This window comes from Pseudophryne corroboree, chromosome 7 (genome assembly GCF_028390025.1).
Source record: "Pseudophryne corroboree isolate aPseCor3 chromosome 7, aPseCor3.hap2, whole genome shotgun sequence".
Taxonomy (NCBI): domain Eukaryota; kingdom Metazoa; phylum Chordata; class Amphibia; order Anura; family Myobatrachidae; genus Pseudophryne; species Pseudophryne corroboree.
The window spans coordinates 92,390,380-92,501,897 of NC_086450.1; the positions used below are offsets into that span (position 1 = coordinate 92,390,380).

Sequence of the window (111,518 nt, forward strand, 5' to 3'; positions counted from 1 at the left end):
TAGGATTCAGTGTTACAGTGTCCGTGTCAGTCTCTATGAATGCATGATCTGTAGGTACTTGTATGGTGTACGCTGCAAGCTGATCTTGAGTGTCAGTATCAATTACTTCTTGTTTCCCAGTGTGGTGGAATACCCGCTGTCCTGTGTTATTTAGTATTTTGTAATTAAACCTTGGTCCATGTCTGAGTGTTCTAATTGACTGTGCAATCTGTTCAGGTGTACTGGTGACATTGAGACATGCATGATTACCGCTTATATATACCGGAGAGGCCACCGGTGGAGTAGCAAAGGAAAGTTTAGGTATTGGAAGCTTATTGAAATCAGAGGAAGAAGCAGAAAGATGTGAAACAGAAGAGTCACTTGATATTATAGATACAAGTTGTTGGAGATTGTCTTGTAATGTGTCAACATCCTGTTTTTGTTTCTCTAAGTTGTACTTGTTGTGGGCTTGTGTGGTCAGAGCTGTATGTAGTAGGTGGACTATGTGTTTGCTGCGTGCTGCCAGTGGGTGGAGGGTGGGAAGAGCCCTGCAAGTCCTGTGTTGGTGGAGGCGTGCCAGAAGGCTGTGCAGCTTGGGGAAGTATATTCTGAGAAACAGCAAACTGAATGAAAGCTGCATAATCCTCAATATTAGAAATGTCGTTAGGTGCATTTTGTAGTGACTGTAATTCCTTTACAGGATATAGAGATGCTGGTGATGCTGTGATATTGTTGTATGGTGGAGGATTGTTATGCGTGTTTGTAGTGTCAGTACATGTGTCAATACAGAGGTTTGTCTTAACATTATCTGCAGTCCAGTTACACATTTCTTTTTTTCCACAAATCTAAAACTTGTAAATGCTTAATGTGATCATTAGGTTTTATAACTGACTTTATCCTTTTTTCAAGGCATTGAATACTGCGGGGTCAAAACTACCCATTTTAGGAAATGGTATAGCCTCATTCTGTGTGATGTCATTCCACTTTGAAATAAACTGGACGCAAGGTCGCCCATAAATGCTAAGCATGCAATTCACTTCAGTACCGTCATTACTCTTTGACAAGTCACTTCCCGTTTTTCAACAACACTGTATCTTATTTCTCCCAATTTGATGCCTGGACTGCTCTTTTGTGGCCACAGAGAGTCTCAAATAGACAGCGTAGTAGTGTCTTTCACAAATTTGGTTATAACTTATAACAACAAGTGACTCACTTCTTTATTTCCTTATTCCTCCATAGGGAATAATATTCCATAACTGAAACAACATTTTTCTATTCAAACCGGCACAAAAATCCTACAATATCTTATCTATGTACTTTAGACTCTTCACAAATAATACAGTGAAACATTCAGTTAAGATGAGGCAATTAACTTTTCCTGTAATCTCAATTATATATGCACACTAGCAGTACTATCAGTGTCTTGAAGAGAAAAAAAACCATTTAATCATTTAAACTAAATATCATTTAGACAATACCATGCTGTGTTACTTAATTATTTAATTATGCATGAATATGGATCACAAGAACTCACCAAAATTAATTGCTCCTGAGTTCAGTGTAACTAGCGTCCCATCAGCTACAGAATACTTTGACCAGGCAGAAGAGCGGAGGGGAGGGTACAATTTATTATATATATATATATATATATATATATATGTAGAAAAGACAGCTGCGGCACTCAGGGTCTTGTGAAAAAGTCAGATTTGTATTTGCATCACAAAATAAAGCACCAACGTTTCGGGGTGTCTAGCCCCGTTGTCAAGATCACATCTTGACAACGGGGCTAGACACCCCGAAACGTTGGTGCTTAATTTTGTGATGCAAATACAAATCTGACTTTTTCACAAGACCCTGAGTGCCGCAGCTGTCTTTTCTACATATCCACTTCTCCTGAGGGCACCGGGGCAGGTAATTTTCAGAAGGAGTGCCGGGCTAATTTTTTCTATATATATATATATAGAAGCACAAATCAGGACTCATGCTACAAACCGACAGGATCTTTTGAAATATAGGGTCAAAGACGAACAGAACCAGGGACTGAATTTTATTACATCTTTTAATTGTCAGGACAAAAAAATTCGGAACATTTTAAATAAACATTGGGGGATTCTACACACAGACACCGTTTTAAGCTCAATTTTACCAGACAAACCACAGGTGGTTTTTAGAAAAGCAAAGAACTTAAAAGACCACCTTGCACCAAGTATGCTGCTTCCTATCCAACATGAAAAAGATAAAAACAACTTTTTGGATAGAAAGGGACTTGTTAAATGCCAACATTGCAATGTCTGTCAGTTTGTGAACCCTAATACAAAATCTTTCTCCAATACAGATGGTTCCAAAACATACTTCTCAAAAGATCGAGCAACATGTAATACTTCCTGGGTAGTATATATGCTCGAATGTCCTTGTGGACTTAGGTACATAGGGAAAACTAAAAGACAGCTAAAATTGCGTATTCAAGAGCATATCAGAAGCATAAAAAACAAACAGGAACATCATTCGGTACCTAAGCACTTTAAATCATGTCATGGATCCGACCCAAAAGGCCTTACAATCAGAACACTTGAAATAGTCCGTATGGGACGAAGAGGTGGCGATCGGGAGAAAAAACTTTCGCAGCGGGAAATGCATTGGATTTATGAATTAAAAACTTTGGCCCCTAGAGGTCTTAATGATAATTATGAAATAGCACCTTTTTTATAAAAAGAAAAAATATATAATTTTTAATATCATTTTTTTATGTATATATCACACCTCATATTTTTCTATATTTATACAGATAAATGTTATTTTAATTAGCACTGTCACTTTAAAATGTATTAATAATAAGCTCACTATGTTGTTAGCACGTGCACTTTGGATAATTAATCTAAACTTGCACAATTCTATACGCACCAGCACTTTTTGATACCATCAAATTGTGCACCCCATTCATGTATTTAAATAATTATTTATATTTTGCATAAGCACTTTTTAGAACACTGCACCTTTTAAACTGTGGCATCCCGTTCACAGAGATTAATGAAAACACTTTTCCATTCCATAATATCTAATTTCCCTTTGTTCAATGAATAGCATGGGACACATATTTATAACCCCTGTCCTTTATTGTTAATACAATTATCAGGTATTGGAATAGCATGTAGTCTCCGAGAAGATGGCGCCGTACAATAGACTACTCTGACTGACTGAAAGAACCCAGACGCAGCGACGACGGGCGGCACTGTGACCGGCCTGGCAGGCGCATGCGCACTGGGTTCCATGAAGCCAGTTTGAGTTAGGGCGGACGTCATTGCTCCGGTCTAGCCGTGACTTCCGGCGGTCGCGGCGAACGGGAGCTTGACAACCGCTCCAAATATATAACACACTCCTTGCCGAGCACATGAACCTGAGAGTCATATATTTGGTGCATGATGCACCTCAAAATAAATATAAACATAGAAAAAATATTTCCGGACGGAAATGATGTCACTTCCGGAAAACCGGGAGGAACAGCAATCTCATGTGTAATTAAATTAATCAAGAGGGGTATAAATATGTGTCCATACACCTACTAGTATCACACTCCTGAGGAAGTCCAGGCTGTTGGCGTAGGACGAAACGCGTCGAGTGTTCACACGTATGGACGACTTAAAATACAGATAAGCTGTTTTTAATTCATTATATGGTACGGGCAATGTTTTTACTGTCGGACTAGTTCCAAATAAATGTGTATTTTTTGTGTAAAAAGTATTACACTATTGGTCCCTTTTTTACTCTTTTTCTGACCATGTGAGTGACAAGATGGAGGAATACTAACAGGATATCATTGGTGGCGTCGCTCAGATTGTGACCTTATGCTATTTTAAAGGTGGTTGGAATTCCACCATACACGGTACAGTTCCACTCTACAGGGTGATATCAAGGGTGATGGTCACATTATATATATAATATTACACTAGGAGGCGCCTATTCTCACCTTTTGTTTTCCAGATTTACCATTGGTGGGCTTGAACAGCTAACCACTGGAGAAAAGGGCTGCCACCCCACGAAATATAACATTGGGGGAGTGTATTTTAGATATAAGAAACTGACCATAGAGAAAAGGAGAGGTCGTTTTTAAGAAGGGTTTAGCGCCATTTACCACCATCAACCTTTTATATATATATATATATATATATATAAAAGGTATAATTACCTCTTACCTCCAAGCCGGCTGATATGTCCCCTTTGTCTGCGCCTGGGAAAGGTGGTCTTCCGTAGGAGCTGGGTGGTTGTAGTTAACGGACGAGTTCCCCAAAATGTTTGAGTCTCCATTGTGATGATATTCAGCATATAGAATTTATTATATACGCCTACTATTTTCTGCACAGAGAGACATGACCCAAGACAGACTTCATCAATGATGCCCGTCCCTTCAGGGGATTACAGGCTTACATATATAGTACATAATTATACAATAATTCAGAATTGATTAATCAATGGGGCGTGTATTCAGATAACAAGGGGATCATTGATTGGTTGATGGTCACCAACAGGAAATCTCAAATATGGTCAGCTGGGCTAGATGTAATGGCTGATCTTCTCCTGAAGATGGCAGACTGGTTCCATGAGTCTTGGATCTCCCATTCACACCAATAGAGTCTCTCAATAAGCTTCGTCAGCAAAGAGGTTATTCCTGTTCATGTGTCATGGTGCTCTTTTCAGAGCCGAAGGTTCATCTGATATTTATTTATCAAACCCCATAAAATGTCATTCAGTTCTGGTTATCTAAATACAAGGGTCTTTAACTAAGCACGTATGCTCTTAGTTACAAGCTAGGACAAAGGTTGACAGAAAACTTCACTGTAAGAATGGCTGACCATTATGGGAACTAAAGTGCTAGTTACAGATATTTAACTATAAGTTTGAAAGCACAATTTCTGAGGCAATACAGATGTATAGATTTTTGGGCGGCACCAGAGAAGATGACCAGCGGTGGCTGGATGCGGAGAAGCGGCGGCGCCACTGGCCAGGACGGGCCAGTGGCAGAAGGCTGAGGCGTGGGCTGGAGAGGCCACCAGGGGTGGGAAGATAAGAGCTGATGAAGCTCCCCCTGGTGCCTCTCCCACCGGGTCAGGTAGGCCCTTTTAAGGTGCCCCCTGCTACCATCACCCCTCCCTAGACCACCAGAGATCAGGCATTAGGCCCGTGGGGGATAGTCAGGCCACAGGCCTTTTGGCGCAGCAGGTGGGCACTAGGCCCGTGGGGTAATATCAGGCATTAGGCCTGTGGCTACATTAGAGGGCATTAGGCCGTAGTTAAAGTGCGGCCACTTAGGTATATAAGGTGACCCTGGGCATTAGGCCCAGGTCACCCAACTGGCCCCAAGTTAGGCAGGCACTAGGCCCGAGGGTAAAGTCAGGCCTCTGGCCTGTGGTTAATTAGGGGCACTAGGCCCACTACAAATAGGGTGCCCCCCAGGTGAATATGAGTGGTACTGGGCATTAGGCCCAGGCCACTCCAACGTACGTGCAGGCAGCCTCACAGGGCCTGAGCCTCTGGTAAGTAAGTGTATGGGAGGTGGGTAGGTTGTACGGCACCCACTCCCCAGTAATCTAAAGCATATAGGAACTTAAAGGGACAGCACCATTGTAAATACTTGTACTGTACTGTGTTGTTGCAGTGTTGTTTCCATACAGAGCCAAGTTTGTTTATAGTTTGTGTTTAGTTTTGTTGCACCACACATACAGAGTTAGTTTCAGGGCTCTGCTGTTGTAGTTAGTGTAGTGGTGTTACACTAGGATAGTTAGGCCCTGCATGGTAGTGTGGTTCTTGTCTCCTTACAGCAGGCTTGTCCAAACTGTTGCCCTCCAGCTGTTGTGAAACTACATATCCCAGCATGCCCTGACACAGTTTTGCTATGTCAGGGCATGCTGGGATGTGTAGTTTCTCAACAGCTGGAGGGCCGCAGTTTGGACATGCCTGCCTTACAGGGACCTGTCAGTGAAGAAGAGGAAGATCGCAGTACAAGATTGGCAACGGTGAGCATTATCTGTGTCCGTCTGTCCCTCTGTCTGTCCCCTGAGCACCGGTTCGGTGGACCTTCCACGGCCGTGCGAGGTCCAGGGTACACCTCAGCGTGAGAGCGCTGGTAGGTGAAATTTGGCTGGCTGAAGCTTTGTGCTTGTGATGATCTTTTACCCAACCGGTGAAGGTTGTCGCCACCCCTGGAGTATCCTCTTTTTCTGGTGGAAGAAGAGTTGATATTCCTTAATTGGTTTGCTTTTCTTCCTAGCTCGTCTGTCGTCTGCATCTGGAAGGAGATCGCCATGTCTGGGTCCAACTGAAGTTTCCAGGTCCATTGAAGGTTCCGTCACCTGAAGGTGAGAGGGCGCCTGGTAAGTAGTGAGTCTACACCTGCACGGCAGCAGGCACTACACCGCACCGCCACTCTCACACATTCACAAGGTGATTGACAGGAGGAAGCCATTCGTGGGTGGCAACTGTCCGTTTACTGGGAGGGTCTGGAAAAACGCAGGTGTTCCCAAGCGTTTTCAAGGAGGCTGTGTAACATCAGCTCTGGCCCAGATCAGCCTGTTCTCATCGCACTGTGATGGTCATTCCGAGTTGTTCGCTCGCTGCCGATTTTCGCAGTGCAGTGATTAAGTAAAAAACGTCAAAAATGCGCATGCGCATGGTACGCAGCGCATATGCGTAAGTACTTTCACACAAAACTTTGGAGATTTGCACAAGCTCGAGCGACGTTTTTTCATCGCTCGAGTGATCGTAGTGTGATTGACAGGAAGTGGGTGTTTCTGGGCGGAAGCTGGCCGTTTTCAGGGAGTGTGCTAAAAAAACGCAGGCGTGCCAGGTAAAAACGCAGGAGTGGCTGGAGAAACGGGGGAGTGGCTGGCCGAACGCAGGGCGTGTTTGTGACGTCAAACCAGGAACTAAACGGACTGAGGTGATCGCAATCTAGGGGTAGGTCTGGAGCTAATCAGAAACTGCAGCAAATTATTTAGTAGCAGTTCTGCTAATCTTTCGTTCGCAATTCTGCTAAACCAAGATACACTCCCAGAGGGCGGCGGCCAAGCGTTTGCAATGCTGCTAAAAGCAGCTAGCGAGCGAACAACTCGGAATGACCACCTGTAGGAGTAAGTCCTGGGCTGCGCACACACTGCACATAGTGGATTTTTGCAGCTCGGCGTACACATAGGATCGTACACTGGCACTTCGAATTTACACTCCCTCTGGCGACGGTGACTATCTGAACGCAGTACAGCAAAGTTAGCAACCCAGCGATCAGGTCTGAATCACCCCATAAACAAGTGTTTCTGGAGGTGGAGACTTGCTTGTATCCCCCACGGCCACAGTTAGTGAATTAGTAATATATGAAAACAATAAGCTGCTGTATGGCCAGTCCTTGTAAAGGGCACAAGCCAGGTAATTATTGTGTGTTACATGCAACATACACATGGGGATATGTACAAAGATAGATAAAGAATGGAAAAAACAACAACAACAAATATATAGCTAGCATTGGGTCAATGAGACGGTTCTGATACTGAAAGTATGTGGAAAAAATGCATGGGGGTCCCCCATATTTCCATGAACTAGTACCGGCCTCAAAAAGCAGGGGGGACATGCTTCACAGTGGGTCCCTCAGCTAAAACATTAACCCCACCACTAGTCAGCCCAGGCCGGAGATTCTTTGGGAAGTGAGGATCCCCCAAACAAGGAGGTCCCCCTTCCGAGTATTCCCCAGGCCTGGGTTGAATCCCAGGGCTATCCTCTGCACCCCGGGGTGATGCGTATGAGGTTGATTGTGTAAAAATACAGTAAAGTATTGTCCGTTACAGTGGGAGTACAAATCCCAGCAAGCACGACAGCACCTGAAGAACCACAAGTGCCAGCATGCCTGAGCAGTAAGGAGTAATTGGTATGCAAAGCAAATATTTAAAAAACAACAATAAACATACACCGATTGTTTTAACCCTTAATACACAATCAACTGCACTCACATTACATACTCCAGTAGGTATCCAGGTTACTTAGAAAAATAAAAATAAAATGTTTAACCAACATGGAAACATTGTATATACAGCGCTTCCCAGATAAAATTGGATAATGTGGATATATAAGGTCTTACTGTCCCTTATAAATGTTACGCACACCAGTGCTAACAGGAGTATACCGGTGTATGAACAGAGAGGGAAGCGAAGCAAACGAACTCACAGACAGTATAACATAACATACACAGGAGGTGATGGAATAACTAATAAACACAAAGTGAACGGAGAAGCCCAAAGGCTCAGGAATTGGGTGTCTCCCTAGTGTCAGGAATGCTCAGATGGAATAGAGCGGACAATGAAGCGATGTGTAGTGATTTAACATGTGGAGCACCTGAAATGATGTTGCTAAGAGCAACAGAGAAAACCCCAAAGGGTTACCAACGGGTGTGGGAATAAACTCCTTGGTCAGAGATAGAAATATAGACACAAGGAGAGTATCCACAATCCTAACCCCCACTTGCAGGGCACAGGTTCAGCTTACTGCCACTAAACTGACACCTGGACGCCCTGCACAGTGAGGGAGGATTAAGCAAGCAGGTCTGAGAGTACAGCCGCAAACCTGCTGGGTTCACAGAATAGCAAAAGAACCCCAGCAGGTCAAACAACTGACTCCAGTTTTACTGCTAGGTCCGGATTGGCAGAATGAAGTACCGAATCCCACGGCCTATTCGCAGTAAGCAACAAGTAAATACAAAGTCACACAGTACTAGCTAACTCTCTGGAACTGACTAACAAACAAAGATTCAGCAGCATTTGCCTAGCCTGAGAGGATGGTTTATATAGCAGGTGCTGTCCACGCCCCACTCAGACCTCACAGACTGTGAGCACAAAACCAGCGCCGGATTCCCTGCCGTGCACAGAGCCTGCAACCACTACACAGTAAAAACCCGGACAGGAGTATCAGCTGCGCTCAGGTTACTTCGCTAACACTTGCCTCCCGGTTGCCATGGCGACGTGGCAGCACAGAGCAGGAGATCCTAACAATAAAGGCAGAATTTGAGGCAATCAAAGGGTTAATCACATATATGTATAGATTTGTTAGATTCTAGATTTAAAATATTTTTGTTTTAGCATGTGGTTTTGATCTGTTGTTATCAAACTGATAACTTGACCCATAAGAACAAATTGGGCAAACAAATTTTATGCCGTAAAGACATACGATAAGCGTGGCAAGTGCGTTCACTGGCACCGAGGGGGGGTGGGGGAGCAGGTGAGTGCAGGTGCGGTGAAGATTCAGTGGGGGGATTTCAATTGTTTGAAAAGTCGGTTGGGTGTCTGTTTATTCCTGTCTATCAGATAGGAAAAACAGACACCCAACTGACTTTTCAAACATTAGAATACCCCCCAATATATGTTAACGTAAGTCACAAGAAGCGTAACTGCTACTCTAACTTCTATTATGTCTAGGTCGACTCTAAAGCAGACCAATGTTCTATCTAAAGATTGGGGTATCTCAATCTCTCTCTTGTGCTTTTTATGATTGTTGAAGCCAGCGAGCACTACTGTGCATACTCCATATTGGCTCCCTTCAGGTAGGCATTAATGTCTAACCAAGATGAGACCACCGAACTTAGTTTTGCACATGCGTGGCGCTCTCTTGTTACTGTGTAATAGTGCCACAGTGGGATGTCTTCCACTTAGCTCAGAGAGATCCTGCATCTTACCGCTAACCATGACGCCTAGAGACACTTGCATCCTGCATACAATCATCAGCTGGTGATCCATATGCTGCGCTCAAGGTCCATTCCATGCTGAGAGTATAATTGTGAGTGCAACTGTACAGTTCCTATTGCTGATGAATAAACCAGCCCACTGGTGAAGTACTGGGCAGTTCATTAACTCAGGGCATCGGTTTGTGTGTAGTTACACTCTGCCATGCCACCACCGGTTGTACACATATATTCCAACAGGTTATGGGCCCAGGCACAGAAACTACAGCTACACAGGCCCCAGGCTACTAGAACACAACAACAAAGAGTGTTTCCAGTACAGTGTGTCAGTACAGAGAGCTAAGCAAGACATGATATTCAGTTAAATGGTCAACCATGTCGACGTTCAAAAGGTTGACACCACAATGTCAACATCAGACCATCAGCATGGTTCAATAGGCACCAGGTCGACATTCTCAAACTGTCGACAGGTGCACAATGTTGACATCTCAAATGTAACCATGTGAAATGTCAACATTCTGAGGATTCCGACAGCTAGGGTTAAGCACCACCGGGAGGGTAAAGGTCAGGCTGCAGGGTGGTTATGGTTAGGTACTAAGGAAAGGGTTAGAGATAGGGGGAGAAATACTCACCGGAATGCTGCAGCACTGTAAGTCTGCTCTGAAAGTAACAGTCACATAACCACCGGGATCCAGATGAAGATACTGCTGCTGTCGCTGTGAGAAGGTATGAGACCACTAGATCACAGGGGTTGGTTTGTGAACAATTCATTTTGTCGACATTTCTTCTGGGTAAACATGATGAATGTCAACATGGTTACTGTCATCATGCTGAGCATACCAACATGCTGCATGTCGACAGTTCATCCCTGTAAACATTCTCATGTCGACCTGATGAATGTCACCTTGATGACTGTCGACAAGTTATACAACAACTGCAAGGCATAGTAGATGCATAATCATGTCAATTAAAAGTAAGCACACAGGAGCTAGACCCATTATGAAGTTTATCAAACTTAATGGTGCAGAGAATAACACCACATGGAAATTTGTTATGGAAATGAAACTAAAGCATGATATGTTGTGGTATTGTAGTTCACAGGGACTTAGAGAATTGCTTGAGGTAGTGTGTCCCCGGTACCAATACCATCTAGGTTCCACTTCTCTAGGCAGGCGATACCGAGCATTTACACAGACGTCAGAAAAAGAGTCACCAGTGTCCTAAAAAATGCAGTTGTACCCAGTGTCTACTTAACCATGGACATGTGGACAAGTGGAGCAGGGCATACTAAGTACTATATGACTGTGACAGCCCACTGGGTAGATGTATTGCCTCCCGCAGCAACAACAGCAGCGGCGGCACCAGTAGCAGCATCTCGCAAACGCCAGCTCGTTCCTAGGCAGGCTACGCTTTGTATCACCACTTTCCATAAGAGGCACACAGCTGACAACCTCTTACGGAAACTGAGGAACATCATCGCAGATTGGCTTACCCCAATTGGACTTTCCTGGGGATTTGTGTCATCGGACAATGCCATCAATATTGTGCATGCATTACATGTGGGCAAATTCCAGCACGTCCCATGTTTTGCACATACAATGAATTTGGTGGTGCAGAATTTTTTTAAAAACGACAGGGGCGTGCAAGAGATGCTGTTGGTGGCCCGAAGAATTGCGGGCCACTTTCGGCATTCAGCCACCGCATGCCAAAGACTGGAGCACCAGCAAACACTCATGAACATGCCCTGCCATCAGCTGAAGCAAGAGGTGGTAACGAGGTGGAATTCAACCCTCTATATGCTTCAGAGGATGGAGGAGCAGCAAAAGGCTATTCAAGCCTATACATCTGCCTACGATATAGGCAAAGGACGGGGAATGCACCTGACTCAAGCGCAGTGGAGAATGTTTTCTGTGTTGTGCAAGGTTCTCCAACCCTTTGAACTTGCCACACTTGAAGTCAGTTCCGACACTGCCAGCCTGAGTCAGGTCACTCCCCTCATCAGGCTTTTGCAGAAGCAGCTGGAGAGATTGAAGGAGGAGCTAAAACTGAGCGATTCCGCTAGGCATGTGGGACTTGTGGATGGAGCTCTTCATTCGCTTAACCAGGATTCACGGGTGGTAAATCTGTTGAAATCAGAGCACTACATTTTGGCCACCGTGCTCGATCCTAGGTTTAAAACCTACGTTGTATCTCTCTTTCTGGCAGACACAAGTCTGCAGATGTTTAAAGACCTGCTGGTGAGACAATTGTCAAGTCAAGCGGAACGTGACACGCCAACAGCTCCTCCTTCATTTTCTCCCGCCACTGGAGCTGCCAGGAAAAGGATAACATTTCCAAAACCACCCGCTGGCGGTGATGCAGGGCAGTCAGGAGCGATAGCTGACATCTGGTCCGGACTGAAGGACCTGGCAACGATTACTGACATGTTGTCTACTGTCACTGCATATGATTCTGTCACCATTGAAAGAATGGTGGAGGATTATATGAGTGACAGCATCACTGTAGGCATGTCAGACAGTCCGTACATATACTGGCAGGAAAAAGAGGCACTTTAGAGGCCCTTGTACAAACTGGCTTTATTTTACCTAAGTTGCCCCCTCTCCAGTGTGTACTCCGAAAGAGTGTTTAGTGCAGCCGGTCACCTTGACAGCGATCGGCGTAGGAGGTTACTTCCAGAAAATGTGGAGAAGATGATGTTCATCAAAATGAATTATAATCAATTCCTCTGTGGAGACATTTACCAGCAATTGCCTCCAGTAAGTACACAGGGACCTGAGATGGTGAATTCCAGTGGGGACGAATTAATACTCTGTGAGGAGGGGGATGTACACAGTGAAAGGGGTGAGGAATCGGACGATGAGGAGGAGGTGGACATCCTGCCTCCGTAGAGCCAGTTTGTGCAAGGAGAGATTGATTGCTTCTTTTTTGGTGGGGGCCCAAACCAACCAGTCATTTCAGCCACAGTCGTGTGGCAGACCCTGTCGCTGAAATGATGGGTTTGTTAAAGTGTGTATGTCCTCTTTATACAACATAAGGGTGGGTGGGAGGGCCCAAGGACAATTCCATCTTGCACCTCTTTTTTTATATTTATCTTTGCATCTTTGCATCATGTGCTGTTTAGGGACTATTTTTTTAAGTGCCATCCTGTCTGACACTGCAGTGCCACTCCTAGATGGGCCAGGTGTTTGTGCCGCCCACTTGTGTCGCTTAGCTTAGTCATCCAGCGACCTCGATGCAAATTTTAGGACTAAAAATAATATTGTGAGGTGTGACTGGAAATGAGTGGAAATTATGGTTATTGAGGTTATTAATACTATAGGATCACAATTACCCACAAATTCTATTATTTAAGCTGTTTTTGAGGGGTTTTTGAAAAAAAAAACACCCGAATCCAACAAAATTTCTTAAGGCCAAAACGCGTCTAAATCCAAAACACTACCACGGAACCGGATCCAAAACCAAAACACAAAACCCAAAAAATGCCCGCTGCACATCTCTACTAAAAACCCTATTTGATCCTTCTTTCTTTGTAAGGATATCCTTATGTCTATCCCATGCATGTTTAAATTGCTCTACTGTATTAGAGTAGTACCACCTCTGCTGGGAGGCTATTTCACTTGTCCATTTCCCTTTCTGTTAAGTCACTTTTCCTCAAGATTCCCCTGAACTTGCCTTGGTCCAATTTCAGTGCATGTCTTCGTGTTCTAATACTTCTCTTCCCTTGAAATTTTTTTTCCCTCCTGTACCTTGTTAAAACCCTTGATATATTTGAAAGTTTCTATCATGTCCCCCTTTTCCTTTTCTGCTCCAAACTATACATGTTTCCAGGTAAGTTTTGTGATGTAGGCCATGCACCATTTTAGTTGCCTTTCTTTGTACAGTCTCTAATGCATAGGTCTGCAAACTTGGTCCTCATTACCCTACACAGTGCATGTTTTGCAGGCAACCCAGCAGGTGCACAGGTGTATTAATTACTCACAGACACATTTTAAAAGGTCCGCAGATGGAGTTAATTATTTCACTTGTGAGGAGACCTGCAAAACATGCACTGTGTAGGGGAATGAGGACATAGTTTGCAGACCTATACTCTAATCTATTAACATTCTTCTTAAGATATGGCCTCTAGAATTAAACACAGTATTAAAGATGTGGCCATACCAATGACTTATATAGTGGCAAAATTTACTTCATTCTGCTGCTGATTCATAGAAACACAGAAACATAGAAACAGAATTTGACGTCAGATAAGAACCACTTGGCCCATCTAGTCTGCCCCTTTTTTTTATCCTTTATGTAATCTCAACCCTTTTTGAACCTTAATTCTTTGTAAGGATATTCATATGCCTATCCCAAGCATGTTTAAATTGCTCTACAGTCTTAGCCTCTACCACCTCTGATGGGAGGCTATTCCACTTATCCACTACCCTTTCTGTGAAGTAATTTTTCCTTAAATTTCCCCTGAACCTGCCTTCCTCCAGTTTCAGTGTATGTCCTCAAGTTCTAATACTTCTCTTCCTTTGAAGAATGTTTCCCTCCTGAACGTTTTTAAGACCCTTGGTATATTTAAAAGTTTCTATCATATCCCCCCGTTCCCGTCTCTCCTCCAAAGTCAATAAGATTGGTTTGGCATGATCTCCCACCAGTAAATCCATGCTGTTTTGGATCCTGTAAGTTGTTTGATTTAAGATATTCCACAACTCTTTCTTTTAATAGGTTTTCCATTACTTTCCCTACTACTGATGTAAGGCTTACTGGTCTGTAGTTACTTGGTTCTTCCTTGCTTCCACTTTCTCTCCCTATGCAACCAAGCATCTGACTTGTCTTCCTCATTGCTTTGTTACATTGCTTATCTGCCTTTAAGTCACCTGAAATAGTGACTAGATTTTAGATAGATATTTAGCCTTGGATTTTGAGTCCAAGTACATGATTTTGTATTTTTTGGCATTAAACTGTAACTGACACTCTCTTTACCATTCTTCTAGTCTACCTATATCATCAATCACTTGTTTTATCCCGCCTGGTGTGTCTACCCTGTTGCATGCATTGGTGTCATCTCCAAAAAGGTATACTTTCCTTTTAATACCATTTACAATGTCACCAATAAAGATATTAAAAAGCACTGGTCCACATACAGATCCATGGGTTACTCCACTGGTAACATGTCCCTCCTGTGAATGCACCCCATTTACTACAACTCTCTGTTTTCTATCCTGCAACCAAGATCTTATCCATTCAACCATCTTAGTATCCAATCCTAATGCTTTCAAATTTATTTAACAGTCTGCGATGTGGGACAGTGTCAAAAACTTTACTAAAGTCTATATAAGCTATATCTATGCCCCCTCCACCTTATCTTTTACTTTAGTAACCCAGTCAAAAAAGTCAATAAGATTTGTCTGACATGAACTCCCCCCCCCAGATCATGTCATGATCCTGCTGCATTTGAGATAATCTACAACTTTTTATTTTAAGAGTGTTTCCATCAATCTCCCTATTACTGATGTACGGCTCATTGGTCGGTAGTTGCTTGCTTCTTCCTTGTTTAGACTTTTGTGCAGTGGGACTACGTTTGCTCTTTTCCATTCTTCTTGAATTACTCCTGTAGCTTGTGACTGGTTGAATAATTCTGTTAATGGTGCTAACAGCACCCCCTTAAGGTTTTTTAGTATCCTTGAATGTATCCCATCTGGCCCTATTGATGTATCAACTTTCAGTTTTGAGAATTCTGTTAGGACCTTCTCCTGTGTAAATGTACTTCTTTCTACCTAATTTTTGTGAATATACCTATAACTTAACTGTGGCTCCTTCCCCTCTCTTTCAGTAGTGAATACTAAGCAAACACAATTACTAAGATGATCTTATATTGCATTGTCTCCCTCAACAAGATTCCCACTCTCTATCTTAAGCCTTATTATTCCACCTTTTGTTTCTCTCCTTTCACTTATATACCTAAAAAAGGTTTTCCCCCATTACCCACTGACTGGGCCATTTTCTCCTAAGCTTGTGCCTTTGCACATTTGATTATTTTCTTAGTCTCCTTCTGTGTAACAAGACTCTTTGGGGTAAATTTACTAAGATGGGAGTTCTATTTAAGATGGGATGTTGCCCATAGCAACCAATCAGATTCCAGGTATTATCTTCTAGAAGGTGCTAGATAAATAAGAAGTAGAATCTGATTGGTTGCTATGGGCAACATCCCATCTTAACTAGAACTCCCATCTTAGTAAATTTACCCCTTTGTCTTCATTATTTTGCTTCTGTTTATATTTCTTAAAGGTCGTCTCTTTTGCTTTCACATTACAGTACTTGCTTCTTTCGCAAACCACACTGGCTTCCTTTTTCTTTCCTTTTTACTAATATTTTTGATGCAAAGGTCTGTTGCCTTTAGAATTGCACCTTTTAATTTTTCCCACCTCTCCGGCACTCCTTCCAAGTTCCTCCACTCTGCCAAAAAATCGCTTACACAATTTCCCATCCCTACTAAATCAGCCTTCCTAAAATCTAACACCTTTGCTTTTGTGTGGAATGAGTCGGTCTCACTTTTTTGTTAGATATTATGTCTCCATTTGTAAGTATTAAGTATAACATTGCGTCTTTCCGAGTGGGCTCCCCAATTGCTGGGGGAATGCTCCCTCCAAGGAATTCAGAATGCCCCTACTGCTAATGGAACTTGCAATAGACACCTCCTAGTTTACATCAGGTAGATTAAAGTCTCCCATAATTATTACTTCTACTTTTAATGTATTATACAGAAAACCCAGGTATGGTCTACAGATGTCTCTGTGTGGCATTATCTTGTTTTAGGTGCTTCTGCCACACAACCTACCATGCTTTGGTATGCCCGGTCACATAGCCTTACAATACCATTGGAATGCCCAATAGCTTGTATTTGGGAGCTTTGTACAGAGGAAAATAGGAAGTTCCTGTAGGTGGCCAGCTCCTGTATAGTAACAAGTGACCCCAGACCACAACCTTCTTGTGATCAAGGGGCCTGATTCAGATGAGGTTGGTGTTGCTATTGCTGCTGCTCACATGAAAGCAGCAGCGATAGCACTAATATGGTAACGCAGCGGGGGGCATCACAACTCCTGCATTACTGATCTGAGCTGCGTTCTGGGACACAGTATCGGATCATCTCCAACATCATCGGCTAGCTGCATGACCCAGGAGGTCACGGAAGCCGGTTGCCTCAGGAGCTACCAAGAGGGCAGGAAATCTCTGTCCTCTGAAGGACATCCTGGTCTCTCCTCTCCCCTTCAATAGCAGTGACATGCCTCCATTTTGAGGAAAGGAGACCTTCACCACTCCCTCCCTGCCCCCAAATGGGAGCAGACTGTCAATCAAAGACTGACTGCTGCTGTTTTGTGTCGCAGGACCCGTTTAGTCAGTCGCAGAGCAGGTCCTGCTCATGCGCAAAGTACCGACTATCGGTACTTTGTGGCACAGGACAGCACACCGTCCCCATGAGACATGCAGCCATTTGCTTACTATAAGATCATGGATGCATTGGGTTGGGTCTTATCTTCTAGTTCAGGGAAGAAAGAAGATGCTCTGCCAACACTCCAGAGGTTGTTTATCAGACACATTAGTGTTTGTTAGATAGGAAGAGGAGGAAGTCCAAGGGGAAAGCAGGAACATCAGGGGCCCTGGTACATGCAGTTACATAATATGTTAAAGAGATGAGAGAAAAGCTCTTCACCTAAATGTACATTTTGTAACATTATACTTACTTTATTTTATTTTTTTAGTAGATGCTCACAGACACTGGCACAACAAAATATAAACCTATGGAAGAAAAAACAATTTGTGTTCCCTAATGCACACTGAGTGAAAAATAATAACACTACATAATAGTCAGATAATACAGAGATCTTAGTTGCGTATATCTGCAGATATAGGGTTAAGCCCCCAGGCCGATCGAACAAGGCTTCTCCGTCACTGGGGGTCCCTAATACTAGGTATGGGTCCGGGGTGCAGGACCCCATCATGCCGGCACAGGTGGGCTACCCCAGGTCAGCACACAGGTGAAAATTAATAAGAGTTAATAAGAAGCACAGAAGTGCTGTGTTAGTGGTGTGATTAAAATACAAACATATATACAAAGTGATAGGGAAAATCATAAGTGGTAATAAAGTGTTAGGGTGTGCCGACCTGAAGCCGCCCAGCCATCAGTGGCATGCGGTGAGGTCACTGGCTGGGGAGGCACTGAGAAAATATATATAGTGGTCGAAGTGGAAATTTTGAAGTGGGGGTATGGAAAAGACAAGGACGCAATTATGCACGCCGAAGGTGTGCGCGTGCTCCAGAAAAGGGTACGTGGTCACCCAAAAGGTGGCGTGTCCCTTTCACATTATAGCACACGGTACGAGCTGAAATTTACATTATAGCGCACTGAATGAGCCAAAACTCACATTGTAGCACACTGAATGAGCCAAAATTCACATTGTAGCACACTGAATGAGCCGAAACTCACATTGTAGCACACTGAATGAGCAGAAATTCACATTGTAGCACACTGAATGAGCCGAAATTCACATTGTAGCACACTGAATGAGCCGAAACTAACATTGTAGCACACTGAATGAGCCGAAATTCACATTGTAGCATACTGAATGAGCCGAAATTCACATTGTAGCACACTGAATAAGCCGAAATTCACATTGTAGCACACTGAATGAGCCGAAATTCACATTGTAGCACACTGAATGAGCCGAAACTCACATTGTAGCACACTGAATGAGCCGAAATTCACATTGTAGCACACTGAATGAGCCGAAATTTACATTGTAGCACACTGAATGAGCCGAAATTCACATTGTAGCATACTGAATGAGCCGAAATTCACATTGTAGCACACTGAACGAGCCGAAACTCACATTGTAGCACACTGAATGAGCCAAAACTCACATTGTAGCACACGGTACGAGCCAAAATTTACATTATAGCGCACTGAATGAGCCAAAACTCACATTGTAGCACACTGAATGAGCCGAAATTCACATTGTAGCACACTGAATGAGCCGATACTCACATTGTAGCACACTAAATGAGCCGAAATTCACATTGTAGCATACTGAATGAGCCGAAATTCACATTGTAGCACACTGAATGAGCCAAAACTCACATTGTAGCACACTGAATGAGCCGAAATTCACATTGTAGCACACTGAATGAGCCGAAATTCACATTGTAGCACATTGAATGAGCCGAAATTCACATTGTAGCACACTGAATGAGCCAAAACTCACATTTTAGCACACTGAATGAGCCGAAATTCACATTGTAGCATACTGAATGAGCCGAAATTCACATTATAGCACACTGAATAAGCCGAAACTCACATTGTAGCACACTGAATGATCCGAAACTCACATTGTAGCACACTGAATGAGCCGAAATTCACATTGTAGCACACTGAATAAGCCGAAATTCACATTGTTGCACACTAAATGAGCCGAAATTCATATTACAGCACACTGAATGAGCCGAAATTCACATTGTAGCACAATGAATGAGTTGAAATTCACCTTGTAGCACACTGAATGAGCCGAAGCTCACATTGTAGCACACTGAATGAGCCGAAACTCACATTGTAGCACACTGAATGAGCCGAAACTCACATTGTAGCACACTGAATGAGCCGAAATTCACATTGTAGCACACTGAATGAGCCGAAATTCACATTGTAGCACACTGAATGAGCCGAAATTCACATTGTAGCACACTGAATGAGCCGAAGCTCACATTGTAGCACACTGAATGAGCCAAAACTCACATTTTAGCACACTGAATGAGCCGAAGCTCACATTGTAGCACATTGAATGAGCCGAAATTCACATTGTAGCACACTGAATGAGCCGAAATTCACATTGTAGCACACTGAATGAGCCGAAATTCACATTGTAGCACAATGAACGAGCCGAAATTCACCTTGTAGCACACTGAATGAGCCGAAGCTCACATTGTAGCACATTGAATGAGCCGAAATTTACATTGTAGCACACTGAATGAGCCGAAATTCACATTGTAGCACACTGAATGAGCCGAAACTCACATTGTAGCACAATGAATGAGCCGAAATTCACATTGTAGCACACTGAATGAGCCGAAACTCACATTGTAGCACACTGAATGATCCGAAACTCACATTGTAGCACACTGAATGAGCCGAAATTCACCTTGTAGCACACTGAATGAGCCGAAATTCACATTGTAGCACACTAAATGAGCCAAAATTCACATTACAGCACATTGAATGAGCCGAAATTCACATTGTAGCACAATGACTGAGCCGAAATTCACATTTTAGCACACTGAATGAGCCAAAACTCACATTATAGCACACTGAATGAGCCGAAATTCACATTGTAGCACACTAAATGAGCCGAAATTCATATTACAGCACACTGAATGAGCCGAAATTCACATTGTAGCACAATGAATGAGCCGAAATTCACCTTGTAGCACACTGAATGAGCCGAAAATCACATTGTAGCACACTGAATGAGCCGAAACTCACATTGCAGCACACTGAATGAGCCGAAATTCACATTGTAGCACACTGAATGAGCCGAAATTCACATTGTAGCACAATGAATGAGCCGAAATTCACATTGTAGCACACTGAACGAGCCGAAACTCACATTGTAGCACAATGAATGAGCTGAAATTCACCTTGTAGCACACTGAATAAGCTGAAGCTCACATTGTAGCACACTGAATGAGCCGAAATTCACATTGTAGCACACTGAATGAGCCGAAATTCACATTGTAGCACACTGATTGAGCCAAAACTCACATTGTAGCACACTGAATGAGCCGAAATTCACATTGTAGCATACTGAATGAGCCGAAATTCACATTATAGCACACGGAATGAGCCGAAACTCACATTGTAGCACACTGAATGATCCGAAACTCACATTGTAGCACACTGAATGAGCCGAAATTCACATTGTAGCATACTGAATGAGCCGAAATTCACATTGTAGCACACTAAATGAGCCGAAATTCATATTACAGCACACTGAATGAGCCGAAATTCACATTGTAGCACAATGAATGAGCCGAAATTCACCTTGTAGCACACTGAATGAGCCGAAGCTCACATTGTAGCACACTGAATGAGCCGAAACTCACATTGTAGCACACTGAATGAGCCGAAACTCACATTGTAGCACACTAAATGAGCCGAAATTCACATTGTAGCACACTGAATGAGCCGAAATTCAATTTGTAGCACATTGAATGAGCCGAAATTCACATTGTAGCACAATGAACGAGCCGAAATTCACCTTGTAGCACACTGAATGAGCCGAAGCTCACATTGTGGCACATTGAATGAGCTGAAATTTACATTGTAGCACACTGAATGAGCCAAAATTCACATTGTAGCACACTGAATGAGCCGAAACTCACATTGTAGCACACTGAATGAGCCGAAAGTCACATTGTAGCACACTGAATGAGCCGAAACTCACATTGTAGCACACTGAATGATCCGAAACTCACATTGTAGCACACTGAATGAGCCGAAATTCACCTTGTAGCACACTGAATGAGCCGAAATTCACATTGTAGCACACTAAATGAGCCGAAATTCACATTACAGCACATTGAATGAGCCGAAATTCACATTGTAGCACAATGACTGAGCCGAAATTCACATTTTAGCACACTGAATGAGCCGAAACTCACATTTTAGCACACTGAATGAGCCGAAATTCACATTGTAGCACACTAAATGAGCCGAAATTCATATTACAGCACACTGAATGAGCCGAAATTCACATTGTAGCACAATGAATGAGCCGAAATTCACCTTGTAGCACACTGAATGAGCCGAAGCTCACATTGTAGCACACTGAATGAGCCGAAACTCACATTGTAGCACACTGAATGAGCCGAAATTCACATTGTAGCACACTGAATGAGCCGAAATTCACATTGTAGCACAATAAATGAGCCAAAATTCACATTGTAGCACACTGAATGAGCCGAAATTCACATTGTAGCACACTGAATGAGCCGAAACTCACATTGTAGCACACTGAATGAGCCGAAATTCACATTTTAGCACACTGAATGAGCCGAAACTCACATTTTAGCAAAATGAAAAAGCCGAAATTCACATTGTAGCACACTGAATGAGCCGAAATTCACATTATAGCACACTGAATGAGCCGAAATTCACATTGTAGCACACTGAATGAGCCGAAATTCACATTGTAGCACACTGAATGAGCCGAAATTCATATTACAGCACACTGAATGAGCCGAAATTCACATTGTAGCACAATGAATGAGCTGAAATTCACCTTGTAGCACACTGAATGAGCCGAAGCTCACATTGTAGCACACTGAATGAGCCAAAACTCACATTGTAGCACACTGAATGAGCCGAAACTCACATTGTAGCACACTGAATGAGACGAAATTCACATTGTAGCACACTGAGACGAAATTCACATTGTGGCACACTGAATGAGCCAAAATTCACATTGTAGCACACTGAACGAGCCGAAATTCACATTGTAGCACACTGAACAAGCCGAAATTCACATTGTAGCACAATGAATGAGCCGAAATTCACCTTGTAGCACACTGAATGAGCCGAAGCTCACATTGTAACACACTAAATGAGCCGAAATTCACATTGTAGCACACTGAATGAGCCAAAATTCACATTGTAGCACACTGAATGAGCCAAAACTCACATTGTAGCACACTGAATGAGCCGGAATTCACGTTGTAGCACACTGAATGAGCTGACATTCACATTGTAGCACACTGAATGAGCTGAAATTGTGACAGCAGGGACAGCCAGAGTGACAGCAGGGACAGGGAGAGAGAGTGACGACAGGGAGAGAGAGAGTGACGACAGTGACAGCAGGAAGAGAGAGAGTGACGAGCGTGACAGCAGGGAGAGAGAGAGTGACGAGAGTGACAGCAGGGAGAGAGTGACGAGAATGACAGCAGGGAGAGAGAGAGTGACGACAGTGACAGCAGGGAGAGAGAGAGTGACAATAGGGACAGGGAGAGTAACCACAGGGAGAGAGGGTGACAGCAGGGGAACATTACCTGACTGTGGTCGGCGGAGGCACCAATGGGCAGCAGCGGTGAGGTCCCTCTGACTGCCATTTGTTGCGGGTGGCGGCGGGCGGTGGTGGGCAGCTGGTGGCGGTGAGCAGCTGGCGGCGGTGAGCGGCGGGTGGTACCTGCTCCAGTAGTGCAGCAGCAGGCAGCCATGGCCCCTTCAGAGTCCCCTGTTCCACACTGACACCGTGGGCTGGATTTCATGCACTGGTGGGACCCTTCCCAGATGACAGGGGGAGGGCAATCCACCACTGCCTCCACCAGTTCCCTGGCATCGCGGGAGGGCTGGGAGCGAGAGGTTACACCGTTGAGGCACATTTCCCAGACGACAGGAGGGGGGGGAATGGGGGGGGGGCAATCCGCCACTGTCTCCCCCAGTTCCCTAGCATCGCGGGAGGGCTGGGAGCAGGAGGACACCGAGCGGCATCCAGGCACAGCGGGTGGCTGCGGCTATGTAGGGCCACCGCAGCGCCCTCCTCGGTCTGCTGTCTACGCGGCTGGCCCTGGCTTCAACTCTGGGTCCCGCTGCCTCTTCACCCCGCTGCGCTACTGTAACTGTGGTGACAGCTCCACAGTAGCGCCGGGTCCTGCTGCCTCTTCAGGTGATTGGACGAGCGGATCCAGCACTGGATCCGCTGTCCAATCACATCTGCCTCGCTGACAGGGGCGGGTTTCCCCTGTCAACGAGGCACTTGGATAAGTGCCGCTTTCCGCTCCGGTTTTCAATGGGCTTTGACAGCCCAGTGCTTGGCCCCGCCCCTCCAGCTTGAACCAGTTCCTATAGTTAACGGGAGGCACTGTTATCAGTGCCTCCCAAACTACTTTTTTGGCTTAAAATGATTAAGATAAGATAAAGAAATTACTTATGACACAGAATATGCGTCATAAGTATCTTCTTTATATTATTTTAATCATTAATGACAGGGGAGGCACTGCCTCCCCTGCCTCCCCTGACTGCACGTCCCTGCCAGCCATACCGACACAGGGGCCACCGCACCCCACACCCACCCCATAAATAATTACACATATGTCTGGGTCTAAATTGCCAGTGTAAGGCCACATGATAATGGCTCCTACAATATCTGAGAGCCAGCTCACCTGGAGACACCCCTGACTTCTCCAATGGCACTCTGGAGTCAGCAATCCCTCCTAATGCTGACCCATCCATGCCTCTCTAAACACAATGCACATATGATGGTGAGCTGCTCAATCAGATTGTGATTTCACTCAGGTGCTAAAAGGGAGGGGTAATTCTGTGGAAGAAAAAACAATTTGTGTTCCCTAATGCACACTGAGTGAAAAATAATAATACTACATAATAATCAGTGCCTCTGGACTGGCTGAGCTGGATGGCTTTAGTGTGGCATACCTTTACATTCTATTAACACTTTTCACACTAATTTCTTTAACACTATTTCTCCATTTTAATTACATTTAATTTTTGTATCACCTCCTTCATAGCTTCGGCTTCCTAACATTAATTTATTAACACTATAGTTTTTTCACTGGTATGCTGCCATGGGCTTTCTGGCTTATGCTGGTGTTTTGGGATGCCACACCCTGCACCTAGATATAGCGCTAGGGACCCCAAATATACAGAGACGCCTTGATGCGTCTTTGGGGCTTAACCATACATTTGTGCAAATATATGTAACGAAGATCTCTGAATTCTATTATTATGTGGGATTTACATCTAGTTACTGTTATCATTCAGTGTGCTGGGGGAAACAAAATGCCTTTTTTTCTATCTAATATTACCACTCTGTGAAGTTTTCATCCAAATCTATCCAGTAGATGGCTCAGAACTGGCTCCCCGGGACAAAGTTCTGCCTAGCGTACACCAAACCATAAATCCACTAAAACCTGGCCAGGATCCATTTGGACCACCTTGCCTTGGTTTTATCCCAATCTGTGCAAAGGTGTCTGAATGCATAACCAGACAGACAAACAGACCAATTAATTTTATATATAAGCTATAAAGAGTAACATATTTCTATTTTTCACTTTTACATGTATAAATAAGATTTAGATATACTTTATAATGTGTTTAGTGTTTACCTGTTCTGTTTATTTAATTTTCCAGGTATATTCAGGGCTGTAAATATAATTTGATATCCTCTATTATTGTGGAGTATGATATCACTGCCATGTACCAATGTGATGATTCTCATCCTGTTTATGATAATGTGCAGAACATCAGGAAACAGATGATAGTGTTAAATGAAAAAAATGCAGTATGTAAAAGAATTTGTATCAAGAGTTATACAATTCAGTTCCCAAAAGGATTCATAAGCGTGTTTATTTTTCAATGTTCTGACTATAGCAATGGGACACAATGTTTCCTGCCCCTGTGTCTGAAATATCTCTGTGTAAGGACTTTGGAGAACAATATAAAGCAGATATTACATTAAGGGAAAACAGAATTTATTATTCCCTTCGGTAAGAAAAGAAGAAAATATCCTGGATTGGTAAGAAAATCAACTCTTTACTACACATATATTTTGTGTGTGTGTGTGTTGCTTTGGCCATAGCAACATACTGTATGCACTGTGTACTCCAGTGCAGTAGTATATCTAGACCAGAGGTTCTCAAACTCGGTCCTCGGGGGCACACACAGTGCATGTTTTGCAGGTAACCCAGCAGGTGCACAGGTGTATTAATTACTCACTGACACATTTTAAAAGGTCCACAGGTGGAGTTAATTATTTCACTTGCGATTCTGTGAGGAGACCTGCAAAACATGCACTGTGTGGGCCCCCGAGGACCGAGTTTGAGAACCTCTGCTCTAGCATATGCAACAATGACTTCAGGTGGAGAATGGACCCAGGCTTCCTCTAGCAATAATTGCCCCAGTTCATACTGCAGAGAGAGTGGGCCTAATTCAGACCTGATCGTAGGTGTGCTAAATTTAGCACATCTGCGATCAGTCACACAGACATGTGGGGGGACGCCCAGGTCTGCCCCGCATGGCAGGCCTGCATTCCCCCCCCCCCCCCCCTGCACAAGTACAAAAGCATTGCACAGCGGCAATGCTTTTGTACTTTAGGAGTAGCTCCCTGCCAGCTCAGGAGCTACTCGTCACTGTGAGGGTCGCAGCGGCTACGTGTGCCCCCCCCCCCCCCCCCCCCCCCCCAACAGTCCGGGCATGCCTGCATTGCCCGGACTGCACCCCCTAAACGGCGGCCAAGTGCCGCCGGCTTGCCCCCTTCCGCCCAGCGACCACCTCTGCCTGTCAATCAGGCAGAGGCAATCGCAGGGCTGAGACAGCCTTTGGCTGTCTGGTATGCGTCGGCGCACTTCGGTGACGGCGCATACGCAGTTCAGACCTGATCGCTGCTGTGCGAAAACTCACAGCAGCGATCAGATCTGAATTAGCCCCAGAGAGAGAGCACTTCCCCAACGTCCACTAATAGTCCAGGTTTCAAGGTTAGCCATACTTGAGCACAGGTGACTTCATCGGTACCTCAGTTATTTTGATTTGCACATCTGTGATCAAGCATGGATAAATCCTGGACTGTCAGTGTGCCTTGAAGACCAAGGTTGGGAAACTGATATACTGTAGAGTATTTCCTAACAAAGGCTTAACATCCATGGTAGTGGGTCTAGCTGCTACAGGGTCAGTCTTCCCTATAAAATCACCATGTATGTATTTATTTTTTACTCTTGAGGACCCTTACAAATTTTTTATTGTGGAATCACAATATTCTGAAGTCTGTGGGGTAGATGTATGAAATGTCGATATGGGGGAGAAGTGGCATCAGCACATGCTATGTATTGCGGCTGTGGTGGGTGCTGAATGACAGGGGCTCTATGATCTCCTGTCTATATCTGTGCTGCTATATGAAATGTAGCATATCGATATAATATCGATGTGCTACATTTCATATAACTGTTGATCCCAGCTAGAGCACACAGCACATCAACTTAGCACTAAGCTGATGCGCTGTGTGCTCTAGCTGGGATCAACAGAAAGGTGAATTTTCACTCCTCTCCAGCAAACGAGATGTTCTTACATCTCGTCAATGTACCTTCCGACTTTGTCTCGGTAAAGAGGCGAAGCAGCAAGAGCTATAGTGCCATTATAGTTCATCTACCTCTTATAGTACATCTAACCCTGTGTATCAATATCTAATAATTTATAGTGCACTAGCTGTAAAGCGTAATGGAATATGCTGACACTAGATAAGTAATACCACTTTCACACCGCCTGAGGCGAGTCGCAGCCGGGAGCCTGACCCGGGAGCTTCCAGGGTGCGACCTGCCTCAGGCGCCCCGCTGCCGCTGTCTGCAATCTGGCATATTGCCAGGTTGGTAACGTCAACGGTGACGCGGTGGGGGCGGCACTTGGAGATCACATATTCTCCAAGCGCCGCCCGTACTCACACAGTGAACGGGAAATGGGTTGCATCAACATGGCTCCTGTTCACACCGCATAACGAGCTGGGTTGAACACGAGTTCAACCCTGCTCGCTACCAGGGTTGAAATACCGGTTATTTTTACCTTGGCACCTTTCAGACCGCACATGAACATGGGTTATGCACGCTCATGTGCCAATAACCCGTGTTCATAGCTGGCGGTCTGAAAGGGGTATGACTGTGATAAGACGGTAAGTTGGTAGTGAAGTCAGTGTAGATGTCGGTGTTGGTCGTATCTATTTCCCCACCGATATTGGCTTGCTCCTGAGCTCACTTACTGGCTTCAGGCAGAAGGGCCGAGGACTCCAAGAGACAACCCAAAATCACCACACATTTGGACGGTGACTAGGTGTTTATTTTGCAGAAAAGCACTGGTCACTGCTCTGGGTTTCATTAGGTTAAATGGCAGGGTTTAACACACACATAAAAGACTATAACAATGCAAGATACAACACACAGTGGCATATATATAACAGCAGAAGATACACCCGTAATAGAAGACAGTAACGAATACGGTTCTGGTAAAGTGACATGCAAATCAAATCAATGCAATTGCAAATAGAACGTACTCTCCTTAATTACTGAAATACTATAATACCCTGAATTGTCCACTGGGTGGTGTTAGAAGTCTCTATTACCAAGTCTCTATACCTGTGGCCCCATTATGTACCAGTCAATGCTTTGTCCACTACAGGCTCTTACAGGGCACGATAAAAAGTGTAAATACTCGTTAAAGTTCCTCACAAATAGAATCCGCTGCCTATTAACAGTCTGTTGAAGTGATAAAGTAAGCAGAGGCAGAGCCGTAGCAAGAGTTGCAGGTTTTAGCTTATCATGCAGGCAAGTTATATAATACCCCTTTCACATGGCACAAATAACCCGGTATCGACACGGCATATTGCCGTGTCGACACGGGTCAGTGTGCGATGTGAAAGCACTTTCGGCGAAATAGCGGGTCGCCTGACCCGGTAATTCAACCCGGTATAAAAGAAGGATTATACCCGGGTTGAATACCGGGTCAGGTGCAGTGTGAATGGGAGCCGCGTCGATGCGACACGGTTCTCATTCACAGCACAGGGAGAGGCGGCGCAGGAGATGAGCTCATCTCCCAGCGCCGCCTCCACCCCCGCCCCTGCTGCTGCTGCGCCCTCCCCCCCCCCCCCCCCCGCTGCTATGGCAACCGACCCGGTATATTGCCGGGTCGGAAAGCCAGCAGAGGGGAGCAAATGCCGGATCCCACCCGGTAAGGACACGTTTCTTTTACCGGGTGGGATCCGGCATTTGCGATCTGCTTGCGGTATAAGTCAGTCAGAAAGCATTATACAGTAATAGCTCATGCAGTTCCTTTCTCTTCCTCACAGTTATGTAAGCAGAAAGTTACACAGTTCATAGTGTAGTTAGGTAGCAGCAGGTGAGGAAGAAGCAGTGATTACACAGCTCTAGGGCTGACATCAGAAATTGTGGGGCCTGGGAATGACAAAATAGACCCCCCCCCCCCCCACACACACACACACACACAAAAAAAAAAAGATTCCGCCACACCACTCCACCCCTATGTGAGGTCACACATCATGATGTTACATGTAGGTGGAGCATTGCAGACCTGCAGGAACGCTTTACAGAGCTGATGTGCAGGTAAAGGCTTGTTTTATGTCCTTCCTGCGCATCATCCCGCTGTTATTGCACTGCCTGTGCAGCTCTCCAGGTATTGGCGGTAGGAGCAAGGGGTGGGCAACTCTTTCGTTAAGGGCCCGGAACTCCAGTCCCCGCAGTGTCCCCCCCCTACCTGATGGCTATCCTGCACAGCTCATTTTAGTGAAATTAAGCAAGCATGCAGAGAGGAACAGTTCAAGCAGGGTATATTGACAGCTCAGTTTACTCTGTCTCACTGGTTATCACTGAGCTGGGGTACTCCCACACTTCATAATCTGCAATAGTCTCTCCTCTTGCAATAAGTGTGACTCTTGGCTAATAAACAGTCGCTCTCTCCCTCTACGTTGCTGTATGTCACTTTGTTCACACAGCAGTAGATAATGAATAATTGTCTCCGGTTAGTAAATGTGGAGGGAGGTGTTCTGGTTGCACTTTTCTGTAGGTAACTCAGTCTCTAAAAAGGGCTGCAAGAGAAAGGGTGAAGTAACACCTATTGAGCCACCCCAATAACTAAGAAGCGGATTTGCTGGGATGTGGGCTAGCAGCCATTGTTTGGGCTGACCGATCACTTCTGTAACGGATAGGACTGTTACAGGATGGCACTGATGCTGACACTTTATGTATAACTGGGTGATCGGAGGTAAAGTGAGGAGAGTAAGTACCTGGTGATGGCGGGCACTGCCACTGGCCACTCACCCTGCTCCACACACGACTGAATCTCCTCACAATCTCTGGTCACTGTCTCGATCCCGGTCGCTGTCTTCGTGTCTGCGCATTGCAAACACTGGTCTGACAGCAGCTCCGTCCCTACCGCGTGGCACTGTCACTTTCCGTGGCTGGACTCATCCTTTCCTCTCTGTGTCTCTCTGTGCAGGGCCATCTTAACAGCAGTGTAGGCCCCTGGGCACAGCAATGCACTGGGCCCCCTACCCATCCTCCAGCGGTAGGGGTGAGGGGTGCTATCAGCATCAGCTTTGATGTACCGCATGTGGTAGGGGGTGTTCTGTCTTCCACTCAGCATGTAGGACCTGGAGCAGTAATTTCTGCTAATAACTCCTTTACTGCACAGATGGGGCTAAACTGTAGAAGGGGGCATTGGGCTGAATGAAGAAGCCCTGTTACATGACTTCCAGGGTGGCAGGGGGTGTTTAATACGTAGGAGAGGGGTGGATAGTGGAGTGGGCTTAATATTTATAATTTTCCGGTGGGAGGGCAGCTTGCTTGACTGCAGATATCTCAAGTTCCTGAAAAAATATTTCTTAACCTTGAATGAGATTAAAAAAACTAGAGAGTTCCACCTTTCAGGTGGTTCTGGGGACTTGGGGATCAGAGTTTAGGAGCCAGAGCAATTCAACAATGAAAATCTAAAACTGCATATTAGGCGTGTGGAGCTGGATCAGGGACCAGCTGCTTGAAGGCTGATTGTCACGATCCGGGTATCTGGACGCCATTTCTTACCTATCAGATGCCTCCTAAGGCTGGCTCAGCGCTCCAGGACCGGATCCCATCTGTTATCCTGATGTGCACATTCCCGCATCCTCTCCTGTCTCTCTGGACGCAGTCACAGTAATGCCTTATACATCTGGCATGGCGTCTCCCGCGGCCTCCGCCGCCGTCCCTGAGCTTCTGCATTCAGAGTGGCGATTACGTCAGCCGCGGCCTCCGCTGTGTCCTCGTGGTCGGATGTGCATCTGTCAGCCTGGCGTCTCCTGTCTCCGGTGGCCGGCGCCGCCATTACTGTTTTCCAGACCACATGGATTACAATCCAAACTTCCCTCCAAGTGTCTGCATGGGCGCAGCCATCTTGGATTCTGTCAGCTGATCATTCCTACCAATCCGTTGTCAGTATTATTAATTTGCATAATTGCCTAGCCAACGCCTTCCTTGCTGCAGGTATAAATAGGTTGTGCCTGAGCAAGGAAGGCGTCAGTGCTTTGGTTGTCAAACCTAGTTCCAGTTTGTCTCTCTTTTGTGAATGTCTTCCAGGTTCCAGCTCCTGTCTCCAGACTTCTGCTATAGAGACCCGCACCAGCATTCCATCTGCGGTGTAGCCTGACTCTCCGATCCATACTGGACTCACCTGTTTCCAGCTACAACATCACCTGCTTCCAGCTCAGCTTCCAGCAGTGTACAGCTTCTCTTAAAGGGCCGGTGTCCTTTCTGCAGTTTACCACTCTCCACCGGTATTATTATTTCTCCGCTCTCAAATTCTACATTTCATCTACATTGCATCGCTCTCAAGCTTTATTTATTATTTAACTGGTTCCAGCCAGTATCCACTCCGTGCCAACACCTGTCTGGTTCTAACCAGTACCCACAGCAGCATTTTATCTACAGCAGTCCAGCTTTCCCTGGAACACCAGCTGGTACGACCCTGGGCTTTCCTCATTGCTACAGTTGAGCCTGGTAAGGACTTTCCAACTTGCAGATAATAAGAACTGTCTCATGCCACCAGAGCTCTGTGGCCCCTGCCACCCTGTAGTACCCAGGAACTGTATTATTATTTCTCTGCTGATTTTTATGTTACCTTTTACTGCTACTGTGATGCATGGAGTTTGTCATAAATAAATATCATTGACTTTTACTCAAGTTGTCGTGGTCACGCCTTCGGGCGGTTTCTCTTCATGTTACTTACATGTCCAGGGGTCTGATGCAACCTCCCAGGTTCCGGTACATCTCAGCCCCTACAACTGAGGCTGCCTTCCGTCAGCTCAGGCCCTCAGTTGTGACAGTAAGCACTGACCAAATGAATCCAGCCGGAGACCAGGATCAAGCGGCCAGGCCGATGCAAGAACTGGCAGCCCGACTTGAACATCAGGAGGCTGCACAGGGCCACATCATCCGCTGTCTCCAGGATCTCTCTACTCGGCTGGATGAGATTCAGACAACTCTCCGTGGATCAGGCGCATCTGGGGCGTCAACCACAGTGACTCCAACTATAACCCCACCCACCTTACCCGTTTCTGCTCCACGTCTTCATCTTCCAACGCCAGCAAAATTTGACGGATCTCCAAGATTCTGCAGGGGATTTCTCAACCAGTGTGAGATTCAGTTTGAGCTACAACCTGGCAATTTTCCCAGTGACCGAACAAAAATTGCCTACATCATCTCTCTTCTCAGTGGCTCAGCCCTTGACTGGGCATCACCGTTATGGGAGAGGTCCGACACCCTGCTATCTTCTTACACTGCATTCATGTCAACATTCAGGCGCATCTTCGACGAGCCAGGCCGGGTAACTTCAGCTTCGTCTGAGAATCTCCGTTTACGCCAGGGATCACATACTGTAGGACAATATCTTATACAGTTCCAGATCCTGGTATCTGAACTGGCATGGAACGACGAGGCCCTGTATGCTGCATTCTGGCATGGTTTATCCGAGCGTATTAAAGATGAGTTAGCTACCAGAGACTTACCCTCCAAGTTAGATGAGCTAATCTCACTTTGTACAAAAGTTGACTTACGTTTCAGAGAGAGAGCAATTGAGCGTGGAAGATCATCTGCTCCAAAATCTTCTGCTCCTCCTCCTCGCCAACTGTCACCAACTAAAGATGAACCCATGCAAATTGGCCGTTCCCGTTTAACTCCTGCTGAGCGCCGAAGACGTCTCTCTGAGTCTCTCTGTCTGTATTGTGCAGCTCCGTCTCACACTATTAATGCCTGTCCCAAACGTCCGGGAAAACTCCAAATCCTAGCTCGCCAAGGAGAGGGCCGGCTAGGAGTAATGATCTCCTCTCCATCTCCTCAAGATTGTAATCTCCCAGTCTCGCTTCAAGTTGCTCAACGTTATCAGAACGTCATTGCCCTCCTGGATTCCGGAGCAGCTGGGAACTTTATTACCGAAGCCTATGTTAAACGGTGGTCCCTACCCACCGAGAGACTTCCTTCCTCCTTTTCCTTAACTGCCGTGGATGGCAGTAAAATTTTTGATACAGTTATTGCTCTAAGGACTCTACCAGTTCGTCTGAGAGTGGGAGTTCTTCATTCCGAACTTATTTCACTTTTAGTGATTCCAAGAGCCACACATCCTGTGGTCCTGGGCCTTCCATGGCTCCGTCTTCACAATCCTACAATTGATTGGACGACTACGCAAATCCTGGCATGGGGTTCCTCCTGTGCTGAGACATGTTTGTTTAAAGTGTTGCCTGTCTGTTCTTCCTCCCCCAGGTCGTCTGATGTTCCACCTCCTCCATATCAAGATTTCACGGATGTGTTCAGTAAAGCTTCTGCTGATATCCTTCCTCCTCATAGAGAATGGGACTGCCCGATTGATCTCGTTCCAGGGAAGGTTCCACCTCGAGGCCGAACTTATCCATTGTCTCTGCCCGAGACGCATTCTATGGAGGAATACATTAAAGAGAACCTAGCAAAGGGGTTCATTCGACCTTCTTCTTCTCCAGCCGGCGCAGGCTTCTTTTTTGTAAAAAAGAAGGATGGTGGTCTGCGGCCGTGCATCGACTACAGAGGTTTGAACGACATTACCATCAAGAACCGCTATCCTTTACCCCTGATTACTGAGCTCTTTGACAGAGTTAGCGGTGCTACCATCTTTACAAAGCTGGACTTGAGAGGTGCATACAATCTCATCCGGATCCGTGAGGGTGACGAGTGGAAGACCGCATTTAACACCCGTGACGGACATTATGAGTACCTCGTCATGCCCTTCGGATTGAGCAATGCTCCAGCTGTCTTCCAGCATTTCGTCAATGAGATCTTCAGAGACATTCTATACCGTCATGTCGTGGTTTATCTAGATGATATCCTCATTTTTGCCAACAATTTAGAGGAACATCGTTTTTGGGTAAAGGAGGTTCTGTCCCGTCTCCGTGTCAATCATCTCTATTGCAAATTAGAGAAATGCGTCTTTGAAGTCAAGTCCATTCCGTTTCTAGGGTACATTGTGTCCGGTTCCGGACTAGAGATGGATCCTGAGAAACTACAGGCAATCCAGAATTGTCCGGTACCCTTAACCCTCAAAGGGGTCCAGAGGTTCTTAGGGTTCGCCAATTATTACCGAAAGTTTATACGAGACTTTTCCACCATTGTGGCGCCTATTACTGCTTTCACCAAGAAGGGTGCTAACCCGTCCAAGTGGTCTGAAGAAGCCATGCAAGCTTTTCATCTTTTAAAACAGAGGTTCATCTCTGCGCCTGTCCTGAAACAGCCTGACATCGACTCTCCTTTCATCTTAGAGGTGGATGCCTCCTCCGTTGGAGTAGGAGCGGTGTTATCTCAGAGGGCTAAAGATGGCCATTTACATCCTTGCAGTTTCTTCTCACGGAAGTTCTCCCCCGCGGAACGCAACTATGCCATTGGCGACCAGGAGTTGCTAGCCATCAAGCTCGCTCTAGAGGAGTGGAGATATCTGTTGGAGGGAGCTTCTCATTCAATCACCATCCTTACAGACCACAAGAACCTTCTATATCTGAAAGGCGCACAATGTCTCAACCCTCGTCAGGCCAGATGGGCACTTTTCTTTTCCAGGTTCGACTTTAAACTCCAGTTCTGTCCGGGCTCTCAGAATCGCAAGGCCGATGCCCTTTCCCGCTCATGGGAGCAAGAAAATGAGTCAGAGTCTTCAGACAAGCATCCTATTATAAATCCGTTTTCATTCTCCACGGTAGGGATGGACTCTACGCCCCCATCAGGGAAAAGTTTTGTGAAGCCGACACTAAGGAAGAAGCTCATGCATTGGGCCCATGCTTCCCGCTTTGCCGGACATACAGGTATCCAAAAAACCCTGGAGTTTATCTCTAGGTCCTATTGGTGGCCAACTCTGAAAAAGGACGTTTTGGAGTTTATTGCATCTTGCCCAAAGTGTGCTCAACATAAAGTATCCCGCCAGTCGCCTGCGGGGCAACTGGTTCCACTATCTGTTCCCCGTCGACCATGGACCCATTTGTCGATGGATTTTATTACAGATTTGCCCATGTGCAACAAGTTTAATACCATCTGGGTGGTAGTTGACCGGTTCAACAAGATGGCACACTTCATTCCTCTCACCGGTCTTCCGTCAGCTTCCAAGTTGGCTCAAGTATTCATACAAGAGATCTTTCGACTCCACGGTCTTCCAGAAGAAATTATCTCAGATCGAGGAGTTCAATTCACAGCCAAATTCTGGCGAAGTTTATGTCAAGTCCTCCAAGTCAAGCTAAAGTTTTCCACGGCTTACCATCCTCAGACTAATGGTCAAACTGAGAGGGTGAATCAGGACTTGGAGGCCTTCCTCCGCATCTATGTGTCCTCCTCTCAAGATGACTGGGTTCAATTACTTCCCTGGGCCGAGTTCTGTCATAACAACCAGTATCATTCTTCATCTTCTTCAACACCATTCTTCACCAACTTTGGATTCCACCCTAAAGTCCCTGAGTTCCAACCGCTTCCAGCAACTTCTGTTCCCGCAGTGGATATCACCTTGCATCAGTTTGCCAATATCTGGAAGAGCGTACGATCAGCTCTGCTCAAGGCATCGTTCAGGTACAAGAAGTTTGCGGATAAGAAGCGTCGAGCAGTTCCTGCTCTCAAGGTGGGTGATCGGGTATGGTTATCCACGAAGAATTTGAGGTTTAAGAGTTCCCAGTATGAAGTTTGCACCTCGCTACATCGGTCCTTTTAAAATTGATCAAGTCATCAATCCTGTTGCTTACAGACTCCAGTTGCCTCCCTTCTTAAAGATACCCAGGACATTCCATGTTTCCCTGTTGAAACCGTTAATCTTGAATCGGTTTCATTCCTCACTTCCTCCAACTCCGAAAGTCCAAACTCAACGAGGCGTTGAGTATGAAGTAGCCAAGATCCTGGACTCACGTCACCGTTACAGTCAACTTCAGTATCTTATTGACTGGAAGGGTTATGGCCCTGAGGAACGTTCATGGACCAATGCTTCTGATGTCCATGCTCCTGCCTTGGTCCGGAGATTCCATTCCAAGTTTCCTCAAAAGCCAAAGAAGTGTCCTGGGGCCACTCCTAAAGGGGGGGTGCTGTCACGATCCGGGTATCTGGACGCCATTTCTTACCTATCAGATGCCTCCTAAGGCTGGCTCAGCGCTCCAGGACCGGATCCCATCTGTTATCCTGATGTGCACATTCCCGCATCCTCTCCTGTCTCTCTGGACGCAGTCACAGTAACGCCTTATACATCTGGCATGGCGTCTCCCGCGGCCTCCGCCGCCGTCCCTGAGCTTCTGCATTCAGAGTGGCGATTACGTCAGCCGCGGCCTCCGCTGTGTCCGCGTGGTCGGATGTGCATCTGTCAGCCTGGCGTCTCCTGTCTCCGGTGGCCGGCGCCGCCATTACTGTTTTCCAGACCACATGGATTACAATCCAAACTTCCCTCCAAGTGTCTGCATGGGCGCAGCCATCTTGGATTCTGTCAGCTGATCATTCCTACCAATCCGTTGTCAGTATTATTAATTTGCATAATTGCCTAGCCAACGCCTTCCTTGCTGCAGGTATAAATAGGTTGTGCCTGAGCAAGGAAGGCGTCAGTGCTTTGGTTGTCAAACCTAGTTCCAGTTTGTCTCTCTTTTGTGAATGTCTTCCAGGTTCCAGCTCCTGTCTCCAGACTTCTGCTATAGAGACCCGCACCAGCATTCCATCTGCGGTGTAGCCTGACTCTCCGATCCATACTGGACTCACCTGTTTCCAGCTACAACATCACCTGCTTCCAGCTCAGCTTCCAGCAGTGTACAGCTTCTCTTAAAGGGCCGGTGTCCTTTCTGCAGTTTACCACTCTCCACCGGTATTATTATTTCTCCGCTCTCAAATTCTACATTTCATCTACATTGCATCGCTCTCAAGCTTTATTTATTATTTAACTGGTTCCAGCCAGTATCCACTCCGTGCCAACACCTGTCTGGTTCTAACCAGTACCCACAGCAGCATTTTATCTACAGCAGTCCAGCTTTCCCTGGAACACCAGCTGGTACGACCCTGGGCTTTCCTCATTGCTACAGTTGAGCCTGGTAAGGACTTTCCAACTTGCAGATAATAAGAACTGTCTCATACCACCAGAGCTCTGTGGCCCCTGCCACCCTGTAGTACCCAGGAACTGTATTATTATTTCTCTGCTGATTTTTATGTTACCTTTTACTGCTACTGTGATGCATGGAGTTTGTCATAAATAAATATCATTGACTTTTACTCAAGTTGTCGTGGTCACGCCTTCGGGCGGTTTCTCTTCATGTTACTTACATGTCCAGGGGTCTGATACAACCTCCCAGGTTCCGGTACATCTCAGCCCCTACAACTGAGGCTGCCTTCCGTCAGCTCAGGCCCTCAGTTGTGACACTGATATCTCTGATTCTGGGCATAGTAGAGATAAGCTGCCAGTGTCCACCAAATGGGGAGAGTCCCAGCTTTTGGATTATACACTCAGAAAACTCTAAGTCAGACAGAACCCGAGATATCTGGCTGGAAAAAGCAATTATCAGGCTTGGATGGGGACCACTGCTTTCAAGTCGGATATCTCCGGTTCCCCAGGGCTGATTTTCAAAATCTGGTATCCCTGGAAAGAGGGGACCCTCAGCTTTCAGCCTAGGGCCCTTATACTCCTGGGGCCCTTGGGCAAGAGCCCATTGAGCCCATATGAAAAGACGTCCCTGTCTCTGTGTCCCGGTCAGCTCACATCGCTCTCCCCCTAGCGTGCCCACCACGACCTGGGGCAGCTTCTCCACAGCACAGCCCTCTCCTGTCAGGTTCCCTCGGCAGCGCTCTTCCTCCGCTCCACACAGAGATCACCTCCAGGCTCTCCTCACAATCACCTCAGGAGGTAACTCCTCCACTAACTCATCTCCCCACAGGGCTCCACCGGGAGGTAACCCCGCCTCCTTTTCCATGCTCTACAGGCTCCTCCCAGGTGCAGGGGAATCTGCCAATAGTGGGGCGCCAGTCCTCCCACTCTCCAGGCACTGCAGCTGCTCTCCTCTGGGTCCTAGTGTCTGCCGGGTTATGCTGTTCATGTCACAGGAGAAAGGAGGGGCTTGTTAACCCCTGCAGCGTCAGTTTTCCTCCTGACGCTGGGAACACAGTATCCACACAGGGCTTTTTAGTGGGGTACCACATAACTGCTAATAAGTAAATAATATTTGGCTTTCATTTAAAGTTAGAAAAAACAGTAGAAGTGGCCAAAGCGTTGATCGTAATCAACTGTTCGACCACAGACATGGAACCAGTCAATCACGGAGTATGCAGTTTACAGCTGCCAGGCCAGCAGTAGCCATTACGAATCAGGCTGATCCTTATTGACTTGCTGCAGCAGCCACGACTAGTTGTAGCCACAGCTGTCTCTGTAGGCTGTCACTGTGACAGCAATAGCCAATGGGAATCAGGCTGATTCTTATTGGCTGAGGCTGTCACATTTGACAGCTCTGTTCCATCCAGGGTTGGAATGGCCCAGAGTGGTACAGGGGAATCCCCTGGTGGGTCCTACTGCCTGGGGGCCTACACCCTCCTCTAGGGTTCAGGTTCAAGATTGTACACTTAAATGATACATTATTAATATGTGACACCCCAGAACTTGGTGTGTGTGCCCCTTTAAAAACATTTGCTGCAGCTCCACAGAAGGGAGAGAAATGCTGGGGCAGGAGAAGTTAACTGCAGACCTGCGGTCCGGTCACGTGGCCTCAGGAGGGAGAGCTGATTGGTGAGAGGCTGATGGGAGAAGCAGAGAGTGCTGGGAAGAAGAAGATGGAGAGCATTGTGAGTGCTGGCAGATGGAAGAACAAAGAGCAGAGCGGGAGCTGTATGTTAGAGACAGCCGCAGGATGCTGAGCGGTGAGAGCAGTGCTGCTAAGGAAGAGCAGCGAAGTGTTGCTGGAGCGCGGGTGTTAAGATGCCACGTCTGGAGGACCAGACATCACCAGGCCTTTTAAAAGGATGCTGCAGCCATTTTGAGAGAGAGGAGCCATTAAAGCAAGAGCAGCCAGCCTGAAACTCTGGGTCTGAGTGAGTACTGTTTGAAACTGCCAGCCAGCCACAGGCAAGTGTGCCTTCAGCCGCCGCCACCTGTGTTACAGACCAACCACTGTTTATGAAGGGTGTAGCCAGCAGCTCCATATTCTGCCAGTTAAGACCCATAGAAAGAAAGCTAAAACAAGGACTGAGTTTATTACAAGTTCAAGAGAAATATTGTTCAGGGGCTGAGTTTAAAAATTTGAGACGTATTGATGCTAAAGGAGTTGGTGCAACGCAGACAGATAGTTGTTGATGGAAGGACTGAGCTAAGTATGCAAGACTTAATCAAGCCCTGCAACTGAAAGAGGCTGAGTATGTTCTACACAAAAGCCCACTTATTGTGACATAAGTGACATTGTATGGAGACATTGCTATTCCTTTGCTAGCTATATCCTTTTTGTAATAAAGAGCTGAGTAGCATTGACATTCTCCATCCCAGGATCCCCCCTAGCAACTGTGTGCCCATTCCACTTTGACACGCTGTGGCACAGCAGACTTTAATAAGAGCTCCAACGACAATTCCCAGTGAAGATATTTGTTACCTTGGCTAAGGAGAGGTAGAAAGTCAGTATTTAGGATTACTGAATGCATTGTCATTATTTTTCTTATAATCACATTGTAGATTGGAATGCATAGTGTCTAATATAATTTCACGATTCCAATGTTTTTATGTTAACTTTGTGATTCCAATTGTTTTGCATCCTGATTCCACTTCTTCTTCTTCTTCTTCTTCTTCTTCTTCTTCTTCTTCTGTGATTTTAATTGACGGTCTTTTGCATATTGGATGATCTTTTGTGGTGTGAACTGTACAGAATTATATATTCCTGTTATTCCGGTAAGCCAAAGTCTTCTTTTTTTGTGATTTACAACCAAAGCAACGTCCTTTAATTACGCAATCATCCCAAATTCCAAGATCATTGCAGATCAATTAAAAAAACTTCTTGTTGGAATTGATGACTCTCAATCTCCCAACTCTCCCAATTTGTATCAGTCTTTCCTACCTCTCTGAGCATGTTGCTATGAGACAAAAAATGGGGAACAACACTTCAGGGTAAAGGTCCACCACACAGCCACCCAACACCTGTGATACCTCTCTCAATCACTTAGACATACCCTGCCAACCCCAGGGGTGTTACACATACTGTATGTTACATTATACTGCAAATTTTCTTGGTGTATTTACCATGCATGCACTAACAGTATTTACTATGTATACATTTATCTATCATGCCCGACACTGGTTCCAACTGTGCTTCAGCCTGAGAGTCAGGTTGCAGGAGGCAAGGATAGTTTGGTTGGGGGGGCAGTGTGACTGATGATGGTACCCTCTTACTAACCAAAAATGATGGGTATGGTGGTAACCGCAGCCACCCACTGCAAAGCTGCTGCTGTCTTTATGGGGAAGGTGAGATTGAGGTGAGGGCTGAGGCAATTTATTATAGTTTTTTTGTTGGAGACTATATTTTACCTGTTGTAGGACAGTGTGTGTGTGAGAGAATTTTTTTCCTGTGTGGGGCAATGTGTTTGAGATTTTTCCTGTGTGGGGCAATGTGTTTGTTTCTGTGGGGGCAATGTTTGCATTTTTTCCTGTGTGTGGGCAATGTGTTTAAGGGTATTTCCTGTGGGGCAATATGTTTGGGTTTTTTTCCTGTGTGGGAGCAATGTGTTTGAGGTTTTTTCTGTGTGGGGCAATGTGTTTGAGGTTTTTTTCTATGGGGGCAATATTTTTTATTACTGTGGAGGCCAATGTGTGATTTCGGGCGAGATAGTCTATACACCCTGTGCAGCGAGATCACTCCCCTTTTTTGTTAGACCATGCCCCATATTTGGATGCGTGCCACCCAGGTAGCTCACAAAAGCTCTTCAGCTTTCAAAGAAGATCACCGACTCCAATGGTCTGGCCACCCTGTCATACAGGACAAACTTCTGACTGCTATTGTACTGTATATATGAGACAAATATTGGAAACCTCTATTTTTATACTACAAATTACAGTTGAATTAGTACACACACCCCTCCAACTCTAAATCTGTCTGCTTATTTTACATTGAACCTGCTGTAGCCTAACATGATCTAACCATGGGGCAAACTGGTACCATCTAACCCTAAATCAGGCCCAGTATGCATGCATATTGTTGTATATAGCAAGTAATCATTTAATGATTATAATCTGACCTTAATAATGACTCAGTTTCCTTACTTGTGCCAGGAGAAAGATGCTGATTTTCAGTCTGGCTCTCCTGTTCCTGTTATCTACTGAAGGCCAATGTGCTACTTGTGGTAAGTAAATATAAAGGAGTGCAGCACTTTTAGAAGTTCACATAACTGAAGTAAGTAATGCTCTGACCATAGGATTGAGGCTGTAATGTGATTTTCATCTCAGCAACTGTAATAGATGGCAAGCTCTTCAGCAGAGATCTGTAGCCTGTGGTGTTGTGCAGTCTTTGTTATTATTTCATTATTAAAAACTGTGCATTATTTTCATGAATAAATAATTCAGTAAAATACAATTTTGGCTTTAGCTTTTTTTTTTTTCCAAATTTTGCCAGACCGCAGCTCATGGCTCCAGTTGAAGCAAAATATCCTAGAACTCTTTTCATGTTGGGAGGGTGACAGGACAGATTTGCACCCACTACCTCCTACCAATATATATGACTACAAGTACAGGAGCTGCAAGGAAATCCGTCAGGCTGACAGCAATGCAAAAGGTGAGTTTCAGTCATCATATTATATAGTACTTTTATTAACTGCAGGGCTAGAAAACCATTAATTGGAACTATGCGAGGTACGTGAAAACAATACAAATTTACTTTTAGGTTTTTTCTTTTTACTTGACAATCAATTGATTACAATAAACAGAAGACATGTACAAGTACCTGTGATTTATGAAGGTGTTTAAGTTACAGTAGCTCCAAATCCTGGTTTTTATTCAGCAAAAGATAAGGTATTACTGCATATACTGTATGTTTCTCTGACGTCCTAGTGGATGCTGGGAACTCCGTAAGGACCATGGGGAATAGCGGCTCCGCAGGAGACTGGGCACAAAAAGAAAGCTTTAGGACTACCTGGTGTGCACTGGCTCCTCCCCCTATGACCCTCCTCCAAGCCTCAGTTAGATTTTTGTGCCCAACCGAGCAGGGTGCAATCTAGGGGGCTCTCCTGAGCTTCTTAGATAAAAGTTAGTTTTAGGTTTTTTATTTTCAGTGAGACCTGCTGGCAACAGGCTCACTGCATCGAGGGACTAAGGGGAGAAGAAGCGAACCTGCCTGCTTGCAGCCAGCTTGGGCTTCTTAGGCTACTGGACACCATTAGCCATACCTCCCAACTGTCCCGATTTCGGCGGGACAGTCCCATTTTTCACGGTCTGTCCCGCTGTCCCACCCGCGGGTCGCAGTGTCCCGCGGGTGGGGGGGCAGTTGGGAGATGCCCCCCTGTCACTCGCTGCTCTGAGCAGAGCAGCGGTGAATAGATGCTGTGCGCATGCGCACAGCGTCTATTCACGGCAGGGAGGGAGAGGGGGCATGACCAGCAGCTCTCACAGCGCTGTTCATGCCCCCATAATGACGAAAACGGGGGCGTGGCTTGCGATCGCGGTACTTGCCGCGAGGTCACGCCCCCTTTCCGGTAGGCCACGCCCCCTAAAATCAGGCGCGCGCCTTCGGCGCGCAGAACTGTCCCTCCTTGGATGACAACAAAGTTGGGAGGTATGCATTAGCTCCAGAGGGATCGAACACAGGCCCAGCCTCGGAGTCCGGTCCCAGAGCCGTGCCGCCGGCCCCCTTACAGAGCCAGAAGCAAGAAGATGTCCGGAAAATCGGCGGCAGAAGACATCAGTCTTCATCAAGGTAGCGCACAGCACTGCAGCTGTGCGCCATTGCTCCTCATGCACACCTCACACTGCGGTCACTGATGGGTGCAGGGCGCTGGGGGGGGGGCGCCCTGAGCAGCAATATTAACACCTTGGCTGGCAAAAATACATCACATATAACCCCCAGGGCTATATGGATGTACATTAACCCCTGCCAGAATCCATAAAAATGCGGGAGAAAAGTCCGCGAAAAAGGGGCGGAGCTATCTCCTTCAGCACACTGGCGCCATTTTTCCCTCACAGCTCCGTTGGAGGGAAGCTCCCTGGCTCTCCCCTGCAGTTAATACACTACAGAAAGGGTTAAAAAGAGAGGGGGGGGCACAATTTAGGCGCAGTATACAATATATATGCAGCTATAAGGGAAAACACTTTTTTATAGGTGCTATCCCTGTGATATATAGCGCCCTGGTGTGTGCTGGCATACTCTCCCTCTGTCTCCCCAAAGGGCTTTGTGGGGTCCTGTCCTCTATCAGAGCATTCCCTGTGTGTGTGCTGTGTGTCGGTACGGCTGTGTCGACAGGTATGTGGAGGATAATGAGGTGGAGGCGGAGCGAATGCCTGTAAATATGTTGTCACCCCCTGCGGGGTCGACACCGGTGTGGTTGAACTTATGGAAGGATTACGTGAAAGTGTCAACTCCTTACATAAAAGGTCGACGACACGGAACAGCCGGCTACTCAGCTTGTGCCTGTTCCAGCGTCTCAAATGTCATGGGGGGGCTCTAAAATCGCCCGCTACCTCAGATAACAGACACAGATGTCGACACGGATACTGACTCCAGTGTCGACATCGATGAGACTGGTGTACCCTCCAAATAGGTCCACCCGTTACAGGATTGAGGCAATGAAAAATGTATTACACATTTATGATTATACCCCAGGTATCACATAAAAGGGTATTGTGTTTGGTGAGAGAAAACTATTAGTAGTTTTTCCTGCATCTGAGAAATTAAATGAGGTGTGTGAGGAAGAGTGGTCTTCCCCCGGTAAGAAATTGATAATATCTACAACGGTTATTGGCAGCGTACCCTTTCCCGCCAGAGGATAGGTCACGCGGGGAAACACCCCATAGGGTAGATACAGCGCTTACACGCTTATCAGAAAAGGTGGCACTACCGTCTCCGGATACGGCCGCCCTGAAGGAACCTGCTGATAGAAAGCAGGAGGTTACCCTATAAGATATAGTCACACACTAGGGCATTATATTGCGACCAGCCGTTGCTTCGGCATGGATGTGCAGTGCTCCCGCTGCGTGGTCAGATTCCCTGTCGGAAAATAACTATGGATAGGGACAATATTTTGCTGAAAATAGAGCATATAAAAGACGTGGTCTTATACATGCGTGATGCACAGAGGGATATTTGCCGGCTGGCATCAAAAATAAGCGCTAGGTCCATTGCCGCCAGACGGGGGTTATGGACTTGGCAATGGTCAGGCGATGCAGACTCGAATCGGCACATGGAAGTTGCCCTATAAGGGGGTGAAACTGTTTGGGGATGGTTTTTCAGACCTCCTTTCCACAGATACTGCTGGGAAATCGATTTTTTTGCCACAGGCTACCCCACAACAAAAGAAAGCACCGTATCATCAAGTACAGTCCTTTCGGCCCCAGAAAAGCAAGAGGGCTAGAGGCTCATCCTTTCTGCCGAGAGGCAAAGGTAGAGGAAAAAGCTGCAACACACAGCTTGTTCCCAAGAGCAGAAGTCCTCCCTGCGTCCTGTAGGTCCACAGCATGGTGCTGGGGCTGATCAGGCGGACCCGGGTACGGTGGGGGCCCGTCTCAGGAATTTCAGCACACAGTGGGCTCTCTCACATGGATCCCTGGGTCCTTCAATTAGTATCTCAGGGGTACAGGCTGGAGTTCGAGACGTTCTTCCCCCCGCCGTTTCCTAAAATCTGCCTTACCGGCACCTCCCTCTGCCAGGGAGACGGTGTTGGTGGATATTCAACACTATAATCACAACAAGTGATTGTCAAGGTGCCACTCCTTCAGCAAGGATGGGGTTACTATTCCACAGTGGTTGTGGTACCGAAACGGTTCGGTGAGACCCATCTTGAAATTAAAATGCTTGAACTTTTATATCAGAAGATTCAAGTTCAAGATGGAATCGCTCAGGGCGGTTATTACGAGCCTGGACGAGGGGGATTACAGGGTCTCCCTGGACATCAAGGATGCGTACCTGCATGTCCCCATTTACCCCCCTCACCAGGAGTACCTCAGATATGTGGTACAGGACTGTCACTATCAGTTCCAGACGCGGCCGTTGCAGTTGTCCACGGCACCGAAGGTCTTTACCTAGGTAATGGCCGAAGTGATGATACTCCTTCACAAGAAGGAAGTTTTTATTATCCCATACTTGGACGATCTCCTGATAAAGGCGAGGTCCAAAGAACAGTTGGTAGTGGGGGTAGCACTCTCTCGGGAAGTGCTACAACAGCACGACTGGATTCTCAATATTCCAAAGTCACAGCTGGTCCCGATGACACGTCTTCTGTTCCTGGGAATGTTTCTGAACGCAGACCAGAAAAGAGTGTTTCTTCCAGTAGAAAAAGCCGAGGAGTTGTCATCTCTAGTCAGAGACATCCTAAAACCAGGACAGGTGTCGGTACATCAATGCACACGAGTCCTGGGAAAAATGGTAGCTTCGTACGAAGCATAATTCCATTCGGAAGACTCCACGCAAGGACGTTCCAGTGGGACCTGTGGGACTAATGGTCCGGGTCCCATCTACAGATACAACAGCGGATAACCCTGTCAGCAAGAAACAGGGTGTCGCTGCTGTGGTGGCTGCAGAGGGCTCATCTTCTAGAGGGCCGCAGATTCGGAATACAGGACTGGGTCCTGGTGACCACGGATGCCAGCCTTCGGGGCTGGGGTGCAGTCACACAGGGAAGAAATTTCCAAGGAGATTTCGCTTCACATAAATATTCTGCAGCTAAGGGCCATTTACAATGCCAAGCAAGGCCCCTGCTTCAGAACCAGCCGGTACTGATCCAATCAGACGACATCACGGCGGTCGCCCATGTACACAGACAGGGCGGCACAAGAAGCAGGATGGCGATGGCAGAAGCCACAAGGATTCTCCGATGGGCGACCTACACCCAGGAGAATGGGGACTTCATCCAGAAGTTTTCCAAATGCGGGTAAACCATTGGGAATGACCACGGGTGGACATGATGGCGTCCCGCCTCAACAAGAAGTTGAAAAGATATTGCGCCAGGTCAAGGGACCCTCAGGCGATCGCTGGGGACGCTCTAGTGACACCGTGGGTGTACCAGTCGGTTTATGTTTCTCCTCCTCTACCTCTCATACCCAAGGTACTTAGAATAATAAGAAGGCGAGGAGTGAAAACCATACTCGGGGTTCCGGATTGGCCATGGAGAGCTTGGTACCCGGAACTTCAAGAGATGCTGGCAGAGGACCCTTGGCCTCTGCCGCTCAGACAAGACCTGCGGCAGCAGGGACCCTGTCTGTTCCAAGACTTACCGCGGCTGCGTTTGACGGCATGGCGGTAGAACACCGGATCCTAAAGGAAAAGGGTATTCCGAAGGAAGTCATCCCTACCCTGATCATAGCCAGGAAGGATGTCACCGCAAGACATTATCGCCGCGTTTGGCGAAAATTTGTTGCTTGGTGGGAGGCCATGAAGGCCCCGACGGAGGAATTTCAACTATGTCGATTCCTGCGCTTCCTGCAAGCAGGGGTGACGTTTGGGCCTCAAATTGGGGTCCATCAAGGTCCAGATTTCGGCTCTGTCGATTTTCTTCCAGAAAGAACTGGCTTCACTGCCTGAAGTTCAGACTTTGGTTAAAGGAGTACTACATATTCAGCCTCCTTTTGTGCCTCCTGTGGCACTTTTTGGATCTCAACGTGGTGTTGGATTTCCTAAAGTCGCATTGGTTGAGCCACTTAAAACCATGGAGCTAAAGTATCTCGCGTGGAAAGTGGTCATGCTGTTGGCCTTGGCCTTGGCCAGGCGTGTGTCAGAATTGGCGGCTTTGTCATGTAAAAGCCCTTATCTGATTTTCTATATGGATAGGGCAGAGTTGAGGACTCGTCCTCAGTTTCTCCCGAAGGTGGTCTCAGGTTTTCACTTGAACCAACCTATTGTGGTGCCTGCGGCTACTAGGGACTTGGAGGATTCCAAGTTGCTGGACGTAGTCAGGGCCCTGAAAATTTTATTTTTCCAGGACGGCTGGAGTCAGGAAAACTGACTCGCTGTTTATCCTGATGGCACCCAACAAGCTGGGTGCTCCTGCTTCTAAGCAGTCTATTGCGCGCTGGATTTGTAGCACTATTCAGCTGGCGCATTCTGCTGTAGGATTACCGCAGCCTAAATCAATAAAAGCCTATTCCACAAGGACGGTGGGCTCATCTTGGGCGGCTGCCCGAGGGGTCTCGGCTTTACAACTTTGCCGAGCAGCTACTTGGTCAGGGGCAAACACGTTTGCAAAATTCTATGAATTTGATACCCTGGCTGAGGAGGACCTGGAGTTCTCTCATTCGGTGCTGCAGAGTCATCCGCACTCTCCCGCCCGTTTGGGAGCTTTGGTATAATCCCCATGGTCCTTACGGAGTTCCCAGCATCCACTAGGACGTCAGAGAAAATAAGAATTTACTTACCGATAATTCTATTTCTCGTAGTCCGTAGTGGATGCTGGGCGCCCATCCCAAGTGCGGATTGTCTGCAATACTTGTACATAGTTATTGTTAACTAATCGGGATCTTGTTGTGAGCCATCTATTCAGAGGCTCCTCTGTTATCATGCTGTTAACTGGGTTTCATATCACAAGTTGTACGGTGTGATTGGTGTGGCTGGTATGAGTCTTACCCGGGATTCAAAATCCTTCCTTATTGTGTACGCTCGTCCGGGCACAGTATCCTAACTGAGGCTTGGAGGTGGGTCATAGGGGGAGGAGCCAGTGCACACCAGGTAGTCCTAAAGCTTTCTTTTTGTGCCCAGTCTCCTGCGGAGCCGCTATTCCCCATGATCCTTACGGAGTTCCCAGCATCCACTACGGACTACGAGAAATAGAATTATCGGTAAGTAAATTCTTATTTTCTGTTGCTTGCTTGTTATTTATTAGACTAATTGCTGGGAATATATGGTCAGATAAAATACCTGTCAGACCCACAGGCATTTTATCTGACCCTGCCGACATCCGGTACATACACTGAACACATACACTACTAACACCTTAGCCTCTCATTGGTGTGCTGCCCTGGGGTGGCTGGCCTTCGCTGGCTTTGTGGGGGTCCCGCGCCCCTGACTTAAACCTAGTGTTAGGGACCCACCAGAGACGAGTTCCCCTGGACCCTCATCAATGGACTGTTTTTTTGCCCAAAAAGTATGCAATGTACCTCAATGTTGCTGTGTTAGATTGCAGAGTTTATTATTATTATTCTGATTAGCAGTGTTTGGTACTATATAGTGTGCATTGGCATTACATTTTCTCTATCTTTGTGGAACTACAAGTCTCAGCATGATAGCACCTCTCATTATATTTGTAATTAGGGTGTGCAGTCCAAGGTTCCCTCCCCCATGCACTCAAGAACGGCAAGGAAAAATCTGAGGTAAATGCACACTCTCTGACTTAACGGGAGGGGTAACCCATAGATTCCGTCACTTAATACGGAATCTATGGTTTAACACGTGTTGCCCGCAGGTTTTGAATTCTGGGAAATTGACTATTAATTTAATAGCTCCAGGCGTTAAAAGCCAGCCTTTTACCCTTGTGGTATACACTTCCGGTAATTAAATCTGCCTCTACGACTGTATCGCCCAGAGCACAGAAGGGAGGACTGCTACTCTAGAAATAATGTCACAGTGCAAATTTACTAACACTTTCATTTACATTGTTACATTTTTCCCCCTAAAATACAGCTCAGTTTAGCCTCTTCTACAACTTAAATTGATCATGAGAGTGAGGGGACAGTAGTAGTTTGTATGGGATGCGGGTAGCACTCGAAATCCCAGTGCCGGAACACCAACGGCCGACATCCCAAAGGTAAGCATCGGGGTGATGGCTAGGGTTAGGGACCAGGGGCGGGGGTTAGGGTTAGGCATTAGAGGGGGGGGGGGGGGAGCCCTAGCTGCCATCATGCAGGTTTTATCCCTAGCTACCACCCCCGGTGTCTTAGACCTAGCCGCCTCCCCCCAAATCTTAGCCCTAGCCGCTACCCCAGGCGGGTTTGGGAAGGGGGCAGGGGACGGGTATAATACTTATTGTTGGGATGTCTGTGTTGGTCATGTGACCGCCAGCATCCCGACCGCCAGGATGTTATATTACACCCATTTTTATACGTCACTTCTGTGTGTATGTGATAAATTTATGCAACTACGGGCGATTCAGTGGCCTATGCATCTCATCTGTATCCCCAATTAATGGGTGCAAATTAGAGGCAATTTGGTATTTGCACGTAGTGACGTCCGGTGGGGTGAGGCAGGTGAGGCAGAGCCTTTCCTGTCATACTAACGTTTGCACCAGAGTTTTGACTATTTAAAGTATATGAAAAATACTAAGAATATGTTTGAAATATCTTTTTAACATTATTCTAATAATTTTTATAGCCAAAACTCTGGAGTAAAATGCCTAATGCAGGTGAGACAGTGCCTCCCCTACCTATCTTTTCTGCACATCTCTGATCAAAACTCACCAGATTTCCAGGAGTTTATACTGCTGCACCTGTGTATAATGCCCACATGTACCCTTTGGCTCATATATTGCTCGTAAATCTGGCTCTGGTGCTAGCCAGTGCCTCCTGAGCCATTTACCTCACCGCACGTCTGGGTGCCATGGGCTTACTTGTAGATGGAATTTCCCTATACTGTGGGCGTGTATTCAGAGGCGAGCGTACACAGAGATCAGGCTGATTTATGAGGGATCTCTTGCAGCAGGTATATGGCTGCTAGGGATGAAGGGAACTTTCACAAATGATGAGGGTGGTGTGGCTGCATAAGTGCGTGCAACTCTAAATACAGGCAGATATATTCACATTTATTTCCAAGCACACAAAGCAACACAGAATTAGGCCCCCTATCTCCAAAGACTTTTTCCTTGGCCTATTTAAGTCTGTCCTATACATGTTTTTAAATAAGTAAGATGTTATGCTCAAATTGGAAACCTTTGCCTTTTTATGCGTACAGAATGGCATGTAGGCTTGGGGCTAGAGGTCTTGAATTGGTTTTAAGCTCTGTATGTCTCCGTGGTGACAGATGGAATTTATACTCTATCTACTGAACATGGGATTTCCTACCAAACCTTCTGCGACATGACGACAGATGGGGGAGGCTGGACATTAGTAGCGAGTATCCATGAGAACAACATCAATGGAAAGTGCACAATAGGAGATCGCTGGTCCAGCCAACAAGGGAACTATGAAAATAATCCTGAAGGAGATGGAAACTGGGCAAACTATGCCACATTTGGGTTACCTGATGGAGCCACCAGTGACGACTACAAGGTAACAACCATTGTGTTCTTAGCTTCACAGAAAAAGTATTATGTTGTTATTTTTGAAGATGGTTAACTATCAGGTAACACCTTTTCTATTGTGTTTTTAAATATGGAAAATAACTGTTTGTTAGACAAATGTAGCAGAGAAACAAATTTAATAGATCCCACTTGTTTCTGATGCTGGCAGATGAAGTGGACTTATGGTGATCAGATGGCGACATGATAAAACAGAGGCCATAACCCAAGAAATAAAATAAGGCCTGGATTTTACATATTGCAGACCTTTTTAATGTGATATTATTACACATATCATATAGCCCTACATATTAATCAGCACACACACAATAGTCTAACTAAAGCAATATCTGTGTGAGCAAAAAAAAAAAAAAGAACTGTTGTGTTATATAAAGGTTAATGTCTATAATGTCTCCTATGAAAGCAGTATTTTGTTTCTTTTCCCTGTGTGTACTCAGAATCCCGGTTATTATGACATCCCAGCTGATAATGTGGGTTTATGGCACGTGCCGAACAAGAGCCCCCTCTTCCAGTGGAAGAGCAGTTCTCTTCTCCGATATCGGACACAGAACGGTTTCCTTTCTACCTATGGAGGAAACCTCTTCCATCTATATAAGGTAAGTACTGGAAATCATTGAGTGGATGGCAGTGGTGCCCATGACTGTGTGACAGAGCCAGGAACGCATGATGTGGGGAATTTAAATTGGAATATGTAGAGAGAACTAAATAGTGGGTAGAGCACATGCTATTGTAGGCACTTCCTGCAAAATGGTGTAGTAGTATTCTTATTCTTATTAACTTTTGTGCCACAAATTCTATAGCGCTGTACAGAGCAAAAATGCAGCATTTGGTATAACAGGATAGTAACAAATGTGAGAATAATACTGACATAATAAATGTGAGCACAATACCAACACATAATAAATGTGACATATACTAATTGGCTGAGACAGTGGGCATTGGGTAGAGAGAAGCAACATTATCTTTTTTTTTTGGGGGGGGGGGGTGTAATGCTCACTGAATGCTTACACCTAATAGGGAAAGGAAGGGAATGAAGGAAAACTTTTGGTGTCAAAAACACCACTATATGCAGGGCCGGACTGGCCATCTGGCACTTCTGGTAAATGCCAGAAGGGCTGATGGGCTGGGCCGGCCTGAAACTCTGGCCAAGCACCTCCTGCTCCCAGCACTCTACTTGTCCAGCAGACAGGGAGACGGGACATGACATGAGGGCATGCACCCATGACTCGCAAAATGCCCCAGGCAGGCCATGTTTTCAGCAAGTGCACATAGACAGATGCCACGTCCGATCTACAGCCCAAGTCCATCCTGGTCTATATGTATATGAAATGCATGCATAGTTCTCATTGGTCCAGACTGCTTGGTATGCTGAAAGCATATTCTAAAGGTGTGTACACACGGTGAGATTTCTCCTTTCAATTTTGACTATACGGTCAAAATCGCAAGGAAAGTTAGTGGAAATTGCAAGGTGTTAACCAGCTTGCAATACCGATTTGATCCCGATGCACACTCCTGCGGGATCGATGTCACAAGACTAGATAGACTGTGCAGGCAAGTCAAGCTTGACTATATTGTACTACCTAGTACAAAGTATAGTTGAAATTGGCACTTAGGCAAAATCGTACATAGGGGGTCATTCCGAGTTGATCGCTCGCTGGCTAGTTTTAGCAGCCGTGCAAACGCTATGCCGCTGCCCACTGGCAGTCTATTTTAGCTTAGCAGAAGTGCGAACGGTTGTATCGCAGAGCAGCTACAAAAAATGTTTATGTAGTTTCAGAGTAGCTCAAAACCTACTCAGCGCTTGCGATCACTTAAGACTATTCAGTTCCGGATTTGACGTCACAAACCCTCCCAGCATTCGCCCAGCCACGCCTGCATTTTTCCTGGCATGCCTGCGTTTTTTTGCACACTCCCTGAAAACGGTTAGTTGCCACCCAGAAACGCCCTCTTCATGTCAATCACTCTGCGGCAAGCAGTGCAACTGAAATGCATCGCTAGACCCTGTGCAAAACGACATAGTTCATTGTGCCCATACGTTGCGCATGCGCATTGCGCCACATACGCATGCGCAGAACTGCCGATTTTTAGCCTCATTGCTGCGCTGCGAACAAATTCAGCTAGCGATCAACTCGGAATGGCCCCCTTAGACAAAATCTCAAGTACAAATAGTCAAAATCGGTGGCTCTGGGGGAGTTCAAGGAAAATCCCATAGTCAAAATCGGGCATAGCAAGGATCTCACCGTGTGTACACAGCCATAGGCAATGTGGCCACGTTAGCTAGAAACTCTTCCCTGAATAAATAACTTTCACCCCTGTTCATTTAAATATCCAATCATCCCAGCTCCTTCAAACACAATTTGCTTCCCATTGTCATGATGTGTAAGCCATGTTCTTATCTGCACAAAAGCACAGAAATATACCTATGACATCACAAAAAGGAAGTAATGGACATTGGCACTGAGGTGCATTTTTGTAAATTACCCTATCTCTCTCTCTCTCTCTCTCTCTCTCTCTCTCTCTCTCTCTCTCTCTGTCTGTCTCTCTCTCTTAGAAATATCCTGTGAAGTATAATATTGGAAAATGTCCTACAGACAATGGACCTGCTGTCCCAGTAGTTTATGACCAAGGAAATGCAGAGAAGACAACCAAACTCTTTGGACCAAATGGGAAAAGTAAGAATGTTGTCCTACATGATATTGTCTTATTAGGTTTTATATTTTATTAAGAGGAGAATCCAGAGGCGTCACCAGGTGTGGTGACACCCGGTGCGCACCCCTGATGTACTGCCGCGATCGCGGCAAAAAAGGGGCGTGGCCTTACAGCTAGGGGGCGTGGCTTCGCGGGGATACCGGGATCGTCACTCTGGGGGCGTGCCCAGCATCTCCGGAGATGCTGGGCTTCCCCCAGAGACGGTCTCAGTGTGCTGTCGGCTCCTCTGCTATGACGGGAGCCGGGTGCTGTAACGGAATTTCACACTGCAGCACCTGGCTCCTGTCACTGCGGAGGAGCTGACATTTGGTGTCACCCCCTCCAGGTGTCACACCCGGGTGCGGGCCGCACCCCCCGCACCCGCCTTGTGACGCCACTGGGAGAATCACTTATTCTATATTGTGTATAAGGAGAGTAAAAAAAAGTATCCTCTCATACTGTAGCTTAGCTAGAGTATGACTAACCTCAAAAAGCTTGTGCAATCCTTACTTAATCAGGGCATGAGACAATATAGCTGTCAGCTGAAGGATTGCAGCAATGCAGGAGTGTACAGATCTCTGACTGCAGAGAAACACGGTATTCCTTAGGCCCATACACACGGTGAGAATGGGGCTATGCCCGATTATCACTATGCGACAGGGGCTAGGTCGGCATCGCAAGCACATAATGACTGTGCTTGCGATACTGATTATGTGAGATTTTGGCTAAGTGTCAATTTTGACTATCTCTTCTATTGCTGGCAGGTGGTGTATACTGTAGATGCAAGGCAGGAGTAAGCAATACTCCAAATGCAGGGCTTAGTAGTTTCTGATACAAGTAGGCAACAAAGGTCCTGTAGACACAGCTAGAGCCAGCGCCGTTACTACCTGTGTGCCAGGTGTGCCTGGCACACAGCGCAGTTACCCTGAGGGCGCATGGCCAGGGGCATGTAATGAGTCAAATTGACTCATTACATGCCGCCTGTTGTGTGCCGTGCGCCGCGCTGGAGGAGAGCAGCAGCGCCGGAGGCAGAGGAGGGAGGGGGACTGGTGCCGCAGCAGCACTATGTCATTGGTAGTAGCGCCGCTGCAGCACTCCCCTCTCCTTCCGTATTGGCTGCCCGGCGCTGCTGTCAGTGGCGTCGGAATGGGTGGGGAAAGGGGCCAAAAACATGAGAGGCGCCGGCCAGGCCCGTACCCACCATGCGGGGTACGTGGCTGCAATCTGCATAGAGTGCCATATGATGAAAGCGCTGCCGCAGATACCCGCAGCCACGTCCCCCCTCCTGCTTATTGTCCTCCCGCGATCGCGGGTGCACAGCATCTCCCATCACTCTCCCTCGCCCTGCTCATGGATGCCCAGTCTCCTTCCGTGATCGCGGCACAGTCTCCTACCGCGATCGCGGGGGCAAAGCTCGATGACTTCCCACTCCGCACAGCGCCCGCCTCCCGCTAATGCGAGTACACAGCACATCCCCTGGAGGCAGCGTCGACCCAACGCAGACTGGACCGACTCCGCAGAGCGGCAACAGTGGAGCCCAGAGGTGAGCAGCACTGCATATCTGGTGCTGGGGGCATGTGTGTGTCAGGCACTGTGGGGGCATATGCGTATCTGGCGCTGTGGGGGCATGTCTGGCGCTGTGGGGGCATGTGTGCGTATCTGGCGCTGTGGGGGCATGAGCGCATCTGGCGCTGTGGGGGCATGTCTGGTGCTGTGGGGACATGTGCGTATCTGGTGCTGTGGGGGCATGTCTGGCGCTGTGGGGGCATGTCTGGTGCTGTGGGGGCATGTGCGTATCTGGCGCTGTGGGGGCATGTACGTATCTGGCGCTGTGGGGGCATGTGTGCGTATCTGGCGCTGTGGGGGCATGTCTGGTGCTGTGGGGGCATGTGCGTATCTGGCGCTGTGGGGGCATGTGCGTATCTGGCACTGCTCTCTTTCCTCTCCCTCTCCCTAACACTCCTCTCTCTCTCTCCACCTAACACTCTCTCTCCCTAACACTCTCTCCCCAACACTCTTTCCTCTCTCTCTCTCTCTCTCTCTCTCTCTCTCTCTCTCTCATCTGCCACAATGTGTAAAAAGGGGGATTGGCTGCCGTAATGTGTAAAAAGGGGCTCTACCTGGTGTAGTGGCGCTATTGTGCGGCGTAATTTTGCACCGTAGTATGAATTGGTTTTATTTTGGGGCCACGCCCCTTCCCCATGAAGCCACGCCCCAATATATTTTATCTTCTATGGGGGGGGTGCCAATGCCGTTTCTTGCACACAGCGCTAAAATGCCTAGTTACGACACTGGCTAGAGCACACACAGAGACCAGGATATCAGGAACACCAGCAACAGGATTGGGGAGCAAGACACCTTAGCATGAAGCTATCACCAGCAAGGCTGTGTGGGGCTTGCTGCCTTTAACAAAAATGACAGCTAGTCAGCAGCCCACAGAGAGCCCAGGTCTAATACACAAACTAATGCAGCTTAGCGGCTGCACATATACAGCAGCGTCCCGACTGCTTGACAACACCTGGGACCGAAATCCACTGCGGTCATCCGGAGTCCCAGATGCTGATGTGACGCAGCGTCTAATTTGCTTAGCAATGACCGGGACACAGAATGCAGGAGAGACACAGCTGCGGCTCATAACACACTGGACCTGTACTGCGCATGTGCAGTACGGGTCTTGCCTTGTTAGATGCACTATGGCTGCAGATACCAGTAGGTGATTCAAAAAATAGAGGTATGTCATGTCTGTTTTGGGGGAGTGCTGAGACCAGGAATTCTGTATCAAGACAGATTTCCTGGCCTCTTTGTTGGAAATGCGGTGGCCGGCTTTTCTGACACCATGGGTCACTCAGCTGGCCATTTGTGTCGCAGGTGATCTGAGGCTGTGTCTTAGGATGCAGCACGGATCACTAATGCATGCAGGAGATGTCTACGTCTACATCAGACACCTCCTGCTGCATTACCATATCAGTGCATAAGTAAGCAGCTGTGATGCCACCTCCAACCACATGTGAATTAGGCACACTGATATGAGTCCAGACGTTATACACTTACAAGCAATTCAATCTGGAGTTTGATGTTAGAAATGTAGCATACATACAGCTCCATACGTGAAACATACATCCCCAATTGTGAATTACAACAGCATTAAACTCTTCCATATTTCAAACTAGAGATGTGCGGTTCGGTTCTAGAAAACCAAATCCAACCAGATTTTGTGGATCCAAACCGAACCTAAACCCGGACCAGATCTCCTGAGGAGATCTGATCCAAACCGGGTCCCAGTTTGGATCCTCCAGTGGTTTGGAATTCGGATTTTAACTCCAAAGTTCAGGTTTTGGATTTAAAAACTTACATGATTTTAGCTGGTTTTATCAATTTTTATTGACTTTCATAAATGATTATTGTTTTTATTTCTTTAAATTTTTAACTGAACCAAGGGGGTAATTCCAAGTTGATCGCAGCAGGAAATTTTTTGGCAGTTGGGCAAAACCATGTGCACTGCAGGGGGGGCAGATATAACATTTGCAGAGACAGTTCGATTTGGGTGGGGTGTGTTCAATCTGCAATCTAATTTGCAGTGTAAAAATAAAGCAGCCAGTATTTACCCTGCACAGAAACAAAATAACCCACCCAAATCTAACTCTTTCTGCACATGTTATATCTGCCTCCCCTGCAGTGCACATGGTTTTGCCCAATTGCTATCAAAAATCCTGCTGCGATCAACTTGGAATTACCCCCCATGTGCACATCTCTAATACAAGGAAAGTCGTACCACATTGACAACTTAAATCATGCAAAACCTGTCCATTAATGATGGTTAAACATAGCTATAGTCTCATAGACCATCTTTTAGGGGCATTTTTATCAAACTAGGGGGATACCTACTACAGGGGATAGCTACAAATAATAAGCAACCCCATAATGTATCCAGGGTCCCTCCATTTGTTTGCAAAATCAGCCCCAATAGATTTGTATGGGGACTGACAATGGGGGTAATTCCAAGTTGATCGCAGCAGGAAATTTTTTTAGCAATTGGGCAAATCCATGTGCACTGCAGGGGGGGCAGATATAACATTTGCAGAGACAGTTCGATTTGGGTGGGTTATTTTGTTTCTGTGCAGGGTAAATACTGGCTGCTTTATTTTTACACTGCAAATTAGATTGCAGATTGAACACACCCCACCCAAATCTAACTCTCTCTGCACATGTTAAATCTTCCTCCCCTGCAGTGTACATGGTTTTGCCCAACTGTTATCAAAATTCCTGCTGCGATCAACTTGGAATTACCCCCAATATGTGAAATTTACCAATTGCAATTGCGAAGCATTCTGGCAGTTAGTCTATGGGCAACTCAAATGCATTTGTTTTCAGTGAGGATAGCCATTACTTTGATTCCAACTCTTTGCTGGGACAGGCTCCTTGGTAAATTTCGTATTTTTACCTTAATTATTGCCGGGATATGCAGCAATAAGAAATTATTTTTCTCATACGTCCTAGAGGATGCTGGGGTCACATCAAGATCCATGGGGTATAGACGGGATCCGCAGGACACATGGGCACTTTAAGAATTTCAAAGGGTGTGAACTGGCTCCTCCCTCTTTGCCCCTCCTCCAGACTCCAGTTTTAGACTTGTGCCCAGGCAGACTGGATGCACTCTGAGGAGCTCTACTGAGTTTCTCTGAAAACACTTTATGTTAGGTTTTTTATTTTCTGGGAGAACTGCTGGCAACAGTCTCCCTGCTTCGTGGGACTTAGGGGAGAGAAGTCAGACCTACTTCTGTGAGTTAAATGCTCTGCTTCTTTGGCTACAGAACACCATTAGCTCCTGAGGATCTGATCGCTAGGTATGCCTAGATGTTCGTTCCCAGAGCCGGCCGTCAACCCCCCTTACAGAGCCAGAAGTCAGAAGACAGGTTAGTAGAAGAAGACAGAAGACTTCAGTGACGGCTTCAGAGGTACCGCACAGCGGCCGTGCTCCCACACTCAGCTGCACTATAGGGTGCAGGGCGTGGGGGGGGGGGGGCACCCTGGGCAGCATATACACCTCTAAAAAAGTGACTGGCAAGAGGGGACAAGGTGCCAAGCCGCTGTCCAAACCCCCGTCAGTATAAAGATTTTGAAAAATAGCGGGGCTGAAGCGCGCCATTATGGGGGCGGGGCTTAGTCCTCACAGCTCACATCAGCACCATTTTCTCTTCACAGAAGCTGCAGAGACGCTGGTCCTTCCTCACACTGCTGTACAAGTAACAGGGTCCAAAACGGGGGGGGGGGGGGGGGGCACAAGCAATTTGGTGCTGATTGATTATATTAAAAGCGCTAACAGGGCTGGGCAGTCACCTTACTGGCCTCAGTACCGGGATAGGCGTTGGGTGTGGGCTGGCAGATCTCTCTCTGTGTCCCTCTTGCAGGCTTTATTGTGGGTCTGTCTCCTATAGCCCCAGTGTGCTTGTGGCTGTCGGTACGTGTGTGTCGACATGTCTGAGGCGGAATGCTCTTCCCAGGAGGAGGCTGGAGTGGGGACAGGAAATACTGTGAGAGTGGCTGTGTCGGCACCGCCGAAGGATGATTGGGTGAAAATGTTGAGTGTTTTAAATGAAAATGTGACAAAATTGACTAAGAGATTTGATAAATCTGAGTTTAAGAACCAAACATGGAGATTTTTGGTGCAATATAAGTTATTATAAAAGCGCTGCAGGTCTGGGACATTCTGTAACTTTCAGAACCAGGTTTGAGCGCTGGGTTGTGAGCTGGCAAACTTCCTCTGTGTCTCTCTGACAGGCTTAATTGTGGGTCTGTCCCCTATATGCCCAGTGTGTCTGTGTGTGTTGGGTGCACGTGTGTCGGCATGTCTGAGGCTGAAGGCTCTTCCCAGGAGGAGACTATGTTAGGGACACAAACGGCTGGGGAAGTGACCCTGTCGGCACCGCCGACACCTGATTGGGTGAATGTTTTGGGTGCTTTGAATGCTAATGTGGCTCTGATAAATAAGAGATTGGATAAATCTGAGTCTCAGAACCAGGCATGGAAGAAATCCGTAGAGGATGTGTTGTTTCAAGTCCAGACCCCCTTGGGGTCACAAAAACGTTAATTTGCCCAGCTGGCAGACACGGATACCGACACGGACACTGACTCCAGTGTCGACTATAGTGATGCCAGATTAGATCCAAAACTGGCAAAGAGCATTCAGTACATGATTGTGGCAATAAAAGACATATTACATATCACTGAGGACCCTACTGTTCCTGATACTAGGGTCTGTATGTATAAAGGAAAGAAACCTGAGGTAACGTTTCCTCCCTCTCATGAACTGAACACGCTTTGTGAAAAGGTTTGGGAAAATCCTGACAAAAAGTTTCAGATTCCCAAAAGGATTCCAGTGGCGTATCCGTTTCCCTCTGGGGATAGGGAAAAATGGGAGTCACCCCTCATTGTGGACAAAGCTCTATCACGGCTGTCCAAAAAGGTGGCTCTTCCGTCCCCTGACACAGCAGCCCTAAAGGATCCTGCGGATCGTAGGCAGGAAAATACATTGAAATCCATTTATGTCACCACGGGTACGCTACTCAGACCAGCCATTGCATCTGCGTGGGTGAGTAGCGCTATCGAAAAATGTGCAGATAACTTGTCATCTGAAATAGATACCCTGGATAGGGATAGCATTCTTTTGACTCTAGGTCATATCAGGGACGCTGCAGTCTACCTAAAGGAAGCTGCGAGGGATATTGTCCTCTTGGGATCAAGGGCCAATGCCATGGCAGTCTCAGCTAGGAGAGCATTGTGGATTCATCAATGGAATGCTGATGCTGACTCTAAGAAAGCTATGGAGTCTCTACCGTATAAAGGTGGTGTATTGTTTGGTGAGGGCCTCGCTGATTTGGTATCTACGGCTACCGCGGGTAAGTCATCATTTTTACTTTATGTGCCTGCACCACAAAAGAAAGCACACCACTATCAGATGCAGTCCTTTCGGCCCAATAAATACAGAAAAGGCCGAGGGTCTTCCTTCCTTGCTACTAGAGGAAAGGGAAAAGGTAAACGATCACCGGTCAGGGCCGGTTCCGAGGAGCAGAAGTCCTCCCCGGCTTCTGCCAAATCCACAGCATGACGCTGGGGCTCCTCTGTGGGGTCCGCACCGGTGGGGGCATGTCTAAAGCTCTTCAGTCAGTTCTGGGCTCGTTCGGCCCTCGACCCATGGGTTTTAGAAATAGTGTCCCAGGGGTACAAACTGGAGTTTCAAGACGTTTTACCTCACCGATTTTTCAAATCGGCCTAACCAGCTTCTCTTCCGGACAGGGAGGTGGTATGCGCCGCAATACAAAAATTGTGTCACAATCAAGTCATTTTCAGGGTTCCCCCATCACAACAGGGAGAAGGCTTTTATTTGAGCCTGTTCATGGTCCCGAAGCCAGGCGGCTCAGTCAGACCAATCCTGAACCTCAAATCCCTAAATTTCTACCTAAGAAAATTCAAATACAAGATGGAATCTCTCCGGGCAGTGATCTCCATTCTGGAGGAGGGGGATTTTATGGTGTCGGTAGACATAAAGGATGCCTACTTACATGTTCCCATTTATCCTCCACATCAGGCTTACCTGAGGTTTGCAGTTCAGGATTGTCATTACCAATTTCAGACGTTGCCGTTTGGTCTGTCCACGGCTCCGAGGATTTTCACCAAAGTAATGGCCGAAATGATGGTTCTCCTGTGCAAGCAAGGAGTCACAACGATCTCCTGATAAAGGCGAGATCTAGGGACCAATTACTGCAGAACATTACGCTCTCCCTGACAATTCTGCAGCAACATGGTTGGCTCCTAAACTTGCCAAAATCACAGTTGGTTCCGACGAGACGGCTGTCGTTTTTGGGAATAATTCTGGACACAGAATTACAGAGAGTTTTTCTTCCAGTGGATAAGCCTCTGGAAATTCAGAACCTGGTCAAACAAATTCTGAAGCCAGCAAAAGTATCAATCCATCAATGCACTCGGTTGCTGGGGAAGATGGTGGCGGCCTATGAGGCCATTCAGTTTGGCAGATTCCATGCCAGAGTGTTTCAGTGGGACCTGTTGGACAAGTGGTCCGGGTCCCATCTGCACATGCTCCAAAGGATAATCCTGTCTTCCAAGACCAGAATCTCACTCCTGTGGTGGCTGCACAGCTCTCACCTCCTAGAGGGACGCAGGTTCGGGATCCAGGACTGGATCTTAGTGACCACAGATGCGAGTCTCCGAGGCTGGGGGGCAGTCACGCAGGGAGAAAGCTTCCAGGGAAGATGGCCAAGCCAGGAAATTTGTCTACACATAAACATTCTGGAGTTAAGGGCCATTTACAACGGCTTTTTTCAAGCGGAACATCTTCGCAATCGGCCCGTCTTGATTCAGTCGGACAACATAACAGCAGTAGCGTACATAAACTGCCAGGGCGGAACAAAGAGCAGAGCGGCAATGGCAGAGGCCACAAAGGTTCTCCGCTGGGCGGAAAGGCATACAAGCGCTCTGTCAGCGATCTTCATTCCAGGAGTGGACAACTGGGAAGCAGACTTCCTCAGCAGACATGATCTCCATCCAGGAGAGTGGGGTCTTCATCAAGAGGTCTTTGCAGAAGTGACAAGTCTTTGAGGAATTCCTCAAATAGACATGATGGCGTCTCACCTCAACAAGAAACTTCAGAGATATTGTTCCAGGTCGAGAGACCCTCAAGCAATAGCAGTGGACGCCCTAGTGACACCGTGGGTGTTTCAGTCGGTGTATGTGTTTCCTCCTCTTCCACTCGTTCCAAAAGTAATAAAGATCATAAGAAGAACAAAGGTTCAAGCGATTCTCATTGTTCCAGACTGGCCAAGGATGGCTAGGTATCTTCAGGAATTACTTATAGGAGATCCCTGGCCTCTTCCTCTGAGGGAGGATCTGTTAAGCAGGGGCCGTGCATGTTCCAAGACTTACCGCAACTTCGTTTGACGGCTTGCCGGTTGAAAGCCGGATCCTAGCCCGAAAGGGTATTCCCAAGGAAGTCATCCCCACTCTTATTCAGGCCAGAAAAGGAGTAACGTCTAAACATTACCACCGTATTTGGAGAAAATACGTGTCTTGGTGTGAATCCAGGATGGCTCCTACGGAAGAATTTCAGTTAGGACGTTTTCTCCATTTTCTACAAGCTGGTGTGGATGCGGGCCTAAAGTTGGGCTCAATTAAAGTACAAATTTCAGCCTGTGAAAGGCGTGTTGCACATCCAACCTCCCTTTGTGCCCCCAGTGGCAACGTGGTGTTGCAATTCCTTCAATCTCGTTGGTTTGAACCTTTATAGAAGGTAGAGTTGAAATTCCTCACTTGGAAAGTGGTCATGCTGATGGCCTTGGCATCCGCAAGGCGGGTGTCTGAATTAGCGGCCTTGTCTCACAGGAGCCCTTATTTGATCTTCCATGAAGATACAGCAGAGTTGAGGACTCGTCAGCAATTTCTGCCGAAAGTGGTTTCGTCGTTCCACTTCAACCAACCTATTGTGGTGCCAGTGGCTACTGACGCCTTGCTGGAATCGAAGTTTCTCGATGTAGTCAGAGCTTTGAAAATGTATGTCGCCAGAACGGCTCAGTTTAGGAAAATGGAGGCTCTGTTTGTCCTGTATGCTCACAACAAGATTGGGGCTCCTGCTTCCAAGCAGACTATTACGCGCTGGATCTGTCATACGAATCAGCATGCTCATTCTACGGCTGGATTGCCATTACCGAAATCGGCGAAGGCCCATTCTACCAGAAAGGTGGGCTCGTCCTGAGCGGCTGCCCGGGGGGTCTCAGCATTACAACTTTGCCGAGCGGCTACTTGGTCGGGTTCAAACACCTTTCGAAGTTCTACAAGTTTGATACCCTGGCTGATGAGTGTCACAACTGAGGGCCTGAGCTGACGGGAGGCAGCCTCAGTTGTAGGGGCTGAGATGTACCGGAACCTGGGAGGTTGTATCAGACCCCTGGACATGTAAGTAACATGAATAATAACTGCCCGAAGGCGTGACCACGACAACTTGGATAAAAGTCAAATGATGTTTATTATGACAACTCCGCAACACAGCAGCAGTAAAAGAAAACGTAAAAGTCAGCAAAGAATAAATACAGTTCCTGGGTACTACAGGATGGCAGGAGCCACAGGGCACTGGTAGTGTGAGATAGTTCTTATGATCTTCTAGATGGAAAGTCCTTACCAGGCCCGACTGTAGCAATGGAGATAACCCAGGATTGTGCCAGCTGGTGTTCCAGGAAAAGCTGGGTTGCTGAAGATAAAACAGCTGCTGTGGATACTGGCTGGAACCAGACTGTTGTTAGCACGGAGTGGATACTGGCTGGAACCAGTTAAATAATAAATGAACTTGGGAGCGATGAAATATGAACTGAAATGTAGAACTTGAGAGCGGAGAAATAATAATACCGGTGGAGAGTGGTAAAGTGTAGAAAGGACACCGGCCCTTTAAGGGAAGCTGTACTCTGCTGGAAGCTGAGCTGGAAGCAGGTAATGTAGTAGCTGGAAACAGATGAATCCACAATGGATTGGAGAGTCAGGCTACACCGCAGATGGAATGCTGGTGCGGGTCTCTATGGTGGAAGTCTTGAGACAGGAGCTGGAACCTGGAAGACAATCACAGGAGAGAGACAAACAGGAACTAGGTTTGACAACCAAAGCACTGACGCCTTCCTTGCTCAGGCACAGTGTATTTATACCTGCAGCAAGGAAAGGATTGGCTAGGCAATTATGCAGATTATCAATACTGAGAACAGATTGGTGGAAATGATCAGCTGACAGAATCCAAGATGGCTGCGCCCATGCAGACACTTGGAGGGAAGTTTGGTTTGTAATCCATGTGGTAATGAAAACAGTAATGGCGGCGCCGGCCACCGGAGACAGGAGGCGCCAGGCTGACAGATGCACATCCAACCACGCGGACACAGCGGAGGCCGCGGCTGACGTAATCGCCACTCAGACACTCTGCATGCAGAAGTTCAGGGACGGCGGCGGAGGCCGCGGGAGACGCCATGCCAGGTGTAATATGGCGTTTACTGTGACAGCGTCCCAGAGTGACAGGAGAGGATACAGGAATGTACACATCAGGATAACAGATGGGATCCGGTCCTGGAGCGCTGAGCCAGCCTTAGGAGGCATCTGATGGGTAAGAAATGGCGTCCAGATACCCGGATCGTGACAGCACCCCCCCCTTTAGGAGTGGCCCCAGGACACTTCTTTGGCTTTTGAGGAAACTTGGAATGGAATCTCCGGACCAAGGCAGGAGCATGGACATCAGAAGCATTGGTCCATGAACGTTCCTCAGGACCATAACCCTTCCAGTCAATAAGATATTGTAGTTGACCGTAACGGTGACGTGAGTCCAGGATCTTGGCCACTTCATACTCAACGCCTCGTTGAGTTTGGACTTTCGGAGTTGGAGGAAGTGAGGAATGAAACCGATTCAAGATCAGCGGTTTCAACAGGGAAACATGGAATGTCCTGGGTATTTTTAAGAAGGGAGGCAACTGGAGTCTGTAAGCAACAGGATTGATGACTTGTTCAATCTTGAAAGGACCGATATAGCGAGGTGCAAACTTCATACTGGGAACTCTTAACCTCAAATTCTTCGTGGATAACCATACCCGATCACCCACCTTGAGAGCAGGAACTGCTCGACGCTTCTTATCCGCAAACTTCTTGTACCTGAACGATGCCTTGAGCAGAGCTGATCGTACGCTCTTCCAGATATTGGCAAACTGATGCAAGGTGATATCCACTGCGGGAACAGAAGTTGCTGGAAGCGGTTGGAACTCAGGGACTTTAGGGTGGAATCCAAAGTTAGTGAAGAATGGTGTTGAAGCAGATGAAGAATGATACTGGTTGTTATGACAGAACTCGGCCCAGGGAAGTAATTGAACCCAGTCATCTTGAGAGGAGGACACATAGATGCGGAGGAAGGCCTCCAAGTCCTGATTCACCCTCTCGGTTTGACCATTGGTCTGAGGATGGTAAGCCGTGGAAAACTTTAGCTTGACTTGGAGGACTTGACATAAACTTCGCCAGAATTTGGCTGTGAATTGAACTCCTCGATCTGAGATAATTTCTTCAGGAAGACCGTGGAGTCGGAAGATCTCTTGTATGAATACTTGAGCCAACTTGGAAGCTGACGGAAGACCGGTGAGAGGAATGAAGTGTGCCATCTTGGTGAACCGGTCAACTACCACCCAGATGGTATTGAACTTGTTGCACATGGGTAAGTCTGTAATGAAATCCATCGACAAGTGGGTCCATGGTCGACGGGGAACGGATAGTGGAACCAGTTGCCCCGCAGGCGACTGGCGGGATACTTTATGTTGGGCACACTTTGGGCAAGATGCAATAAACTCCAAGACGTCCTTTTTCAGAGTTGGCCACCAATAGGACCTAGAGATAAACTCCAGGGTTTTTTGGATACCTGTATGTCCGGCAAAACGGGAAGCATGGGCCCAATGCATGAGCTTCTTCCTTAGCATCGGCTTCACAAAACTTTTCCCTGATGGGGGCGTAGAGTCCATCCCTACCGTGGAGAATGCCAACGGATTTATAATAGGATGCTTGTCTGAAGACTCTGACTCATTTTCTTGCTCCCATGAGCGGGAAAGGGCATCGGCCTTACGATTCTGAGAGCCCGGACAGAACTGGAGTTTAAAGTCGAACCTGGAAAAGAAAAGTGCCCATCTGGCCTGACGAGGGTTGAGACATTGTGCGCCCTTCAGATATAAAAGGTTCTTGTGGTCTGTAAGTATGGTGATTGAATGAGAAGCTCCCTCCAACAGATACCTCCACTCTTCTAGAGCGAGCTTGATGGCTAGCAACTCCTGGTCGCCAATGGCATAGTTGCGCTCAGCTGGGGAGAACTTCTGGGAGAAGAAACTGCAAGGGTGTAAATGGCCATCTTTAGCCCTCTGAGATAACACCGCTCCTACTCCAACGGAGGAGGCATCCACCTCTAAGATGAAAGGAGAGTCGATGTCAGGCTGTTTCAGAACAGGCGCAGAGATGAACCTTTGTTTTAAAAGATGAAATGCTTGCATGGCTTCTTCAGACCACTTGGACGGGTTAGCACCCTTCTTAGTGAAAGCAGTAATAGGCGCCACAATGGTGGAAAAGTCTCGTATAAACTTTCGGTAATAGTTGGCGAACCCTAAGAACCTCTGGACCCCTTTGAGGGTTAAGGGTACCGGCCAATTTTGGATTGCTTGTAGTTTCTCAGGATCCATCTCTAGTCCGGAACCGGACACAATGTACCCTAGAAACGGAATGGACTTGACTTCAAAGACGCATTTTTCTAATTTGCAATAGAGATGATTGACACGGAGACGGGACAGAACCTCTTTAACCCAAAAACGATGTTCCTCTAAATCGTTGGCAAAAATGAGGATATCGTCTAGATAGACCACGACATGACGGTATAGAATGTCTCTGAAGATCTCATTGACAAAATGCTGGAAGACAGCTGGAGCATTGCTCAATCCGAAGGGCATGACGAGGTACTCATAATGTCCGTCACGGGTGTTAAAGGCGGTCTTCCACTCGTCACCCTCACGGATCCGGATGAGATTGTATGCACCTCGCAAGTCCAGCTTTGTAAAGATGGTAGCTCCGCTAACTCTGTCAAAGAGCTCAGTAATCAGGGGTAAAGGATAACGGTTCTTGATGGTAATGTCGTTCAAACCTCTGTAGTCGATGCACGGCCGCAGACCACCATCTTTCTTTTTTACAAAAAAGAAGCCTGCGCCGGCTGGAGAAGAAGAAGGTCGAATGAACCCCTTTGCTAGGTTCTCTTTAATATATTCCTCCATAGAATGCGTCTCAGGCAGAGACAACGGATAAGTTCGGCCTCGAGGTGGAACCTTCCCTGGAACGAGATCAATCGGACAGTCCCATTCTCTATGAGGAGGAAGGATATCAGCAGAAGCTTTACTGAACACATCCGTGAAATCTTGATATGGAGGAGGTGGAACATCAGACGACCTGGGGGAGGAAGAACAGACAGGCAATACTTTAAACAAACATGTCTCAGCACAGGAGGAACCCCATGCCAGGATTTGCGTAGTCGTCCAATCAATTGTAGGATTGTGAAGACGGAGCCATGGAAGGCCCAGGACCACAGGATGTGTGGCTCTTGGAATCACTAAAAAAGAAATAAGTTCGGAATGAAGAACTCCCACTCTCAGACGAACTGGTAGAGTCCTTAAAGAAATAACTGCATCAAATATTTTGCTGCCATCCACGGCAGTTAAAGAAATGGACGAAGGAAGTCTCTCGGTGGGTAGGGACCACCGTTTAACATAGGCTTCGGTAATAAAGTTCCCAGCTGCTCCGGAATCAAGGAGGGCAATGACGTTCCGATAACGTTGAGCAACTTGAAGCGAGACTGGGAGATTACAATCTTGAGGAGATGGAGAGGAGATCATTACTCCTAGCCGGCCCTCTCCTTGGCGATCTTGGATTTGGAGTTTCCCGGACGTTTGGGACAGGCATTAATGGTGTGAGACGGAGCTGCACAATAGAGACAGAGAAACTCGGAGAGACGTCTTCGGCGCTCAGCAGGAGTTAAACGGGAACGGCCAAGTTGCATGGGCTCATCTTTAGATGGTGACAGTTGACGAGGAGGAGGAGCAGAAGATTTTGGAGCAGATGATCTTCCACGCTCAGTCTGAATGTTGACACGAAGGCAGTGTAGGAAGATAGCAGGGTGTCGGACCTCTCCCATAACGGTGATGCCCAATCAAGGGCTGAGCCACTGAGAAGAGAAATAATGTAGGCAATTTTTGTACGGTCACTGGGAAAATTGCCAGGTTGTAGCTCAAACTGAATCTCACACTGGTTGAGAAATCCCCTGCAGAATCTTGGAGATCCGTCAAATTTTGCTGGCGTTGGAAGATGAAGACGTGGAGCAGAAATGGGTAAGGTGGGTGGGGTTATAGCTGGAGTCACTGTGGTTGACGCACCAGACGCGCCTGATCCACGGAGAGTTGTCTGAATCCCATCCAGCCGAGTAGAGAGATCCTGGAGACAGCGGATGATGTGGCCCTGTGCAGCCTCCTGATGTTCTAGTCGGGCTGCCAGTTCTTGCATCGGCCTGGCCGCTTGATCCTGGTCTCCGGCTGGATTCATTAGGTCAGTGCTTACTGTCACAACTGAGGGCCTGAGCTGACGGGAGGCAGGCTCAGTTGTAGGGGCTGAGATGTACCGGAACCTGGGAGGTTGTATCAGACCCCTGGACATGTAAGTAACATGAATAATAACTGCCCGAAGGCGTGACCACGACAACTTGGATAAAAGTCAAATGATGTTTATTATGACAACTCCGCAACACAGCAGCAGTAAAAGAAAACGTAAAAGTCAGCAAAGAATAAATACAGTTCCTGGGTACTACAGGATGGCAGGAGCCACAGGGCACTGGTAGTGTGAGATAGTTCTTATGATCTTCTAGATGGAAAGTCCTTACCAGGCCCGACTGTAGCAATGGAGATAACCCAGGATTGTGCCAGCTGGTGTTCCAGGAAAAGCTGGGTTGCTGAAGATAAAACAGCTGCTGTGGATACTGGCTGGAACCAGACTGTTGTTAGCACGGAGTGGATACTGGCTGGAACCAGTTAAATAATAAATGAACTTGGGAGCGATGAAATATGAACTGAAATGTAGAACTTGAGAGCGGAGAAATAATAATACCGGTGGAGAGTGGTAAAGTGTAGAAAGGACACCGGCCCTTTAAGGGAAGCTGTACTCTGCTGGAAGCTGAGCTGGAAGCAGGTAATGTAGTAGCTGGAAACAGATGAATCCACAATGGATTGGAGAGTCAGGCTACACCGCAGATGGAATGCTGGTGCGGGTCTCTATGGTGGAAGTCTTGAGACAGGAGCTGGAACCTGGAAGACAATCACAGGAGAGAGACAAACAGGAACTAGGTTTGACAACCAAAGCACTGACGCCTTCCTTGCTCAGGCACAGTGTATTTATACCTGCAGCAAGGAAGGGATTGGCTAGGCAATTATGCAGATTATCAATACTGAGAACAGATTGGTGGAAATGATCAGCTGACAGAATCCAAGATGGCTGCGCCCATGCAGACACTTGGAGGGAAGTTTGGTTTGTAATCCATGTGGTAATGAAAACAGTAATGGCGGCGCCGGCCACCGGAGACAGGAGGCGCCAGGCTGACAGATGCACATCCAACCACGCGGACACAGCGGAGGCCGCGGCTGACGTAATCGCCACTCAGACACTCTGCATGCAGAAGTTCAGGGACGGCGGCGGAGGCCGCGGGAGACGCCATGCCAGGTGTAATATGGCGTTTACTGTGACAGCGTCCCAGAGTGACAGGAGAGGATACAGGAATGTACACATCAGGATAACAGATGGGATCCGGTCCTGGAGCGCTGAGCCAGCCTTAGGATGCATCTGATGGGTAAGAAATGGCGTCCAGATACCCGGATCGTGACAATGAGGACCTCATGTTTGGTCAATCGGTGCTGCAGAGTCATCCGCACTCTCCCGCCCGTTCTAGAGCTTTGGTATAACCCTATGGTTCTTGATGTGACCCCAGCATCCTCTAGGACGTATGAGAAAATAGGATTTTAATACCTACTGGTAAATCCTTTTCTCTTAGTCCGTAGAGGATGTTGGGCGCCCATCCCAGTGCGTACTGTATCTGCAGCTTTTTGTTACGTTTCAACACATGTTGTGTTACGGTTTTAGTCAGCCTGTTGCTGATGTTGTTCATGCCGTTTACTTGCATTATGTTGAATGCCATGTTGTACGGCGTGCTTGAGGTGTGAGCTGGTATGTATCTCACCTTAGTTTAACAATAAATAATTTTCCTCAAAATGTCTGTCTCCCTGGGCACAGTTCCTATAACTGGAGTCTGGAGGAGGGGCATAGAGAGAGGAGCCAGTTCACACCTGATAAAGGTGAACCCAGGAAAGGGCACCCTTTGCTTAACCAAGTTCAAGCACGCATTCAGTCAGTCAGCATCAGGTTCATACACGGCTGCAGCCAGTGACCAGTCAACAAATTAACATTTGTAATAACTAGCCACGTGTGTTCAGTGAGGAATAATAGTGCGGAGCTGCTTTATTTCCTGAAAACATTACATTATAAAGAGGTACATATTTGCATACAGTGGCGTAGCTTCCTTACACAAAACATAATCCTATTGGTTAATGATCTCTTTAATTCTATTGGTTAACATACTTTTCTTATCCTATTGGTTAATAAACTCCTATCTTCTTAGCAACGCTATAATTCCAGTTTGCGGTTTTATGTGGGGCAACAGGGGACTTTTGTTAAACTCATAATCTACATATGTCTGGTTTTGCTTCCGTTCCTGTTATACCGCAAACTGACATATGCCTTTGAAGCCTTCACATTTAGCTGCTGACAATATATTTGTGCAAGGAAAGTATATCTTAGATAAAGGTCATAGCTTCACAATATGGGTTCAAACAAAGTACAGGTCTATACTCTTTCCTGTGTCAGTTCTAAGCTGAAAAACAATTTGAAACAGCTTGTAAGAAGTCAATTATAAAATGGAGTCCTATGAACAAATATGGCTTCCATCTTTATCAACTTCCCCTCTTTGATTCTAATTTTATTTTACCCTTCCTTTACCTGGTCATTGATTCTATAGGGACACCTACTTTCACGACTGGTGTACCATATGGGCACTCCAGGCATGGGCTAGTCCATTCAACATCCCTATGCTCGGGTAGAACCAATGTTCCCTATCCTCTTATTCCTAACCACAAGAGAAAGTTCACAAAAGAGAAGCGGTTTCTCAAGATGAGATTATTATAATGTTCATAGTCCTTGAAAATGTTTATAACTTCATATTGTGACAGCAATGTTCCTTTAGATCACATCATCATAGCAATAGGGACAGCTGGAAACTTCTGTGTATCTGGTGTGGCAGGTATCACAGTAGAATGAAGTGGAGTTGTATATGGTGGTATCTCCCAGAAGTTCCAGATAAATCGGTTGTGATTTTCCAGTTTCAGAAATACCTCGGACAGAAAAAGATATTTGTGTAAGTATCTTTTGTATTATCCACATAATAATCTTTACAACAATATAGATTACTAATAGCAAAGCAAGCATTTTGGCAATAATGGACAATATTCCTGCTATCCATCCTCCTATGCCTTGGAACCAGTTGTTTGGATTTAACCATGAAAGCCAAGAAAAGTATGAGTCTGGAATTACACTGGTGTAGTTATGGTCAATAGCGAACTGATTTTTCAACTGTATTACTTCATTCATCTTTTCATCAATAATATCTTCTGGGTTAGTATCATTAGTTATATAAGTATAGCACTTAACTCCATATACAGTTTGTAATGTGACACAATAGCCTGCAGAAGCTGCTGTAAGGTAATCAAGAATCATGCGGTGCTGAATAAGTTCTGTTCGGACCGATTGGAGCTCATGTCCAATATACCTAAAGGTACTATCATATATTTCAGTGATATTATCAATTATATCCCCTAAGGCCTGGATCATTTTCTGATTTGCAGTGGATCCCCACGTACCAAATGTAATTATGTTTCCAAAACCCAATCGCAGTTTGTAACCTGTACTTAGGGTAAAGAGATGCTTATATTTCTTGCTTATTGTCTTGACTTCACGTTTGGTCAACTTTTGGCCTGGGGGTGTTACCTCGGATGTAAATTGTTCTTTCATATCCTCATGATCTAATGTAACTACATCAGGAATGAGTGTACCTATAAAACATATTCAAAAAGCATTGTACGATAACCATTTATAAGCCCGTCTACCACAGATGTAATAGATCCCACTAGGTAAAGTGTATGGCTCATCCCACAATGCATATATTATAGCTTCGTTCAAGAGGTCACAAGGATATTCCTCTCCTATTATCCTTTCCTGAAATCGGTCCCATGCTTCAGACATTTACCCCTACCATTTTTGCTATTATGGCCCAAAAGTATTTTGGATTATCTATATCTAATATGTGTGTAGAGCCTGTGGTGGCCCCCAAGAATTTTATTCCAGTAAGATCAGTCCCTTCATCAGGTTCCCATCCTGCCCATCGTTTGGCTGTTTCTTCTCCTACAGATTTATTTATACACACTACCTGTTGTTCTTTAGTAAAATGATAACTTTTTACTATTAAAGCTGGAGCTTTGGTCATATCATAAGAGGGTGCAGTGTGTTTTCCACAACCACGATCTTTGACCATGTAATATGTGACGGGCACTGGGACAAATCCTACATTTCCTTGTCCTCTTGGGACATGACTGCAAATCCAACAATCTGTGAGGTTTGCACCTTTACCCAGTAATGTATGGTAGGTATCGAGAGGGTGTGTATGTACCGTGTGCGAGGGGTCACCCTTGCACCACTCTTCGCATGTTGCCTCTGAATTAGGCCCGCAATACCTACAAATACACTCTTCTACTGCTGTCTTTTGCTTACAGTTGTTCCTTATTGTATCTACTGATCTGCGTCTTCTAGGTTTATATGCATTTACTGGAGTATTTGGTGAAGTCATAACAGTAGACATTTCTGATAAAATAGGGAGGATTCCTGATTCATTTATATTTCCCTTTGTGTCATTACCCTTGGTATGGTTACCATCTATGGCCCTGTCATGTGACTCCTCATAATAGTATGGATCAAGTATTAATGACCATATAAGTATAACCATGCCAACAATAAGAACTGAATAACACATTATACATGCCCACAGACCCATGTCTGGTCTGGCGCTTATGAGATGATATCTGTACATTCTGATTGTGTATCGTGATTGGATAATACTTCCTTTGTCACTTTCTTGCAATGTGATGCATGTACCCACGAATCCCTTCCATACAATTTGACCGACGTGGCTGTCGTCAACAGGACTTGGAATGGACCTTCAAATCTGGGTTCTAGAGACTTTCTTACGTGTTTCTTAGTGACCACCCAATCACCTGGCTTCAGTTCATGCGTTTCCTGTGACTTATTAGGATCTGGAATAGAACCAAAAACTTTGTCGTGCATTTTGGTTAGTTGTTGTTGTATATGTATTACATACTGAGCTAAATCACCATGCTCATGTTGCAATTGTTGTGGGAAATAACAGCCTGTCCTAGCTGCAGTACCAAAAAGGATTTCATACGGTGTTAACCCATGATTTCCACTAGGAGTATTTCTGACTGAGAAAAGAGCTATGGGCAAGCATTCTAACCACGTTTTACTTGTTTCTGCTACTAATTTCTGTAGCTTTAATTTTAGGGTATAGTTCGTGCGTTCCACGTGACCACTGCTTTGCGGATGATAAGCCGTGTGGAAGGCCTGGGTAGCCCCTAAATCAGATAAAATTTTGCCCAATATCTCTCCTGTAAAATGAGTACCTCTGTCACTTTCAATAACTTCAGGTACTCCAAACCTGCATATTACTTCTTGCATTAGCTTCTTTGCAACTGTCTTGGCATTTGCTGCTCTACAAGGCCAAGCTTCAACCCAATTTGAGAATAGGTATTTGCACACAAGTACATTTTCATACCCAGAACATTTAGGTAACTGGATAAAGTCTATTTGTAATCTCTGAAAGGGGTAGCAAGTTTGTGGGGTACTTTTTGCTGGTACCTTCACAACCTTTCCTGGGTTGTGTAGAGCACAAGTTACACACCCTGCAACATAAGCCTGTGCTGCTTGTGTGAAATCTGGTGCTACCCAATGCTGGTTTACAATCCTCACCATTGCATCTCTGGATTGGTGTGTTTTTCCATGCAATATTTGTGCTAAGACTGGGTAAAGTGAGCGTGGTAAACAGATACGGTTTTCCACCATCCATCTGTCACCGTGTATTCGCCCACCTAATTTTTCCCAATCCTTTTTCTCCTTGCCTGAGGCCTGTGCTTGTAATTTGCACAATAACTGTAAGTCTAATGACTCTGGTGTGACAGTTAACATCACCTGAGTGTCTGGTAGAGGCTGGACTGCTGCAGCTTTTGCAGCCTGATCAGCTAGAGCAGGCCTGGCCAACCTGTGGCTCTCCAGATGTTGTGAAACTACACATCCCAGCATGCCCTGCCACAGTTTTACCATTCCTTAATAGCAAAACTGTGGCAAAGCATGATGGGACTTGTAGTTTTACAACAGCTGGAGAGCCACAGGTTGGCCAGGCCTGAGCTAGAGCGTTTCCTCTGACCTCTGCAGTATCCTCTTTAGTGTGCGCTTTGACCTTTATAACTGCTAATTTCTTTGGCAATTGAAAGGCAGCAAATAATGCCCTAATACAGTCTGCATGTTTTATTGGTTTTCCTGAAGAACCTATACAATCTCTGCTCTTCCAGATAACTGCATAGTCATGGGCAATACCAAAGCAGTACCTTGAGTCTGTATAAATGTTAACTGTTTGACCTTCAGCATAAATACAGGCTGCTATCAGTGCCCTAAGTTCTGCCTCCTGTGCTGAACTACCTGATGGCAAGGGTTCCTGTATTAACATGTCTGTCTCTGTGGTAACTGCAAAACCTGTATGAGGTTCCCCATCCACATAGTACCTGGAGCCATCCACAAATAAATGTAAATCTGCATTTAGTAGAGGATGTTCCTGTATTTCTGGTGTACTTGCAGTTTCAAGATTCATTAACTCTATACAATCATGTTCTTGATCGTGTATAGAAATTTAAAAATTTGATTGGTTTTCTGTGCCTGTCACTGTCATTTCATCATCACTTGCACCATTCCCCTCTTTTGAAACCAGCGGCAATAATGTAGCTGGGTTCAAAGAAGTACAACGTTTGATAGTGACATTGGATGGTGTAAGCAATGCTACTTCATATTTGGTTAGTCTAGCAGCAGATAAATGTTTAGTCTGCGCTTGGTTCAGAATTTCAGTCACTGAGTGAGGCACCTGTACAGTTAAGGGATGACTCAGAACAATATCAGCAGCTTTGTCTAAAGGCCCATACACACTTGACGATAAAATGAGCGACGTCGTTCATTTCAGCCCTCATCAACGATGTCGCTCATTATATCGTCAAGTGTGTATGCATCCGACGACCACCGATGCGCGGCCCCGCGGGACGTTAACGACCCTCGCTTATCTGTGGAGCATGTATGCTCAATTTCCACTATGGTCGTTACCGACCAGAGACGTCGTTGAATGTGTATGGTGTGAACGACCAACGACCAAGCCACTGTTCACCAGCCCTGTTCCCAGCTCATTATTTTAATAAACTGTTCAGCTTGGATGCTTCAATGATGAATGGTCTTTGGTCGTTGGTCTTTGGTTGTTGGTCTTTGGTTGTTGGTAGTGTGTATGCTCATGTCGTTTGCTCAGCTGTTCAAGGGAAGTTCAAGGGAAGTCGTTAACGACGGTCGTTAACGACGTGTGCATCGTCAAGTGTGTATGGACCTTAACAATAACGCTGCTGCTGCTACTGACTTGACACATGTTGGTGCTGCCCATATGACTGGGTCTAACTGTACTGAATAATACGCTAGGGGTCGCTGTTTGTCACAATGTACCTGCGTTAATATTCCTTGCGCATGGCCTGAAATTTCACAACAAAACAAATTGAAAGGCCTTGCATAATCAGAAAGTCCTAATGCTGGTGCTGATACTATGTCTGTTTTTAGCTGACAAAAAGCATCTAGCTGTTCTTGTGTCATGAGTAATGCACCTTGTGCATTTTGTCCCTTTAGGGCATCATATAACACTTGTAGTTTCTGTGATGCGCCTACAATCCATTCTCTGCAATAAGTGATCAGTCCTACAAAGGATCTGAGCTGTTTAATGTGTCTGAGGAGGTTTAACTGACTAAATTAAATTTCTCCTCTCTGCAGTAATGTGTTTAGCATTAGCAGAAATACAATGACCCAAAAATTGTATTTTGTCCTGTGCATACTGTAACTTGTCCTTGGATACCTTGCAATTCTTTCTGTGTAAAAATAATAACAAAGAATATGTATCCTGTTCACATTTCTGTCTGTCATCTGCACACAAAAGTAGGTCATCTACATATTGTATCAGTACTGTGGACGCATTTTCTGGTGCCCATTCCTGAAGGACCAATGCCATAGCCTCGCTAAATCCACTGGGACTTACTGCTCCTCCCTGAGGCAACCTTGTCCAGCAGTACTGTTGTATGTTAAAAGTAAAGGCTAGCAGTAACTGACTATCCTCAGTAATGGGCACACTGAAAAATGCGTTGGCAAGATCGAGGACAGTTAATACTGTAGCACTAGTTGGAATCTGATTGAGAAGTGTGTGCGGGTTGGGAACAATAGTACTATCTATGATCATCCTCTTGTTGACCTCCCTTAGGTCATGAATAAGCCTATAAGAGGGCTTATCATTTATTTGGGAACGTTTTTTAATGGGAAACAGAGGCGTATTCCAAGGGGACCTGCAGGTCTTAAGGACCCCTGCCTTAACATAATCCCCAATTTGTTTCCCTATCGCTTCCACCTGTTCACTGTTTAGGGGATACTGTTTCATTTTAACTGGTTGTACATTGGGCTTCAATTTGATAGCCACTGGTGTTACTGGGAGTAAACCCACATCTACTTTGCTGCTTGACCACAGGTCCTGTGGTAATGTTTGAAGCAATTCAGGAAGCGAAGTACTCGGGGAGTCACACTCCTGAGATGAGACAAACATGTATGTATCAAAAGCAATTCTTTGGTTGTCACAAGCATGAGTTGAAATTGACACAGTTCCATTTTTAAATATTATACAGGCTTCTAGGGCAGATAAAAGATCTGCTCCTATTAAGTTTACTGGGCAGTCTTCAGATATGAGAAACTGTGTGACAACTGATTTACCCTCTGGGCCAGAAACTTTTACTGGTCTGGATTGTTGTAGGAACTGTGTTTGACCATGTAAACCTGTAGCAGGTACTTGATCGACTGAGATTAGATTTTTGGGCACTAAGTCTTTCCTTATTACAGACCTGGCTGCCCCGGTGTCCACCAAACACTGGATGGTTGGGCCTCCATCAAGAGTTAGAGGTAAATTACATTGGGGTCCTGCCTTAGATACTCTGCAGGGAAAGGTGGGCACTCGGGGGCCGTGTTCCTAATCTGATTTGTGTTTGTCTTGAGAATTGTGGCTGCTCTGAAATGGTTTCTGCAAAGTGTCTTGCTGATTTTTCCATTTCCGACAGTCCTTTTTAAGATGACCCTTTTTATTGCAGGCAAAACACAGACCCAGTCTCCTTGCTGTGTCAGCATTAGATCTGAATCTGTTATCAGAGCCCTGTTTGTGGGTATCCTGTTGGAATTTACCTGGTGCTTGTTGGACCAGATAAATAGTCTGTGGAGCTGACTTCTTTTTGTCAGCCTTTTCCTGATTATTATGTTCAATGGCACGCAAGATAGTGAGCATCACATCTGGAGCCAATGTCCCTGCTTCTGGCCTGCTACGGTACAATTCTTCCTTTAGGGCGGGGGATAGGCCATTAAGGAAGGCTGTCTTGAATACTCTAATGTCTCTAGGCTCTGTCATATTAAAGCCTTGATCAGTATGCCGTCTGTTCATGATATCATAGTACTGCTGTACTGATTCTGTTTTATTTTGTCTGTGTTCTTGTGCCGCTGGTGCATTCTCTACCAGGCGATTACAGAAAAGTTCACATTTTGCTATCCACGTCTGGCCAGAAGCACAAGCTTTGCGCTCATTTTCAGCAGGTATGGCAAGTGCTGCACCTGGAGGGTTAGGCTGCATTTGCTCTATTTGACCTGCAATCAGATCTCCTGCAGAGGCTTTTGTTACTTCATCTAGATCTAGCCATGTAGCATTGTAAATTGTTCTTAATCTTTTAACCTGCCTAAGAAACCCCATGGGTTGAAGTTTGACATCTGGCACGTCCTTGACTATAGTTAACAGTTATGTATTTGTCCATGGCTTGTACCATGTTGTGGTTCTGCGCCGCTCTGCCTGCACTTCATTGCCATTCCCAGCTGCTACAGCCGGTGTGATTGAATCCTGTGTACATACCGGATACAATCCATAGGGGACTGATCCCTCGGGTACAATATATGGTGGAGGTGCAGATGCCAGACTAGAGACCACACATCCAGTGTGTTTAGGATGCACTCCTGGTCTTTTGACATTACATGCTGTGCACTCTCTAGTTTGCCAATGTATAAGTTTAGGGCATCCGCATCTCCAAGTATATTTTGTAGGTTTCTTACTTTTAAGTAATGGCAGCCATTCACTGATAGATTTCCTAAACCTAACGGATTTTCTAACATTTGGTCCTTCACAGGGTTTACATTTGTAAGACCAGGGTGTCTGACAAACTGGGCATATTGTGTCATCTGGTGGGTTACAATGTCCACACTTTGGACATGCCCAGTAAGGATACCCTTTGGTTTTCTTGGGACCTCTATGTATCATTGTGTCCTGTCTTGTTGTGTCTACATCTTCCCAGTCATCCAAACTTATTAGGGACAGTTGCTCCTGAATTTGGTCTGCCTCTTCTAACTCTTTTTCATACTGAAGTAATTCAGCCGTGTCAATCCACAATTCAAGCCTACGCTCCAGTTTATTATCCTTCACATATCTCCCATAGGTTACCCTAATTTGTTTCAACCTATCCGGGTCTAGAATGCCATCAGTAGTCACTTCTGCCCGTTGAAACACTCGTCTCATACCCTTCAAGCATTGCTCACCATGTACATTCTTCATAATGTCCATGGCACTCCGAGGTGCTTCATCCGAAGGATAAGTATTTGTATTTCCCATTCTTATGGCCAGTAAGAATTCAAAATCCGGGAAATATCAGTAGCCTGGATCTAACGGATCCTCAGAGATACAACTGTGAGGATAATTGCCTGGAACAGAGGTGATTTGTAACCAATTTTTACCTATGTCACTATCTTTTGGAATGAAATGATATCCCATCAATATGAACACATCATCTGGGTTTTCTCTATTTTCCCAAACCCCTTCTTCTGCAGAGTACACTACTGCTTTTAAAATAAATGGATGTCCTTCCCCTAACTTATGTATGATTGCTATGCAGACACAATCCTGACAGGACATTCAACTTGCATTCATTGTTTGCACCAGTCTGTGGTTACAGCTCACGGAAAAGAGAGATAAAAAAAAATTTAAACGGCTTCCGTTCCTGATTTTTTTTTCTTAACTCTGTACGCTATAATTTTTAAAGCGACAGGACGTGCTTTTTGGTACTAACAAGGTATGCAAGTCAGATGCAATGATATTCTACCGTGAGTACAACTTAGACTCTTATATTGTGTGCAATATACTGCTCTGAATCTTTTAATTCAGTAAGTATATCTGACCACTTCCTTCCAATGTCTCTTACTGTAGGAATGAAATGGCAACAAATTGGTGTAAAAATGTCAAATCCTTCTTCCCAAGGTTCAGAAAATAGGGGAGCTTCTCCTGGACTACAAATATAATGTAAATAAAATGTCTGATCGTGGTGTGCCTTTACTAAAAGTACTACACACTTACCAAGGGGACAAGTTTGTTTCATAACTCTGAGTTCTTTCTAAAGTCTCCCTACACTAATTTACATTTATACTGCTGTAACAATGACTTAATCTCCGTTCTAGTTCTCTTTATAAGACAAACAAGACAGTGTTCTAGCCCTCAGATGCCACATGGGTCACCTGAGTATGCGTGTAGGATCGCTACCGCACCAAAACACCTGACCAGACTCATTGGACGTTTTAACTACGCCACTCCAATCGCCTGTTATTTGAAGTATACAAATGAAGTTCACAGGTCCCAGGAGCCACTACCACCACTGAAGGCGGCTGCAGCAACATCCAGTTTAACAACCCGTCAGTTGATTATGTATACACACTCTAAATACTCAGGATAAATTCACACTCACATTCATTGATTCATACGCCTTTGTAACATATATAAGCACATATAAGCAAGAGATAGAATGAAAATGAGAAAAACCTGTTTACTGAGTGACCTTTGCGCACGCAATCCCGATTCCTGTCTCTCAGCGGAACAGAGTGGACAATTAGCAGGAATGAGAGTCTACAGAGAAATATCTCTACGTACCATGCATGGGTTTTGAGTCTCAGTCCAGGAACCGTCCGCCCAGTCGTCCGCTGTTCAACAGGTGATGTGGGATCTCGGATTCGGAACCTCCATATGAAAAAGGTGAACCCAGGAAAGGGCACCCTTTGCTTAACGAAGTTCAAGCACGCATTCAGTCAGTCAGCATCAGGTTCATACATGGCTGCAGCCAGTGACCAGTCAACAAATTAACATTTGTAATAACTAGCCACGTGTGTTCAGTGAGGAATAATAGTGCGGAGCTGCTTTATTTCCTGAAAACATTACATTATAAAGAGGTACATATTTGCATACAGTGGCGTAGCTTCCTTACACAAAACATAATCCTATTGGTTAATGATCTCTTTAATTCTATTGGTTAACATACTTTTCTTATCCTATTGGTTAATAAACTCCTATCTTCTTAGCAACGCTATAATTCCAGTTTGCGGTTTTATGTGGGGCAACAGGGGACTTTTGTTAAACTCATAATCTACATATGTCTGGTTTTGCTTCCGTTCCTGTTATACCGCAAACTGACAAATGCCTTTGAAGCCTTCACATTTAGCTGCTGACAATATATTTGTGCAAGGAAAGTATATCTTAGATAAAGGTCATAGCTTCACAATATGGGTTCAAACAAAGTACAGGTCTATACTCTTTCCTGTGTCAGTTCTAAGCTGAAAAACAATTTGAAACAGCTTGTAAGATGTCAATTATAAAATGGAGTCCTATGAACAAATATGGCTTCCATCTTTATCACACCCTTTGAAAGTCTTAAAGTGCCCATGTCTCCTGCGGATCCCGTCTATACCCCATGGTTCTTGATGTGACCCCAGTATCCTCTACGGACTAAGAGAAAAGGATTTACCGGTAGGTATTAAAATCCTATTTTTAACGGTGCCATATTTACATTATTGATAAATATGCCCATAGTGAGGGAATTAGGCATAAACTTACTACAGTCAGTATAAAGGCAAATACAGATAAGTACCTTTCATTTATTATGGACCGTATGTATGACCTTATGTGTGGAAAAACCGATATCATAGCTGGCAGATTGATAATGTCACAGAAAGTACATATACGTTAACTTATGAAATCAAAGGACAACCTCTGATCCGCTCAGTTCAAATCCACAAAAATGTAGCCTTTTTTCGGCTAGACCACTTCTTCTACTCTACACACTTGCAGCCCCCAAATCTCTGAACATTTTGGCAGTGTCCTGATGTTAGAACTGTTTTGCATTGTTCCCTGCAGTATGATTTCCTGCCACAAGGGGTCATCAGGCCTTTGGTTATGAGAGCTGCAGTTGTGGAAAGTTCCAGAGGTGCTGCTCTTCCAAGTTTGTTCTGTGAACAGGAAATATATTACTAAATGGCAGGTTTATAGAAGTGGAGATGTTGGGAGTAATTCAGACTGCATCCCTGCAGCGACAGCGATTGCAGTCTGAATTACTTTGTGGAGTGCGCATGCGCACTGGCTGCACTGCGTGCACGCACCCCGGAAGCCCAGTGAGATGCTATCAGAATCTTACTGGCTGCGATCGCCTCTGCCTGATTGACAGGCAAAGGCGGTCGCGGGACGTGCAAACGGCGTTAGAACACAGCTGGCGGGGCGCGGTCCGGACAACGGAGGCATGTCCGGACCGTTGGGGGGGGGGGGGGGCGGTCCGCAGCAGCTGCGTGATGTCACATGCAGCCACTGTGACCCGGAACGTGTCGGGTAGCTCCCTGCCAGCGCGCAGGGAGCTAATGGAAAAAGGGGTGGGAAAATCAGTGCGCAATTAGAACCAGAGGTGCAGCCAAAATATACGTGTACATCCACAACACTTAGGACAATTTGTATAGAAGAGAAGAAGTTACGTATACATATGGTGCTTAAAGGAAAAAATATAATCCACCGGGGACAAATTGTGGAACATTTACATTCACACAAAAAATTCAGACAGCTTGATTTTTTCACCGTCCTTATGTTTAATCTGTAAAATATATTGTGACCACCTCCACACAGCGCGTGTTTGAGGTTAGGCACATAAAAACACAGAGAGATAGTGCAGTAAGCCTTTTAAAACTGTGGTTTTAATACATCAATGCACTTACAAACAAGAGTTGTTAAAACAGCATATCACAATGATCCCAATAAGGCACACAGCTCAGCAGACAGCAAAAACCCTCAGGTCCTATCAGAGTGGAAAGCTGGACAAGTGGATGATCCCTAAATCCGGATTAAAGGGGTCACATCCAGAGAGTAGTTACCGCAAAGCCGCCAGGTCCATATGAAGCAGGTGATCTGAAGAGAACACTTAACGCATTTCTGACTTTAGTAGTTCCTTCATCAGAAGTGTAACTGGCTCTTCCAGTAGAGTCATATTTATACCTCCAGATAGTGTCAGCACACCTGTGTGTGCTACTGCCGCTGAGCGGTGTTCATGCTGTCCTGCGCATGCGCCGTTTGTTCGGCAACCAGGGATGCATTCCACCTCACCCGGAAGTGTGTCATTTGTGTTCCATTTCCCCGGAAGGAGAGCCCCCAGGACGGAGATTCCATTGAAGCAATATTGCACAAACCCGGAAAAGTTCTCATAGCAGCATTCCATATATAGATATCCCGTGGTCAAAAGTCCAAATGCAAGTCCATATACAAAAAACAATAAAAACACATATTAAAACAAACGGTTTTACAGCATCAAATTCAGATAAAAAGTGCAAAAAAGTGCACACAAAGTGAAGCAGATAAAAAGTGCAAAATCAGATAAAAAGTGCAAAAAAGTGCAAACAAAGTGAAGCAGATGGTGTCAATTAGATATTAATATATGGATAGTGACTTTTAAGTAAGGAAGCATTTTGATTCAAATTCACCGTTGAGCCCCTTGGGAACTTTGGCTGGGTGCGATCCAGACAACGGAGGCTTGTCCGGACCGTTGGTGGGTAGGGGGGGGGGGCGCAGCATCTGTGTGATGTCACACGCAGCCGCTGTGATCCGGATCACGTCGGGTAGCTCCCTGCCAGCGCGCAGGGAGCTACTCACCAGGTACAAAAGCATCACAGATGTTTCATGCGCTGGTCTTGTGTTCTTGTGAGCTTCTATTATCTGCCTTGCCAAGCTTACTGGTATCCCTATCCTCAATTATATCTGCATTCTTCAAAGCTTCTGCAAGATTCCTAGATTCTTGTTCATGATTTTGTTTCTGTGTACTCCAATCTTTCTGGATTTGTTTTGCTAAGAACTCCTGTATATTTGTTCCTCGAAACATGGGAATGTCTACTACTCACCAGGTTACCTGCCTTTGTTTTATTACTTGTTAGGACTTTACTTGTGTAAGCGTGTATAGCTTACCCCAGGGGTAGTCTTACCTAATCAGCCGCTCGATCTGCACAACCACCAGACGGCCACTTTATCTTTCTAATGTGAACGCTGCATAAGACTGGGCTTATGCGTGTAAATGCCCTCTTTATAGCTGTGTCTTTTCTGTGTATGTTCGGAACGTATGTGTATTCACCTCTATACAAGGCCCTTTGTAGGTCATTTAAAAAATATATTATTTTATTATTTTAACACCTGAAAGTCTGGCTGTTGATACCTACAGTCAGGGGTTAAAGTGGGGGGGAACGAGGTGGAACTGAGTTCCACCACCTGTAATGGAAGGGGGAACTAGTTCCACCTCCTGCATTGCACTGCACAGTAATTTCAACAGAAAAGCCCACCCCATCATCTGCGTCAATCGATGATACAGGCGGCACTAGTGTTGCTGATGAGCTGCAACCACCTACTCCTTCCTTAGGCCCTGGTGCCTCCATGGTCCTCCTCCAAGAGTTCCACCACCTCACCAGGACCACTTTAAGCCCTGCCTACAGTACTTCCATAAAATCGATTATGAAAAAAGTGTGTTAAAGAGTTAATTGGGAGAAACATTTTATTTGCAATGTGCAGTAGGCTAGTTACTAAAAAAATGCTCCAAAGATGTTTAGAATGTCTACTGATTAAAGTGACCAACGTTTGCTTTCATCATCTAATTTTCACAAAAATAAGAGAAGAGGTAACGTCTGATAGAGTACTGAACGGTTATAGCAGTTTTACACCTGTGAGCAATGTTAGTACATCACTGCTACTTTCATGTGCTAGTTATGTGCTTACAAATGATATTGTATAGATATTAACTTCAGTTCTAATACTATTCCACAGACGCATTCACTGCTGGCTTTATCCAGTTCCGAGTGATCAACAATGAAAAAGCATCAATCGCTCTATGTCCTGGGATAAAAGCGACAGATGGCTGCAACACAGAACATGTAAGTTGCTACTTGTCCCATAGAAAGACAATGGGTCTGATTAAGATTAGTACATAAAGGCCGCTGATGGCTTCGGACTCCTCTCCTGGCTCTCCTCTCACCCGCGCTGGAATCCCTGACTCTGCGCCACTTGCCGCACCTGACCTGCAGTAGGGTGAGGGCAGGGGGGCGCTGTGGACGGAGGTAGCGGGATCACACCTCCTTGGGAGCTCCCGCTGCTGAGCGCCATCCCGGGACTTCCCCTGGTTCTCCCGCCGGTGCTTCCTGTAGCTGGGGCCGCGCTGTCTGCTGTGCCTCAGTCACCTGTTGAGTCCTGAGTGCTGGGGGACACTGAGAGGGGAGATCACGGGGACGTGACACCCTGAAAGATACTGCTGCTACTGCTGGGCGCCAGTATTGCAGACTTTGGCTGGTGACTGCTGTGTGTCGACACGGGCAAGTCTAGCTTGCAGATTGTAGACTGCAGAGTGAAGGGGATAATTCATTTAGTGCCAGTGACCTGTTAAATCCATGCTGTTGGACGGCGGTACCACCCCCTCCCCCTCCCCCTCCCCCTCCCCCTCCCCTCCTCCTGCCCCTCCCCCTCCCCTCCTCCTCTTCCCCTCCTCCTCCTCCATTCCTTCTCTCCCACCTCTGAAAATGGAGTTCTAAGGATTATTTATTTGGTGCTCTGGCTTCTATGCTGTGAATACATGTGTGTGGAGACCTGTTTGATGCACTGTTTGTGAGCTACTAATTATATTGGAGAGACTTCTTCTGTTGTCATTCTTATCAGTCAGTTGGAGGTCTTATGCTCACTGTGGGGCAGATTTATTAAGCCTGGTGAAGTGATAAAGTGGAAGGTGATAAAGTACCGGCCAATCAGCTCCTAACTTCCATGTCACAGGCTGGGTTTGAAAAATGACAGTTAGGAGCTAACTGGCTCGTAAGTTATCACCTTCCACTTTATCACTTCTCCAAGCTTAATAAATCTGCCCCTCAGTGTTTCCTGATCTGTCGATAAACTACTGATCCTTCATTATTCAGTAAAGCACATTATACTTGACACGTCTGCTGCATCAACTTATTACGGATTTTTACATTTGAGACCATAGTGAGTTGGGTGTCTCTCTGTTCGATTTTACATTCATTTGTAGTTCAGTACTGGAGCTCCCTCTAGAGGTGACTGTATAGAATATCACCAACCATGGTGAAGCACCATCATCATGCTGCAACCGCTGCTAAATTGGAAAATTCTCTAGAAATCCGCCTGCACAGGCTAAGCCGGCGGGAGAACTGCCTGATGTTTCCTCTCCTACCTCTCCAGCCGGTAGTGCTAGCTCAAACTCTCCTGATGCTTCAATGGATGCTATCCAAAGAGTACTGGATGCAGTTAACGCCAGTGAAAGCAGATTAGCGGACAAGATAGCCCAAGTGCAATCAGATTTGTCTATATTCCACCAGGATCTACAATGAGTGAGGGAGAGAGTGGGGAAGGTTGAAACCTGCATTTCTACTGTTGAAGATACAGTGAACCCGTTTAGCCGACGCACAACTACTCTTGAATCTCAGATGTTGGATGTGCACAAAAAGCTAACTGATTTGGAAGGACACCCATGGCGTAATAACATCCGTTTTGTAGGTTTGTCTGAGAAAGAAGAGGGAAACTTACCTGAACAATTCTTGGAAAAATGGCTCAGAAATTTTTTGGGAACAGATGCTTTCTCATCACATTTTGCGATGGAATGTGCACACAGAGTCCCTATGCGACCGCTCCCACCTGGGGCTCCTCCTCGCACGTTTATAGTAATATTCCTTCATTACAAAGATCGGGACAATGTTCTTAAACTTGCTCATACCAAGGGTCCACTTAAATGGAATCACACCCAAATATCAGTCTTCTCTGACTTTGCGGTTAATGTCCAGAAGGAGACGGCCCAGTTCTTGCCAATTAAGAGACGACTTCAGGAACTCAATATCCCATATGCTATGATTTTCCCATCAAAACTGAGAGTGGTCGCTGACGGAGAAACCAAATTTTTCATGACCCCACGGGAAGCGGCAGCGTGGCTTAACCGGCATCTACCGGCAAGGCGTGCACTGGCCAATGACTGAATATTACTGTTTTTTGGTGTTCGGATTGATAATTATATTTGCAAATTACTGTTGCTTAATTGTTGCCCGTATTCCCCTTTATTTTATTTTCTTGTTTGTGCCGATATCACTTTCATGACTAGTGTCTATATGTAACATTTGGTCTGTGAATCCTGTAGTGTTAAATTTCCTGTGAGGTTGCTGACCCTGGGGGGCTGGGTTCTGGCAGAGGGGAAACACCAGGCTGGTTGCCATTATGTTTTTTTGTCCCTATTGTGAGTTGGGCAAAGTAGGCTAGCTACTTTGCCTTTCCCCTTTATTTTTTTACTTTTTATTTTTTTGAGGTTAATTGCTCTAGCACTGGATTCGGGACGAGGTATGTCATTGCTGGGGTTTGACGTGCAGGGAGGGCAGGGGTTTGGGGGCACGCATTGTGTGTTTTTATTTTCATTTTTAGTTTTCTTTATAACTGTGTGATTATTGCACTATCTACGGTCTTACTTTTTCTATTGAATGGTATAATTGTGGTCTTAAAGTGTCTTGTGGGTTTCAGATTTCTACCTACAGCGTTATAACATGACATCAGTAATGTATAAACTTCTAACATGGAATGTTAGGGGACTAAATGACAAAATCAAACGCACACTCTGGTACTGCGACAGATTAGACAGTATGCAGCACATATAGTCTGTCTACAAGAGACACATCTTATAGGTGGGAGGTTATTGGCCCTAAAGAAGCCCTGGGTGGGATGGGCTTACCACTCCACATACACCTCTGCATCTCGAGGGGTCTCGCTCCTAATTAGCAAAAATGTTCCCTTTATTTTGGACCAAGTCCAGACCGACCCTAGAGGTAGATATGTTTTCGTGAGCTGCAGATTAAATTCACTCCCGGTATTATTAATGGCCATATACATCCCTCCTTCCTTCACATATGAGGTATTAAAGAAGACGACAGAGTTTATGGCTTCTTCCCCCGGAAGCTCCACTATCATGATTGGTGACTTTAATAATATCCTTGATCCAGTGTTGGATAGAAAATCACGGGTTGATATGGGTGCCAGAGGAGGCGGTGGAGGGTTCGCGGCAATGATTGAGGAGATGGTTCTGGTAGATCCCTGGAGAGTGAAGAACTTGACGAAGCTTCAGTTCTCGTGCTTCTCCACCTCGCACTCATCGTTTTCTTGGATAGACCTGGCTCTTATTAGTAAAGACATTCTTCCCAGAGTACAGAATGTAAATTATGAAACAAGGGGTATATCGGACCATTCTCCTCTTTTGTTATCCGTAGACTTGGTTGGCCAACGTGGTTTTACTTACTGGAAACTCAATAAATGTTGGCTCTCGTGTATGGGTGCAGGGTCAGAGTTGGAAGCTGCTTGGAGGGAATTTTTTGAATGAAACAGTGGCACAGCCTCTCCCAGGGTGCTTTGGGATGCTTTTAAGTCCTATTTTAGGGGTACACTGATAAAAAGAGTGGACAACCTCAAAAGTTACTATAAAACACAGGAGCTAGATCTAGAAAATATGTGCCGATCTCTTGAGCAAGCTTACCTGCTTGATGGTTTTGATGAATCAAAGGCTCTTGGCTTGCTGCATAGGGGGCGTGGAGGAGCTCTTTAATGGATAAAACCAATTACAAGTTTCTTTTTGCTACTCACTCTCGATATGCTAATGGTGACAGACCAGGAAGCTATTTGGCCTACTTGGCCATGGCGACCGTCCTTTAGCTATGGTGACCGAAATTATCGGTCTGAGCGGTGTGGTGGTCACGCAAACCCCTGATATAGTTGCATTTCTCCACTACTACCAGCACTTGTATCGCTACCGTCAAATATATACGGAGGCAGAGATTCGTGCATATCTTGCAGAAATTCCACTCGCCACATTAAACTTCGAAGCAAGCATTATGCTAGATGCTCCTTGTGGCCGGAGAGACTAGCCAGCCACACGTGTAATGGCGTCTGCGGCACTGAAGGGGTTAACCCTCGTGCCCAGCGCCATGTTGCGGACTGTTTAAAAGTTTGTTGAATCATGTGTTTTACTTTTAACATGTCATATGTAGTGCTCTGTGCACTATTGCAGGAATGCATGTTTAACTGTATCTATTTTATATTCAAGACAGGCTTGGTGTATATTTAAAGGAAAAATGCAGTTAATATAGATGTCTGAATACGCATCTCTTATCCTCTGGAAATAGGAAGTGGCATGCTAATGGCCCTGTTCTATCAGAGAGGTGTGAAGGACAATACCTTTTGATGTGTAAGTTCCTTAGGAGAGATGCTAATCATTGGGTTTATGGGCTTGGAATTGACATACGAACGACCGATGTAGGAAGGAAGACTGTTTGTTTGTATTGTAGCCATTCCTGTTGTAATCTTAAACACTGGGATTGCCTGTAGATGTGAATGACCAGAAACATCTGTATTTTGAAGATATGTGATAAATTTATCAACAGTGATGTTAATCTGATACCAAACGTTGTCTGGGTGACAGGAAGGAGGATATTGTTTTATTGCACTTATATCCTTGTAAAATGTAATTTATTGGTATTTTGTAAAATAACCTGATTGGTTGGAGAAGACAGGGAGGGCTTACCCCCCTGTGGTACTGTGTGGAAAACTGACATAAAAAGGAGACCTGCGTGCCTCCAGAGTGGTGTATTGTAACATCTTCTTCTGCTGAAAAGATCTTAATTGTATGCTGTTGCCCCTAGCAATAGGGAGGAGCCTTTTTAAAGGTTATTTGAGCAATAAACACCTTTGCCTCAAGAAGACTGCTTCATCTTGTGACCAACAGGGTTAGGCCAAACCTAGCCCCGTTCTCCGGCTGTCCAGGGAAGCACCTGACGTCTCCAAGCTCCGCCTTCCGCCAGCTACCGGTAGAGGCCTAGCAAGTGGCTAGTGGGGATTCGTCGACACCACGCAGGTGTGGTAAAGCAGTGCGTCGGCACATACAGAGCAGAACCGTGGTTCCAAACGCCACGGCAGGTTAGGAGTTTGGTGGTGGCAGCGAGAACCCGCCCACAGCGCAGTGGGTGGAGTCAGTAACAGGCGGTTACTGACGGTAAGCGGGAATCCCCTATGTGGTCAGGCCTCGTGCGGCTTGACCTTCCATTCTGTGCGCAGTCAACGGGACGCGGAAGCTGCGAGTGCTTCCGTACGGTATCGTCCTGTCACAGAAATTGGTGGCATAGTGGTGGGATAATCCCAGGCGGCTTTTCATCACCCGATTGGAGAAGCCGAGTTACTCAGGAGAGGAGTAACTGCAGCGCAGGAGAACGCACGAGATGGCGGAATTCAGCGGAATGTCCAAGGAGGATCTGGAGATCGTATGCCAGGGGAAGGGTGTGGATATCCCTTCCAACGCGTCCAGAAGCGTCATGAAGGCGGCGCTCAGGAGCGTGGAGGAGTCTCATCGGGCGGAGGTGGAAAGCACTGACGGCGTCAGCATCGCAGAGGACGGCCCAACAGTGGACCTTCGTAAGGAACCGGTGAGAACCACAAGCCCCGCCTACTCTCACAGCAGCAATGTTTCCCAGCAATCCCTAGCAGGGCCAGGATCCCAACGTCCCAGGGGGGGCGACCCGGATACCCTAGCAGATCGGCTAGCGGAATTGGGGGAAAGGGCAACGGAGCAAGAACGCATGCTTGTCATTCGGATGTGGCATGCGGAGCGGGCATCACAGGCCGTGGTACCCCGGGAGCCGTTGTCAGCTGTTGTACACAGATCAGGACGTATACAGTTTGCCAAGTTTGCAGACAGTGATGGGGACATTGATGGACATTTGCAAGTTTTTGAAAGGACTTGTAAACTACACGATCTACCCAAGTCAGAGTGGGTGAGACACCTTGTGCCCACTCTGCATGGAGAGGCCTTGGAGGCCTATCGAGGAGTGGCGACGGAGGATTGTGGGAACTACGACGAAGTCGCGAAGGCCCTCCTCCAGCGATTCTTCATCACTCCAGAGTCTTACAGGAAGAAGTTCAGAGACTTGCCCAAGAATCCTAGCAGCACCCATGAGCAGTTCGCCAACCAGCTGCGGCAGTACGTGGTGAAGTGGGTGAAGGATTCGGAAGCCACTACATGGGATGCACTGATCGACCTGATCTGCAGGGAGCAGTTCTACCGCCGGTGCGCCCAAGAAGTGAAGGAGTGGGTGCTAGATCGGGAGCCACCCAGCTTAAAAATGGCTGCCCAATTAGCCGACAAATATGTGGCAATTCGGCCACGGGGGCAGAAGCGCCCCGCCAGCAGCCAGCTCCAACAGACTGTACCACCAAGGGGACCCCCCTCTTCAGCTCATCACCCCCAAAGACAAGCATCTTCCAACCCGGGTGCTCTTGGCCAGCAACCGCACCGCAGCGTCCCTGCAACTGATCAGAGATCATCGGTGCCACGACTGGAGAAGAAGTGCTACGGCTGTGGGAAAATCGGACATCTGAGGATGAACTGTCCTGCATCCCAAGCACCCCAGACTCGTGCCCCAAATCCGAGTGCTGGAGCCCGGCTCGCTTGTTTGACGAGAGGAGATGAGCCTACAGGGACTGTTCCCCCTCCAGTCAGTCCGATGGAGTGTGGCGAGAGACAGGTGCACTCTGCGGAGAGAGTCACCTGCATGGCCAAACAGCCCCTACACAACATGTGGAGGCACCTGCAGCCAGTCCACGTGGGACCCCTGCAGGGAGAAGGCCTAAGAGACTCTGGGGCCTCAATCACTGTGGTGAGCCCCCACCTCATAGATCCTGCTGCAGTATTGCAGGGTCGCACTGCCACGGTCACCCTGGCAGAAGGAACAGAAAAAGCGGTTCCCATGGCAAGAGTCTACCTGGACTGGGGAGCTGGACCAGAGTTGCGAGAAGTTGCCGTCATGGATGGTCTCCCAACTGATGTGGTCCTAGGAAATGATCTGGGTGGTGGGATCGTCACTATGTTTGTTGGCGCCATTCCCCGGAGTCAAGTTCCAAAACCACCGTTGACATCAGCTACTCCAGCCCAGCCCAGAGGAAAAGACTACAGCTGCTAGACAACTGCCAGCACAGCCAACCACAGCATCAACCAGCCCAGAGGAAAAGATCACAGCGGCTAGATCAGTACATCGACCCCGCATGCCTTTTGCCTCTGGTATGCCTACGTCCCCTAGCAACGCAGAGGATGTCGGTTCCAGCTCGTGTGATCCTGTGGGGGTGCCCAATGATGCTCCTGACCCAAGTGGTTTGCCAACTCCGGCGGTGAGTATGAGAAACCACACTGACTTTTCCATGACTGACCCTTACCAGACTGACCCTAGTAGTCCCCACCTAGATCCCCCTGTAGAGTGTCCCAATTTAGGAGAGATTGAGGGCCACAGGCAGGAGTTTAGGGAGGCTCAACTCTCTGACCCATCCCTGAAAGGCATGAGGCGCCACTCTGGCAGCGGCCTTGACAGGGTTGGGGCGGGGAGGTTGACCTGGCGGGAAGGGTTAAGGTACAGGGTAGCCAGGAAAGTGGGAGGGGATAGGCCAGATAGGGAATGTGTCCAACTGGTCCCCTCAGGGAACGTTCCTGCGCAACCGGTGTCGGTTGCCAGCGAAACCCCTTTGGACAGTAACCCGGAGACAGACCATACCCTGAAGTGCCTGACACAGAGCTTACCCTGGTCTGGAATGTCGGATGACGCCCAGACCAACTGTAAGGCTGGTGCCATGCGTTGGCAGCCGGGGCACTCCAGCGTTTGTGTTGTCTCTGGGCCTCTGCCCATAGGAGAACCCTTGCAGCAAGTTGCTGTGGACATAGCAGGTCCCCTACCTGTGCACCGTAGATCGGGGAAGACACGCAGCCTCCCTGTAGTGGATGCCACACAGGATCCAGAGGCTGGTGGTCTGGCCGCCATCACTGTGGCACAGGTAGCGGACGAGGAGGGAAGAGTAGGCCTAGGTGACAGGGTAGGTTTCCCGAGTCATAGGTCGACAGAGGAGGATGGGAGGGCAGGTCTGACAGTTAGGGCAGACAGTTGCCAGATGGGTATGACGGAGGTGCAGTGCCTGGGGCACCATGTGGGAGGAGACAGGGGTAGGCCCAACCCAGAGGGGGTGGAGGCAACCAGAGGCTGTCCCCGACCCACATCACCCAGACCGGTACTGACCTTAGAACCTGTAAGGCCCTACGGACATGTTGTCATTGACTTTAGTCCTGTAGTGAACCCCTTGACAGAGATGGCTAGGAAGGGCATTCCCAAGTCAGTGGACTTTGCACCCGCTTGCGAGTTGGCATTCCAGTCATTGAAGGAGGCTTGGGTACCCGCTCCAGTGCTGATGGCGCACATTTTTGACCAGGACTGTGTGTTACGAACTATTGCGCCACTGCACGGACTGGGAGCAGTACTGAGCCAGAAAGAGCCATATGGGCAGGAGCACCCTGTGGCCTGGTTGAGCAGTATACTGCTATTGTTGGAGGTGGGGTATGCCACAGTTGGGACACCGTGGGTGGCACTTGTTTGTAACCGGCCCCCCACCGTGGTGACTTACCACCTACCTGTTAGGTGGCTGCAACCTACCTTGGGGGAATTGGACAGACTTTTGTGGTGGAGCCTTGAACTTGGACTTCAGGTGGACTATTTGAACATTGTGCACCCACGAAGAGAGGCCCACTGCACTATGGATGAACTGTCTAGGCCGGAGCCTACACACCCTAGGTAGCGTCCCCTTCAACACAAGGGACTGCGGGACCAGGACCCAAATCGTTGGGACATGGGTCCCTGGTTGACCCGCTTGAATGGGGGGGAAGGAATGTGGCCGGAGAGACTAGCCAGCCACACGTGTAATGGCGTCTGCGGCACTGAAGGGGTTAACCCTCGTGCCCAGCGCCATGTTGCGGACTGTTTAAAAGTTTGTTGAATCATGTGTTTTACTTTTAACATGTCATATGTAGTGCTCTGTGCACTATTGCAGGAATGCATGTTTAACTGTATCTATTTTATATTCAAGACAGGCTTGGTGTATATTTAAAGGAAAAATGCAGTTAATATAGATGTCTGAATACGCATCTCTTATCCTCTGGAAATAGGAAGTGGCATGCTAATGGCCCTGTTCTATCAGAGAGGTGTGAAGGACAATACCTTTTGATGTGTAAGTTCCTTAGGAGAGATGCTAATCATTGGGTTTATGGGCTTGGAATTGACATACGAACGACCGATGTAGGAAGGAAGACTGTTTGTTTGTATTGTAGCCATTCCTGTTGTAATCTTAAACACTGGGATTGCCTGTAGATGTGAATGACCAGAAACATCTGTATTTTGAAGATATGTGATAAATTTATCAACAGTGATGTTAATCTGATACCAAACGTTGTCTGGGTGACAGGAAGGAGGATATTGTTTTATTGCACTTATATCCTTGTAAAATGTAATTTATTGGTATTTTGTAAAATAACCTGATTGGTTGGAGAAGACAGGGAGGGCTTACCCCCCTGTGGTACTGTGTGGAAAACTGACATAAAAAGGAGACCTGCGTGCCTCCAGAGTGGTGTATTGTAACATCTTCTTCTGCTGAAAAGATCTTAATTGTATGCTGTTGCCCCTAGCAATAGGGAGGAGCCTTTTTAAAGGTTATTTGAGCAATAAACACCTTTGCCTCAAGAAGACTGCTTCATCTTGTGACCAACAGGGTTAGGCCAAACCTAGCCCCGTTCTCCGGCTGTCCAGGGAAGCACCTGACGTCTCCAAGCTCCGCCTTCCGCCAGCTACCGGTAGAGGCCTAGCAAGTGGCTAGTGGGGATTCGTCGACACCACGCAGGTGTGGTAAAGCAGTGCGTCGGCACATACAGAGCAGAACCGTGGTTCCAAACGCCACGGCAGGTTAGGAGTTTGGTGGTGGCAGCGAGAACCCGCCCACAGCGCAGTGGGTGGAGTCAGTAACAGGCGGTTACTGACGGTAAGCGGGAATCCCCTATGTGGTCAGGCCTCGTGCGGCTTGACCTTCCATTCTGTGCGCAGTCAACGGGACGCGGAAGCTGCGAGTGCTTCCGTACGGTATCGTCCTGTCACACTCCTATTAAAATGGAAGAGATTGACATGACTGTTTGCTCATTTCCCAGTGGGAAGGCACAAGGGGTTGACGGGATTCCCCTGGAACTTTATAGGAAACATAAGGAATTTTATGTACCTAGATTACTAGAGATATTCAACCAGATTTATGATGGCAGGTCCCTCCCTGGCTCTATGTCGGAAGCACTGATAATAGTGCTTCCTTACCCTGACAAGAACCCCCGGAATACAGACTCATACCGACCAATTTCTCTACTTGCAATGATGTTAAAATCCTGGCTAAGGTGTTAGCTTTGAGATTAAACCGAGTAATTGATCAAATTATTCATGAAGACCAGACTGTCTTTATGCCAGGAAAGTCTACATTGATTAACCTTAGGCGGTTGTTCTCCCAAATGCAGGTCTCCCACAGGGATGCTTCCACTTCCGTTATAGTCTTGTTAGATGCTGCTAAAGCATTTGATTCTGTGAAGTGGACCTTACTGTGGGAGGCAATGGATTCCTTCAGTATTGGCCCCTCGGATTTATTCGCAGGGTTAAATTATTATATTCAGTGCCTGTCTTGGTTAATGGTTTTGTCTCTCCCTTGTTCCCACTTCAGAGAGGTACTCGCCAAGTTTGTCCCCTTTCGCCAGTCCTGTTTGCTATTGCAATTGAGCCTCTGGCGTGTAGGATCAGAGCTAGTTCTGCAATCCAAGGATGGCGTGTGGGACCAAGGGAGGACAGGATTGCATTATACGCAGATGACATATTGCTGATTGTTGACAAATATGATGTTTCATTGCCGGCGGCTTGGAAACCATTGATACATTTGACAAATATTCAGGCCTTACCATAAACTGGTAAAAATCTTGTCTTCTCCCACTTCGGGGAGAGTGTCTCTCGGTCCCGCGTATCCCTCTTCCATTACGTTGGGTGAACTCCTTCAAATACTTGGGAGTCTGGATTGTTAATGATCCTGCTACTTACAGACCCCTAAATCTCACACCACAAGTAACTTATCTGAAATCCCGAATTTCAATTTGGGGCAGACTCCCGTTGACTCTCACAGGCCGGGTTAGCCTTGTTAAAATGGTGCTGCAACCAAAGCTTTTGTATATTTTTCATCATTCACCAATTTACTTACAACATAGGATATTTAAACTGATAGACGGCTTTCTTTCCTCCTTGTTATTGACTAACAAGAGACCCCGTTTACAACTAGCCACACTGACCAGAATGAAATCTGAAGGGGTCTAGCACTCCCTAATTTTAGGCTATATTACTTAGCGGCACAGCTGGGTCATATACGAAACTGGATATGTGACTCTGGTACTGATGAGTCAGCATCTTTATTGGTAGTGCAGTCGTCCCCGGGTTATACCCCTCTACAATTATTACTTACTGGAAACATTTCTCGTAGGTGGCCTCCGCTTGTCAAACAGGCAGTGTCTGTCTGGAGGCAGGCGGAGAGGTTACTTGGGAACCAGGGTTGGGATCTAGAAATCCCACTATATTGTTCTCATAAATTCTCAGAACTAGCCGAATTGCAGATCCTGGAAGTTTGGGGTTCTCAGGGAGTGACTACGATCGGACACCTTTATAATAGTGAAGGACTGAAATAATTTCAGCAACTAAAGTTGGAATTTTCCCTGCCAAACACATATTTTTTTAGGTATTTGCAGCTTCGCCGCGCTCTCAATAAACAGTTTGCGGAGATTGGTTTGATGTTGCAGAACTCTTTAACCGAGGTTCTCCTGTGTAAGACGGGACCAAGACATTTAGCATCAGCACTATATTCTGATTTGCTTACAGCACTCCACAATAATACCTTGCCTACCCTTCATTCAATATGGGTATCGGATTTGGGTAGTATTTCTGATGAGGAATGGCAAGTGGCATTAGGAAACATACGTTATACAACTAAATCAGTGAGATTCCAACAGATTCAATTCTTCCTGATACACAGAATTTATATGACCCCTGTCATGTTGTATAGGTTTGGAGGTAGGTCTGGCTCGAACTGTCCCAAGTGCACCTTGGGAGAAGGGACTTTCTAGCACCTGCTATGGACCTATCCTATTGTTGCACAGTTCTGGAAGGCCTGTATTGATGTTATTGTGTCCACAGGGATTCCCAGTGAAATATTTACTCCTACCGCATGTGTATTGTCCATTATGAACTTTCGGATAAATGGGCTAGAAAATACGTCTGTAATCTTTGTACTATCATTAAAGTTTGTATAGCCAGGAATTGGCTTGCTCATCATGGCCCTGTCGTGGCAGCATGGAAAGCCCTAGTAAATGATACCATTTCCCATGAAAAATACATTTAAATGGCAAGAAACGGGGCACAGAAATTTCACGATATTTGGACTAGGTGGATTGATTCTCCATATGCTGTCTGATTTGGTGCGACCATAAATGCACTCCCTGGTCTAGATTGATTTGCACCTCCCAATAATAATATTTGGAAGGTACTTTAGAAATGGAGGGAAAGTATCAAATAACATATATAGACGCTGTTGCCCAACACATGTGATAATGCGCGTTTCTTCTGATAAATTATTATACGACCGTCTGTTTTATGCATAGGACATTAGAACTTAAGCTACAGTAGATGATGTAGTAATGACAAGATCACACAGCTTTCTTGTAGAAAATATGTCTTTTATTTTCTTTGTTTTTTGTTCTGTAACATGTTATTTTGTTTTGTAACATGCAAAATTTAATAAAAAGTTATTGAATTAAATAGATTAGTACATAAACCTGCACTCACCGTTGCTGCAGCTGCCAGTGCTGTCTCCAATTCCCAGTACAGTGTCTAGTACTCATTGCTGCTGCAGCTACCAGCCCTGTCTCCAATTCCCAGTATAGTCTCCAGTACTCATTACAGCTACCAGGACCAGTGCTGTCTCTAATTCCCAGTACAGTCTCTAGTACTCATTGCTGCTGCAGCTACCAGCGCTGTCTCCAATTCCCAGTATAGTCTCCAGTACTCATTACAGCTACCAGCCCTGTCTCCAATTCCCATTATAGTCTCCAGTACTCATTGCAGCTACCAGCGCTCTCTCCAATTCCCACTACAGTCTCCTGTACTCATTACAGCTACCAGCCCTGTCTCCAATTCCCAGTATAGTCTCCAGTACTCATTGCAGCTATCAGTGCTGTCTCCAATTCCCAGTACAGTCTCCAGTACTCATTGCTGCTGCAGCTACCAGCACTGTCTCCAGTTCCCAGTACAGTCTCCAGTACTCATTGCTGCTGCAGCTACCAGCACTGTCTCTAGTTCCCAGTACAGTCTCCAGTACTCATTGCTGCTGCAGCTACCAGTGCTGTGTCCAATTCCCAGTAGTCTCCAGTAGTCATTACAGCTACCAGTGCTGTCTCCAATTCCCAGTACAGTCTCCAGTACTCATTGCAGCTACCAGTGCTGTCTCCAATTCCCAGTACAGTCTCCAGTACTCATTGCAGCTACCAGTGTTGTCTCCAATTCCCAGTACAGTCTCCAGTACTCATTGCAGCTACCAGCCCTGTCTCCAATTCCCAGTACAGTCTCCAGTACTCATTGCTGCTGCAGCTACCAGCACTGTCTCTAGTTCCCAGTGTCAGTCTCCAGTACTCATTGCTGCTGCAGCTACCAGCACTGTCTCTAGTTCCCAGTACAGTCTCCAGTACTCATTGCTGCTGCAGCTACCAGTGCTGTGTCCAATTCCCACTCTCCAGTAGTCATTACAGCTACCAGTGCTGTCTCCAATTCCCAGTACAGTCTCCAGTACTCATTGCAGCTACCAGTGCTGTCTCCAATTCCCAGTACAGTCTGCAGTACTCATTGCAGCTACCAGTGTTGTCTCCAATTTCCAGTACAGTCTCCAGTACTCATTGCAGCTACCAGTGCTGTCTCCAATTCCCAGTACAGTTTCCAGTACTCATTGCAGCTACCAGTGTTGTCTCCAATTCCCAGTACAGTCTCCAGTACTCATTGCAGCTACCAGCCCTGTCTCCAATTCCCAGTACAGTCTCCAGTACTTATTGCAGCTACCAGTGTTGTCTCCAATTCCCAGTACAGTCTCCAGTACTCATTGCAGCTACCAGTGCTGTCTCCAATTCCCAGTACAGTCTCCAGTACTTATTGCAGCTACCAGTGTTGTCTCCAATTCCCAGTACAGTCTCCAGTACTCATTGCAGCTACCAGCCCTGTCTCCAATTCCCAGTACAGTCTCCAGTACTTATTGCAGCTACCAGTGTTGTCTCCAATTCCCAGTACAGTCTCCAGTACTCATTGCAGCTACCAGTGCTGTCTCCAATTCCCAGTACAGTCTCCAGTACTTATTGCAGCTACCAGCCCTGTCTCCAATTCCCAGTACAGTCTCCAGTACTTATTGCAGCTACCAGCCCTGTCTCCAATTCCCAGTACAGTCTCCAGTACTTATTGCAGCTACCAGTGTTGTCTCCAATTCCCAGTACAGTCTCCAGTACTCATTGCAGCTACCAGCCCTGTCTCCAATTCCCAGTACAGTCTCCAGTACTTATTGCAGCTACCAGTGTTGTCTCCAATTCCCAGTACAGTCTCCAGTACTCATTGCAGCTACCAGCCCTGTCTCCAATTACCAAGACAGTCTCCAGTACTCATTGCAGGGCTACGATCATGCACACTGACATGCGGGGGGATGAGCACAGGGCTAGTCCGCCCCGCATGTCTTGCCTGCCGCATCGGCTCGCCCCCCGCATGGTCCAGTCCATGCGCACTTCTGACCTGATCGCTGCTCTGCAATGAACAGCAGCGTGCGATCAGGTCAGAATGACCCCCATAGTTTTGCCCAACTGCTAACAAATTTGCTGCTGCAATCAACTCTGGATTACCCCCAATAAAAGCAGGCAACAATTATCATATCTGATCTTGTAACGCTCATTGTCAAGCTAATGCTGCTACCTAACAGTAGGCCTACTGACTTGGGGGAGATGGATCAAGCCACCTGAAGAGGATAGGTGGAGAATTTGCCCATAAAAACTGATCAGTTTTTACCCATTAATTTATCAAATGTACTAAGTGGGGATGTTGCTACAGGCAATACTGCGTTCATTTTTTATATATCTCCTCCTGGATCTTTCAGATTTGGCCTCACACATATACCTATGTGTATGCCACAACTATCAGATATCTGACCCCTAGGCTGTCAGACCAAGTAACTGGGGGTTGATGTATCAAGCAGTGAAAAATGTGGAGAAATGGACCAGTGGAGAAGTTGCCCATAGCAACCAATCAGCTTACAGGTAGCAATTATAAAGTACATTCTATAAAAATGATAGGTACAAGCTGATTGAATGCAATGGGTAACATCCCCACTGGTCCACTCTATTCACTGGATACATCAACCCCCAGGACCAATCAATGTGTGGATGTACAATGGGTCTCCTTTTAGAAGATACTGCCTAGCATATGTTTTCCACATATAACATATTTTCATCTTTAACCTTATTTAATTCTCTCCTTTAACATAACAGTACTGCATTGGTGGAGGAGGCTACTTTCCTGAGGGGAACCCAAGACAGTGCGGAGACTTCACATCCTTAGACTGGGATGGAGTGGGTACACACACTGGATGGAGCGCTAGCAAGGATCTTATCGAGGCTGCTGTACTTATCTTCTACCGCTGATCTCCCGTCGTTCTGACATTGAAATAAATACAGAAACATTTTGAAGGGCAGAGAGCTAAAGAACCACTAGCCCACAAAGTAGGACATATCTAATATAAAATGTAGACAAATGCCATTATTAATGCCTGTTGCTGCAGGTAGCTACTACAGTTTTGTATCTTACATGTTAATTGCAAGGCTCATAGTAATAGAGTTTATATGGTATATGATTGTAAGGGTTGGTATTAATATCCCGCCATACCGGCAGCCAGAATCCAGACGGAGAATAGTGAGTATTTTAACCCTACCCCTACACCTGTCCCCTCCCTCAGTCTTACCCTAACCAGCCCCCTAGTGCCCAAACCTTACCCTAACCCCAGTACTCACTGTACTATTGGGATCCATCTGCATTCTGACCGATGGGATAGTGTCTGCTGGGATATTAACTACATCCTGATTCTAATTAGTAGGTTTAGACCGGGAACGTTGGACACAGATAATGATCATTGTAGCATATTATATTGGAACTGATAACTCTTATTATATTTGTATTAAATAGCGCAGTGAAAAACAAAAAGTGTGTCAGGATATATTTATGTATCATGATAGAAGGAAACATTGAGACACATGGTCTGACTGTGAGTTGGACGGAACTCTTCTATGGATGCAAATAGCGAGTTTTAGAACGCATGTGCAAAAGTGAATTTATGCATTTGTGCATCTCTCTAAACGAGTCAGACAGAACTTGTCCGGTTCTCCCTTTTTATGAAAAGGGTGATTCAGGAAGGGAACTGGGTGGCGAAAATGAAACCGCACAAACTCTTCTGTCTTGTGGGAGTATCATAGGCGTGTAGCTATACTTCTTTGCTATCCTGAGCATGTGGAGAAGGGAAACCTGTTTCAGACATATCTCTTGCACCCAGCATGAGACTGGTGCACATACTAATTGTGACTGTTGTGGCTGTGGATGGAAAATCAGTGGGCAGAGCGGCTTCGTGGTTGCAGCTGCACGGATTCTTATATTAGCCCTATGGAAACTTGCATTAGCAGAAGTCAGTTTGCATCTGACTCATTATTAGCCCCACAAACAGCTCCATGGGGGAAGTGTAATAGCCTACGACTTGCAGGCATTGGAGAGATTACAGCAAGCTTGTCCAATGTTTGAAAGTAGCAATCATTAAAAGGGCAAAACCACCCTCTTAGATCCCCACTACCCCCTTCCCCTACCTTTCTACACCCTCCACCCACCCGAGGCCTCAGCTATATTCTAAACAGAGCATGGCAGAGACGACTCCTGAGCTTTATTGGAGGTTGTTTATGCCCATGATATATTATAGTCCACTTCAGGAATGTCAGAGTATATGACAAATGTCACTAGTTATACTATATCAAATCTATTTCATGTTTATCATCCAATATTAACTTGCTCCAGACTAACCAACCGGAAGAATAACAGAAAGAGAATGTCTATTCGCTAGGTCAATCTGTGATACTTAAGGGAAAAACAAAAAGGGGGAATTCAATTAGCCCTGCTAATTTTTTCAGGAAAAAAATAGGGTTATATCGCATTTGTTTCCCGATGTTTCGTTGTGGGTTATTCAATTAAACCTTGTTATCTATTTTTGAGCAAAAATACATACACTGCTCAAAAAAATAAAGAGAACACTTAAACAACACAATGTAATTCCAAGTCAATCACACTTCTGTGAAATCAAACTGTCCACTTAGGAAGCAACACTGATTGACAATCAATTTCACATGCTGTTGTGCAAATGGAATAGACAACAGGTGGAAATTATAGGCAATTAGCAAGACACCCCCAATAAAAGAGTTGTTCTGCAGGTGGTGACCACAGACCACTTCTCAGCTCCTATGCTTTCTGGCTGATGTTTTGGTCACCTTTGAAAGCTGGCAGTGCTTTCACTCTAGTCGTAGCATGAGACAGAGTCTACAACCCACACAAGTGGTTCAGGTAGTGCAGCTCATCCAGGATGGCACATCAATGCGAGCTGTGGCAAGAAGGTTTGCTGTGTCTGTCAGCGTAGTATCCAGAGCATGGAGGCGCTACCAGGAGACAGGCCAGTACATCAGGAGATGTGGAGGAGGCCCGTAGGAGGGCAACAACCCAGCAGGAGCACTGCCAGAGCCCTGCAAAATGACCTCCAGCAAGCCACAAATGTGCATGTGTCTACTCAAACGATCAGAAACAGACTCCATGAGGGTGGTATGAGGGCCCGACGTCCACAGGTGGGGGTTTTGCTTACAGCCCAACACCGTGCAGGACGTTTGGCATTTGCCAGAGAACACCAAGATTGGCAAATTCGCCACTGGCGCCCTGTGCTTTTCACAGATGAAAGCAGGTTCTCACTGAGCACATGTGACAGACGTGACAGAGTCTGGAGACACCAAGAAGAACGTTCTGCTGCCTGCAACATCCTCCAGCATGACCGGTTTGGCAGTGGGTCAGTAATGGTGTGGGGTGGCATTTCTTTGGGGTGCCGCACAGCCCTCCATGTGCTCGCCAGAGGTAGTCTGACTTCCATTAGTTACCGGGATGAGATCCTCAAACCCCTTGTGAGACCATATGCTGGTGCGGTTGGCCCTGGGTTCCTCCTAATGCAAGACAATGCTAGACCTCATGTGGCTGGAGTATGTCAGCAGTTCCTGCAAGACGAAGGCATTGATGCTATGGACTGGCCCGCCCGTTCCCCAGACCTGAATCCAATTGAGCACATCTGGGACATCATGTCTCTCTCCATCCACCAACAGACTGTCCAGGACTTGGCGGATGCTTTAGTCCAGGTCTGGGAGGAGATCCCTCAGGAGAACATCCGCCACCTCATCAGGAGCATGCCCAGGCATTGTAGGGAGGTCATACAGGCACGTGGAGGCCATACACACTACTGAGCCTCATTTTGACTTGTTTTAAGGACATTACATCAAAGTTCGATCAGCCTGTAGTGTGTTTTTCCACTTTAATTTTGAGTGTGACTCCAAATCCAGACCTCCATGGGTTAATAAATTTGATTTCCATTGATAATTTTTGTGTGATTTTGTTGTCAGCACATTCAACTATGTAAAGAACAAAGTATTTAATAAGAATATTTCATTCATTCAGATCTAGGATGTGTTGTTTAAGTGTTCCCTTTATTTTTTTTTGAGCAGTGTAGAATTTGTTAAAAATTCATGGAACTATGGCCCTCATTCCGAGTTGTTCGCTCGCTAGCCGCTTTTCGCAGCAGTACACACGCTAAGCCGCCGCCCTCTGGGAGTGTATCTTAGCTTAGCAGAATTGCAAACGAAGTATTCGCAATATTGCGAAAAGATTTTTCTGTGCAGTTTCTGAGTAGCTCGAGACTTACTCTTCCAGTGCGATCAGTTCAGTGCTTGTCGTTCCTGGTTTGACGTCACAAACACACCCAGCGTTCGCCCAGACACTCCCCCGTTTCTTCAGCCACTCCCGCGTTTTTCCCAGAAACGGCAGCGTTTTTTCACACACTCCCATAAAACGGACAGTTTCCGCCCAGAAACACCAACTTCCTGTCAATCACACTCCGATCACCAGAACGAAGAAAAAACCTCGTAATGCCATGAGTAAAATACGAAGCTTCTTAGCAAATTTACTTGGCGCAGTCGCAGTGCGAACATTGTGCATGCGCAATTAGCGGAAAATCGCTGCGATGCGAAGAAAATTACCGAGCGAACAACTCGGAATGAGGGCCTATGTGTTTTTGCAGCAACGATCATGAACACAGGGCGGTTTTTCTTGGATTTTTATTTGCCTGCCTCAGGTGGGTGGGAAAAAAATCCCTGATGAGTATCGGCTTCAGGGCTAATTGAATAGCCCCAGGGGTGGTTAATTACTTACGGTAAATTACTGTGGCTGATTGAATTCCCCCAAATACTGAAAGATTCTATATTTTATTAGATATCAGTTACAGGTTAGGGAGTCTACTGATTTGAAATTACTTTACATGTATCTATTTACATAGCAACATTATGTTTGTGATTTTCACTCTCACTTTTTACTAGTTTTTTTAATGGCAAATTTATAGAGAATAATGTCACCTTGATTATGACTATTTTAATAATTTAGGCTTCATTTGTATAACTTGTATATAAGACACCTTGTTATACTGTAGTTCTCGTGAATCTGAGAATATTTTTTGCTGTTTTCTTTTTAAGATCTACACAGATATTCTTCAGTGCAGTCCCTGCAAACCTGTTTCTAGACAGACTTGGGTATCTATTAGAGATGAGCGGGTTCGGTTCCTCGGGATCCGACCCCCCCCCCCCCCCCCCCCCCGAACTTCACCCATTTTACACGGTTCCGAGGCAGCCTCAGATCTTCCCGCATTGCTCGGTTAACCAGAACGCGCCTGAAAGTCATCATCCCGCTGTCGGATTCTCGCGAGATTCGTATTCTATATAAAGAGCCGTGCGTCGCCACCATTTTCACTCGTGCTTTGGAGATTGAACGGAGAGGACGTGGCTGCGTTCTCTCCATGAAAAGCTCCGTAATCTGTGCTCAGTTTGCTGAAAATATCTGTGCTCAGTGTGCTGCAAATAATCTGTGCTCAGTGTGCTGAAAATATCTACGTTCTCTGCCTGAAAATGCTCCATATCTGTGCTCAGTGTGCTGCAAATATCTGATCAGTGTGCTGCATTGTGGGGTCTGGGGACCACCAGTATATATATACTTTTCTATAGCTTCTATACTGCTTGTCAGGACACATGGTCACAGTTACACCGCTCTGTACTGAATTATATACAATAATTTTAAATAATTTTCTATAGCTTCTATACTGCTTGTCAGGACACATGGGTCACAGTTACACCGCTCTGTACTGATATATACAATAATTTTAAATCATTTTCTATAGCTTCTATGCTGCTTGTCAGGACACATGTGTCACAGTTACACCGCTCTGTACTGATATATACAATAATTTTAAATCATTTTCTATAGCTTCTATACTGCTTGTTAGGACACACGTGTCACAGTTACACCGCTCTGTACTGAATTATATACAATAATTTTAAATCATTTTCTATAGCTTCTATACTGCTTGTCAGGACACACGTGTCACAGTTACACCGCTCTGTACTGAATTATATACAATAATTTTAAATCATTTTCTATAGCTTCTATACTGCTTGTCAGGACACACATGTGTCACAGTTACACCGCTCTGTACTGATATATACAATAATTTTAAATCATTTTCTATAGCTTCTATACTGCTTGTCAGGACACACATGTGTCACAGTTACACCGCTCTGTACTGAATTATATACAATAATTCTAAATAATTTTCTATAGCTTCTATACTGCTTGTCAGGACACACATGTGTCACAGTTACACCACTCTGTACTGAATTATATACAATAATTTTAAATCATTTTCTATAGCTTCTATACTGCTTGTCAGGACACACGTGTCACAGTTACACCACTCTGTACTGAATTATATACAATAATTTTAAATCATTTTCTATAGCTTCTATACTGCTTGTCAGGACACACGTGTCACAGTTACACCACTCTGTACTGAATTATATACAATAATTTTAAATCATTTTCTATAGCTTCTATACTGCTTGTCAGGACACACATGTGTCACAGTTATACCACTCTGTACTGAACTATATACAATAATTTTAAATAATTTTCTATAGCTTCTATACTGCTTGTCAGGACACACATGTGTCACAGTTACACCGCTCTGTACTGAATTAAATACAATAATTTTAAATAATTTTCTATAGCTTCTATACTGCTTGTCAGGACACACATGTGTCACAGTTACACCACTCTGTACTGAATTAAATACAATAATTTTAAATCATTTTCTATAGCTTCTATACTGCTTGTCAGGACACATATGTGTCACAGTTACACCTCTCTGTACTGAATTATATACAATAATTTTAAATCATTTTCTATAGCTTCTATACTGCTTGTCAGGACACATGTGTCACAGTTACACTGCTCTGTACTGATATATATACAATAATATATATACTTTTCTATAGCTTCTAGTATTCCAGTGCAGCATTTTGGTGACCAACAGTATACATATATAGTACAGTACAGTAGGCCATTGCTATTGATATATTACTGGCATATAATTCCACACATTAAAAATGGAGAACAAAAATGTGGAGGGTAAAATAGGGAAAACCCACTTCCACCTCGGGCTGAAGCTGCTGCCACTAGTCATGGCCGAGACGATGAAATGCCATCAACGTCGTCTGCCAAGGCTGATGCCCAATGTCATAGTAGAGAGCATGTAAAATCCAAAAAACAAAAGTTCAGTAAAATGACCCAAAAATCTAAATTAAAAGCGTCTGATGAGAAGCGTAAACTTGCCAATATGCCATTTACGACACGGAGTGGCAAGGAACGGCTGAGGCCCTGTCCTATGTTCATGGCTAGTGGTTCAGCTTCACATGAGGATGGAAGCACTCATCCTCCTGCTAGAAAAATGAAAAGACTTAAGCTGGCAAAAGCACAGCAAAGAACTGTACGTTCTTCTAAATCCCAAATCCCCAAGGAGAGTCCAATTGTGTCGGTTGCGATGCCTGACCTTCCCAACACTGGACGGGAAGAGGTGGCGCCTTCCACCATTTGCACGCCCCCTGCAAGCTCTGGAAGGAGCACCCGCAGTCCAGTTCCTGATAGTCAAATTGAAGATGTCACTGTTGATGTACACCAGGTTGAGGATATGGGTGTTGCTAGCGCTGAGGAGGAAATTGACAAGGAGGATTCTGATGGTGAGGTGGTTTGTTTAAGTCAGGCACCCGGGGAGACACCTGTTGTCTGTGGGACAAATATGGCCATTGACATGCCTGGTCAAATTTAAAAAAAAATCACCTCTTCGGTGTGGAATTATTTCAACAGAAATGCGGACAACAGGTGTCAAGCCGTGTTTTGCCTTTGTCAAGCTGTAATAAGTAGGGGTAAGGACATTAATCACCTAGGAACATCCTCCCTTATACGTCACGTGGAGCGCATTCATCAGAAGTCATTGACAAGTTCAAAAACTTTGGGTGACAGCGGAAGCAGTCCACTGACAACTAAATCCCTTCCTCTTGTACCCAAGCTCCTGCAAACCACACCACCAACTCCCTCAGTGTCAATTTCCTCCTTAGACAGGAACGCCAATAGTCCTGCAGGCCATGTCACTGGCAAGTCTGACGAGTCCTCTCCTAACTGGGATTCCTCCGATGGATCCTTGAGTGTAACGCCTACTGCAGCTGGCGCTGCTGTTGTTGCTGCTGGGAGTCGATCGTCATCCCAGAGGGGAAGTCGGAAGACCACTTGTACTACTTCCAGTAAGCAACTGACTGTCCAACAGTCCTTTGCGAGGAAGATGATATATCACAGCAGTCATCCTGCTGCAGAGCGGATAACTCTGGTCTTGGCAGCTGCGGTGGTGTTAAACGTGTGTCCGGTATCCACCGTTAATTCACAGGGAATTAGAGAATTGATTAAGGTAATGTGTCCCCGGTACCAAATACCATCTAGGTTCCATTTCTCTAGGCAGGCGATACCGAGAATGTACACAGACGTCAGAAAAAGAGTCACCAGTGTCCTAAAAAATGCAATTGTACCCAATGTCCACTTAACCACGGACATGTGGACAAGTGGAGCAGGGCAGACTCAGGACTCTGGGGGTAATTCCAAGTTGATCTCAGCAGGATTTTTGATAGCAATTGGGCAAAACCATGTGCATTGCAGGGGAGGCAGATATAACATGTGCAGAAATAGTTAGATTTGGGTGAGTTATGTTATTTCTGTGCAGGGTAAATACTGGCTGCTTTATTTTTACACTGCAAATTAGATTGCAGATTGAACACACCCCACCCAAATCTAACTCTCTCTGCACACGTTATATCTTCCTCCCCTGCAGTGCACATGGTTTTGCCCAATTGCTAACAAAAATCCTGCCTCGATCAACTTGGAATTACCCCCTATATGACTGTGACAGCCCACTGGGTAGATGTATTGCCTCCCGCAGTAAGAACAGCAGCGGCGGCACCAGTAGCAGCATCTCGCAAACGCCAACTCGTTCCTAGGCAGGCTACGCTTTGTATCACCGCTTTCCATAAGAGGCACACAGCTGACAACCTCTTACGGAAACTGAGGAACATCATCGCAGACTGGCTTACCCCAATTGGACTCTCCTGGGGATTTGTGACATCGGGCAACGCCACCAATATTGTGTGTGCATTACATCTGGGCAAATTCCAGCACGTCCGATGTTTTGCACATACATTGAATTTGGTGGTGCAGAATTTTTTTAAAAACTACAGGGGCGTGCAAGAGATGCTGTCGGTGGCCCGAAGAATTGCGGGCCACTTTCGGCATTCAGCCACCGCATGCCGAAGACTGGAGCACCAGCAAACACTCCTGAACCTGCCCCGCCATCATCTGAAGCAAGAGGTGGTAACGAGGTGGAATTCAACCCTTTATATGCTTCAGAGGATGGAGGAGCCGCAAAAGGCCATTCAAGCCTATACATCTGAATACGATATAGGCAAAGGAGGGGGAATGCACCTGACTCAAGCACAGTGGAGAATGATTTCAACGTTGTGCAAGGTTCTGCAACCCTTTGAACTTGCCACACGTGAAGTCAGTTCAGACACTGCCAGCCTGAGTCAGGTCATTCCCCTCATCAGGCTTTTGCAGAAGAAGCTGGAGAAATTGAAGGATGAGCTAAAACGGAGCGATTCCGCTAGGCATGTGGGACTTGTGGATGGAGCCCTTAATTCGCTTAACCAGGATTCACGGGTGGTCAATCTGTTGAAATCAGAGCACTACATTTTGGCCACCGTGCTCGATCATAGGTTTAAAGCCTACGTTGTATCTCTCTTTCCGGCAGACACAAGTCTGCAAAGGTTCAAAGACCTGCTGGGGAGACTCTTGTCAAGTCAAGCGGAACGTGACCCGTCAACAGCTCCTCCTTCACATTCTCCGGCAACTGGGGCTGCGAGGAAAAGGCTAAGAATTCCGAGCCCACCCGCTGGCGGTGATGCAGGGCAGTCTGGAGCGAGTGCTGACATCTGGTCCGTACTGAAGGACCTGCCAACGTTTACTGACATGTTGTCTACTGTCACTGCATATGATTCTGTCACCATTGAAAGAATGGTGGAGGATTATATGAGTGACTGCATCCAAGTAGGCACGTCAGACAGTCCGTACGTATACTGGCAGGAAAAAGAGGCAATTTGGAGGCCCTTGCACAAACTGGCTTTATTTTACCTAAGTTGCCCCCCCTCCAGTGTGTACTCCGAAAGAGTGTTTAGTGCAGCCGGTCACCTTGTCAGCAATCGGCGTACGAGGTTACTTCCAGAAAATGTGGAGAAGATGATGTTCATCAAAATGAATTATAAGCAGTTCCTCCGTGGAGACATTCACCAGCAATTGCCTCCAGAAAGTACACAGGGACCTGAGATGGTGGATTCCAGTGGGGACGAATTAATAATCTGTGAGGAGGGGGATGTACACAGTGAAAGGGGGACACAGTACCTCAATCAAGTCTCTAGTTCCCTGTGAATTAACGGTGGATACTGGAAACACGTTTCTCACCACCCAGGCTGCCAAGGCCTGAGTTATCCGCTTTGCAGCAGGATGACTGCTGTGATATTTCATCTTCCTCGCAAAGGACTGTTGGACAGTCAATTGCTTACTGGAAGTAGTACAAGGGGTCTTCCGACTTCCCCTCTGGGATGACGATCGACTCCCAGCAGCAACAACAGCAGCGCCAGCAGTAGTAGGCGTTACACTCAAGGATGCATCGGAGGAATCCCAGGCAGGAGAGGACTCGTCAGACTTGACAGTGACATGGCCTGCAGGACTATTGGCTTTCCTGTCTAAGGAGGAAATTGACACTGAGGGAGTTGGTGGTGTGGTTTGCAGGAGCTTAGTTACAAGAGGAAGGGATTTAGTTGGCAGTGGACTGCTTCCGCTGTCACACAAAGTTTTTGAACTTGTCAATGACTTCTGATGAATGCGCTCCATGTGACGTATAAGGGAGGATGTTCCTAGGTGGTTAACGTCCCTACCCCTACTTATTACAGCTTGACAAAGGCAACACACGGCTTGACACCAGTTGTCCGCAATTCTGTTGAAATAATTCCACACCGAAGAGGTGATTTTTTTTTGTATTTTGACCAGGCATGTCAATGGCCATATTCATCCCACGGACAACAGGTGTCTCCCCGGGTGCCTGACTTAAACAAACCACCTCACCATCAGAATCCTCCTTGTCAATTTCCTCCCCAGCGCCAGCAACACCCATATCCTCATCCTGGTGTACATCAACAGTGACATCTTCAATTTGACTATCAGGAACTGGACTGCGGGTGCTCCTTCCAGCACTTGCACGGGGCATGCAAATGGTGGAAGGCGCCACCTCTTCCCGTCCAGTGTTGGGAAGGTCAGGGATCGCAACCGACACAATTGGACTCTCCTTGGGGATTTGTGATTTAGAAGAACGCACAGTTCTTTGCTGTGCTTTTGCCATCTTAACTCTCTTCAGTTTTCTAGCGGGAGGATGAGTGCTTCCATCCTCATGTGAAGCTGAACCACTAGCCATGAACATAGGCCAGGCCCTCAGCCGTTCCTTGCCACTCCGTGTCGTAAATGGCACATTGGCAAGAAGTTTACGCTTCTCCTTAGACGATTTTGATTTAGATTTTTGGGTCATTTTACTGAGCTTTTTTGGGGGGGGGGATTTTACATGCTCTCTACTATGACATTGGGCATCGGCCTTGGCAGACGACGTTGATGGCATTTCATCGTCTCAGCCATGACTAGTGGCAGCAGCTTCAGCACGAGGTGGAAGTGGATCTTGATCTTTCCCTATTTTACCCTCCACATTTTTGTTCTCCATTTTTTAATGTGTGGAATTATATGCCAGTAATATATCAATAGCAATGGCCTACTACTATATATACTGTGCACAACTAAAATGCACCACAGGTATGGATGGATAGTATACTTGACGACACAGAGGTAGGTAGAGCAGTGGCCTACTGTACTGTACTGCTATATATTATATACTGGTGGTCAGCAAAATTATGCACTGTCCTCCTACTATATATATACTGTGCAAAACTTGAATGCACCACAGGTATGGATGGATAGTATACTTGACGACACAGAGGTAGGGAGAGCAGTGGCCTACTGTACCGTACTGCTATATATTATACACTGGTGGTCAGAAAAATGATGCACTGTCCTCCTACTATATATATACTGTGCAAAACTTAAATGCACCACAGGTATGGATGGATAGTATACTTGACGACACAGAGGTAGGTAGAGCAGTGGCCTACTGTACCGTATTGCTATATATTATATACTGGTGGTCAGCACAATTATGCACTGTCCTCCTACTATATATATACTGTGCAAAACTTGAATGCACCACAGGTATGGATGGATAGTATATTTGACGACACAGAGGTAGGTAGAGCAGTGGCTTACTGTACCGTACTGCTATATATTATATACTGGTGGTCAGCAAAATTATGCACTGTCCTCCTACTATATATATATACTGTGCAAAACTTAAATGCACCACAGGTATGGCTGGATAGTATACTTGACGACATAG

General features: G+C 46.2%; 1 protein-coding gene across 2 annotated transcripts; it reads left to right on the forward strand.

Moving 5' to 3' along the window:
* Positions 1–25,049: 25,049 nt before the first annotated feature.
* Positions 25,050–100,468, forward strand: LOC134944660 (intelectin-1-like). Of its 2 annotated transcripts, XM_063933422.1 has the most exons (9): positions 25,050–25,251; positions 39,616–39,638; positions 41,013–41,083; positions 41,353–41,511; positions 49,888–50,135; positions 50,602–50,760; positions 52,716–52,836; positions 84,072–84,178; positions 99,760–100,468. In XM_063933422.1, the coding sequence occupies exons 3-9, from the start codon at positions 41,020–41,022 to the stop codon at positions 99,910–99,912; spliced, it is 1,011 nt and encodes a 336-aa protein (XP_063789492.1). In that variant the 5' UTR covers positions 25,050–25,251; positions 39,616–39,638; positions 41,013–41,019; the 3' UTR covers positions 99,913–100,468. The 2 variants fall into 2 exon arrangements, with proteins under 2 accessions (XP_063789492.1, XP_063789491.1); XM_063933421.1 differs by lacking the exon at positions 39,616–39,638.
* Positions 100,469–111,518: the final 11,050 nt, after the last annotated feature.

Coding starts and splice junctions, on each gene's coding strand:
- LOC134944660 (XM_063933422.1), top strand. CDS start 41,020: ATGCTGATTTTCAGTCTGGCTCTCCTGTTCCTGTTATCTACTGAAGGC. Junction 41,512..49,887: donor GGCTGACAGCAATGCAAAAG/GTGAGTTTCAGT, acceptor CCGTGGTGACAG/ATGGAATTTATACTCTATCT. Junction 52,837..84,071: donor CTTTGGACCAAATGGGAAAA/GTAAGAATGTTG, acceptor ACTATTCCACAG/ACGCATTCACTGCTGGCTTT.